We start from the raw sequence: 144,179 nt of genomic DNA, 5'->3' as shown, positions 1-144,179 counted from the left end.
TGTGATTTCCTTGCCATGTTTGTGTTTTCCATCATGGGAGTGTCATAGCACAATCCTCTAATCATCGAAGTCTAAAGGGGTAGGGATGAGAGCAGCGTGAATGTACACTGGGGCTGAGAGCAGGTGAAAAAAAAGTATAGAATTCTGTTCATGGAAGTGTAAGCCCTAATTACCCCAAACTCAGACTGGGGAGAGAGGGTATGTACCCTAAAAGACCAATTCGAGACCCATCAGAAGAATGCAGAGAATAGCATATAACACATCCATGCTTTTCTCCACTGAGTCACTCTCAGTCCACACAAGCCCACCGAGGTAGACACCTGGGACTGTGGCCCTCTGGTCTTCTCTCTTTTCTCCTACAGCTTTTGGTCTCTTTCCATCACTATGCCTTTCTTCTGGATCCAGGAATAAAAGAGGTAAAGAAAGAAGGGGTCAAGGAAAGACAGTATCCTTGTCCTGCCACAAACAATGATTCAAACAGAAAAGTGGTGAAAAAACTAAATTAACCCTGCCCCCAGACTACCCCACCCCAAGATACGTAATCTTACCAATCTAGAAAGAACCTGGGTCATAATTGTCAGTTCCAAATTCATGTTGTAAATTTGATTTAGTATCAGCAAAACAACGTCCTTTCCATTAAATGGGTGTTGCTATTTAAATTTTTTTTTTTAAAGTGAGCATCAGTTCTCTGGAAAAGTTACAAAGTTCTAAAATATTTCTCCTTTGTTTCCCTCTTCTTGCCTGCCTTCTCATTTATCTTTCTTTCCCTGGAGTATTCATACCTGAACATCACACAGAATGCAAATATCATTGTAAAAAAAAACAAAACAGGTAATAGAAACACTATTTATCAGTTATAAAATCACTCCGAATAAGAGCTACTGACATTCTGGATGACTAATGTATACCTTCATGAGAAACCACCCAGACTGACTGGTTTCATTGACCTTCAACATGATGATTTGGTGGGGAGGAAAGAAACAAAGAGACAGAATGAAAGAAAGAAATATTTCTGTCTCACTATGCATCTTACATTAAGGTTCCAGAACGTCTTTTTTCTTTCTCACCTCCCCACTTCCAAAATCTACTGAGTGCTTTGCTGTCGGTAATTCATTTTCTCATTCAATTATCCTGACACTATGATTCTTCTAAACACAATGTTGTCATTTCTTAATCATTTGTCTTGGCACAAGTCCTTAATTTCCTTTAGTTTTTCTTCTTTCTCATCTGAGAACCATCGGCTGCATGGATTCCTGGAAGCTATTCTGCATCTCTTTTTGTAAAGACTAAGACAAGGAATTAGCTAGATCTGATACATTTATCAGTCAAATTATCCTGGGATTGTGTACTTTATAACTACTGTTCTATTTATAATATAAAAAGAGCAAGCTTTATTTCCCTACTTCCAGCTTCAATTTTCCTAAACTAGATTCTTATTTATAAAATACAATAGACAACATTAAACATAGGTGGATAATGCACTTATTTTTTAAAAAGAAAGAGGAGGAAGAAAAGGAGCAGGAGGAAGAGATATTTGCTTGAAACCTTTAATAACTCAAGGCTTTGTAAAATAATCCAAAGACTATGGATGTCTTTGTAGATGTAGCTTTTATAAGCCCCAACCCTTTATAGTCTTCAGTTCTTAGAACTTTTTTTACTTTCTTTTGTTGTTGTTGTTGTTGCTGTTTATCTGAGCTGACAGCAGAGAGCCCCACGCGGGGCTTGAACTCACAAACCGTGAGATCATGACCTGAGCCAAAGTTGGATGCTTAACCGACTGAGCTACCCAGCCACCCCCTTTTTGACTTTCTGAATTAGGAATTATTACAATGTTTGCATCCATACCATTAAATTCCCTTTAAAACGTTGGTCTAGGCAACTGTGCTAAAGTTATCATTGTCTAGAAAATATTTTAAAAAGAGTCTTTGAAGGGCGTCTGGATGGCTCAGTTGGTTGAGCAACAGACTCCTTCTTGATTTCAGCTTTGTCATGATCTTACAGTGGTGAGATGGAGTTCTGCCAGGGAGTGTGAAGCCTGCTTGAATTTCTCTCTTCCTCTGCCCTTCTCCCCTGTTCACACTCATTCTCTCTTTGAAAATATAAATAAATAAATAAATAAACAAATAAATAAATAAATAATAATAAAAATAAAAAGAGCCCTTATTACAGTCTATTTTTATGATACGCTAACAAAGTAGGTCACTGCCAATTTCTGACTGAACTAAGAACCCTTTCTAGTAAACGGGTCTTCTGGAAGAGAATGGCATTATCTAGAGCAAAGTGTTCAATGCTCATGAAACATATTTCTTTGTTTTAATAGAGCCCACTTCCATTGTCTCCCCTAAAGGAGAACAGTCCCCACAGAGTCTAGAAGAGCACCATTACCGAGCACCAAGATATAGAATAAGGCTAAGTCATTGAAGCTGAAGGCTCCTTTCTAAAATAGAAGGCATCGTTGTTATTTGTTTTGTAATAAGGATGAAGAGCATTCTTAATGTAAAGTTTGAAAATCTGTGAACTGGTAATGCATTGTTAGGACTAAGGGATTTTTTTTTGTTTGTTTGTTTTTGAAAGATATGCTCTATGATATCATGAATATAGGACCTGTAGAGAAAATCTGGTTGCTGTCGCTATCTGGAAGGCACACTAGGGAGGTCAAAGACATCCCAGGCCTGGAGAAATGAGGATAAACTGATAGAATGAATGGCTGCTCCTTTTGCAAAAGCTGTTGATTTTCTTAACAACTAGCAATTCTAGGCTTGCTGTTGGATGCTTTATTGATTGTTGTTTATAGCAGCATACAATGAAAGAATATAAATACGTGGACGGGTTCTAAAAAGGACTTGCGGGAGGAAGATGTCGAATTTTTAAAATAAATCTGAACAGGGAACATACATGGGATCATTCATTTTGACATCCAAAACTAATTCCACATTATAAAATAAAATAAAATGCACATTTGCCTCCACGTAGTAAATGCTGCCCAGATTTTTATGGCCCTAATAAAAGGATTAAGAATATTCTATCAGTGTTTATCCTTTGTGATCAGTTGTTTATCCCGTGTTAAACAAATATTGTGGGAAGAATAAATGGGAACAGGCTCCAAAACTATTCCTTGGATTCTCATCAACAGAAACACAGAGAGACAGCAGAGCTCAGAACTTGGACAGATAAAATCCAACAGGAAAACCAAAAGGAAACTGACTAGAATTTTAAATCTTTAACAATGAATAGAGTCATGGGTATAAATGCAAACCTGATGCTGCAGAAAATAACTTGGGATTTTTTATTCCAAAAAATAAATATATCAACTTGCCTTTCCAAGGAGATCCTTAATGATACATGTGCCAGGGTAATGTATGCATGTATATATATAATGTGTGTATTTTATATATAGTCTTTTTTGAAAAAAGCAAGAGGGGAAAAAAAGCACGAAGAACATATAACATATGGCATTCCCTATCGCCTCAGCTGGTGTTTGCCATTTCCTGCTTGTAACTTTCTTAATTTTACATCTTCTCCTCAATTTCAGTATACTAGACATTTTAATCAGATTTAACATTGGTCTTCTCGGTTTTTTTCACTTGCTGCCCCTGCTCATATTAATCTCTTCAGTTCTATGACTAGGCCTCTTTGATTTGAAGAAAAACTAGTACTTACAATGCCTAGGGTGTCTTCATAAATAATCAATAATGTGCTTATCGTGATGTGGCTGTCTGGGTAAGCTCTGATCAGATGCAAGTGGCAGTAAAATAAATGCATATTCTAATATTTTAATTAAATTTTATGAAATTAATGTATGTGATGTTAGCAAGAGTACAAATCAGTGAGTGGTGTGGAAGCCACCTATGAAACAAACAAACAAAAAATGTAACTTACTTCAAGTAACTCAAGCATTACCCATCAAAGATGAACCTCAGTTTTATCAACTGGCCCTGGCCAAAGCCACGCTACATGAAAAAGCAGTTCTCTTTAATAAAGACAGGAAAACAAAACTGGTCATTTGACCTCAGGCAAACAGGTTGAAGACCTAATTAACATAGGCTGTTGGGATCCTGTCCATGGCTGTAAAATCTTCCACACCAATTCCAAAGTCAGAAGTGAAAGCAAACCAAAGAAAACAAAAGGTGAAAGCCATTCCCCAGATTCTAAAATAAATACCTAGCTGTTCTCAACTAGAAATAGGACTTACTGGGTGATCTCCCATTCCAAGCTTCTTACTGCAGGCCGAAGAACATGACAGTCGTCAAGAGTTCTTGCAGTTTGCTTCAGCAGTTAACTCTGCCTCTAGGCACCCCAAGGAGTATTGCTGGCAAAATCAACAAGTAAGTCACCCAAAGCACATTCTTTCACACTCTGGCGGCAGTTTCTAAGATCAGGCAATTATCAGTTAAGGAATTAATGTGACCAGCCAGGGCTCCATGTTGACATATCAGGTGTTAAGATTTTCTGGAGGGATCCTGAGTTAATTTCTTAAAAGTAGTATACATATAATATGCAGGGATCCCATCACATTTTCTCAGCTTCACTAATCAAGGTGGTTCTTAGACTTCACCTTGTCCTAAATTTCTCACCACATATAATTACAAACTCACCCTTCCCTATGTACCTCCCCACAGGGTTGTCTAATCGAGAGGATTATGGGTTACCTCTTCACAGGTCCCCATGTACCAAACAACATAGACATATTTCCTTGGCTATAGAAATTAAAACCGTTTTGGGGGGAGCACCTGGGTGGCTCAGTCGGTTAAGAGCCCGACTCTTGATTTCACCTCAGGTCATGATCTCTCAGTTCATGAGTTCAAGCTGCGCATTGGGCTCTGTGTTGACAGTGCAGAGCCTGCTTGGGATCCTCTCTCTCTGCCTCTCCCTAGTGCTCTCTCTCTCTCTCTCTCTCTCTCTCTCTCTCTCTCAAAATTAATAATTTTTTTTTAAATATTTTTTGGTCATAAATATTCAGTTTAGAATTTTTTAAATTTATTCATAAAAAGATCCTTCATTATCTTATGTCAATGTAAAATTAATTTCTCCACAAAACAAAATCACCAGACAAATTCAAAATTAAAACATCTCAGAGTCTCACATGGATTGGAGTTCCAAAATTGGTAGCTATAATTATGACTAGGTGTCAGAATGAAATTTTAAGGCAAGAGAGTCTTCAAGTCTGTAAGAATCATGACTGAATAATGCTAGATATAAAAATTTACATTATATTATGTAGGCACAAGGATAAAAATTACACAGCTAAAGAGGTCCAAGACTTAGCCCATCCTCACATACATTTTGACATTTCTCTTCCTTGCCCTCACACCTTATCGTAGCCCAGAATTCATAAGAAACCAAGAGCTTAAGGCAATTAAGTACAACCATCTGTAAATCACCCAGAAAATGACTCAAAGTGTAGTATCAGAAGACTGACAAGAAGGAAATTCTAATGATAAGAATTTACAGCATTCAAGAAAAAAAAAAAAAAGCAGTGAAGCCAGATGTCAAAATATGTATTTAGTGACTCATAAAATTTCATTGCCCCAAAGTGAAAAAACAGATACCACAGTTAGGCAACATTTTCAGCAGATGCCCTTAAAATACTTCTAACTTCAAAATAGTTTTTTAAATCTTCTTGAAGTACTTCCTACCGTTTTATATTGCTCTTATTTTATTGACATTTTCTTACCACTGTCCTACAGGATTAGGAGTGGACCCAGGAGCAGAAGAAATCAAGATAAACTGGATGTCAAATTCCCATACTCTGCTTATCCACATCTAATTCAAACTTGCTCCAATATGTAGTCAAATGGGATCGACTGGGCGATGAAATGGAAGCAGAAGATGGATCCATTTAATCATATCCCTCTCCTCCATCTTTGTAAAAGGCAATCTGTAACATATGCCTCTTACATTTAATATTTTAACATTGTTTTTAAAACTTCAAAAGACAATAGTACTGAGTACTCCACACTGGAAAAGCTGGAGAAAACCCCAGGCATGAGAAGAATCTCCCCAACTCCCTCAATCCCCAAGATTTATACTCAGTTAAAACTGCAGGCTCAAGGTTCACATATGTCCACAGATGTGTTTAGTTAACCAGAGTGACTTTCAGTCGAGTTTCACTCTCCAATTTGCCACAATCCCCACCACTGCTTATTATATTTCAGAGTCACTTCATACATTCACCTTACCTATTAGTCCCTGTATACATCTCAGATTTTGACCCTTGCAAATGAAGATTTATCCTCATACACTCACATAAACTCAGCATTGGCAGGGGATTTAGGCTGAAACAATCATCCATTAGATTATTGGATTCTCTAACACATTTCTGCCTAGTTTTTTTGCATGTCAGAAACACCAGAACCTCTAACAAATATAGATGCCTGAGCTCCCTCCCTGATATATTGAATTAAAATATCCAAGGATGGAAGTGGGGGGCAGGGGGAGGTTCCTGACCATCAGTGCAGGTGAATCTGATGAACAGCTAGGGTTACAAACCATTTCTTGATTATATTTAGTAATAAAGAACTCACTGCTTCCCAACAGGTTTTTGGAGAAGAACTTAAGAAAATTCTCTCCTCGGGCAAATCTTAGTGTTCAGACTAGAGATAGAGAAGTTACCTGCCTCAGCCCTGGAGTGGCTTGACAGTATATCAGAGAGCCTTGTCAAAACTTGCAGGGGTTTGTTATAGAAGCTAGTCTTTACTTCTTCCACTTCCTGCCATATGTTTCATTCCCCGCTGGCTCCATTCTGAGAAAATTTTCCATCTCTGTGTCCATGTGAAATCTAAAGTTACCTATTCAGGTATTGCAGCTGTCATCGATGATATCCTGGTGATGGGATGAAATAGATTTTGCTTCAGAAACTATGAAAAGAAAGTCAGTGCACAGAAATGACACGTTATGAAATGATGAAGTACAACATCTGGCTGAGAAGTGAGTCATACAGGTGCCATTAACAAGACAAACAGGAAGCTTCTTTATTAAATCGCAAAGTTAAATTTCCAGGCTATTTTGGACTTTCTCTACACAGGCCTATTCACCAAGTCGACCAAAACAACATTACAATGGATTTGACCAGATGTTCAGGTGAATTAACTGAAATGGCTGATTATTATAATGTAACAAAGATTCGTCCATATGATTGTTAGCAGAAATTTGATAACAGAAGGTCCAAAAAGACATTATCATAATACCAAGTAGAAATATACTGTATAATACTTTATACCTTTCAGAGCACTTGCTTACAGAGAATCTCTTTGAAACTTTAAAAAAAGCCTTTTGTCAGGTGATGATAAACCCATGCTATTGATAAACAAACAGAGACTCCGGTGAAATGACTTACCTAAGTTTAGTCAGTTAGAATCAGAGCCTGCACAATTCCCAGATTTCCTAAATGTAAGGCCGTGCTCAAGTTCTGAGGGCCTGCAGATTTTACATTATAAAAAGAAGCTTAAAAAAATGGCAAAATTGTTAACTAACCTAAACCTAACCATAATTCGGGAAAACATGTGACCAAATAGGAAGAAATGCAGTAAAAAAAAAAAAAGGAATTGTAAAACAACCTCTATCCCTGGCTGCCAAGGAGACATGTCAGTTTTAAAACCAAGCCCTAAGAAACTACTGGTGATGTAAACATCTGCAGCCAGTCCCCAGGCCCTTTAGGAGCCAGTGGTCAAGGGCACAGACTCAGGGCAGAGAAGAGAAGAATGACACCACCTTATGGTTGTACAGCACTTTATACAGTGACATGGAAGAAGTGAGACGCATTTCCCTGCCAGGTAAACACTGGCTGAGGAATGTTGAGGCACAGGACATTTTGGGAAAGAAGATGCAAAGTGCAGCTGGAAGGGCTTTTTGAGCCTCAGCCATGACAGTGCTTCCTGGTGCCCAACGGAGGTAGGGGTGGAACGGAGATTCAAGACAGATAGTTTGAAAACACAGGACATAATGCATTACTTGATTCTGTCATATCTGATTGAGCAAACAAAGTTAAGTCATGGGAAAATGAGGAAGAATGTCTCTTAAAAATCAAGATCTTAATGCCCTAAACGATTAAAGCCTTGGATCATTCATCTGAGACAAGAGGAAATTGACAGTGAAAACAGCAGCGCCCTCTATTAAAATGTTGAAGGGATGAAATGAGGTATGGAATGATTCCCTCTTCCTATCTACTTCCTTGTTATTTAGGATATTTTATTGAGAACACTGCTATAAAATTATTAGTAGATTGAAAATTTCTTATGGGTATGGTGTCATTTCTTTCTACCCTCCAAATTTTGTTAATTTTCAGTGTTGATTTTTAGGATGGAGGAATTAACTCAAAATGTTACGTATCCTTATATGAATACTCCTAAATGGGATATATATGTTTTAGGAAAAAATCAACATATATAATTGATATATATATATAATTAATATATTTGATATAAAATTAATAATTATATATGGAATATATAATAATATATTAATAATTATATATAATTACATATGGAATATATTCTAGCTCCAGCTTAAGGAAAGGCCAATGCAAGCAATAAAATTCAAAATTATTAAATGGATAATTATTAATGATTATTTGCCTACATTAATTCAATATATATTTACTAAGTACCTATCCTGTCAAATACTACATAAGACATAAGGATGCAAAGATGAGGAATACAAGACCCCCTGCCCTTGAAAGGTTTACTATAAGAGGAGAAGCATTCAAGGCTATGAGAAAAAAATGTATTCAGGATATAGTAGAGAAACACAAACCAGTAATCAAAATTCAGGTGATAAATAACCTTATATTCCCCCCTAAGGAATCTAGACTTTTTATGATGGGCAAGGAGAACCATGGAAAAGTTTTAAACAGTGAGTAATTGTTAAAATAATGTTTTGTAAATAGCAACATTCCAGTAATGGGGAACAGGGTAGCTTGAAAGGATTACAACCAGAGATAGGGAAACCACATAGAAGACTACTGCAGAGCTCACAGAAAACATGATCAGGGCTTGAACCAGAGTCCAAGATGGAAGTTAAGCGGGGGTAGAGTAGAGAGCAGGAAATGTGTGCCATTAAGGTACCCTATTAAACATTTTTTACAACCATACTTTAGAGGAGATAAGACTATTAACTATGGGAATTTCCTTACCCAAGAAAAGAGACTTCTTCTACAAGGTAGAAGGAGATGTCAGGAAAAAGAAATATGGACAAAGGACTTAACTAGACATTTCTCCAAAGAAGATATACAAATAGCCAACGTGCACATGAAAAATGTGCAACATCACTAATCATCAGAGAAATGCAAACCAAGACTACAATGAGGTATCACCTCACACCCATTAAGATGGCCACTATCAAAAACAAAACAATACAAAAACAAAAAATAACAAGTGTTGGCAATAATATGGAGAAATTGGAAGACTAGTGCACTCTTGGTGGGACTGTAAAATGGTGCAAACTGCTATGGAAGACAGTATAGAGGTTTCTTGAAAAATTAAAAATAAGGGCACCTGGGTGGCTCAGTCGGTTAAGCATCCAACTTTGGCTCAGATCATGAGCTCACAGTTCTTGGGTTTGAGCCCTGCATCGGGCTCTGTGGTGCTGTTTAATCAAACACAAATAAAATTCCTGAGGATCTCAAAAAAATAATAAAAAGAAAAATTTTTAAAAAGAAAAATTAAAAATAGAACTACCATATAATCCAGCAATCTCACTTCTGGGTATATATCCAAAAGAACTGAAAGCAAGGTCTCAAAGACATATAGCAGCACTATTCACAATAGTGAGCAGCCAAAATGTGAACGCGACCCAAATGTCCAACAATGGATGAATGAATAAACAAAATGTGGTCTAGACATACAGTGGAATATTGTTCAGCTCTAAAAAGTAAGGAAATCCTGCCTCATGTTACAACACGGATGAACCTTGAGAACATTACACTAAGTGAAATCAGTCAGTCATAGAAAGATATATACTGTATACTTCCATTTATATGAGGTACCTGGAGTAGTCAAATTCATAGAGACAGAAAATAGAATGGTGGTTGAGAGGGATTTGGGGGAAAGGAAAGTTGTTCGTGGATACAGAGTTTCAGATTTGTGAAAAAAAACAGTTCTGGAGATGTGTTAACACTACTGAACTATACACTTAAAAATGATCAAGATGGTAAAAAAAAAAAAAAAAAGAGGAAGAAGGAGGAGGAGGAGAAGGGGGAGATGAAGAAGAGAACAAGAGATCAGAGCAAATGCACCCACTTCCCCCACCCCCCCACCCCCACCTCCTCAGGGGTAAACTTTGGATGGGTTGTGCAATAGATAGCAGATAGGAGAAGCCCCAAAGTCACATGGAGCCTCGACCGACACGGTACCTGAACAATAGAGAAGTTACTGAACGAGGTGCCTGACCAGATGGGCCTAGGAGAGTACTTTGTTCCCCAGGGCCTGCACGTGGCTGCAGTGGTCACAGAAGATTGTTCAGGGTGTTGGTTGTCACGCCTGTGAGAAGTTCACAAAGATTATGGGTGAAGAGGCTCTAGCAGAGCCAATACTAAGCCAGGGATCACAGCCAGAAGCCAGAGGTTTTGTCTCACTGTAAATAAGGTGAAGGCCAAGTCAGCAAACAACTATGTTACATGATAGTTACTGGGGCCAAGGGCACTTCAGCAGCTCATCATCAAGAACACAGAGTGCAGCACAGGGTAGACACCCCACCCCTCCCATTGCCTAAAGGATAATTAGAATCTCCACTCGCCTAGATGTCTTCTTGAGAAGACAAAAAGAGAAGAAACTTGAGAGGAGAAAGGAGGAGCAAATCCAGGTTTTGCAGCGCCCGAGGCTTATACAATTTAAGGACTCATCTGTCAGAAAAAGAATACAAATTTGTAAATGGAGAATTGCTAGGGCCATTCCCAAGAATTTCAAGGCGGGGCGGGGCTGGGGGAAGGGGGATCACAGACAAGTGAGGGGCCCTGAAGCATAAGCTTCCTTTAAATTCACTTCCGGGAAGAAACCCTGAAAAACTGAGTAATTGTCAAAAAGAGACTGTTTTGAATCCGCAAAGATGAAAGTATATGCTATAGGCAGAGCCAGTGCACTCTGCCATCAGTGGGAGTGAGGTGTCCAGAGTACAATAAAATCAGTCGTAGAAAATAAAGTGAAAATATGCATCCTAGTGTATAAATTTCCACCACCTACTACATCTTCTATGTTCAGAGACTTAAAAGTCACTTTGTAAATTGCTCAAAAAGGAATAAGCTGCTGGAAGTCAGATTTGAGTTGTATTGCTGACTTTAACCCAATGCATGCCCATAACAATGAGGGATGTAAACCATTTGAAAGTAATAAATGCGAGGGTAGTTAAGATCACCTGGTATCTACTTCCTATGAATATTTTTCACTTTTCCTGGAATTGTGGTATAGATAGCTGAGCCTAAAGCTACTCTATGACAGTGGATTCTCAAAGGGTGCATGAGGTCCTCCCCTTTCCAACTACAAAGCTGTCTGAGACTGGATTTTTTTAAATATACACTTCAACCAAAACAACATTTCACAACAGATTGAATGCAGGAGCAGACATGCGAATCCAGCTGTCTTCTATTAAGCCAAAAAAAGATGGAGATTTGCAAAACTGTAACAAAGCCACTCTCCTCACTAATTTTTTTTTTAAAAACTATATTTAGGAGCGCCTGGGTGGCTCAGTCGGTTAAGCATCTGACTTCAGCTCAGGTCATGATCTCACAACTTGTGGGTTCGAGCCCCACATCGGACTCTGTGCTGACAGCTCAGAGCCTGGAGCCTGCTTCAGATTCTGCGTCTCCCTCTCTCTCTGCCCCTCCCCTGCTCGTGCTCTGTCTCTCTCTCTCTCTCAAAAATAAATAAACATTAAAAAAAATTTTAATAAATAACTATATTTATATATGAATGTATTATAATACAAATTGTTACTTATGTTAACAGCATAAACCTATCACATTACTTTAAATTAATAAATATGCTTAAATTTTTCTAATTATGAAAAATATTAACATAACCCACATTAACCAAAATTCTTTGGGATCCTCAACAATTGTTAAGAGTGTAAAGGGAGCCTGAGAACCACTGGTCTGTGAGAAGCAAGGTGAATGTTAGGTAGCCAGCTTTATTCCAAAGGAATCAATAATGAAATATCGTTCTACTTTTATAGAATGGAGGATCCAGTAGAGATTAAGGAACACACAAATAGTGCAGATGCCACATTAACAGTGGCTTTAGGTCTCAACTTTAATGTCAGCCTCTTAGAAAAGTCTTCCCTGATCACCCTGTCCAAAGAAGCCTTCCCTGGTCTCTGTCTCCCTCTCTGTCTCTCTCTCGTTCTCTCTCTTTCTGTATGTGTGGTGTCTTTACCCTATTTCCTTTAGAGCACTTTTTCAAAATGTCTAATTATCTTATTTCTTTCTTTGGTTTTCTACGTGTTTATTTTCTGTAGTTCCCACTCTTTTCTTGCTTATTTATCTATCTCTCCCTTCGAATATCAGTCCCATGCAGACCCTGGATGTCTTGTTCAATCCTCTGTTCCAATATCTGAGTAAAGATCCGACACAGTAGGAGTTTAAATAATATTTGTTGACTGACTGAATGAACTGACTAAATCTATTAAATACTCACTTCCAGAGCTATGAAATGAGGAAAAACTGGGGCGCCTGGGTGGCTCAGTTGGTTAAGCATCTGACTTGGTTTTGGCTCAGGTCATGATCTCATGGTTTGTGGGTTCCAGCCCTGCATGGGGCTCTGTGCTGGCAGTGCAGAGCCTGCTTGGGATTCTCTCTCCCTCTCTCTCTCTCTGCCCCTCCCCCACTTGTGTTTTTTTAATCTCTCTCTCTCTCTAAATAAACTTTTTTTCAAATGAGGAAAAACTGAGAAATCCAAAGAACATTTTTAAATGTGATATTTGCTCTTCTTTTCTGAATTAGCAAATGCTTCTTAAAATATTAAAGGAGCTGCTGTCTTCCCTATAGTTTTTCTTGTGAAGCACTGTGGTCTTGCCTATAGCCAAGTCTACTCAGACCTCCAACCAGAAATATTTTCTGTTAGTGGAAGATGGCACCCAACGGCATATCGCTAGGAAACCTGCTGGAGTGCCTCTGAGACTAACAGAACTTTTGTTATATATTTATCTCTGACCAGATTTACCACTTGCTGCTTTTTGCCTAATTTTTTCTAATAACGGTAGCTCAGATTTGACCAGCATATCAAAAAGCTCCACACCTAAACACGTACACACACGCACCACACACACATACAGAGAGAGAGAGAGAGAGAGAGAGAGAGAGAGAAAGACCTGAACACAGGCTATGCTAAACATAAATTTCTATCAAAATAACAGGGGCACCTGGGTGGCTCAGTTGGTTAAGCATCCAACTTCGGCTCAGGTCATGATCTCATGGTCCGTGAGTTTGAACCCCACATTGGGCTTTGTGCGGTCTCCCTCTCTCTGCCCCTCCCTCACTCAGACTCTCCCTCTCTCTCACACAAATAAATAAACATTTTTAAAAAGGTAAAAAAAAAAAAAAAAAAGAAAGAAAGAAAAAGAAAAAAGAAAAAAGAAAAAAAAAGAACAGACGGGTGCTAAAGGACTTTAAGTGCTTTCACCCAGGTAAGGACACTTGTTATTTATCACAAAGAACATATAGCACCATGTATGCAACCAGCATTCCCTAGGCAGAGAATCTGATCTTTGCCCACAATTAGTTTGCAAACAGTACCACTCATGTCATCATATGACATCTGCGCCAGGGTCTACATAGGCCTGCATGGTGTAGCTCCTGCAAAGGTACACCATAGTTATAGCACTTGGTACATGTCCTATATCTGCCCCCACTAACAGTATGACCTTGCTTAAATCACTAAACCCTGTGCTGTGGTGTTTCCCATTTACAGAACATAGAAGATAATACCTGTCCCAGGCGCTCCCCCTATAAGGATATTGTAAAGATGGATGAGATTAGTGATGGCAAAGCTCTTTGTTTGAAAGGTGCTATTTCAATCCCACGTACTATTATTAGGGCTTTCTGCAATTTCTCAGCTAATGGACTGTGCAACAGATGGGGCCTAGACAACGTTTGATATTGATATTTCCCTTGGATTTTTTCTTTTTCCCACCTCTCCTATTTATTATTTATTAAAATTCTAGCTCTGATCTACATAACCAGAAAAAAAAAAAAAAACACAGAAGGCTTCTGTGTTTGGACTGAATTTGTGAAGATCACCCTACCCAGGTACAAATCTATCAGGGCTATGCATCTGTAAGTGCACTGGGGTCTTAACAGCAGAACAACTGACAGAACTGGATTGAGCAGCTACAGAGCTACTAGGATTTAAGGCAGTCGAGTGGATGGATTATGAGTTACTTTCATTTCTTTTAAAACATTCTTTTTTGGTGTTTGATGTTTATGAGATAAGAAAAAAAGAAAAAAAATTTAAGCCCTACCTATACTCAAAACACCTATCTGGGAGGTCTAATGCAAACCCTTTTGACTAAACTGATAAAGTAGCATGAACTATTAACCAGAGACATACTGGGCTTTTACAGTTCCCCAAGGAGGGAATCAGGAAGACTTATTAATGGGTGCACTGGCCACTCACTGGGAGATAAGAGAAGAGGGGCAAAGGATTACATCTGGCAGGTGGAGGTATAACAGCACAGATACTAAAGGTTTAAAAAGCAGCCTGATTCATGGGCCTGACAGACAAATCTCATGTCCGGTAGCCTCCCCCACCACCTTGCTTTCTGCTTAAAGCCACTTCTGACTAAACCAATTCCATTTTGAGTACGATTTAGTCTTCATTTTAATACAAGTTATTTCAACAGTTAACTCACTGCCATGATGCCACTTTAAACTGAAAAACACACATCCAAGATTTCAGAGGGAGATGATGCCCAACGAAGACACTATTTGGCCCCCATTTCGTTTAACCCAGTCACTTAAAAGTTGCTGCGGCTGGGGGAAGGAAGTCTCCAGCCGAACAGGCTGCTGAATTGAGAGAAAGGAGCAGGTTGTGCCTGTTTATTGCTGTTTGGTGTTGTTCCCAAATCAATGGATGCTAATTGAGAGGGAGCGTGGCTTCATATTGCATGACACTCTGGGTATGCGATAGGACGTCTCAGGAGGGATGTTTTACATTAAAGCTAATGTTATACTCCGCTTAATTAGCATTGCTGTAACGGATTTCACTTTTCCCTGTTAGGAGAAGAATGTGCTATGTTACAGTTTTCCTGCTGCAAAATACTAAACTATATGATGGAGGTGAAGAAGTGGTTTGAGAACTGAACGACTTGCTGGCAAAGCAGAACCAGACGGGATGGCATTTCACTAATCGAGATGAGTGGTATGCTAGCCAGATGGGAGGAATACAGAAGGGAACAATGGAAAGAAATCCTCAGAATGACACCATTATTTTGGAAAATATTATAAATCAGAAGGGGTTGGGAACCTATAAGCAATTCCAGATTAAAAAAAAAAAAAAAAAAACAACGAGTCAGTCACTCTTGAATAGTCTGGGGTAACAAACATTAAGGATGCTGAGGACTAAAACTCCTGAATCTCATGTAATTCATCTGTACCTGATGGGAATATAATAGGAATAGCAGAGGTGGGAATAGCCCCTACTTTTGCCAGATATCACTGCCAGTCAGCACACCGATTGCTCTACCTTTGACCTCCTTAATTTCATCTCTGACACTGGCTGTTGCTTTGCTCCCATTTACACATAAGCTGTGCAGCCTTCACACGTTAAAGTTCCTTCCTTGCGTGCCAGAGTAAGAGGTGCCATACTGGCTGCCCATTCCCCAAAGCGTTGGTGACTTTAGCGGCAGCAGACGTGAAAATACAAGACTGGTTGTTTCTGGACTGGCCACCAGACACCAAGCCCTGGCCATTGCATAAGTACAACCGGGCCAGAGAGGCTTTCACAGATTGATAGAGCAACAAGTTGCCCAGACAAAGAAATTCAAGCTTGTAGTTACACCTAAATTGGTTTACTTAAGTGAGCTTATCCTGCTCATGGTCTCAGGAGAATATTCCTGAGGATGACCCATACTCAGCTGCCTACCTCTGCCAAAGAGGCCTGTTGTTATCCCAGAATAAAGAGATGATTATTCAGTTCTCTGATACAAGTCAAAACACTCACATCTTCTGCTCACAAGGAGCCAACAGAAAATGGGTACTGAGCTGGGAGAACAGGTGTGTTTGCGCTTGGAGGAAGCAGCGAGGGATATGAAAACGACTTAGCAGCTGGTGAAAAAGAAGATTGAAATTGTGCCAGGCAAAGGGTGTTTTTTCCCTAATTATGCAAAAGCCTTAATTCCATTGATCACGTTGTTCTCTTCTTTCTCCATCTAAATAATATACAATCTATGTAACAACTCTTTTGGGAAGTCAAAAACATTGCCAGGGATGCCTATTAAGGGAATGAGGGTCAAGAAACACTCTTTAGTGGATAACCTTGCTATTTTCTCAGGGTTTGTGAACCATGGTAAGCTTAATTAGAAAAAATAAAAGATGTAATAAAATGAGATGTAGTCATGAAAGCTAAAAAAAAAAAAAATGGCATAGAAAGAGTAACCTTGGGAAACAACACCCAGGAAACCTCAAAGTCTCTTTTTTCATTTGCACCGTTAGTTAATTGTTGGCATTCATTCCTTCACTCATTTGGCAGAAATTTATCAAATATGTATTTTGTGCCAGACACTGAGATACACGTTTAGATACCACAAAGATGAAAAATGTGTTTTCTGCCTCCTGCAATGGCTCACAATCTGAGGTCGAAAAAGCACTTCTCCCCTTCAGCCGAGCTGGTGGTTGGGGCGGTCACTTAGATATAACTTCATTCTATTTGTGAAGGTTAGTCCGACCTTTCATTTCAGGTGCAAATTGCCTTCTTAAAAGTTGAATCTTAGTTGAATTCTTCTGATGATTTGTGAAAAACCCAGCACATGATTTGAACTGAGGGCAAGGACCTTGCTCAGATGTGACCATGCGACCCAGAAGGCCCACGTTCCCCCTCGGCTTGCTTTGTGGGTGTGTAAGTGATCCTACATGAGCACCCAACCCAGATATGCTCACCATTTCCAAACCCGAATAAAGTAAAAGAGCAAAATAAGACCCAAAACAGTAAAATAAGAAACCATCCTCACCCCCAACTTTCACACAAAAAAAGAACAACTGCTTGAAAGCAAGTTAGCAGCATCACTGCCCCTTGTCTTGGTTCTCTCTCACTCAAGAAGGCAACATGTGCCACACCACCCAGGAGTTAAGGCCACCTTCTGACTCTACAGCTTGTGGTTGCAAACCAGCATTACACATCTCTCCACACTGTCAGAAACTGCATCAGCAGACCTCAGAGCTGGAAACAGCAGTCACAGTATGAGGTTCCATGTCTCTCTGTTTGACTTATAAAATGTCAATCATTGTGTGGTCTCAGATACATTGACTTACTCACTGTTTGGTAACATTGCAATGACAATGTGTTTTAAATATATGCTGGAAGGACAATTTAAACACTTGACAGCAGTGAGAGTCAAGACAGACCATATTTTCCTTTCTGAATCTAGTATGCAAGAGAATCTGCACATACTGCCAGTGTTTTATTGTCATTTACATAGTCTTCAAATGCAAAAGTGTTGGTTAAGCAGGCATTTCGCTGGTTGGTTTTACCTTGAGAGCCTGATAGAGGGAGGAAAAGTTACTAGATGAAGAGAACAAAGAGAGCAGGAGCCAAAGGCACCAATCTGCAGGTTTCCCATTCATTTTGCTTGCTCTTTGTATATCCCATCTCCTTTCTTAAATCCCACTTCTACCCCCGGGCTACCATCCTGGAGCTCATACCCTCAAGTAGTCCATGCCCTAAGGTAAAAATGGTCATCCACTTTTATCAGGGGAAAGGATCCAAAGAGAATATAAAAAAAGAAAAGATATAAAATACATTGTGGCAGGATAATTCATTCAGATATTAAAACAGGCTTTATTCTAAAATTACTTTTCCCCCCTCAGCCCCTTTTGAGAAAAAGAGCCATGCCCTTTGGACTCCTTTGCTCCAGGAGTCCACATGTTTTCTTCTTGGCTTTGTTTTTGAAAAATTGTGAATTCCTTGAAGGTATTAAGTTATGAGGATGATGAGAAAAAAAAGTTGGCCTGACAGAGAGAAAAGGTTTCCCCACATCCAGAAAGTGAGGAGCCTAAAACCTGCACCTTCTTCCCTAGATAGAGCTTCAGCAGGGATGTCCATGCCAGGTGTCACAGAAGCAGAAGGGTAAGCTGCTTCAAGGGGACCTCACTGGCTTAAACAAAAGGCATTTCAGTGGTGACCATAATGGATGATACTGGCTTTGCCCCATTTTCTGGGCAAAATTTAAACCTCCGGGAGGAAGAAAAAGGAGCACAATAATGACAAAGATTTGGTTTCCTATTTGCTCAGCAACTTATAGAGAATAAAGTAATATGACACTTGTTGGTCACACAAGTTTGTTATTCCAAATTCAGTAATTTCAAATAAAAACAAAATAAACTAACCACATTTGTTAGCAGTTAATTCTACTTAGGGGTGCCTGTGTGGCTCAGTTGGTTGAGTGTCTGACTCTTGATTTCGGTTCAGGTCATGATCCCAGGATCGTGGGATCAAGCCTCGTGTCCAACTCCACACTGAGTGTGGAGTCTGCTTAAGATTCTCTCTCTCTCTCTCTCTCTCTCTCTCTCTCTCTCTCTCCCTCCCTCCTTCCCCCTCTCCCCCCCCCCCTTTGCTGATCTCCCCCACTCACACACACACACCCACTCTCTCTCTAAAGATAGATAGATAGATAGATAGATAGATAGATAGATAGATAGATGAGAGAGAGAGAGAGAATTCTACTTAGGTGTCTTTTTCTCCCAGGGTATGTGTGGCTGCTGTTATTTCTTCCTTCGCTATAGTTGGTAGAGCAATGCTGACTTCTCCAAGTGCCATAAATTTGTGGTCAGAAGACCTAGAGTCTATTATTTGGCTGTTGATTCTATTCCACAAACTTTAATTGAACACTGTTTTGTGGTTACCAAGAACCGTGCAAGTTGTGAGATACTACTCTATTGATTAAATAACAAGTTAGCCTGCCACAGTTTCATGATTGTTGGCTGATGACATGAGACTCTTGGGTCAGAGACAAAGGATTTTATTACTCATAGCACAGCAGGCAGCACAAGTAGCATATTTTATCATTCTTCCTTGTCTTCAAGTCCCACAGTGGCTACACAGATGGGCCTAGATGGGTGCTTGCACATGGCATGAGTTGCATTTCAGGAAAGAAAACTTGAACTTAGGGAACTTGAATCTTTCATACTGGACAGCAAGCATAACTGATTATATATTTTTTTTAATATATTTTTTATATATTTTACACATTATATATATATATATATATATATATATATATATATATATACACATTCATTTTTGAGAGAGAAAACATAAGCGGGGGAGGGGCAGCAAGACAGGGGGACAGAGGATCCAAAGCGGGTTCTACACTGACAGCACCAAGTCGAGCACAAGGCTCAAACTCATGAACCATGAGATCGTGACCTGAGCTGAAGTCATCTGACTGAGCCACCCAGGTGCCCCAAGCATGCCTGCCTTTTGCTCTAGGGAAAACACTATCTCTGTCTTCAAAGGCTGCCTGCTGTATAAACCTCCTTGAAAAGATATTCTAGAGCAAAGGCCAGTCCATGTCTCTGTTCCCAAGACATGCAGAAATATGACAGACACATGGAAAATTATCTCCTGGCAGCATTAAGTCACTTGCTGTAGCACTTATAAAGGCTAAAGAAGCATGACATCAACCTTCAAAGAATCCAGTAAAAGAGATCAATTAGTTGGTATGGGACTATAAGCAAAGAACTTCACTTTTCAGTGTTTCTCTTTCTGTGATTATAAAATAGGAGGGATATCTGCCCACTCACTGCTTATTTTGAGAAATAAAGGAAAAGGAACAGTCTGACAATGCTTTGAGTTTCATCATGGACACTCTAAAATAGAAAAACATCATATAAAGAACATACTGGTTTCTAATCACACTTTATTTTCTGATGTCCTTGGAGGAAATGTGATAAACATAAAGATATTTCATTCTGATAAGGTAGAAATACTGATTTTTTTTTTATGCTGAATGTGTGTGTAAGCCATTAATATTATCAAACTGCAAAGCTGACCAGATATGTTTAAATGCTCTGTTCCAATAGAAATCACTGTTCAGATTTCTGGGAAAAAAAATCAAATACATTTGCTATCTCTGTACACATGACTTTGTAGCTGGAAACGACAACTGACCTGTGATCCCTGAGTCCACCTTATACTGTCTTCCCCACACTCTTCATCATCCACACACACAGCTGACAGGACTGCCTCCTTGTCTGTCTTCCAGTTGGGGGGTAGCTGATCTCCTCTTCATTCTCCTAGTCTTAACTTCCTTTCTGCTGCCTACCTAGTTTTCACATAAAAGTCAAAACTAGATTTTACACTTAGAGATACAAGAATCATTAGACTGCACATATTATCTTTAGAAGTTTACCTAAATTCAGATATAGAATCTCCAACACTCTCTGGCGAATTCTAATACCACATGTCTTAAAAGATGTCCTACCTTTCCCTGAAGTCAGTGTTTATCCATGTGCTCTATAACCCCTGCACAAAAATGCTTAGGCCCACATCCCTGATCTAGTTAATCAGAGCATCTGAAAATAGAGCCAGAAGTGTGCATTTTAACAAGCATCACAGGTGATTCCAACAGCCACTAAAGTTTGAGAACTCCTTTAAAACAATCACCAGTAACTTCAATAATTATACTTTTCTTCTAAATTGTAGAATAAAAGACAGAAGCATGAGCCATTCACTGAAAGGCAAAAAAAAAAAAAAAAATACAAGAGGCAAAAATATTTTTAAGGTTTATTTATTTATTTTGAGAGAGAGGGAAAGAGAGAGAAGAAGAGAGAGAGAGAGAGAGAGAGAGAGAGAGAGAGAGAATCCCAAGCAGGCTCTGCATCGTCAGCATGGAGCCCGATGCAGGACTTGAACTCACGAAATGCAAAATCATGAACTGAGTTGAAACCCAGAGTTGGATGCCCAACTGACTGAGCCACCCAGGCACTCCAAGGCAAAAATATTTTTAATTAAATAGAATGATTTCTAAAGACCAAATGTATTTTAATAATGTATATGCATGAATAATAGCCTGATTACTTTTATTAAAAGGAAGACTCTACAAGATTAAATATCCAACAATAGGAAAACAGTTAACTACAGTGTAGTGCATTCACTTAATGGAATATTTTGCAGTTGTTAGAAGTAATCATTATGAAAACCATATATAAAAAATATCTCTAAGAAAATAAACAAAAATGTGGAGCACAAACTGCATGCACATAATTACTATAACTAAATATATGTAGGTATTAGGGAAAAACTAGGAAAGGTCAGAGTTATAAAAATTATATGTGACTTGTCCTATTTGTTTTCAAAAATACATTTAATGTTACAACTTTCCTAGAATTTAAGCTAAAGAAATAGATTGTGATAGAACTTGGGAATCCAAATTGCGATTTAAATCTTCTGACAATTCTACCAAGTAGATTAACAACACTATTTGGCAGGCATTATGAAACAAGGGACTAGGTGACAGTGACTAATTCTGCTCACCTTGATTTCTGATGGAGTCAGGTTTCACTCTAACATATTAAAATCTTTTTATTTCCCATCATCTTCTCACTAATACCAAACCATATACCATCAAGACTTCTTCTCAAACTAGAAATAGAAATTCTCTCCCTCTTCTCCCCCTCCGCCAATGGCCTCCAGTATCTGTATCTGTTCACTGTTACTCAAAGAATAGCATAAAGACGCACCCTCCAGAAAATACTTGCATTTCTGCTCTCTAGAAATCCACAGGTCATCTGTCCAAACTTAGAATTCACAAGAATTTTGCTCTGCAGTGTAGAAGTGACTGATTGACCCATCAAAATTGGACGTTTTGGGGGTTTTTTGTAGTTGTTCTTAAAATTTCAACCTAAGAAGGGAGAATTTTTTTCCCTCTACTTTTAAGTTGAAACATATGATATTGAGAATCTCAGGATGAAATACTCTTCTTAAACCAGCCCCTTATTTTATACGCAGTAAAACAATATAAATAAAAAGAAATCTTATACCAGGACGACACGAAGGTTTGTTCACGAGTTGCAGTACAAAAGAGCTCAGGCAAGAGGTTGAATGGCAGCCAACATCCAGCCAGAACTCTGAGCATCAGCTCTGTTCTTTTGTTGAGGTAACACCTGGAAGGGAGTGTACATTCTCTGTTGAGAGAAGAAATCTGCTATATGTTTGTCTATTTTTAAATCTCCTTGATTGCATGATTTTCACTCCATCAAAAATGCCTGCCCAGGAAGAGCTTTAATATAACAGACTACCTGTAAATACAGAATTGTTCCCTTTCTCAGAGTTTCCCCCCCCCCCTCCCTGCTCCTCTAACTGTACTGGGAAACAAAAGAGCTGGATCAAACCCTGCCAAGGCTACTCCTGGTGCTCAGCTTCTTCAGGGCACACAGACTCTGGAACAGAGTAAGACTTGGATTCCTGGGACTTAAGGGAAATAATCCTCAATTCCAGTATCTGTCCTAACCAAGCACAATTCCAGAGAAACTCAGTATAATGATGCTGGTGTCCCTGAAAATGGCATAGCTCCTTCTGGATACAGAGTATAGGATGTAAGCTAGCACTATAAGTGCTATGATATTTATAATAAGTAATGTATACTTATATAATTATAATAATACTTATAATAAGTATATTTACGAACTTTTAAATTCATAAACTGTAATATATATACATGTGCCTAACACACACTACCAAGGACAGTCATCTACCTAAAGAATTGTACATATTATTATCATCAGGATTGTATCTCTCAACTACATTCTAAATAAAGAGGAAATTAGTCAAACATTAAATTGGAGGTGGGGATATCCCAAAGTAATGCCCTGGGTAAGCTTCAGACTAGCTACAAAACTGTATTTTCCACTTGGCTAACCCTTATCCAGATTAGTGAATGTTCACACCAGACTTAGTATTGAAACCATAACTTGTGACAATCATGTGCCCATACAGCTGTCCCAAACCACCATAAGACTGCTTCTGAGTGGCTGCACCAGTTTGCACTCCCACCAACAGTGCAAGAGGGTTCCCGTTTCTCCACATCCTCTCCAGCATCTATAGTCTCCTGATTTGTTCATTTTAGCCACTCTGACTGGCGTGAGGTGGTATCTCAGTGTGGATAAAGAAATTGTGGTTTATATACACAATGGAATACTACTTGGCAATGAGAAAGAATGAAATATGGCCTTTTGTAGCAACGTGGATGGAACTGGAGAAGTGAGATAAGTCATACAGAGTAAGGCAGATACCGTATGTTTTCACTCTTATATGGATCCTGAGAAACTTAACAGAAGACCATGGGGGAGGGGAAGGGGAAAAAAAAGTTAGAGAAGGAGGGAGCCAAACCGTAAGAGACCCTTAAAAACTGAGAATAAACTGTGGGTTGATGGGGGGGAGGGAGGGGAGGGAGGGTGATGGGCATTGAGGAGGGCACCTGTTGGGATGAGCACTGGGTGTTGTATGGAAACCAATTTGACAATAAATTTCATATTAAAAAAAAATAAAAATGGGGCACCTGGGTGGCTAAGTTGGTTAAGCAACTGACTTCGGCTCAGGTCATGATCTTGCAGTTTGTGAGTTCGAGCCCCGTGTCGGGCTCTGTGCTGACAGCTCAGAGCCTGAAGCATACTGCAGATTCTATGTCTCCCCCTCTCTCTACCCCTCCCCTGCTCACATTCTGTGTCTCTCTGTCTCTCAATAATAAATAAACGTTTAAAAAAAATTTTTAAATAAAAAATAAAATAAAATAAAAATAAATAAAAATAAATAAATAAAAGACTGCTTCTATAGTCAAACCCATCTTACAAGTATTATTGATTTTGTAATCATTGGTATTTTTTATAGAATCACTCATTTTTAAAACTTCCTCTAGTTCAAATCCAATAAAAACCACAGCGTTGATTTCAGTTATTCAATATTTAGTGTCCATTTTTGTTTTTGTTTTTTTAATATTTATTTACTTTTGAGAGAGAACGTGCATGCACTAGCAGGGGAGGGACAGAGAGGATCAGAAGCAGGTTCTGTGCTGACAACAGCCAGCCTGATGTGGGGTTTGAACTCACAAACTATGAGATTATGAGCTGAAGTCAAATGCTTAACCAACTAAGCCACCCAGGCTCCCCTTTCCATTTTGTGAAATTCATCAAAAGAATGTTCTCATGAGCTCAGCCTTAGTGATTTAAGCAAGCAGTCTTGAAATATTAAATTATAGTGAAGAAACAACCCCAAAATGAACTTTTAAGAAGAGTTAGTCCCACCAGTTTTTAGAGATATACAAGTTTTTCAGAAACTCATAACATTTACATTGAGTGTTAAATCTGAACTAATTTCTGAGAGTGTTTCAGGCTACAATTCTATTCCAATTCCACCTGGGTCTAACTCAAATCAATGCTCAAACACCATGTAGCTCACTGAATTCTCTTGAACGTCTTCAGGCTTAGGACAATACGACCCTCCACCTAAACTTGCAAAGACTGCCAGGCCAGAATCAGCAGTTATAGGATTGATAGAGAGTCTGGGAGTTAAGCCAGCATTTGACTCTTCAGCTCCACAGGGAGAGAAGGATGGGAATCCCTTCCCATCATAGGATGGGAATCAAAAGTTTACCAGAAAGAGAATGACAGGTGGTGATGTGAAGTGAGGGGAGTCTGATCACAGCTGTACACATCTACCTGTGTTTCACATGAAATTTAGTTGTTTATTCTTTTTTTAATTTTTTTTAATGTTTATTTTTGAGAGAGACAGAGACAGAGTGCAAGCAGGTGAGGAGCAGCAGAGAGAGAGGGAGACACAGAATTCGAAGCAGGCTTCAGGCTCTGAGCTGCCAGCACAGAGCCCGATGCAGGGCTCCAACTCATGAGCCGTAAGATCACGACCTGAGCCGAAGTCATATGCTTAACTAAGCCACCCAGGCGCCCCAGTTGTTGATTCTTAAAGAGACAATTGTCAGCCATATATCATGTTTAAGAAACATCATTACAGACATAAAGGAAAATGATCTCACAGGTCCTTCGGCCCTGTGGGGAACATAGCATGTATGCCATAGAAAGACCATAGGCGAAAGATATGGAGAAAGATATACCTGACTTCAAATCCTGATCTGGTGTTTATTATCTATGTCCAAGTTACTTAGTCTCTCTGAGCCTCCTTTATCCTCAGAAAAATACCTAATTCACAAGGTTGTTATGAAAACAAAGTGAGAAAGTCTTGCCCAGCACAGAATGCGTACCCAATAAAAGTTAGTCTTTTGCTCCTTTTCTTTCCAGGAATTTACAAACTAGGTGTTAATTAAAAGAATTTCCACATTTCCAAGATTAGACTTTTGTGGAGATGATCCACTTTAAGATGGTCTAATTAACACCCATTCTTCACCTTCATCCATGCACGATCAGGTTAATCACTGGCACGAGGTCATAGGGCACATCCAAGCCTCGCAATTCTTTTTTTTTTTTTTTCTAATTTTTTACTTATTTTTTAAGTTTGTTTATTTATTTTGAGAGAGAGAGAGCACACGAGTGGGGCAGGGTAGAGAGAGAGGGTGAGAGAGAATCCTAAGCAGGCTCCATAGAGTCTGATGTGGGGCTTGAACTCAGGAACCATGAGATCATGACCTGAGTTGAAACCATGAGTCAGACGCTTAACCGACGACTGACCAAACCAGGCACCCTTAAAAAAGATATTTCTAATTAAATGTTTACACTATTTTCGTATTAATTTATATAGCATATACTTATGCTGTGGTAGAGCTGCTTTTTCTGTGGAGTATAAATACTTATTAGTTTTTCCCCTGCAGGTCTTTATTTAAAAAATTCTTGAAGAAGTAAAATATTACAGACTTCACCATGCTGTTTGCACATAACCATCAACAATCGACTTGGGACAGACCTCAAACCAATTAAATCAGAACCTCTGGGGATGGTACCCAGGCACTGGAGGGTTTCTGAGGCTCCCCAGATGATTTTAATGAGCAGCCTGAGGGAAGTGGAATGGAGGGGCAAAACTACTTCTCTCCCCTTTTGTTTATGAGACCTCAGAGCCCTGCTCCCCACTGATTAATCTTTGAGTCCCAACTCCAGCCAAAACCTGGTTGGGAACTTACAGGAGCCTCATCTCCTCCCAGGAAGGAGCCCTGTGAGTTTGAAATGACTTTCCAAGGCACAGCCTGGCAGCATTTCCTATGATGCAGCTGTTCCTTTCAACCCTCTTGACAAATTGGCCTGCCCCGCGTCCCAGCCACACTCGGCTCCTCTCCTAACCTTGTGCTAAGAATGCCCCCATCTTGCCACAATAGACAAGGTTCCATCTGCTAGTTCTCGGGTCCTGGTTTCCTCAACAGAACGAGAATCGCCTGGGGATATTGTCAAATTGCAGGTTCTGGTTGAGAAATGGAGAGGCAGGGCCCTGAAATTCTGTAGTTTGACTAGTCTAATGGCGCTGCTGCTGCTGATCAGCCAACCACACTTACTTAGCAAAGACATCAACGCTTTTTTCATCTCTAAATTCTAGGGCAGAGCACAATTCTATTGTTCCAAGACCATTTTTCTTTTGCGAGACATTCTTTGTTGATTAAAGCATGGCTCAAATGGAAAAGCACAATCCATTTTACAAAAACCCACTTTTATCTTCGATTCACAGGAGGCATTATGATGAGAAACAGTTTTCTGTATAAATACACAGGTAAGTACAATCTGGAGCAGTATATGCTATGGAGCATTGACCTGACATGGCAAATATACCAAATACATCGTCACCACAAATATGTCCACTACTTCTCTTTCAGATTCCTTGGCAGATATCAATGACCATTCATATCATTCTATTTCTTTGAGCCCATGTTTAGCCTTAGAATTGTTCCAGAGCAGTGACCTACCCAATATCCAATATTGGCATCCCTGATAGGGATATAACATAATGGGAGTTCAGAGGAGGAAACCATGGGCTCCAAGTAGGGGCATTTCCTAAAGGGAGCTGATTTTGTTCAGCCTTGCCAGATAATTCAATAGCATCTCTTTCTTTGTGACACTAACCAATCAGTGATGATAAACTAGTGTTTTTAAGTTTTCACACACTTACGATAACATTAACTATTCATTTTATCTGTAACTATAAAATCATAATTTGTACTTTATCAATACTTCTTATAAAATCTTTGATTGTTGTCTTCCTGATTTACTGTTAATAATAAGAAAACAACATTTTCAAATGGTATTTAGAAATAGCATTGATAGGAAACCCATAGGTGATATTTATGACAGGCTCAGTACCTGCTGCTGGCTTAGGGAATTGGGTCTGAAATTTGATGCCATTTTTGTCCCACACTCTGTTTGCCACCATCCAAAGAACATGGTCTCTTCCTGATTAGGTTTCCTGTTTCTTTGTCAAGGGTATTTCACTAAATAGTGTTGTGGCTTATCTCAAAACTTCCAGAATGTTTCAATTTTATAAACTAGTAATATTTTCAAAAACAATTGGGGGTTGTTAATCTTTCATTTACTAAGCAAAGATATAAAAACAAAGAACTGCTATTCACTAACACTGTTGTTTTATTTTTAAAAAAACACATATTGATACCAAAAAAATAAACTAAGAGAGAACAAATCTCAGAATAAAAAGCAGTTCCTTAAAATAAATGAATTTAGGTTTAAAGAAAAATCACTACATTATCCTTCTCATTTCATATGGCCTGGTCAAAACTTTATTATAGACAACTGTCCTTTGGGTACTATAGTCCTAAGTGACTGGAACTTTTGACATCAGGTAATGTTTTTCTCATCATGACACAGACTAGGGTCTTTGCTCAAGGCATGAGTAGGCTCTTTCTGAACCAGGTTTGAAAATAAATACCTGCCCAAACCATTCATGTGCATATCATGCTTTTTGTGCTCTGTGTGGTCAACACCAAGCTGGTCCTGGAGGTCCACTTTCTATGTTTTTCCCAACTTCACTTCCTTCTCCCATCTGTTTGTCCATATTGATAAGTTCTATCATGTCCAAGCCATGGCAATCTTCTAACTATTGAGGAAATGCCAGGTTATGGACAAAAAGAGCTTTTTCCTTTTTTCAGTTTTTCCAGGAGTAGAATCTCTGATTTCCATTAAGTTGCTGCAGACTGTTTTACACTTTTGGGCTGCACTTATGAGCAGCTCACACAGTATAAGTACCTAGAAGAGGGACAACATTCTGAGTCTCTGTCAGGATTTAATTTTCTCATCATTTTTCAAAACTTGCATTGTCTTTGAAGAGAAGGCAAAACTATGTCTTCTCCCATGTTTTAAAAATGACTTCAGTAATAATAAAGATGAAATCAAAGAAAAGACTTTTGGAATTAGATATATTAACCTTTGAAATCTTGATTAGTTAGCAAACTGTGAAAGCACTGGCTGGATCTTTCCTTCTGTGTCGTGACAACAGGATGAATCATAGTGAAGCAAATTCAAGGCCCCAGACACCAGATCCCAAGCAAAGGAGAAGCAGAAATCAGGCCCAGGTTTTTATTAAGAGTAAAGCAGAAATAGCACAGGAACGCAGGTTGTTTGAGTCTGGTGGTCACGCCAAAACTCAGAATACAGTAGATCAGAATTAGGCCATTAGTTGAGGATAAGGAACTCAAAAGATCAGACATCAATGGATGCTAAGTGAAGCCTCTTCATTCCAGCTTTCTAGGAAAGATGCCTAAGAGACCTTAAACAGGGCTTCTGGAAATGGTCTCCTTGTGAACTGTAGCCTGCAAAATAACTCCAATGTGCTCAGTCTATCCATTTGCCTGTATGGAGGGAACCACCCCGAAAGAATGATGAAAGGATCTGAGACTAATCCACACCCTAAACTGGTCCAACCATATTGACGGAAGCAATACTCTGAGAAGACAGGTCTGGAAATTAAGCCATCGTGTTCTGTTTTAGATATACACTACGTCTAAACTTTGTGTTTAAATGATCTCAATAGTAAAATTACTGACCTATATAGCAGTATAAGTAGGCATGTTCCTGTTGCCTCTGATTCTCCTCTAAAGCCCCAGAGCAGAGAACACTATGAACAGCCACATTACCTATAATTTTGCTTTGGGGTCACCCAAAAAAAGTTGATCTAGAAACTCAATCCCAAAAATAAAAGGAGGCAAAGTGATGAATAGCAGAGAGTTGTTCAGAGAGAGTAGTCAGCACATAGCGCATTCTCTCTACCCATCTCATGGTAGAATTCAGAAAAGTATTCACAAACACACAACCCTTCAAGCCAGATAAGGAGGAGAGCTTCCAGAGAATCTGTCAGGGGCCTGGCTTGTGTCCACCAAAGTTAATGGGGTACAGAGACTCTTACCTGGAAAAGTTTAGAAGCAAGAGGCCAACCTGGACCTGGCCTTGAAAACAGAGCAAGGAGAGAGGATCATTGTGGATCCTAGAGTTGAGCAGAGCAATGATGGTCCAAGTGGACACTGTGGGAGGTAATGAGGTTAAGTCAAGGTCCCAAAACAGAGTCTCTGTAGGATGTACTGTTGAAGCAGGGACTGAGGAGTCATAGTAACAAGGCAGATAGAGATTGTATTTTTCACACCTGGGACATGACAAATGTCTCAAGACAACCGGGTATCTGTCTTACAAGAGGCACCCAGAGTCAAATGATCACTCCAGCCAACCAGTAGTACATCTTCTGTCCCATACCTCTCCTCCCTCCTCACAACCCTGCACCCATGTCTGGAAGATGCAGAGGTAACATAGACAGGAGACTGGGAAATGAAAGAGCAAGACAAGAAAATAATGAAGAGGTCTACATGTCCTCTTTTGCCCCTTTTCTTACTGCAGGTCCTGAAGTAAAGCTGGGAGAAAAGTTTTTTGTTGTTGTTGTTTATATAGAATAATACTATTTATTTATTTATTTATTTTTATTTTTATTTTTGAGAGAGAGCACAAGTTAGGGAGAAGGCCAAAGGGTGAGAGAATCTCGAGCAGGCTCCATGCTCAGCATGGAGCCGGATGCAGGACTTGATCCCATAACCCTGGGATCATGATATAAGCTGAAATCAAGAGTCAGATGCTCAACCAACTGAGCCATCCAGGCACCCCCTAGAAAAAGAACTTTTAAAACCTAAAAGAAGACTTTGCATTAAATATGGCAAGGGGACTGGATACATGTTAGGACTTACCCAGACTTCATCAAGGGTCAGGGAAAAATTGAAATAAGTACAGATAAAAAGCAGTGGTGGGAAAAGAAATTAAGTTCAGCTCATATAATGTTATTAGCTATATTATGTCCCATCAAATTCATATGTTGAAGCCCTCATCCCCGGTACCTCAAAACGTAACTGTATTTGGAGAGAGGGACTTTAAAGAGGCGACTAAGTTAATATGAGGCTGTTTGGGAAAACCCTAAGTCAACCTGATGGGTATTTTTATAAAAAGAGGACATTTGGACACAAGTCAGGGGCATGTCTGCATAGAGAGACCACTGTGGGAAGAGGAAGCAAGAGGGCAGCCATCTACAAGCCAAGAAGAGAAATCTAGAACAGTTTTCTCCCTTATGGCCCTCAGAGGAAACCATCTCTGCCAGCATCTAGATCTCCATCTTTCAGGTTTTCTCCAGAACTATGAGAAAATAACTTTATGATTTAAGCCACCTAGCCTCTGGTATTTTGTTTTGGCAGTCCTAGTAGATTAACATCTCTAAAATACCAGCTGGTGGAGGGGAAAAGTTCTTCTGCTTACTAACTTAAATGCTGTAGGTCTTGTAGCCACACAAAACTTCTGAACCACACCTCTAATCAAATTTAAAATTAACCTAAAAAATCAAGTTAAAATTCAGTTCCCTATCTTTTTAAGAAATTTTACCATCTTGCTAGAAAAAGGAAATAAAATTCTCTATCTTCAACTCTTCACATTCCATAATATCTGAAATATTGCAGCCTCATACTGCTTCTTATCATGTGTCAGAAAAATAAACACTTACCCCCACATAAAATAAGTGAACTTTTCTCATTAACTTAAGTGCATGTTTAGAAAGGAGTACTACTTTTGAGGCTTTAATTGTGTTTCTGAAGATAGAGAAGAAGAGAGACTATTGAAAGCTCAGTCTCATACCATTTGTAGAAAAGTTGCAAAAGAGAATGGTGATTAAAGATACAGAGCTTCAGTTAAAGTCTCCTCCTCAGCCTCTTGGTAGGACTTACCTCGTTAATACTCAGTGGGTGGATGGAAATCCTGATAGATCTCATGCCCTACTACTTACTGGATATCTCCACACAAATACTCTACTCACTGCTGAATAGCCATGTCTATAAAACTGAACATTTCTTCTCTGCCACCATGATCCTGTTCTCTCTACATCTTTTCATCTGGGTTCTAGCATGGTTGGGAAGATTCTGCAAAATGACATATTTGTGTGTGGCAGCTAAAATGGCGCTTGGACAGCAGCTACACTCACAGTCATGGGCATTACCAACTTCCCAATCACCCTGCTGGAAATCCAGTAGCCTTATCAACAACTCCCTTTCCCTGGTTTCCCACATTTAGTCAGTCCCCATACTCTGCCAATTTTACAGTCAGCTAATTATTCCTAACTGATCTTGCCTCTAATCTGTCTCCTCTCCACTAGATTCAATTATGTTATTCCTCTCTGTATCTCACGTAGTAGTACAACATGATTTGTTCTATTCAATTAGAGCTTTCAGCTATTAACAAACCATTCGCGCTAAAGCCTCAGAAATAGCATTGTCTACACAAGGTGCCTCCTCTAGTTGACAAATATAAAAATATAATGGGAAATTCCAAGAAATAAATATTTAAGTTACTTTTATCTTCAAAAATTTACGAAGCTCCAGAGCTAGATGAGCTGTGACACTACCTGTTTCCAAACCACACCCCCTTCCTCTGGCAAGGAGCGCCCCACTGGAGAAAGTCTTTACCAGCTCACTGCCCCCAAAACCTGCTGGGCCACCAACTGGACTAAGACTGTGGCTCTTACCTAGGCAGTTTCCTTGACAAGCTCCCACACTACTCCAGCCAATCTCATTCAAAACTACAAACCCAATCCCCACGGAAATGTTACCTGCTTTTATTTTTTTTTAATGCCTATTTATTGAGGGAGGAGCCAAGATGGAGGAACAGCATGAAAGTTTTTTTGTGTCTCAAGTCCATGAAATACAGCCAGACCGACACTAACCATCCTGCACACCTAGAAAACTGACCTGAGGATTAACGCAACAATCTGCACAACCTGAACCACAGAATTCAGCAGGTAGGTGGGGCGGAGAAGTGAACTGGGGGAGGGAGAAGCCACGGAGGGCAGGGAACCATTTTTGCATATGCAGAGAGAGAACGGAGACAGGGGTAGGGGGAAGAATACCCGAAAAGCACCCCCCCAAAAGCAGCTGGAGAGAAAGTGGAGAAGCTGCAGGGGCTGAACTAAAAAGGAGAAAGGAGAAAGGAGAGGGTTTAAATTCCATTAAGACTCTATAAACAGGGAGAGTGCAGAGTCTGAAACTCCGCGGCTCCATACCTGGCAGTGCTCTGGTGAGAAGGGCGAATCCCCAGGAGCAGAGTGAAATCCGGAGGTCTTTGGACCACACGGGGAGAGCTGGTTCCCCTGCTGGGAGGACACCTGGTAGAGGCTGTGTGGGTCCCCCAAAGGCAAGACCCTAGTGGACCCAGGAGAACAATCACTTTCGCTGGTGCTGGAACAAGGTCGCTGGGGGTGAAGCCTGGTGCCAGATGTGTGTTGCGATTTTCCATAATTCCTGAAACGCTGCTGCTACTCGATCACGTGAACTTTTTCTGGAGCGGGCTGGCACCCGGCCGCAGTCTCTGGGAGTCGGCACCAGCATGGTTCCGCACACATTACTGGGTGAGGCCAGCACCCAGCCATTGCTCCGTGAGACCCTTCCGCAAAGGGGCTAAACGGGTCAAAGCCACAGTACCTCAGAAATAGGAGGTCAGGAAAAACAGCTGCATCTGAGATAAAGCCCAGGAGGGAGGTTCTGCCTGGGGCTTGGTCACAGACAGTGTAAAAGCAGGGAGTGGACGGAAGCTGAATACAAAGGACAGGTTTGCGGTTGCTGATGGGGCAGATCAGAGTCCTGATACTAGAGACTGGATAGATGGGTAACTCCATTTTCATCACTCCTGCGCATGTGCACACATCTACAAGCGCCAGAACAATCCACCCCAGTAAGCTAAGCAGCGCCATCTAGTGGAGAATGGAGCCATTACACTAAGCCCTGCGCAACTGGGCCAACCTTGCTCTTCAGGAACACAAGTCTCTCCGCTTGCTTAGTTGATGGACTATAAAGAGCTTCATAGTTTGACTTCTAGGGGAAAACGAAGTAATTTCAGTCATATTTCAGTCTGTTCACCAGTCCATCTATTCAATTTTCTTTATTTTTTCTTTTTTCTCTTTTTTGTTTCTTTTCTTTTTCTTAAATACAGAAAGAAAAAATTCATTTTTATTTTCAACTTTTATTAAAAATATTTTCTTTAATTTTTTTTCTACCATATTTTTTACTTTTGTGTAATTTTTTTCAAAGTCTATTTTACTTCCATCATTCGATTTTAATCTACTTCAGTGTATTCACTTTTTCAAATTTTCAAATGATTTCCTTTTTTTCCTCTCTTTCCCCTTTTTTCTCTAATCTATCAAGCCCCTTTCAACACCCAAGCCAATACACATCTAGGATCTAGCATCATTTATTCAATTTTGTGTGTGTGTTTGTTTTTAATTTTTTAATTGTAATATTTTTTTAATTTTAAGGTTTTTACCTCATTAATTCCTTTTCTCCCTTCAAAATGATGAAATGAAGGAATTTACCCCAAAAGAAAGAGCAGGAAGAAACGACTGCCAGGAACTTAACCAACACAGATACAAGCAAGATGTCTGAGCCAGAATTTAGAATCATGATAACAAGAATACTAGCTGGAGTCGAAAATAGATTAGGATCCCTTGCTGTGAAGATAAAAGAAGTAAAAACTAGCCAGAATGAAATAAAAAAATGCTATAACTGAGCTGCAATCTCGAATGGGTGCCAGGGCAGCAAGGATGGATGAGGCAGAACAGAGAATCAGTAATATAGAGGACAAACTTATGGAGAATAATGAAGCAGAAAAAAAAGAGGGAGATTAAGGCAAAAGAGCACAATTTAAGAATTTGAGAAATCAGTGACTCATTAAAAAGGAACAACATCAGAATCATAGGGGTCCCAGAAGAGAAAGAGAGAGAAATAGGGGGAAAAGCATTATGTGAGCAAATCATAGTGGAAAACTTTCCTAACCTGGGGAGAGACACAGACACAGACACAGACACAGACCCAGGAAGCTCAGAGGACTCCCATGAGATTCAACAAAAATTGACCATCGACAAGGCATACCATAGTCAAATTCATAAAATACTCAGGCAAGGAAAGAATCATGAAAGCAGCAAGGGAAAAAAAGTTCGTAACCTACAAGGGAAGACAGATCAGGTTTGCAGCACACCTATCCACAGAAACTTGGCGGGCTAGAAAGGAGTGGCAGGATATATTCAATGTGCTGAATCAGAAAAATATGCAGCCAAGAATTCTTTATCCAGCAAGGCTGTCATTCAAAACAGAAGGAGAGATAAAAATTTTCCCAAACAAAAATTAAGGGAGTTTGTGACCATTAAACCAGACCTGCAAGAAATTTTAAGAGGGACTCTCTGAGAGGAGAAAAGATAAAAACAACAACAACAACAACAACAACAACAACAACAACAAATAAATAAAGACCAAAAGCAACAAAGACTAGAAAGGACCATAGAACACCACCAGAAACTTCAACTCTACAAGCAACATAATGGCAATAAATTCCTATCTTTCAGTACTCACTCTAAACATCAATGAACTAAATGCTCCAATCAAAAGACATAGGGTAACAGAATGGATAAGAAAACACAATCCATCTATATGCTATTTACAAGAGACCCACTTTAGACCTAAAGACACCTTCAGATTGAAAGTAAGGGGACGGAGAACCATCTATCATGCTTATGGTCAACAAAAGAAAGCCAGAGTAGCCATACATATATCAGACAATCTAGAGTTTAAAATAAAGACTGTATCAAGAGATGAAGAAGGGCATTATATCATAATCAAGGAGTCTATCCACCAAGACCTAACAATTGTAAACATTCATGTGCCAAATTTAGAAGCACCCAAATATATAAATCAATTAATCACAAACATAAAGAAACTCATTGATAATAATACCATGATAGTAGGGAACTCCAACACCCCACTTAGAGCAGTGGACAGATCATCTAATCAAAAAATCAACAAGGAAACAATGACTATGAATGACACACTGGACCACATGGACTAAACAGATATATTCAGAACATTTCATCCTAAAGCAGCGGAATATGCATTCTCCAGTGCACATGGAACATTCTCCACAATAGACCACATACTGGGACACAAATCAGCCCTCAACAAATACAAAAAGATTGAGATCATACTGTGCATATTTTCAGACCACAACGCTATGAAACTCGAAATCAACCACAAGAAAAAATTTGGAAAGGTAACAAATACTTGGAGACTAAAGAACATCTTACTAAAAAATGAATGGGCTAACCAAGAAGTTAAAGAGGAAATTAAAAAGTTCATGGAAGCCAATGAAAATGATAACACCACAACCCAAAACCTCTGGGACACAGCAAAGGCAGTCATAAGAGGAAACTATATAGCAATCCAGGCTTTGCTAAAGAAGGAAGAAAGATCTCAGATATACAACCTAACCTTACACCTTAAAGAGCTGGAAAAAGAACAGCAAATAAAACCCAAACCCAGCAGAAGACAGGAAATTATAAAGATTAGAGGAGAAATTAATGCTATCAAAACAAAAAAAAAAAACAAAAAACAAAAAAAAAAAAAACAGTAGAACAGATCAATGAAACCAGAAGCTGGTTCTTTGAGAGAATTAACAAAATTGAGGGGCACCTGGGTGGCTCAGTCGGTTAAGTGTCTGACTTCAGCTCAGGTCATGATCTCACGGTCCGTGAGTTCAAGCCCCACGTCGGGCTCTGTGCTGACAGCTCAGAGCCTGAAGCCTGCTTCAGATTCTGTGTCTCCCTCTCTCTCTGACCCTCTCCCGTTCATGCTCTGTCTCTCTCTGTCTCAAAAATAAATAAAACATTAAAAAAAAGAATTAACAAAATTGATAAACCACTAGCCAGTTTGATCAAAAAGAAAAAGGAAAGGACCCAAGTAAATAAAATCAAGAATGAAAGAATAGAGATCACAACCAACACAGCAGAAATAACAACAATAATAAAATAATATTATGAGCAATTATATGCCAATAAAATGGACAATCTGGAAGAAATTGACAAGTTCCTAGAAATATATACACTACCGAAACTGAAATAGGAAGAAATAGAAAATTTGAACAGACCCATAACCAGTAAAGAAATTGAATTAGCAATAAAAAATCTGCCAAAAAACAAGAGTCCAGGGCCATATGGCTTTCCAGGGGAATTCTACCAAACATTTAAAGAAGGGTTAACACCTATTCTCTTGAGCTGTTCCAAAAAATAGAAGTGGAAGGAAAATTTCCAAACTCTTTCTATGAAGCCAGCATTACCTTGATTCCAAAACCAGACAGAAACCCCACTAAAAAGGAGAACTATAGACCAATTTCCTTGATGAACATGGATGCAAAAATCCTCAACAAGATATTAGCCAACTGGATCCAACAATACATTAAAAAAATTATCCACCACAACCAAATGGGATTTATACCTGGGATGCAGGGCTGGTTCAATATCTGCAAAACAATCAATGTGATTCACCACATCAATAAAAGAAAGGACAAGAACCATATGATCCTCTCGGTAGATGCAGAGAAAGCATTTGACAAAATACAGCATCCTTTCTTGATAAAAACCCTCAAGAAAGTAGGGATAGAAGGATCACACCTTAAGATCATAAAAGCCATATGTGAAAGACCCAACACTAATGTCATCCTCAATGGGGAAAAACTGGGAGCTTTCCCCCTAAGGTCAGGAGCAAGACAGGGATGTCCACTCTTGCCACTGTTTTCCAACATAGTATTAGAAGTCTTAGCCTCTACAATCAGACAAAGATATAAAAGGCATCCAAATCGGCCAGGAGGAGGTCAAACTTTCACTCTTCGCAGATGACATGATATTCTATATGGAAAACCCAAAAGATTCCACCAAAAAACTGCTAGAACTGATTCATGAATTCAGCAAAGTTGCAGGATATAAAATCAAGGCACAGAAATCGGTTGCATTCCTATATACCAACAATGAAGAAACAGAAAGAGAAATCAAGGAATTGATCCCAAGGAATTGCAATTTACAATTGCACCAAAAACCATAAAATACCTATGAATAAATCTAACCAAAGAGGTGAAAAATCTATACACCAAAAACTATAGAAAGCTTATGAAAGAAATTGAAGAAGACACAAAAAAATGGAAAAATATTCCATGCACCTGGATAGGAAAAACAAATATTGTTAAAATGATGATACTACCCAAAGCAACCTACATATTCAATGCAATATGTATCAAAATAACACCAGCATTCTTCACAGAGCTAGAATAAATAATCCTAAAATTTGTATGGAACTAGAAAAGACCCCAAATAGTCAAAGCCATCTTGAAAAAGAAAACCAAAGCAGGAGGCATCACAATCCCAGACTTCAAGCTGTACTACAAAGCTGTAATCATCAAGACAGTATAGTACTGGCACAAGAACAGACACTCAGATCAATGGAACAGAATAGAGAACCCAGAAATGGACCCGCAAACGTATGGTCAACTAATCTTTGAAAAAGCAGGAAAGAATATCCAATGGAATAAAGACAGTCTCTTCAGCAAATGGTGCTGGGAAAACTGGACAGCGACATGCAGAAGAATGAACCTGGACCACTTTCTTACACCATATACAAAAATAAACTCAAAATGGATGAAAGACCTCAATGCAAGACAGGAAGCCTTCAAAATCTTCGAAGAAAGCAAGCAAAAACCTCTTTGATCTTGGTGGCAGCAACTTCTTACTCAACACGTCTCCAGAGACAAGGGAAACAAAAACAAAAATGAACTACTGGAACCTCATCAAAATAAAAAGCTTCTTCACAGTGAAGGAAACAATCAACAAAACTAAAAGGCAACCAATGGAATGGGAGAAGATATTTGCAAATGGCATATCAGATAAAGGGTTAATATCCAAAATCTATAAAGAACTTATCAAACTCAACACCCAAAAAACAAATAATCCAGTGAAAAAAATGGGCAAAAGACATGAATAGACACTTCTCCAAGGAAGACATACAGATGGCCAACCGACACATGAAAAAATGCTCAACATCATCAGGGAAATCAAAACCACAATGTGATACCACCTCACACCTATCAGAATGGCTGACATTAACAACTCAGGCAACAACAGATGTTGGTGAGGATACGGAGAAAGAGGATCTCTTTTGCACTGCTGGTGGGAATGCAAACTGGTGCAGCCACTCTGGAAAACAGTATGAAGTTTCCTCAGAACATTAAAAATAGAACTACCCTACGACCTAGCAATTGCACTACTGGGTATTTATCCAAGGGATACAGGTATGCTGTTTCAAAGGGGCACATGCACCCCCCATGTTTATAGCAGCACTATCAACAATAGCCAAAGTATGGAAAGAGCCCAAATGTCCATCGATGGATGAATGGATAAAGAAGATGTGGTATATTCCTGTGTGTGTGTGTGTGTGTGTGTGTGTGTGTGTGTGTGTGTGTATGCGTGTGTGTGGAGTATTACTCCACAATTAAAAAGAATGAAATCTTGCCATTTGCAACTATGTGGATGGAACTAGAGGGTATTATGCTAAGTGAAATTTGTTAGTCAGAGAAAGACAAATATCATATGACTTCACTCATACAAGGACTTTAAGGCACAGAACAGATGAACACAAGAGAAGGGAAACAAAAATAATAGAAAAACAGGGAGGGGGACAAAACATAAGAAACTCTTAAATATGGAGAACAAACTGAGGGTTACTGGAGGGGTTGTGGGAGGGGGGATGGGCTAAATGGTAGGGGGCATTAAAGAATCTACTCCTGAAATCATTGTTGCACTATATGCTAACTAATTTGGATGTAAATTAAAAAAATAAAATTTAAATTTTAAAAAAATGCCTATTTATTTATTTTGAGAGAGAGAGAGAGTAGGGGAGGAGCAGAAACAGAGGGAGAGAAAGAGAATCCCAAGCAGGCTCTGCACTGTCAGTGCAGAGCTTGATGCAGGGCTCAAACTCATGAACCATGAGATCATGACCTGAGCCAAAATCAAGAGTCCGACATTCAACCAGCTGAGCCACCCAGGCACCCCTGTTACCTGCTTTTAGAGGATACCCATGTCATGGGCCTAACATGTGTCCATTTTCTACTGATTCTGATTATTATAGATTCTCTTCTTAAGAGACACCGCGTCATGTGGTGGTAACAGCATAGGTTCCAGAGTTGGACCAGACTTGATTCTAATCCTGATTCCAGATTAGTAGCTATATGACTCTTGTACCTCTGTTTTCTCATCTGCAGAATGAGAATAAAATTTACTTCATGGTGTGGTTGAGATGACTCAGTAAGGTAATGTATTTGTATATTGCCACCAATGTGGTAGCTGGCATAATGAAGTTACTTAATAAATATGTTTATTTATATTCTTTATTAATTTATTTTTGGCTCTCTCATCATATACCTTAAATTACATTGAGGATCTTGGAAGAAAGCCTGGAGTCCTGCCAGCAATGACTTCACCTTATACTAAGTATTGTCATAAATTTCTTTGTTTAATGTCTTGTACTGTAATTCTTGTAAGTGGGTTGGGCCAAGGTATTCAATTGGGTAGTTTCCTCAAGTTTCTGGGTAGAAATCAACTCAAGAGAGGAGTAAATGAAATCCGTTAACTTCTTATTTCTTTGAATAAGAGTCTTGCTACCATAAAAAGTTTTTCTTAATGTATAATGCCAAAGAGGAAATTCTTCCTTCAGTAATATAAACTCATTCTGTGTGACCACCCATTCAGCAGTAATAAAGAATGTCAGGTTGCAAAGCCAGTCTTATATTTCTTTATGCCCCAGATATATCATGGACTATCAAGTGCCTAGCAAAGGCATAGCACTTCTAGCTGTTTGTGAGGGTACAAAATACACACAAGTCATGGCCTCTGCTCTCAAAATACATAGGACAGTTATAATAATGAAGGAATGTATAAAATAAGCTAACCTATATGCCTCAGAGTCTCAGTGCTAGAAAAGTTCAGAAGAGAAAGGAAAGTTTTCTGACTAATTGTAGGGGAAAGTTTCACCTTGGGGCAAAAAGGACAGCTAATTCAATTAAATAGAACGTCCCAAATGAATGTGCCATCAAACACTAAATACATTGTATTTGTTTCTGGATAGCTTCATTTTTTTCTTCTTAAAAACCCTACCTCCTCCTTGCATACTGCAAGAATGCAAGGAACCCTCTCTGTGCAGCCATCCTGAACACAGCCATCCTTCTTCACATTCTTCCTTCTCACGCCCTCACCCTCACTCTACCTGCTTTTCTTCTCTATTATCTCCTGTGTCCTATCCCCTAATAAACAAGCTCTGTGTAAGAAACTCAATCCTGCCAGGGGTTAGAATCAGGAAGTATTGGTATGTTAGAGTTGATTGACATTTGAGGCACTGGAGAGTTACTCTTCCCTTCATTCACTGTATGCAGCCAAGGACTTTCCATCTTCTGGTATCATTCAGTCATTTATTCTTTCACTTAAGAGGATACAGGCCACCCTATCATATACAAAGTTCCCAGTAACTGTATTTCTGCCAAATTTCCCTTATTCTTAAAAATCATATCCTCTGCCTCATTTCCACGTAATCAGTTTAGACAAAATCGAGAAATGGGTAAAACTGTCTTTTGTACTCATAGACTCCTCATTCTTCACCATGTTCCTCTTCAGTGACCACCTCCAACCTAGTTTCTCAAATATTTCTCATTGTCCTTATCAATAGTTAGCATTAGAGTCTCAGCCACCTTGAGGTTTAATGGCCCGCAACAGTATAATGGTTCTCCTTAATGGATAGATTTAATTGGGTTCAAAGTCTTGTATTGTAAATAAAGGTCAAACCTATTTCAGACATCACTCAAGGACGATTTGGTGAGCCCCAAGATTTTGGTGGGGACCACGCCTGAAGAGACATTTTGTAGTTAACACTGTTTTACCTACCTTCAAGTAACATAGATAATATGCTTAGTAAAAGCTACTGTTAAATATTGACATAACAGAATATAATGAAAACAAATCCCTTACATTCAAAAGTGTGCCAGCTAAAAATATTTTGTCTCCCAGTTCCAAAGCCACGCTTTATTGTCTACTCTGAAAAAATGGAGCTAAAATGTTGAAACAATTCTCCTTTTCAGTGAAGATGATGGTAACCTTTGTCGGTACAGGGATCTGGAGAGACATTATGAGAGAAATAGGGCTTCACTTTCTGAGTCTGGTGTTTCCTATTTGCTTCTTCTGGTTCCTATCTCACTGCTTCCAGCTTTACGTTTGGGGTTCACCCAGTGGCACACGCCCCCACTGAGTTTCAGTGGCAAACATATGGATGGCTTCCCATCAAGTTTCAGTAACATCTCTATTGACAGTTTCCCAATGAGTCTCATTTGTGTCAGAAGTCAGCATCCCAGTCTTGGCCCACCTACATTTAGGAGGAGTGTTTCAACCTCTTTCCTCAGCATCTGTGGATCAGTTCTGGCCGGGCAACCAAGCAACATTCTCTGTAATCCAGTGATGTGAAGCCACATCCTTTCCAATGTGGCCAGAATTTCAGCCTTGGAGAGGAAGGCTCTTTTCCACGTTGTTCCTTCCTTAGGTACTCTGCGTCCTAGGGTTTTGTTTTGTTTTTAGTTGTCTTTACCTCTTTATAGATCATCAGCTGCTATAGTTAATAATTCTTTATATTAAATTTTTCCTATTCAAACTACTGTATGTTTTCTGTTTCCTGATTGGGCCTTGATTGATATAAGAGGGAGGATAAGAGATGTTTGTCCCTAAAAAAATAAAGGTTCAAAGAATTTGTCTAAGGGGCACCTGGATGGCTCAGTCAACGGAACATCTGACTCTTGTTTTCAGCTCAGATCATGATCTCATGGTTCGGGGGTTTCAAGCCCTTTGTCAGGCTCTGTACCAGTACTGCACTACTGGTGTTTGGGATTCTCTCTCTCTCTCCCTCTCTATCTGCCCCACCTCTGCTCACCTGCACTCTCTCTCAAAATAAATAAATAAACAAACAAACAAACATTTTTAAAAATTTATCTATGGGAATAGGGAAGAGGGACCCTGGCCAATTAGGTTTCTAAATTGAGGTATAATTAACATATAACATTATACTAGATTCAGGTGTACAACATAATGATTCAAGATTTGTATATATTGCAAAATGACCACCACAATAAGTTTAGTTAATATCCATCACCATATATAGTTACAGTTTTTTTCAATGATGAGAATTTTTAGGAGCTACTCTCTTAGCAACTTTCAAGTATGCAATACAGTATTAACTATAGTCACCATGTTGTACATTACGTCTCCGTGACTCATTGATTTTATAACTAGAAGTTTTTACTTTTTTACTCTATTCACCCATTTCACCCACCCTTGACCCCCCACTTCTGGCAGCCACCAATCTGTTCTCTGTATCAATAAGCTCAGTTTTTGTTTGTTTCTTTGTTTGTTTGTTTTTAGGTTCCACATATAAGTGAGATCATACAGTATTTGCTTTTTTCTGTCTGGCTTATTTTACTTAGCGTAATGCCCTTGAAGTCAATCATTCCATGTTGTTGCAAATGGCAAAATTTCATCCTTTTTGATGGCTCAACTATATTCCGTTGTATATATATACCACATCTTCTTTACCCATTTATCTATTGATGACTACTTAGATCATTTCTATATCTTGGCTATTGTAAATAATGCTGCAATGAATATGGAGGTGCAGGTATCTTTTTGAGTTAGTGCTTTCTCTTTTATCTATAAACACCCAAAAATTGAATTGCTGATCACATGGTAATTTAACTTTTAACTTTTGGGGGGAAATTTTTTCACCAATTTAAATCCCCACTAGTTACACAAGGGTTCCCTTTTCCCCACATCCTCACCAACACTTGTTATTTATTGTCTTTTGATAATAGCTTTTCTAACAGGTATGAAGTGATTTTTATTTGCATTTCCCTGATCATTAGTAATGTTGAGCCTCTTTGCATGTGTCTATTGGCCATCTGTATGTTTTCTTTGGAAAAATGACTATTCAGATACTCTGCCCACTTCTTTAATCAGAGTTTTTTGTTTTTTGTTTTGTTTTGTTTTTGTCACTGAATTTTATGAGTGTTTTATATATTTTGGATATTAACCTCTTCCCAGATATATAATGTACAAATATTTCTTCTATTCAGCAAGTTGTCTTTTCATTTTATTGATGGTTTCCTTTGCTGTGCAGAAGCTTTTTAGTATAATGTAGTTCCACTTGTTTATTTTTGCTTTTGTTGCCTTTGCTTTTGGTGTCAAATCTAAAAAATCATCAAGACCTATATCAAGGAACTTGCCACCTATGTTTTCTTCTGGGAGTTTTGTGATTTAATTGGACTTTATACATCTGTTTCTGCAAAAATATTAGCACAAAATAGACCACAAACAGGTCATGTTGGAAATATAAGAACTGCAGTCATAATATTTTGCACATGGTATTCAGAGTTCCAAACTTTGAGAGACAGAGAAAGAGAATACGTGTCTCAGGGAGTTGTTGTAAAGATCAGTACCTAGGACAGTGCTTGCCAAGTAGCAAATTCTCCAAAAGGCTATTTGTGTGTGGGTGTGTGGTTATTGCTGTTATTCATGACTTCTTTTTTACTATATGAGTATTATGTCAAGATTTCAATTATGAGTAACAGAAAATCCAACTCAAACTACCTTAAACAATAAAAAAAAAAACTTTGGGGATTACATAATAACAAAGCCAGGAACTTCAAAGTTGATTGATTCAGAGACTCAGAGATACCATTAAAGATTCATTTTTGTCTATCGCTCTTTCTGGACACCCAGTGGTGGCTTATCCTAAGGCTGAAGCTTTTTGTACAGTTAGGCTGGCTGTCAGACATAACAAGCTTTGTGCATCCTTGTTTACTCTCAGTGAGAAAGTGACCTCTGTATTCCAAACAAGAGTACTGGGATTCACCAAGATCATTGCTTACCCATGTATCAGGAATGGAATTAGCTTCCCGAACAATACATAGGCTATAAGGGGGAATAAGAAAAGTCAATATGGATGCTGCATAGATGAACCAAAATATCTTGCTAAATAATTTAATTTCCTCTGTCAGGTGTTCCTGCAGTCCTTGTACATATTCACATTATGATTTTTACAGAGACAGTAAATAAAAATATGACAAGGAATAAAGAACATAACAAAAAACCTTTTATATAGTCTTACCATGTGCTCAGTGTTTTAAATGTTTTGCATATACTCACCAATTTGATCCTCAAAAGTACCATAAGATTTAGACAAGAAGCTATTCAAGAATGGAATCAGGATCTGGAATATAGGCAATATGGCTCAGGTATCTATGCGCTTAATGCTTCTGCTACAATGCCTCTTAACAAAGAGGTGATTTTCAATTCCTCTGATGTGTTAAACAAAAAGCTCGGTTCTGTGGTACCCTCTCCCCAGAGGTGATCAGCATAGAGCAACTGGTGAATGAAGGACTAATGAATAAATGAATGGCATGGAAAAGCAGTGCTTCTAGGATTTTTTCCCCATCCAAACAATATTTTAAAACTTGAAACCCAATGACAAGAGGCAAAACACAACACCAATAGGGTAATTAGAAAAAGTTCTCTAATCACATCCCACTCAGCTTTCAAACCTTTACAGCATCCTCAAATTATAAAGTCAGAGATGATCAAGTACTTTGGAACTAGGTTGTCTAATGCCAGTGGAAATCTGTCAACACCATCAATCAGCTGCTTGATATTGACAAAATCAACCTCTTGGAGTCTGTTTCTCCTTCTTTGAAGTGAAGGGATTCAACCAGGTTATATGAAAAACAACATGCACACACACACACACACACACACACACACACACGCATACACACATACACAATTACTCTTACACTTCCAGCACTACTTCAATCTTTCCTCCTCAAACAATAGCTTGTGATTTTACTTAGAACCGTGTTTATTGACTCTTTCATCATGGCTCTGGCATCTCTCCAAATATGAACAAATTCAAAGGCAACTGGTAAACCAAAGAACAAATAACACACAAAGAGTCTTGAAATCTTTCTGTGAGCTTCAACTAGTTAAGCCTTCCAGTGTCCCCCCCCCCCCCCCCCCCCCGGAATCAAGCTAAACAGTTTCCAAAGGGCAGATGTCTTTGAAAGTTTGACTTATTTTATTAAAGCCATAAAAAAACCCAGAGTTTATGGATTATCCTTTTTGTCTCTCCCTCTTTTCTCTTCTCTCTAATTTCTATCTCATTGTCATTGCGTCTTAGAGGTTACAGATTGGTTAACATGGGTTTTTTTTAATCTCCTCATTTGTAGAAAATTACAAGTATGAACTATTAATCCTTCTAATATTAGAAACTATATCAGGACTAAATTACCGTACTGTATGTGTTTGCATAGAAAATTATTGACGACCTTAATGACTTTAAGCATCTCGCAGGAATTTCAATTTCATGAATTCATAGATCCAAAAGAAATATGTTTCCAGTAATGCAAATTTGTTTTCTACCATTTATAAATTCTGGATCTCTGTGAAGGAGCCAAGTAATTTTTATTTTCTTTGTTCCAATATCTAAACCGTTTTTCAGGGTTTCTCAGTTTAGAAAGAAAATGCCTGTGAGACTCATTCTTTTGGTCGGTGGTTCTCATTAACCTTGGACAGGAGAAATCCCAGTATATAGATCAAAATAAAAAGGCTATTTGGCAATAAACTAAATGTATCACTACCTTGGCCACTAAAAGAGAAAGTAGGATGCATAACATCAGACGCAGACATTTCTATAGTGAGGTGCATTTATTCCTTGCTGAAATTTTGTTAACTTATAAGATTTTTAATGGAAAGTTAGATAGTTCACGTTGTACCCTGAAGAAAGTACCATGGGTTTTGCTTTTGTGTGTGACTTACTAAATTATACATAACAGATTAGAAAGGAAAAAATTGAAGGATAATTAAATCTTCACAATCAAAAGGTGCACTGTCATTTTCCTTAACTAATGACATTGAATCTGCTCCCAGTCTGCCCTATTTTCCTAAATTGATATTTTAGAAAAGGCATGAAGTCTAATTCACTCTTCCACTCTCAGCAAAAACCCCCTTCTGCATCACCCTCCTTTTCCTTTCCCATCTTCTTGTTGTCTCTGATTACACCATTCTTACATGCCCATCCTAAAGCCAAACTAGTGCATATCGCAGGGATTGGAGGTGATATACTCTCTGTTCATTAACTTCTTGTCAGTCTGGCAGCTTTCAAAATTAGGCATAAGAAGAAATAAAAATTGGTAGGGAAAACATCTGAACTTCTTTTCACCTCCTCTAAAATTCCATAGTATCAGTGAATGAGAAGATCTGTATTAAATAATGTGCCCTATAATGGACATCAGCCTGCCAGCAAGTGGAGGCTAGAAAATTCTACTGCTTCTACAAATACCATGCCTGGAACAAAGATCCACCCTGAAGTTTCCCATGTGATCCATCATCTGAACCAAGTTGCTCAATCAGATACCTATCCCATGCAGCCCAGCTGTTTAACTAGCTTCTTGGCCAGAGTTGCAGGTACTTGGCGTCCCCTCATAGAGGAGAGAACCTATCCCTGAATCCCAGTCAGCAGTGAAGGGCACTGGCCTTCCTGCCCTCCACTTTTCCCAGGGAAGACTCTTGCTTTCCTAGAATTCTTCTTAGGAAGACCTTTCACCCAGATCTGCCCTGAGAACCCTGCCACCCCAAGGTGGCATTATTTGTTCATTATATGTTCACTATTTGATTAGAAACTCCTTGGCCACTCTCCTCTGCCTGAATGGGAACCTGACTTTTGCCTCTCGTTCTCTAATTTGGGCTTGGAGCAGCCTCCCATCTCCTCCTGCCCCGGTCATCGTACCCTAACCTTTGCCATATTGGCTTGGTGCCATTTTGCTCCTTCCTCCCCTGCAGTAATCTCCACATTTCTATCAGCCTGGTCACGGGGTTTATGGCTCTGAGAGGAAAAAAGGAGGGGGAGGGAATAGGAAAAGGAACTGCTAAAGACAACAGAGTTAAGAACTTACATCTGCCTCACATGTTCTGCCTAGAGCCAGAACCAGTTGGTGGCACAGGTTTTAAATACCATGCACTCAAAAAGATTTTCAAAAATCTCTAACTACAGCTTCTCTGTCTTGCGTCAAGACCCTCTTGCAGCCAGTGCCCCTCCAGGTTGAAGCCAAGTACTCAGGACTAGCCTGCTCTGCAGGCGCTTGGACATCAGCCAAGCTCACATGCCAAAGTAAATAGAAAATGGAAAGGGCACAGAATAGAGAGATCAAAAGGGCATTTCCCAGTTAAGACATCAGCACCACTTTTTTTTTAAGGTGTATTTTTAAAATTCTGCTCATGGGAAAATATAAATTTTTGAGAAGAAAATTCTCCTTCCACTGTTTTATTTTGTGGTACTTACAGTATTAGATTATTTTTCCGTTGTATGCAAGAGAGTTTAATGTTTGATATCAGTAAGATAATTTGTAAAACACAAAGTGCTGAAAGAAATTAATATTTCACTGCATGTTAGATGAGTAAACGGAATGGTTTTCATTACAAGCTAACTCATCATTTTAGACATTTTAAAAAGTATTTCCTTTTCAGGGGCACCTGGATGGCTCAGTCAGTTAAGTGTCCAACTTCAGCTCAGGTCCTGTCTCCCAGCTGGTGGGTTTGAGCACTGGGTCGGAGCCATCAGGCTCTGTGCTGACAGCTCGGAGCCTGTAGCCTGTTTCAGATTCTGTGCCTCCCTCTCTCTCTGCCCCTCCCCCACTCACACTCTCTGTATCTCTCTCTCTCAAAAATAAATAAACATTTTTAAAAATTTTTAAGTATTTCCTTTTCATAGAATAATGTCATCATGGGTAGAAATATCTCAGACTTATTTAACATCTAATTTAAGAGAAGGCAATGTTTTAAAGTAGAAAAGAAACTAGGGGCGCCTGGGTGGCTCAATCAGTTAAACATCCGACTTTGGTTCAGGTCATAATCTCACAGTTTGTGAGTTCGAGCCCCACTTGGGACTTCACGTTGACAGTGCAGAGCCTGCGTGGGATTCTTTCTCTCTCTTTCTCTCTCCTCTCTCTCCTCATAGGATTCTCTCTCTCCCTCTCTCTCTGCCCCTCGCGCACTCGCACCTTGTCTCTCAAAAAGTAAATAAAATAAAATAATTAAAAAAATAAAAGTCTTTAAAAAAAAGAGAGAGAAGAAAAGAAACTAGACTGACAATCAGAAGTTCTAAATTCTAGTCATTCTTCTGACCGTGGAACTTCTGGTAAAGTCTCAAATTCCTCATCTGCAAAATGCAGAAATTGCACAGAGACTCTCCACCTTTTGTTGTTGTTGTGATTACGGTCATTTTCCTGCTCAATAACTTGCTGTGCTGAGAGCATAGTACAGTGTAAAAAAAAAAAAAAAAAAAAAAGTGCACTTGGATTCAAAGCCTCAGATGCCTCTAACTTTCTTTGTGACTTTGAGGATTTACCCTCTCCTGTTTCCTCATCTGTAATAAAAAGGAAATGGAACATATGGTGTCTCAGGACATTTCCAGCTCTAAAATTTTATAACAAAGAAAAATGTCTGTGGTGCCTATGCTGCCTTCCATTTGCATGTAAAACTCGATGTTTTGCTCCAAGTGGCCTGAGAAGAATACATGCATTTGTCGAGCATTTCCCCAGTGTGCTAGAACATGCACTCATCCATATGAACAGGGCACCTCAGCTCCCAAGGAGAAAGCTGTCTTAAGAGCCTTTTTTGCTTCACCTTTTTCATTAGTCCCTGAGATGATGCTCTGGCATCCAGCATAAACTTTATTATTACCAGGCTTCATCCATGTGACCTCTGAAGGCCTTGAAGCAAAGACAACCACCTTCAAGTCTAGTCATTACCTGCTGTTTATAAATGTGCCGCTTAGGTTGAAAAATGCCTTCTTAAAAGCCAAAAAAAAAAAAAAAAGCGCCATTTATCAAATGAACTTTAAAATTCTCTTGCATGAAAATGTGTTTCATACAAAAATATTTTTGTGTTTACAATTTCCGGATTTTTGTTAAAATGCCCTAACTATTCAAGAAAAAGTATCTTTGATTCAGAAGGAAGTCAGGGCTATAGTCATGGGTGGTTTACAGAACATTTTCTGGTAGTCTTTACTTCATTTCAATATCTTGCCACGATTGGCTGTTGAGAGCTACAAATAAGGAAGTCTTCAATTTAGGGGATTTCTCAGTGGAAGTTCCCAGTTCAACACAAGGGAGAGCTCAGGACAGTTTGGGCGGCATTGCTAGAGTCTGCAGATAAAGTTTCCAGACTCTGTAACTACCTACGTCTTTCAAGAGCACTACTCTGTGAAGGAAGACTTCTAACTTGGAAAAGAGATAAGCCAAACTTGGGTTGTTCCTACCAATTCTCAACTAGCAAGGTGGACTGGATGTCTTAGACTGAAGCGTTGCAGATTTGTTCCGCTCTTGCTTCTGCAAAGTGAGTAATTTATGACATGATTCGATAATGCCTTGTATTCATTGTCATAACTGGAAATTTGGCCTTTAAAAAATAGGGCCCCAAGCCGAGACCAAAGAAAATTTTTGAAAATACTGTGCTCTTTTTACATTCCTCTCAACTTTTAAGAGCAAATGTATGTCTCTACTTGAAATAATTTTTTTTAAGTTTATATCTGGAATATAGACCTTCTCCAATGAGTGGTTTTTATAACATAATGTAAGACTTGAAAGATATGTATTTGGCATATGTTAAGGTATAATTAGCTTACTAGATTTAAAAGTAAAATAATACTGTATATATTTGTACTTCTGGGAGCTAAATTCTTAAAGATCACTTCTGGCCTGATCCAGTGTGTCCATTCAAAAATTAACTCAAGTTTAGTATTTTTTCATCTCCTAAGAAACATATGCTAATGAATATTTTTTTACAATAAAATATTAACCTTATAGACAACTTTGCATTTCCTATCTTAAAACATTTAAGAGTTCACCATTACGGTAATCTAGGGTTATTTGATTACCAATTGGCTGTTATATTCGTTATCAAAAATGAATATTTAAGGATTGTGTACTATTTCTTTAAGTTTTTTCTTAAGGATAGTCCTAGGAAAAGTTGATAGTTTGGACAGATTAAACATCAGAAATCATCATTAGCATCAATAGCTGCCATTTATTGAATGTCTGCTAGAGAAAAAGTTACAGGATCTTACAGCTAATAAGTGGCAGACCCAGGCTCAAACCTGAGCCCTGAGGTTCAGGGATGAACCTGACTGAGGTTCCTGCAAGCAGCTAGTAGGGCCCTACGGCCAACATCCAGTTATTTCCTTAAACACTTGTGACAGCGAAAGACATGGCCAAGTGGAAATTTTTAAATACATTCGTTAAATTCTGCCAAGAAAAGACAGTTCTAGCTGGAATTTCATGGAACTTAGGCACTAATTGAAGGAAAAGATCATCCTTACAGTACAGAACCTTCTTGTCTGCACACATTATTTTTCTTTCCGTATATTAAGGCCTTGGGAAACATATAGGTTCTTTGTTTATTATCAAATGTATTCCAATATATTTTATCTTTTTTGTGTGTAGAGTTAGGGACCGTATTGGAGAGGGATGTTCTTTCTGCTGTATTTTCTAACTAATTACTGCTATCATTTAGGAGAGTTCTTTATTTCGTATTTTTATCTTGTATCCAGCTATTATATTGTTTTTCTATTTGTTCTAAATTAGTTAGGTAATTCATAGGTGATGCCTGTTTAGGAAAAATATAATTTTTTCTCCTCTTTTTTTTTTTTTTACTTCTCTCCAAAACTTCTAGAACAGTGTTTAATAACAGAGGAGATAACAGCTAACCATGTCTTGTTCTGATCTCAGTGGGAATTTCCCTAGTGGTTAACATTAAGAATGACGATGGCTGTTGGTTTGAGATAAATACATTTATCATGAAAACCAAGTAACTACCAAATCTACTTCTCATTCTATTTTAGTAAAGGTGTATCAGTACTTCATGTTAAACAAATTCAACGTAATTTTGGTATTATTATAGACAACTCTATGGTTTGTCTACTTTAAAGTATATAGTGCTCTGCTATTACACAATACGGTAATTGCATTATTTAAAATTTCTATGTTATCAGGGCACCTGGGTGGCACAGTCAGTCAAGCTTCTGATTCTTGATTTCAGCTCAGGTTGTGATCTCATGGTTCGTGAGTTCAAGCCCCACATCAGGCTCTGTGCTGACAGTGTGAATCCCTGCTTGAGATTCTCTCTCTCTCTCTCCCTCTCTCCCTGCCCCTCCCCTGCTTGCACTCTGTCTCTCAAAATGAATAAATAAACTTAAAAAAATATGTTATAAAAAATCATGCCTCCATCATAAAAGTAGATTTATAATATAAAGCATAGTTATTGCTTTAGTTAAAATAATAAATTAGTTGATCAAAATGAACCAAACCAAACCTACACATTTTCTCATTTTCTCTTTATCCACATGCTTAGATGCCTCTCCTCTATTATTTTGGCTTCACAATTTAGTTCGCAGCTCAAATTAACAGAAAAGAATGAAAACAATGTAGCATAGCCAAGGAACCCTATCCAGGCAGAGTAACCAGATACTCAAACAAAGCAGCTGTTCCTACAGCTTTGTGCAAAAAAGCTTTCTCCTTATTATGACTGTGCTAGTTGTAAGCCACAACTCTGTTATAACCAACAGTGGTGTGCAAAGTATGTGTCCAAATTAATTAATTTTATGACTGCTTTGGATTCTGTGTCTCCCTCTCTCTCTGTTTCTCCCCCACTCATGCTCTGTCTCTGTTTCTCAAAATAAATAAATGTTAAAAAAATCAAATTAATTTTATGCCAATTTATATTAAGAAAATGTATGCCAAAAGAGAATTATCTGGGGGCGCCTGGGTGGCTCAGTTGGTTAAGTGTCTGCTTTGGCTTAGGTCATGATCTCGTGGTTCATGGGCTCGAGCCCCACATAGGGCTCTATGTTAACAGCTCAGAGCTTGGAGACTGCTTTGAATTCTGTGTCTCCCTCTCTCTGCCCTTCCCCAACTCGTGCTCTGTTTCTCTCTCTTAAAAAGTAAGCATAAAAAAATTTTTTTAATAGAAATTAAAAAAAAATATCTGTAATTTACTGAGAACTTTTGCTTTCATTTTCACAAGTGAAATGAATCTGTATTTTTATTTTCTGATAAAAATACCAAAGTTTTCTATGTTCTAAAAAGGTTTAATGAGAGTTTTCTGTTCCCTGAAATATTTAAAGAGCAAATCTTCACACTGTTTATCTTTGGCACCCACTTTTGGATGTAGTTCTTTAAAAGCTTTCTGATATTTTCTATTGTTATTGATATTGTTGGATTTTATGCTGTTTTTTTCACGCAGTTTAGGTTGCTTATAAATGATCCTTGTCATCAAATTTTTCAAAGGTATTACCATACACAGTATTCTCGTACTTTTTTATAATCTCCATAATCATGTAGATAACCCTTTTTCATTACCAATTTTGTTTATTTATGATTTCAAAGGTTTTTTTTTTTAATGTTTATTTAAGAGAGAGAATACATGGGCATGAGCAGGAGAGGGACAGAGAGGGAGACAGAGGATCCAAAGCAGGCTCCGAGCTGACAGCAGAGAGCCTGATGCATGGCTCAAACTCATAAACTGTGAGATCATTACTTAAGCCGAAGTCAGATGCTTAAATGACTGAGCCACCCAGGCCCCTCGTTATTTTAAGTTTTCAAAATAAGTTTGCAGTTTTGTTTCCTCTTTGATCCAAGAATTATTTAGGACAACGAAGTCTTTTTTCAGTTAATAGATTTTGTTTGTTTAGAACAGTTTTCGATTTAGAGAAATGTTGAGCAAACACAGCAGTTTCCATACACCGCCCCATCACCCGGTGTCCCCTATTATTAACATCTTACATTAGTATGGTACATTAAGGAACCAGTAGTCTTACATTTTTCTTAACTCAATGCATAGTTTATTCAGATTTTCTTATTTTCTCCCTTTTTAAAAAATTGAGGTAAAAGCCACATAACATAAAATTAAATTTTTTACAAAGTGAAAAATTCAGTGGCATTGACTACATTCACAAGGTTGTGCAACCAACCACTTCTATCCAGTGTTAAAACATTTTTATTACCCCAAAAGAAAACTCTGTTGTCCATTAAGCAGTGCTCTGCTTTTCTTGCTCCTCTCAACCTCTGGCAACCCATGTTCTGTCTCTATGGATGGACCTGTTCTGGATATTTTGTGTGAGTGAAATCATGTAACATGTGACTTTTTCTGACTGGCTTCTTTCATTTAACATGTTTTCAAGATTCATCCATGCTGTAGCATGTGTCAGTACTTCATTCCTTTTATGGCCAAGCAATATTCTATCATATGTATATACCTCAATTTGTTTATCCATTCGTGTATTGTTGAGTAGGATAGTAGGGCTACTTTCACTTTATGGCTATTGTAAATAGTGCTGCTATGACCATGCATTTACATGTATATGTTTGAGTACCTGTTTTCAATTCTTCCTGGGTATATACCAAGCAGTGAAATTGTGCGGTCATATGGTAACTCTCTTTAACTTTTTAAGGAGCAACCAAACTCACTTATTAGCTCTAGTAGCTTTCTTGTGGATTCCTCAGGATATTTTCTGTATATAAAATAATGCCATCTGTAAATATAAATATTTTTACTTCTTTCTAATTTACGTGCCTTTTATTTCTTTTTCTTGTTTAATCCCTCTAGCTGAAACTTTCAGGACAATGTTGAATAGTAGTGGTGAAAGAAAACATCCTTGTCTTTTCCTGATCTCAGGGGGAAAACTTCTGGTCTTTCATCATTGAGTATGATGTTAGCTATGGGTTTTCATAAATTCTCTTTTTTGTGTTGTAGAAGTTCCCTTCTATTCCTAGTTTTCTAAGTGTTTTTTTTTATTCATGAAAGGATGTTAGTTTTGTTAAATGCCTTTTCTGCATCAGTAGAGAGCATCATGTGGGTGTTTTTCCTTTATTCGATAATATAGTGTATTTCATTGATTTTTTTTTCTTTAACTGTCTTTGCATTCCAGGGAAAAATCACATTTTGTCATGATGCATAATCTATTTAATATGCTATTAAATTCAGTTTACTAGCATTTTGTGGAATCTTAAATCTTTATTCATAAATCATGTTGGTTTTTAGTTTTCTCTTTTTCTGGTGTTTTTGTCTGACTTTGATATCACAGTAATGCTGGCTTCATAAAATGAGTTGGGAAGCATTCCCTCCTCTTATATTTTTTTAAAGCATTTAAGAAAGATAGATGCTAATTCTTTTTAAAGTGTTTGATAGACTTCTCCAGTGAAGCCATCTGGTTCTGGACTTTTTTTTTGTTGGAAGGTTTTTGATTACTGATTCAATCTCTTTGTTATAGGTCTGTTCAGGTTTTCTGTTTCTTGTAGATTTAGTTTTCATTGTTTGTGTGTTTCTAGGAATTTCTACATTCAGCTAGATCATCTTATTTGTTAACAGATAGTTGTTTATAGTATTGTCTTATAATCCTTGTTATTTCTATTTGGTTGGTAACAACGTCTCCACTTCCATATCTGATTTTAGTTACTTATTATTCTCTGAAAAAGTTTTGTCAATTTTGCGGTCTTTTCAAAGAACTGACTTAGCCTTCATTGATTCTTTTGTTTTTCTATTCTCTATTTCATTTATCTCTGCTCTAATCTTTATTCTTTCTTCCCTTCTGCTAGCTTTGGGTTCAGTTTGCTTCTTTTTCTAGTTCCTTGAAGTGTGAAGTTAGGTTATTGATTACAGATCTGTCTTCTCTTCTATTGTAGATGTTTACTACTATTAATTTCTCTCTGAGCACTGCTTTCACTCATTCCATAAGTTTTGGTATAGTACAATTTTGTTTTCATTAATCTCTAAGTAAATCTCATTTCCTTTGTGATTTCCTCTTTTGATTGGTTGTTTAAGAATGTGCTGCTTACTTTGCACATATTTGAATTTTCCAGTTTTCCTTCTGTTAATTGGCATCTAGCTTCATTTCGTTCTGGTTAGAAAAGATACTTTGTATGGCTTAATCTTTTTAAATATATTGAGGCTTTTGTGTGTGTGTGTGGCCTACCATTTGATTTATCCTGAAGAAGTTTCCATCGAGAGTAATGTGTCTTTTGCTGTTGTCGGGTGGAGTGATCTATATATGTCTCTTAAGTCTAGTTGATTAATACTATTATTCAAGTTCTCTCTTTTTTCATCTTCTGTTTTCTACCCATCATTAAAAGTGGTAAAATAAAAAAAAGCGGTAAGTAGTAAAGTCTCCAACTGTTATTGTAGTACTGTCTGTTTCTCCCTTCAATTCTATCAATATTTGCTTCATACATTTGGGGGATCTATTGTTTGGTGTGTATATGTGCATAATTGCTGTATCTTTTTGATTAATGGCCCTTTTGTCAGTGTATAATGTCCTTCTTTGTCTCTTGTAACAGTTTTTGATTTGAAAGCCATTTTGTCTGATGTTAATATAACCACCCCCATCTTTCTTTTGGTTACTGTTTGCATGGAAAATCTTTTTTCCATCATTTTACTTTCAACTTATGTCTTTGGATCTAAAGTAAGTCTCTGGTAGGAACCATATCATTTGATCATGTTACATTATCCATTCTGCTAAGTTTTGCCTTTGGATTAGAAAGGTTAATTCATTCATATGTAAAGAAATCACTGATAAGGAAGAACTTATTTCTGCCATTTTGCTATTTGATTTCTGTATGCTTTATACCATTTTTCTGTTCCTCACTTCTTACGTTAATGTCTTCTTTTGTGTTTAATCGGTTCTTGGCTTTGTACCACCTTATTCCTTCTCATTTTATTTTATGTATTTTTTTCAATGTTGTCTTAGTGCTTACCATAAGGATTACAATTAGCAACTTAATTTGTAACTATCCAATTTGAATTAATACCAACTTAACTTCAATAATATACAAAAGCTTTACTCCTATACAGCTTAGCTTCTGTCTTATGTTGTTGTAATAACAGATTTTTATCTTTATACACTATGTACACATTAATATAGATTTATGATTTTTAAAAGCATTCGTCTTTTTTAAATCATGTAGGAAATAAAAAGAGGAGTTATAATCATGCTGGCTTTCATATTCACCAATGTAATTGCCTCTGTCAAAGTTTATTTTTTGTAATGCTTTGAATTATTGTCTAGTAGCCTTTTATCTGAGCCTTCAAGACTCCCTTTATCTACTAGCACTGAACTCCTTCAGCTTTTGATTATCTCAGAACATCTTAAATTTTCCTTCATTTTTGAAGAATAGTTTTTCTAGATAGAGAATTCTTGGTTGACATCTATTTTTTTTTAGCACTTTAAATATGTCATCCCACTGCCTTCTGAATTCCATGATTTCAAAGTGAAATTGGCTGTTAATCTTACTGAGTCTCCCTTGTGCATAATGAGTCACTTCTGTCTTACTATTTTCAAGATTCTTTCATCTGTGGCTCTCAATGATTTGCTTATAATATGCTTTGGTATAGATCTCTTTGAGTTTATCCTTCTGGAGTTCACTGAGTATAACATTCAGAGTTTGACAAGAGAGAAAGGGAGGCGAACCATTAGGAGGCTAGTATGATACATTAGAATTGATGGTGTCTTGAACAAAGAGTGGCAATAGAGACAGAAAATGGCTATGAAGACAGTGTTTAACAATGAGGACAGAAAGTATATGCATGCAAGAAATGTTGCAGAGGAGTACTCATATGAGTTACCTTATTGGGGGACTGATTAAATGTCAGGAAGTAAGAGTTTTATATCTTTGTTATATGGGCAATGTTTGCTTTTCATTCTTCCTCTCTTAATGTGAAAAAATAACCATAAAAATTTGAATTCTACTTATAGCTACTTACCTTCACATTAAAAAAGAACCTAAAACAATATATGTTCAATTATTATTGTTAAAAGGACATCCTATTTATTATTTCTTATTCCTACATGTAGAAGATAAGAAAATTAGTAAATTAGAACATTTTACTTCTTGCCACTTCTCTTCCACCCACTTGAGTTTTTGTTTCTATAAACAAGAATTTTAGAATACATTCTTATTAAGCTATTTATTTATACTTGCACCTTATGTCTTCAAAGTTACTTTTAATAGCCTCATTATATTTGCTACAGATTTTTACTCAATCCAATAATTATTTCCAATATTTAGAAATATTTCTTTTATCTCAGAATTTTACCTTTCCTTCTTTTGAAAAGTTTGATTCCCTTCTTGACCAACACAAGTGTATCTTCAACTATTTCAGGAAATGGGTGGTATATTTGTGAGCCTTGAAGTATCAAAGAATATCTTTGTTTTCATTTCCTATGTGAATGACAACTTGGGTGGGTATAGACTTTGAAAGTTAAACCTTTCCCATGCAATTATAGATGTTATTCTGTTCAGCTTCTGAAGCTTAATGTTGAAGATAGTCTATTTTTTTCTATTTTTCTTTCTTTGCAAGTAATTTATTTTTTTTCTTCCTGTATTCTTGGTGAATTTTTGCCATACTTTAGATATAAGAAAACTTCCCTCACCTCTCAACCCTGAACTCAAGCCTCTCCAGTGTGTTTTCAAAGTACCCTATACTTAACCCGTATTGTAATATTGTAATACCACATTGTGGAGCAATTGCCTGCTTCTTCTGTGTGTGTTACCCACAACAGACAGGAAGTTCTTTTAAAGTAGGACTGTGTCTTAGTCATCTTTGTAGCCCCAACTTTTAGCACATAGCGAGCACTCACAAAATATTTGCTGAATAAATAAATAAATTGATAGATCATTTAATATCAAAATCTTATCAGGGTATGTCCAAGTGTTTGGTCTCGTTCCATTAATTATGTTTCAAAACTTAGAGTCCTTTTCATCTCCAATTGCTTTGGATACATCTTCTGATGTATCTATAGTTGGTATTTCTGTTCCATTTACTCTGATCTTTTCTCCAGGAAGAAGGTAGAGAACTATCTTTCCACTATTCCATCTCATGGTTTTCTTCTGTTTGACCTTTCCATTGACATTTGAGAGAGTTTTTCAAGCTTTTACTCTAATCATTGATTAATATTCTGTAGTATTGATTCCATCCTTGATTATGTTCAAATAATATCTGAATTTTGCCATTGCATGTTTCTATAACCTTAACTTATCCAACTTTGTTGTTATTTCTCCCTGCCTCTTAGCTAGGTCCTTCCTTTTCTTCATCTAATATCCTGTCTAATATGACATCTCTTTTTTCATAGAAAATGCAAAGCAGATTTTTTCCATTTACTTATGCTTCTGGTAAACCATTTTCCAAAGTGTTCATTTTCTTTGCATTTTGAGAACTCTATTTTCTTCCTTTATACAGCATAATCTTTCAAAATGGATGCTTTGTCTTGTATTTTCTCATTCCCAGCATTCTATAGCCCTTACTAACCAGATGTATGGATTTTCCTTGGTTTTTCTCATTATCTTCTCGATTTCTATTAGTTCCTCAGCACAGATATAGAGCTGAAAGACAAGTAGACATGCACAGGTCACAGCTACACTTTTGCCTGAAGCTGACATTTATCAATTTTGTCACTATAGGTATTTACCTGAGCCAAAATCCCTTACCCTTATTGTCTAGTTATTTCACTATGAAGAGGAGAATTCCTGGTTAATCAGCAGCAATCACTGGTCTTTTCCTTGATAGGAACCATAGATTAAAAATCGAAGTCTGGGGGCGCCTGGGTGGCTCAGTTGGTTAAGCGTCCGACTTCAGCTCAGGTCACGATCTCACGGTCCGTGAGTTCGAGCCCCGCGTCGGGCTCTGGGCTGATGGCTCAGAGCCTGGAGCCTGCTTCCGATTCTGTGTCTCCTTCTCTCTCTGCCCCTCCCCCGTTCATGCTCTGTCTCTCTCTGTCTCAAAAATAAATAAACGTTAAAAAAAAATTAAAAAAAAAATCGAAGTCTCAGAGAGAGCCCAACACACAGCTCTGTCTGCTCATCCCTTTTCATTATTGGCTTCACATACCCTTAAATATGGAACATTTGTCCACTCTCATTGGGATCATGTTGGTATACTCCAAACCACAGTTCCAAAATGGACAACAGAGAGAAGTATTATTGGGTGATATTTGGGCAAAGAATTGTCAAATACTATGTGCAGGTCCCACATAATAGTGGGGTTATTGCTTAATTGACTAGTAGGTGCCATGAGGCAGATAGTTTTATTACTATTCTTCAGGCCAATTATAACCATTACTATTCTTTATCTTCAAGCAACAAAGGTTATGTCCATTTCAATCCCATGGGTCTTGCAAATGATTGGAAATCCTGTCACATTTTGTTACTAGGATGCTTGTCAACAGGGTTACAGTTTCTCTTTTGACATCTTTTTCTGACTTAGAAAAAGGTACCCCTTTGGGGTATATTCAAGCCCAAGGGGGCAAGGTTTGGCAAGTGACCACCTCTGTCAGCTGGGTGCTCTGTACAGGGGAGAGCCTGCTCAGCCATCCATACATGCTGGATCTGGCCACCAGTTCTTCCTTTCAAAACTATTATAAGTTTTCATATTTCTCTAATTTTTCTTTAGTAATTTAATTTAGAGTCTAAGGCACAAACAGCTAGTCCAGATGTCATCCTAAATCAGAAGTCAACCAGATTCTATTAATAGTGATATTTCACATCAAAGATTTGGCTGAGATCATTGATGCATACCTGGCATTCCAAGTTGTAGTAGGTGTTTATACTGGCAGCTTTCCTTTTCCCTAGATTTATATTCAGAACTCTCAATAAAATATTAAGCAGTTTGAAAATAGAACCTAAAATATATTCAATGAGTATGCAGTTCTCATTTTCTTTTTTTTTAATTTTATTTACTTATTTTTGAGAGAGAGAGAGAGAGAGAGAGAGAGAGCAGGAGAGGGGCAGAGAGAGAGGGAGACAGAGGGCAGAGAGTGGGACTCAAACTCATGAACCATGACATCATGACCTGAGCTGATATCAAGAGTCAGGTCCTTACCCTGCTGAGCCACCCAGGTGCCCCCCTTTTTTTCAGTTCTCATTTTCATCCCACTCCACCTCAAAGTCCTGCTTGCTAACCTAAGGTATATAAACATAATATGAATAAAGGAAAATTGTAGGGAAATTATGTCACCGTTTTAAAGGATTAATCCTCAAATAAATGTCTCAAGTCTTAACCTCAGTAAAACATACTGTATGTCAATTCTAAAAAATTAATCATCATTATAGAAAAAGGAAAATGTTTGAAACTGTTTTAGCATGAAAATCCTCTATCTATCCCAGCATGCATGCATGTTTCACACACTGGAGAAATATGTAGCCATTTCTCTTTATGACTACAATATCATGGAATTGAAAAGAGAGGAAAAAGTATATTTAAGAAATGTATATGTTTAATTTTTTCTTCCTTATTCAAATTTTTAGCATCTCCACGTTCAAAATGCTTATGCATTCTAGGTGTATTATTACATTCCACCATTTCAATTAGAAGTCACCAAGCAGTTCTTTCAATTTACTAAAAACTTGGATGAGTTGGACTTCATTAAAATTAAAAATTTCTGCTCTGCAAAAGATAATGTGAAGAGAATAAAAACACAAGCCACAGACTAGGAGAAAATGTTTGCAAAAGATATAGCTGATAAAGGACTGTTAGACAAAATACACAAAGAACTCTTTAAGTTCAACAACAAGAAAACTAAAAACCCAAATTTTATTTTATTTTATTTTACTTTTATTTTTTCAATATATGAAATTTATTGTCAAATTGGTTTCCATACAACACCCAGTGCTCATCCCAAAAGGTGCCCTCCTCAATACCCATCACCCACGCTCCCCTCTCTCCCACCCCCCCATCAACCCTCAGTTTGTTCTCAGTTTTTAAGAGTCTCTTATGCTTTGGCTCTCTCCCACTCTAACCTCTTTTTTTTTTCCTTCCCCTCCCCCATGGGTTTCTGTTAAGTTTCTCAGGATCCACATAAGAGTGAAAACATATGGTATCTGTCTTTCTCTGTATGGCTTATAAAAACCCAAATTTTAAATGGGTCAAAGACCCTAACAGATATCTCACCAGAGAAGATGTATGTATGGATGGCAAATAAGCATTTGAAAAGATGCTCCACATCATATGTCATCAAGGAAGTGAAAATTAAAACACAGTGAGATATACTACATGCTTGTTAGAATGGCTGAAATCCAGAACACTGACAACACGAAATGCTGACAGGGATGTGGAGCAACAGGAACTCTCCTTCATTGCTGGCGGGCATACATTGCTGGTGGTCCAGTCACTTTGGAACATAGTTTGATAGCTTCCAACAAAACTAAACATACTAAGGGTGCCTGGGTGGCTCAGTTGGTCAAGCGTCCTACTCTTGGTTTCAGCTGAGGTCATGATCTCATGGCTCTTGAGACCGAGCCATTGGTTGGGCTCTGTGCTGACAGCATGGAGTCTGCTTGGGACTCTCTCTCTCCCTCTCTCTCTGCCCCCCCCATAAGTAAGTAAACATTTTTTAAAAAACATACTAAAAATATATATGATCCAGCAATTCCACTCCTTTGTATTTACCTAAAGGCGTTGAAAACTTATGTCCACACAAAAACCTGCACACTTATGTTACAGCAGCTTTATTTGTAATCACCAAAAATTGAAAGCAACCAAGATGTCCTTCAGTAGGTTATTGGATAAATAAACTGGCACGCCCAAGCAATGTAATACTATTCAGTGCTAAAAAGAAATAAACTGCCAAGCCATGAAAAGACATGGAAGAAACTGAAATGTTTATTACTAAGTGAAAGGAGTCCATCTGAAAAGGATGGACTTTTTTATTCCAACCATATGACATTATAGAAAAGGCAAAACTATGGAGACAGTAAAAAGATTAGTGGTTGCCTGGGACTGGGGGTGGAATGGATGAATAGGTGGAGCACAGAGGATTTTTAGGGCAGTGAAACTACTCTACTATAGTATGATACTATTATGATGGACACATGCCATTATCTATCTGTCCAAACTCATAGAATGTACAACATGAAGACTGACCCCTAAAATAAACTATGGACTTTGGATGATAATATTACGTTGATGTAGACTCATCAGTTGTGACAAATGTACCACTTGGTGGGAGATGTTGATAATGGAAGAGGCTTATGCATATATTGTACTTTCCACTCAATTTTGCTATAAACCCAAAACTGCCATAAAAAATAAATTCTTTAAAAAAACAGTGTTTTACTGTCATGTTTAACTCAATTACTACTTACTACAGAAACTTTTCAACTGATCACAATGTTATATACAAGATGTTTCTGTTTGTTTAAATGTTTTTTGCAATATATTTTGGCTTTAACTTTTAAAAGTAAGCTCAATATTTAAAAATGCACTGCAACTTGGCAGGCTTTTAAACCCTTGGACTTGCAGGCTTAAGGAAAGTAATGCAAATAACCATGGCTCAGAAGTGTAAGAAGAAAGTGAGGCAACCAGAACCTGATCCTCCTGCTCTAACAAAGAAAAACTACAATCCCAGGGAGCAAGATGCTGAGTTCCCATGAGAAGATACCACCTTCTAAGTTATATGGGACCATGTGACCAGAAAAAAGGGAGCTCAAGAATTCCAGGGCTGGGCTTGAATCTTCAGAATGAAGAAAGAATCACTGACTAAAGACCTGTTCAGGCATGGCTTGGCCAAGATCCCTAGGACAAGAAAGTTCTCAATTGCAGAAGATTTTGCCAAGTCTATGGATAGAGAACATATGTTCTAGAGCAGGCTGTACCTGATAACAGCCTATAGTATTCACAGTCATTTTATTTATTTATTTATTTATTTATTTATTTGTTTTTAATTTTTATTTATTTATTTTGAGAGAGAGAGAAAGAGTGTGAGCGGGGGGGGGGGGGGGTAGAGAGAGAGAGAGAGAGAGAGAGAGAATCTCAAGCAGGCTTTACATTGTCAGCACAGAGCCCAATGCAGGGCCCTATCCCACGACCCTGGGATCATGACCTGAGCTGAAATCTAGAGTAAGATGCTCATCCCACCGAGCCACTCCTGCTCATTTTAATCCTGTCTATCAAACTGTTATTTCAATGTCCTTAGTATGCTTGTGCTTGGTGATGAGGTCTTTTTCAAACAGCATCAACCCATGTAAGATATGTACAAAAGCAGTGAGAGTTCTAAAAATATTTTTAGGGACACCTGGATGGCTCAGTGGATTAAGCACCCAACTTTGGCTCAGGTCATGATCTTTCAGTTCGTGGGTTCGAGCCCTGTGTTGGGCTGTGTACTGATAGGAGCCTGGAGCCTGCTTCAGATTCTGTTGTCTCCCTCTCTCTCTGCCCCTCCCCGGCTCATGCTCTGTCTCTGTCTATCTCTCTCTCTCAAAAATAAATATTTATATAATAAAAATATTTTTTAAATTAAATAAATAAATAGGTAATTAATATAGAAGCTTCTGAGAGTGCTATATGCATTCAGTCAGATGCAATTATGCTCCAGTCAATGTGGAAAGTCCTAGACTTCAATGCTGTCAGGAAGCTTCCACATATGCAGTAGTTTCATGCAAAGAATCCCAGGGAAAACCTTGATGGTGGCAAGAAGCCAGCCTGACATGAAGCTGGCAGGACAGTATCTTTAATTTGCAGAACATTCTAAAATTTACCATGTGCTTTTGCTTACATTATTGGATTGACCATTCATCCAGTGAAGTAAGTTATCACTGTCTCCATTTGTCAGATAAGAAATTAAGGTTCATTAGGTTAAGCAACTTGCCTGAACCAGTAGGTATCAGAGCTAAAACTGGGAGTTCCAACATTTCTAGATGTAATGTCTAAAATTTCTATCTTGGAGATTATTCAGGCATGCCAAGGAAATGGAATAATGGGGAAGTCTTAATTCATGAGAATTTTCTATGAAGTTCTGCTTGTATTTACCAACTATCCAACTTTAGCAAGTGTATTTAGTGAAAGGTGTTACAGTTGGGAAAAAGCCAAATGGGTGTGTGTGTGTGTGTGTGTGTGTGTGTGTAGTGCTTCTCAGTGTGGACCTTAACCACCTTAATCACATTCACATGAGGATTCGACAAAAATGCAGGTTCCAGGCTTCCGCCCACAACCCAGTTTGCTCTGAACTCTAAGATCTCTAGGGGTGAATTGATAAATCTACGTCTTTAACAAGTCTGTCAGATGATTCTTGTGTATGCTAACCCACTTGCAGGGTGATGTTAAACCTGGTTATTTTCTCTTTAGGAAAAATTCTAACCAAGGCCGGCAGGTGACCTTTAACCTTGACATTGATGGTTTTTGGCTGCCGTCCTTTTTCCTTTCCCGGGTGAGACGGGACGGGGCGGGGCTTGGACGGGCGGGGCTTGGACGGGCGGGGCGAGTGTGGGTGGGGCGAGAGGGGTCTGGTTTGGCCTGGCCGGGTGGAGGGTGAAGGGTTAAAAGCTCCGCGCGCAGGCGCTGCCCTCTGAACAGGAACGGAAAGCAACTTCCGGTCGATTCACTCGGCCGGGCGCCGCGGATCCCGGGCGCGGAATCCCTGAACTGTGAGTAAGAAACTTCGCGAGCGAGTTCGTCTTTCGGAACCCGTCGAACACAATGGCGGGGAACTTGTGTGTGTGAGCGAGGGCGGTGCGCTGGTAGTACTGGTGCCGCAGTGAAAGAAGCCGAAGAGCTGCGGAGACAACCACCTCTCAAGAGTGGAGAGGGACGTTGTGCGAGAGAAACCACCCGGGTGTACGTCCCAGAGCGGACCCGGGAGGGGTTTTCCGGGCCCGCGACGTCAGCGCTGCAACGCTGTCCCCGCCGTGACGCTCCGTGGGGAGGGATCCTGCCCAACTCCGCGTCCAGCGCTCGCGCCGACTTGACCTATTCGCCGGGAGACAGGGGAGGCAGGGCTTGCGATGTCTGGGTGAGCAGTGGGTCCCGGCACGAGTGTCCCAGACTCCCTTCGGGGCAAGGGTTGTCTTCCGGAAGCAGTATTATCGTGGTTATTCTTTCGAAAACTTTTAAATAGGTCTTTCTGTTCTTCCCAAGGTTGTTGCATAATTCCGCTCTCTGCTTTCCTGTGGGGTGTCATCATAGCCGTGTCAATGAGAAGTGGGGTAACTTCCCCGAGGGTGACGGAGAGAATGGGTGGGCGAGGCGGAAAAAGCAAAAGCATACCCTACCCGCAGTGGGAACCAGGCGTTACTTAGGGTCTGCACTCTCGTGTGAACAGAAACAACGAGTTACAGGTGTAAAAAGCTGTGCTTGTCAAGCGAAGAACGTAGGGGGAAGATACTCAAACCAAGGAGTGGGTGTGTCCCTTGTTATACTGTAACAAGCAAAAGTAGAGCAGCCTTGCTATGTAAGGTGTCATTTATCTCACCGATGCTTTTGACAAGTTATCCTAAGGGAAAAAGGGTAGTAACAGAAGTGAAGTGATATGAAAATGTAGGAAAATAAAATGATCTTCCTGCTTACCATGGTTGGAATACACATTTCAAATGTAGCAGAGAAGCAAGTACTGTATTCTGTTGGAAAATTATATTCTCATCATTTGGAAGGGGTGGAAAACCCCAAAATGATACAACCGTGTATAAAGCCAACAATTTATAAAGAAAATGAAACGTTCTCAGGCCTTTCTCCAGTCGTAGGTACTTCAAGACCGTCTACATCTCTCTTACATGCACAAAACATGTTATTTCGTTCTCTTGTGAAAGTGAGATTGTATAAACATACTATTCTGTTTTCTGAGTTTTCAGACCAAAAAATATATGGTGCAAGTCTTGCCATGCATAGCTCTATTTTATCTTAATGTCAGCATGGTATTCCTCTATCAGCATGTACCATAACATAGTTAACCATCTCTTAATGTGGCTTGTCCCTATATTTTGCCCATTATTATTCAAAATTATTTATCTGTACTTGATTAGAGTACAGATATATTAATCCTTAATGAAATATATGGCAGATATTTTCAAGAACTGTCAGTCTTTTGGTTTAAAATGCCCAGGTTTTGTTTTTATCACTTAAGGCAGTTCCTACTTGCTATATTGCCTGTTAATTATTTTATAGTTTTTTATGCTCTACTCTTTAAAACATCTGAAAATTATTTTTGTACATTATATTATATAAGATAGGGATTTAGCCATTTTTTTCTGAACTCATTTGTTAAAATCAATTCTTCCTGACTAGAAATACTACCTTAGTATAATAAATTTACATGGGTCTTTTATTATTATTATTATTATTATTATTATTCTGTCGCTTTGTTCTATTTGTCTCTCCCTATACAAATACCAATCTCTTTGATTCTGGCATTTTTAAAGTAATTCCCACAGCAAGTCCTTCTTCATTTATCTTTTTCAAATTTTCTTGAATATTATTGCACTCATTTTGACATAAAATTTAAAGTAAACTGTTTATGTTTCATTAAAACAATCCTTTGGTCTGTTTTAGCTATTATATTCACTAATACTTTGTGGCTGGTATGTAGATGAGTGATTATACATCTGGCCGATTTTCTAAATTTATTAGTTTTAATAAATTGTCCCCCTTGAATTTTCTAGGAAAACAATCATTTAAACATAGTCTTATCTTTCTTTATACTTTTTTTTCTTTCTTTGGTTTAATGAATTGCTAGTTTCTCCAGCCTAGTGATATGTAATCCAGCCTAGTGATATGTAATAACAGTGATTCTGGCCATCCTTTTCTTATTTCTTAGTTTTTGGATACTTTTACCATGTCATCATTAAATATGGCATTTACTATTAATTTCCAATAAGTTCTGTTTATCAAGGAAGTGTCTTTAATATTTCTAGCTTACTAGGATTTTTCGAAAGAGTGGATTTTGGACCAAGGTGTGTGTGTGTGTGTGTGTGTGTGTGTGTGTGTGTGTGTGTGTGTGTGTGTTTACATTGGCTAGCATATTGCGAGCAATTTTGAATAATAGATGTTGAGTGTTCATTTGGTCTGTATATTTCTTGTTGTTAAGATGATGCCTTCTCATTACTACTTAACTAAACATTTTTATCAGGAGTGAAAGTTGAGTTTTGTCATATGGCTTTTAGGCATCTGTTGTGACCTATTGTGTGCTTTTCTTTGACCTATTAGGATGATGGGTTATTTTAGTTGATTTCCAGTTTGTGAACCAACCTTACAGTTGATCATGGTGTAATATTTAAGCATATAGGTTCCTTTTTGGTAACATTTTTACTTAAAATCAGTAATTGGGTGTCATCTATAGTCCTCTTCTTCTGTATTATCTTTGCTAGAGTTTGATATCAGGGTTATGATGGTTTCCTAAAAAGAACTGAGAAGAGTTCCTTCTTTCTCTGCTCTGAAGTAGTTTAAAGAGCATAAGAGCTCTCTATTCTTTGAAGATCTGAAAGAATTAACTCATGAAACCATCTTGGCCTGAAAGTACTATTGTTCTTAAAATAGCAACATCCACAGAAAAAGGCTCAGAACTTAAAAAAGCTAACAATCAGAAACTCCTCAGAGTAAATCCAAATAAATGAAAGAGTCTAAAATACCCGTATGTTGAGAACAAAGAAGAATTCTGTGTTTATCCTAGTCCTTTCTCTCCCCCACCTCTTTTTTTTTTTTTTTTCATGGTCAGAGAAAATGCTGTAGGTAGGCTGAGGCTGATAATAAAAGGTATTGCTGTCCTTTCCTCTATTCCAGTTATACTATAAAGAAAGTAAAGGGTGTTGCTTCTACATGGGCAAGTTCTTCTATGCCTTGAAGGAAACCAGGAGTGACACTCAACTGGGAAAGCATCAGTTTCACTTTGTTGTCATTAGCTTCCCAATTTTGTTGGGAAATTTCTTTCTTCAGAGGTAATAACCAAGCTTACATGCTACTGTAGCCAAATCCCATAAGAGGGTTTCAAAATGAGTTGGTGAAAAAAATATACAAGCTCATCATGCCTGTACTTATTTAATATGAAGTGAAAATTATTAACACAGTCCAGATACGTGTGTGACACGTGCACACACATAGAACAGGGATGGCTTTTAACAAGTACAAACCACCAAAGGCCACCTTTTTTCTAGACTAATAGTTTACTGTTTATATGTGGATAATAGTGTATTTTGTACTCTTTGGTAGAGTTATTACTTTTTTTTTTTTTTAAGTAGGCTTCATGCCCAGTGCAGAATCCAACGCGAGGCTTGAACTCCTGCCCCTATAATTAAGACCTGAGCTCAGATCAAGAGTCTGACACTCAACCAACTGAGCCACCAGGCGCCCTGAGTTATTACCTTTTATAAATGATTATTCCAGACACTTTCTGATCACTGTCAAGAATATGACCTTAGGCGGGTAATGTCATATAACAGTATACATCTGTAAACTGTGGAGGACTTTAAGACACTCATAAGTGCTGTTTACAGAGAGATGCAGTCATTATCTGAATGCTTGCATATTTGAGTATTTTAACTGACTTTGTATCAATCTAGAAAAAAATAATTATTGACATGATTTGGGAGTGTGCCTTATAACAACGAAAGACTTTGCATGCTTTTTAAAATTGTGCTCATTATCTAAAAGTAAATGGTAAATAAAAATAGATAGCCTGTGATATAAAACTTCACTATTCTAACTGTTCTGATGTGATGCATTAACTGATTAGCTGTTAACTACTGTTTGGTTTTTTGTTTTCTAACACTTTATAAACATCTGTATTACTGTTTAATTTCACCTAGTTTGTGTTTCATTATATCAAGACAAGTTTGGGTTTCTGGTTCCTGTAGGATTTATGTTGTGGCTGCCATTCCCTTTTACTCCTGTCCCACCCCCACCCCACCCCCCCACCCCCCAATCTTCTATGCTTGCTGCTGTGGTTTTCAGTCATGGGTAGAGGGAAAGAGGAGGCTATTATCTAGAATAGGTAACAAAAATCTCTTTATAGTCTGGGACCAAGATTCTGAGTCATCTTCAAAAAAGGCTAGCAGAGAATGTAAAATGAACTGCCTTGTGGGTGGATGGCTAATTAGTTTACAGTCTTTTGAACTAGGTACAATATTTGACACTGTTCAAAAAAATTGAGAAGGACTGGAACTAGGTTCTTTGAAACTGAAAACAAGCCTTTGAGACCTGTGTAATACATATGTCATAGTTTTTCAATCCCCAGTCGTAAAAAACATTTTTTTTAAATTATGGTAAGATACATATTACATGAAATTACCATCATAACTATTTTTAAGTACAGTTTGGTAGGGTTTAATGCATTTGCATTGTTGTGCAACCAAGAAAAACATTTAAGGGACTTACTCTTTTAAGAAAAAGAGTCTGGGAAGTAAATAATGATAATCATTTATCTCACAAGGGAGATGTCCTGTATAGTAACTTGATAGTAACCTGAGTTTTCTTCCTTTTACGCAGGGATACTCTCTTTGATAGTAATTATCAATACTAAATTATGAGAGTAAACTGAGCAGTGGTAATCTGAAGTTGCTTTCACTTACTACCAACAGTTTTGCTTTGCAAAAAAAAAAAAAAAAGTGTTGAAAGTAGGTTGTGAACACAAGGTCTATCTTTTCAAGTCATTTCAGTAAGGCACTAACTGGGAATTGAGTGGACTAAGAAAAATAATGTAAGTTCCATTTTGATTGTTACTCAAGAAGTTGAAGTTATAAGAATCTTTGAAACATTTGCGTAGAATGAGTTATAAACATTATTCTCTGGAACAGCAGAACAAACACAACTAGGTAATTTGCTAGGGAGAGTGACTTGTTAAAAAGACAGAAATCAGGGACTCAGATCTGTTTAAGAAAATATTTCAAATTGCTTGAATAAAATCAACTATTGTGGGATATTTAAATGCATTTACTGTTCATGGCCATTTGTTATGTAGCATTTACTATAATATAATTTCATGATTTCATATATTTGCTGTCTCTAAACTAGAAATGTCTTTCCATCGATATTGATGTTTCTTGGTTTTTTAGAATCCTTATCTCCTTTTTGATTAACGTTTAAATCTCACAGATCCTAGGACATTTCGTATTTGCTCCTCTTTCCCACACAGTCTTCTTTCTCTTGTAGTTCCCCCATCCAAGAATATTCTGCAGAGCACTGCTTTATATGACTTAAGAAAACAGATTTTTAATATTAAACAGTCATTTTAAACTGCATAAACCTCACCCCCACCCACCATTTCCAGATTTTAACATGGCCCTAATGCAGGAGAGGATACCCCTTAGGAAGCTGAGCAAGCTAACTGAGCAGTGCCATGTTTCTGTTCACATCGGGGTAGAATACCACATGTCATGTCCGGTTTTCTTTTGGTGTTACACTGATTGTACACTTCAACTCAAAAAATTTGATAAACAGTCTGAGAGAAAGAAGTACTACTGGAGGAAAAAAGGAAGTAAGGCAAAGCTGAAATACATGGGTGTGGTCTTTGGCTGTGAAATCTTTCAACTCTTAAAAGATAGCACAAAAAGTTTCACCAAGTTTTAACATCCAGCAAAATGGAAACCTGGTCTGGGGAGCTTTTGGTTTGATGAGTAGGGAGTTGTCTTACCTTGTTTATCGTGATGCATTTAGCTAACCACCAGCTTATGGAAAAAATACAAAATCTAAATTCTAACACTGCTGACTCAATGATATTTAAGTTTCTATTATTTCAGCTGCCTGACTGTAACACACTAACAGTTGAGGTACAGCGTGTTATGGGTATATTGGAAAGTGAGACTACAAATGCAAACTGTCATTTTGGGAAATTGGCTGCTTATGTTAGGGAACTATCTTAAAAGTGGGAAATGATTATAACTAAATGTTAGGAGTGACAGTTCTCATCCATTTCCCTTCTTCAAGTAGGGAAAACACACATACTCTTGCATGTCTTTAAAATTTTACCCTAACTATGTAAGACAGAGGATGTCCTTTTATTTAAGGGTATGTACTCCCGTTATTGACTCGTACTTTTGTTTCTGATACTAATTGTGGGTAAGGAGGCTAATACAGAACTAAAATACAGAAAAGACAGGGTGTATCTCCCACTAATTTATTTATGTCTTTTGCTAAGGTGGCAACTTTTCTGACATAGAATGTGAAATCTTATTACTATTCGTACCTCAGAGGGTTGGAAAAGCAGGCAACTTTCTTTTCTAGGACAGAGTGGAAGAGGTAACTCAAGGTGATTTCCTCCCCCTGTCCTGAAACTGCATTGGATTTGAAGTGCCCTCTTACCACAAGTGTGAACCCTGGCAGAACACTTACATAGAAGTAGAATAGTCTCAGCAGTGGGGGAAACCCAGCAGAGGGGCCTTTCCCACCTTCCAAATCACCCATATTGTCTCTACTACTCCACAAAAAATAGACCTTATTAAAGCATTATAAATCATTCTGGGTGGAGGTGGTGGGAATCTGATACCTATAAGCCGGTGATTCTTTTCAAACTTGAAATCCCAAAATATATAACTAATCAAAGTTAAGTTATTCTGGTTGAGCTGGGCAATTGGTGGTGGAATGTTGTTTGGTTCACATATGCCCAGCCTCAGTAGAGCTCTGGAAGCGCTACCACTTCGATTACTATTTTATTTTCTTCAGGATTGGTTAACTGTCACTTGGAGAATAATATTGGTTACCAAAGACAGCAAGCTTAAGATATTTTATCTATGAAGTAAGAAAAGTTCACTTAAAAAGAAGGTGAGTAGGAGGAATTAGAGTAACAAGAAGAATCAACATCCTGATAGAGGAGTCCCACAAAGGAATACAGAAAGAATGAAATTGGCCAAAAAATATTTGAAGAAAATTCCCAGAACTGAAGGATGAACTTCCAGGTGAGTTAAATATAAGATCAGGAATCAAAATGGCTCTAGACTTCAACAAAAACAAATGGAAGCTAGAAGAGAGCATAGCAAAGCTTTCAAAATTCTGTGGAAAAATTGCTTCCAACCTAGAATTTTTAACCTGGCAAACTATCAGTTAAATCTGAGGGTAGAGTAAAGGTATTTTCAGTGATGCAAGGTCTCAAAAAATTTTCTTCGCCAACACTTTCTCAGGAAGCTGTTGGAGGGTTTAGTCCACCAAATGGGATGAGTAAAACAAGAAAGATGAAAATTTGGGATACTGAAAATGAGGGATTCAACTAGAGAGAGAGATGAACAAAGGGAATCCTCAAAATCAAGGTGAAAGAAGGTCTTGAGATGAAGGTTTACCTTCAGGCATAGAGATCAACAAATCTAGACTGAAGTCAAACAGCTCAAGGGGAGTTCCTCTAAGAAGATGAAAATGGTAGAGTAACTGAAGTGTCTGAATGGATTGTATTAGTATGATGGGAAATAAAGTAAATAAAGTTTTTTCAGGGAAAGGTGTTTCAGGGAAGGGAAAGGAGTCATAGTATGGCTTACCAGTGAATAACATTGCATAGTTATAAGAAAGTAAAAGCTGAATGTTTATCTAACTATCCTCTTTTTAGAAGATATAACTATTTTGGGAGAATGGGGAGAGTATAAAGTTGCAGGTCAGGGCCAGGGAGTGGGGGGTTAAAAAGAGCTGAATCCTTACTTTGCATAGTGGGAAGAAAAGTAAAACTGAAAAATCAATAGTAGCAACATTAGCATGTTTGGAGATACAGAGATAAATACCAGAAAGAACCAAAAGAACTGAAAATTGTTGCCAAGGTGAAGCAGGAAATGGGGAGGGGAAAGAAGAGAGCAAGGGACTTAATGTTTTTCTTAAGCCTTGTGAAGCTCTTTGACTCATTAAAATATAGATATGTATCTCTGTGGTTAAAAATAAAAACTAAATTAGAATAAAATGAGCTAGAGATTGGACTTTCATATTGGAGCGACCTGGAGTTATCTGGGTCTTCCATTTTCTAATTCTTTGACCTTAGTCAACTTACATAAATTTGAAGCTCAGTATCCTTATGTAGAAAGGGAAGGCAGTTTGTGATCCTGCAAAAGAAAAATTAAAATAAGGTACTTTATATAAAGCACCTGAGGCAAGTAATATTACCTCAATAGGTATCAATCCTTACCCCCATCCCTGATGTTCTCTGTGAGGAAATACCTCCTTCATTGTTGGAATTGTTGTCATTCAAACAGAAATCTAAAATTGTCTTTTTGGTCCATGGCTGTGTGCCTTTTTGGAATTAAGTCATGTCATTGAGATCTATGTCCTTTCTCAACTATCTGTAGATAGTTTGAGAATTAGATAGAATTGAAATGATTAGGGTATTGGTAGGGGGAGCATCGAGTGGAAAGGGCCATTGCTGCTTGGTGGGAGAAGACTTGGTCCCACTCAGATTTCTCTCTCAACATGAACCTCAGTGCAAATGCTATCAATGGAGTCTCTTCCACTAATACTGTTTCCAAGAGGAAACACTTGTCATATAAACTGATGAGTTGTGGAATTTTCACAGAACCAAGATTAACATTAGAGTGCTATTGCTGTGGGCCATCTGCCAAAGTATCAAAATACCTTTTTTCTTTCTTTCTTTTAAAGAACATCTTCTAAGCAACTGCTATTTTTGTTTCCAAATTCTATATGCTTCTTCTGAAACAGTTCAAAAAGCAGATCATTGTGGAACACAAAGACACCTTATCAAAAGTCTGTTTCCCTGCCATGGTGCATATTTGTACACTGTTATACAGAATACAGGGCTTTCCCAGTTATGAATTGACCCCCTATGGCAATGATCCTAAATTTGTCTTACATCCGCTTTTCCCCCTCTCCCCCGCCCCCCAAATTATCCAAGAGGTCTTAGACAGTGTTTACTGATCTGTTGTTTTTTTTTAAACCACCCTGGATGATTCTGTTAACCCATGTCCTACAGTATGTTCTACCCCAAACATCCTAAACTGGGGCAGATGAGGGAACTGAGGTCCACAGAAAGGTTAAATGACTTGTTTACTCTTACCTGTCAACTAGTTTGTACTCTGTACTCCTAAATCTGATTTTATCTTTGGTTGACTAGGCTTTTTGATTTTGATCTATAATGTTCAAATTGTCTTAATAAAGAAATTAATATATTTTACACAAGATGTTGTCTCAGTTAAAAATTAACTTTGGAATCTGCATCTTATAGCATCTTTTTTTTTCCAGATACAAAAAGAAGTGAAAGTGAAAAAAGTGAAAATTTTTAATAAGCTCTTGTTTCCTCACAGTAGGATAGCACAGCAAGTGTTATTTGGTCTGAATATTCACATTTGAGAAAAACTGGCCTTGAGGAGAGTGGAGACTTGGGTAATTTGGGCACAAATGCCGGTTTGAGAAGTTGGTTTGTCAGGATATCCAGGGATTTTGGGGGTTTTGTCTTCAGGAGTATCCAACAGTTGGAGTGAGAGAGTGTGTTGCATGGTATTGTATCTGATTTTAAACTTTTATCATATTATACATTTAAAGTCACACCCTAAACGTCTTGGGAATGACTGGAAATAGAGATCTGGAAATCTCTGAAACCTTATTTATTTTCCCATTGGAGTTCTCACAATTACTTCTAATAAAACAAGTTGTGACTTGCAAACATTTGCTCAGCAGCCTTTAGGTGTTCCTCAGGGAAATTAAAAACAAGGTTATGAAGAGCTGAGGAGTCCTGTGCCCATGGTTAAGAGCACAGAGTACAGCTTTATAATTATGTAAGCTTTTGCCTTTTTCCATTTATCATTGGTAATATTCTCAACACTAAATGACTGCTCAGCAATTTAAACTGTGATTTAAGAGAAAACAGGCCTTTTTGTGAAAAGGTCCCCTGTCTCCTGAAGTTTCACTATCTTCATAGAAGAGCTCTTTCCTTTCATAGTGGTTTTATTTTGTTCTGATACAGTAAATGACTCAGAGATGCTGGAGGGGTCCCTAATCTGTTAACTCATGAGATTTTAGCTACTTCTTTTTCAAAAACAACTTTGCCTTTTATGAATCTTGTGCAGCCTGTGACATCTCTTATATTATTGTGGTCTGTGTAGGGGGACTTTTTTAAGATTACTGAAAATATTTTTTTTCCCCGACTCTTCTGGTTAGCACCAGAAGATAGGTACAAACCATCCTACTCTTGTGAAAGATCATTAGTAATGCTACTTTATTGTCACAGATTTGGCAGAGTAGAAGGGAGGAGACTTAAAAAAAGATCACACAATCAGACAGAATTATTTTTCCTGTTACTCAGCAGCATGTAAGGGTTAACCGACCCTTTAGATAACATTCCTACCTATTTGCCTTTGTATAAGATAACAGACTTCTGCTAAAATGCCTTACTATTTTATGCATTCCCTAGTTTATTTACCTTCTGACATGACCTTGTCCAGATAATAAGTGGTCCTATCTTTTTTGCTTTATATTTGGAAGGAAAAGAGTGTACATTTTGTGACATGAAATGATACAATAATGGGTATTGCTTCTTTCTCTTTCCATTATTTTCTTTACAAAAATGTAGGGTTTTGTTTGTTGGTTTGTTTGTTTTTGGTAAAAAGATTTGGGCTTGGTTGACTGTCAAAGGACTTACCAGTATCAGAGGACTTTCAAAAGTCCTGGTATTTTGAAAAATATCGCTGGTGAACCATCTTCAACAAAGTCACCTGGGTTGCTTTGCTTATTGAAATGCATATTCCCATCCCAGGCCAGCTGATTTAGAATTGCAGGGACCTGAATGCTGCATTCGTGTGTATTGTGGACGTCCATTTGGCCAACAAATCCTGTTGATTCTGACTTTGAAATGTCTCTTGAATCCATTCATCTTTCATTTCCCCTGCTCTAGTTCAAGGCCATCTTTCACCCAGAATACAGCAGTAGCTTCCTATAGATATCCTCACTTTGTCTCCAGGTTTGTATTCCACAGTGTATCCAGTTTACCTTTCTAAAATGTGTTCATCTCCTGCTTGAAAATCCTCCATTACTTCTTTTTTTTATAAAATTTTTTTCTAATGTATATTTATTTTTGAGAGAGAGAGCATGACTAGGGGAAGGGCAGAGAGAGAGGGAGATAGAGAATCCACAGCAGGCTCCGTGCTGTCAGTAGAGAGCTGAATGCAGGGCTTGAACTCATGAACTGTGAGATCATGACCAGAGTCAAAGTTGGACACTCGACCAGCTGAGCCACCCAGGCACCCTAGTCCTCCATTACTTCTTAATGTCAGCAGGTTAAAACCTAAATTTCTCATAGTAACATTCAGGGTCCACTGCAATCCGGCCATAACTGAGTCTGCTGCATATAGTTAATGCAGTTAGCACACTCTGTAACTCTAGGGGGTTCCAATTATGGTCTGCATGAATCCCCTAGGGCTTTTACAGTGCAGCACAATCATACCTGGTAGCCTTGACTTCTGTCTTAACACCCTCACCTCTCCTTCCTCTCTGTACACATCCTAGACTTCATAAATAAAATACCTACAGTCCCTAAATGCACTATACTAGTGGCTTCTCAATTCCTCTGCTCTTTCAGAGTGAATATTCTTTCCTCCCTCTCAATTCTCCACTAGCTGAAATCCTCATGTGTCAGATCCTGTGTGAAGCTTTCCACAATCCCTCTCATTTTAATTGTTCTTCCTCTTGAGCTGTTATCCTGCTTACACCTTTTATTTAGCAGTTCTTTTTTCTTCTTTTGAGGTAAAACTTACATGCAATAAATCTTCAGTGAACTGTTGGGTGAATTCCCACAAATGTTTCCACCTGTGCTTCCCAGACCCCTATCAAGATATGATATGATCATACCTTTTTACACATTTATAATTGGCCTGCTAGTGTGGTTAATCATTTTCATGCATGCCTGCCTTACTAAATTACAAGCTCTAATTAGAGAAAAAGGCAAAGACGATGACTTTGTCTCTTTCCCATGGAAAAAAGGAACATGTACGATGCATTCAGCACTGAACTAGTGTTGACTGTTGTACCAGTTAACATACAGCTCACCTCCTCTCTTAAGGGACCCTCAAAGACAGTGGCTTAAATAAGACAGAAATTTTATTTCTTCCACATACTACAATTTAAAGTATAAGATGTCCAGGGCTGATCTGGCAGCTCCACGGTATCAAGGACATAGACATCTTCATTCTTGTTGTTCCAGCCTTATGAAGTGTTGTCCTCACCATGGTGTTCTAGGTGACTAACCACAACATCCCATCCAGTTGGGGAAGGGAAAAAAAAAAGTGAGGAGAAGAGCTCCTTTTGGAAGTTGCACTTACTTGCCAATGACCATAACATAGTCACATGACCATACCAGCTATAAGTCAAGAATACTAGAGAAGAGAACAGATGTTGAGGAACAGATAATATACATACTTCATATTTAATCTGCACAATAACACTACAAACTGTGTGTCATAAGAAAACTAATACACAAAGAAGCTAAGTAAATGGCTAGAAAATTGCAGATCTGGGATCTGAATCCAGAACCTTTACTTTTCTTCCTTCTATCCGGTACAATGTTAGGAGGGCATACTTAAATGTTATTAAGTAAATAAAAGTAGTCTTTACAGTGTTATTTCACATTTTTTATATCACATACTTTCACAGTATCATATCATTTCTTTACTTCCAGGACACCCTATGTAACTTAACTCCATGCTTCTTGCCATCCTAAAATTAAATGCCATATCAGCTGGTTTGTAACCAAGGCCTAGTTTATAATAAAAATTAAAACAAAATGAATACTTCTTTTAAATCTATATCATATGAGGAAAAATATATCACTGTACTTGCCAAGCAATCGCTTCTGTACTCTTTTTTTTGCTTGGAAATGCTATATAATCATAAAGTTGAAGGAGATTAAATCGTTTAGCTCCTTCATTTTAAAAGCAAGGAAAATTGAGGTCCAGTGAAGGTACAAGACTTGCCTTTTATTTCGTTCCCACTGTTACTTTGTTTTAAGTATCATGGGAAGAGCACTAGCCTAATCAACCCTTTCTGTAAGTAACCATCATTGTTACACTGAAGAATTATCTCAGGTTTGCAGAGTTGTATGATCAGAAAAATCAAGCTGAACAATGCACAAAGAAATGCTTGTTATCCTAGCCTTTTTTAGTGAAGAATAAATATTACCTAACACTAAAAACCTCTTTATAGCCCTTGGGAACCCACTTTAGAAAGGATGACTGCTGTTTGATAATCAAATAAAAGGAATGGGTGAGGTCATTCCTATCCATAATTCAAAACCCTGTGCAAATGTTACCGACCTCTCAAAGCCTTTCCTAAACCTCAAAAATAGATGTGACCACTTTCCTTTCCAAATTTTGTGGCCTTTAGATACCTCAGGGAGTGTGTGTGTGTGCGCGCGTGCGTGCGTGTGCACATACACTTTAAGTTACAGCTAATGATGTCGTCATGAGGATGGGTTTTGTGTATGTTTTGTTCTCACTGTGTCAGTGGTGCCCAGTACAGGCTTTGCTCCTCCTTGGCAATGTTTCATCAAATGAACATATCCACCATGGCACCCTGGGAGAATACTTTGCAGTTGCCTTTAATAAACAGTTCTTGAACTAAGAGTTTCAAATCTTTATTCCCAGTTCGCACACTTACAGCTTTGTAGCTCTAGGCAAGTCTTTTAATGTCTCTGAGCTCTTAATCAGTCAAATGGCAATGTGAATAATAGGAAATAAAGAATTGGTGGAAAAACTTTGTAAAAGGAACACAACTCTAATGTGGTACTCTCTGAAGCCCCTTGCTAATAAGTAAACTTTTTTTTTTTAATTGAATTGAATAGTAATGGGATATATTTTATTAAGATCTAAGTTTGACCCTAGCAGTTGGCAAACTTTTGTTGGAGCTTGGAAACTTTTCCAAGGAAAGATAAAATTATCTCCCTTACGTAGGCTACCTCTTTATTATTGAACAGTTTCATTATTGAACCAAGGGATTCATGAAAGAGGAAGCAGCCTGCTGCCCAGGGATTTTCTTGGTGCCTCCTCCTAGTGGGCACACACTGGACCCAGGAGGCAGAACAGGAACTTGCTGTCCTTCATTTTCCTTCTCACAGGAACCACCCAGGGGAAAAAAGGAACTACTGCCAGAGGGGCAGATGTGGGTGGGTAGGGACTATCCTAGCTTCAGGGGATTGCCCTGAGTGGGTAGGGGTGCTTTGCCTTCTCCTTGCCCAGATGCATTCTAGGGCATCAGTAACTTAATCTTTTCCTCATAGAATGGAGGGGAGCCAGCAAACCAGACCATGGATGGCTTTCCTAAAAATACACTTAAGAGAGAAAAACCATAACTGTAAGAATGTTTCCAAGGCAGAGGTTGCTCTAGCTTGGATCTCCTGGGTTTAGGTGATGAGATTTGCGTTTGAGCATGTTTACTATAAATAAAACCATTTCCCTGGAGCCTGGCAAGTTTTGCAGAAGGCATACCAAAATGTAATTGAAATGTGACTGCCTCTTAAATTGTGAAATTAATTTTACACTTAACAAATGCTTTAAAAAAATTGAGGAACAAGTGGCTTTAAAGTTCAGGGTGTTAATATTTGAAATCTGTCCAATTTAATTAGTTGGGTCCCAGCGACTTTTTCTGTGGTCAGTGTCACTGATCTAACACCCAATTCTCTTCTTGGTTGTGAGATAGAAATTAAATGTATCATTTATTTAGTTGTATTGACCTGAATTGTATCTCTCCACCACACATTCTTATTTCAGGAAATAGGATGCATCCATGTGGAATTTACTCAGTAACTCTTCTTAGTGACATTTGTGTGATCTAATTCAAGGACCTGAAGTAAAGCCTCCACACTATTTACTTGCATATGATGCAGCTATTTTTAGTACTGCATTTACATTTTTAAAAACAAGAATGCACCTTCTTGATGGAGCAGACCTGCAGTTTTAGACTCACAGACTCAAGAACTGTAGAACAAATAAGTTTCTTCGACATCAAGTCCAAACATCTTTTTTTGTATTGGAGAGAAATAAACTTGGGTTCAGAAAGATTTAAGGGCTCCTGGGTGGCTCAGTCGGTTAAGCAACCAACTCTTGATTTCAGCTCAGGTCATGATCTCGCTCACAGTTTGTGAGTTCAAGCCCTATAAATTTTAGGGCTATGTGCTGACAGCATAGGACCTGCTTAAGATTCTCTCTCTCCCTGTGTCTGCCCCTCCTCCATTTGTGTGCATGCTCTCTCTCTCTCTCTCTCTCTCTCTCTCTCTCTCTCTCTCAAAATAAATAAAACCTAAAAAAAAAAATAAAAGATTCAGTTGCCCTGAACTCAGGTCACAGACTTATTCAATGATAGAACAAAATAAGAAACTAGATGGATTCCTAATTCAAGGCTCCTGTTTGTCTCAGATTTTAAAATATAAATGTGTTGTATGTTGACAGTTTGTTATGATATGCAGGTTTTTAAGACAGTGATAGGTAACTTAGTCACTTAGTTACTTAAAACCTCTAATTTCTGCATTAGCATATTACAGTATATTATAGTCTCTATAGCTGCCTATTCTTGTTTTCTTTCGCTTCTTGTATACTTATTTTTATCTTGCTTGTATTTTTATAAGCTGCCTTAAATCCTTCTTTGAATGATATGGTGTCCAAACTACGCAAAGTGATACTTTGTGTGTTAATATTATTTATTTTTCTGTAGTGTCTATGGCATGTCAGAGATCCTGGCAGTATTAGTTATCCTAACGGTATTTTGTCCTTTATATCTATCAGAGGTGGCAGTAGAAACAAACTTCCTGAGTGGAATGCCAAAAAAAATTACCATTCTTTTATTTTTTCAGAAAACAGAAACATTCTGATTCCCATAACAAAACCCTCAAAATTGTTTTTATTAAACCTGAAAATGACTTAGTGTATTTAGTATCTTAAAATGAAAAGACCATCTGATAGGATTGAAATATTACCTAGGTATTTAAAAGAACATTGTGATTTATGGTCAACTAATTTTGATAAGAATGCCAAGGCCATTCATTAGGAAAAGAATAGCCTTTAGTGCCAGGGCAGCTGGATAGCCACATGCCAAAGAAAGAGTTTGGACCCCTACCTCATGCCATATACAGATAAACTCTGTGTGGATCAAAGATCCAAATATAAGGCTAAAAGTATAAAATTCTTGTAGGGAAACATAGATGAAAATCTGCATGGCCTTGTATTAGGCAACAGTTTTTTAGATATGACATGAAAAAAAGCAAGCAGCAAAATGAAAAATAGATAAATCAGACATCATCAAAATTAAAATCAAGGAGTAGAAAGACAATCTACAGAATGGGAGAAAAATTTGTAAATTATATATATCTGATAAATCTCTAGTTTCCAGAATATATAAAGAACTCTTACAACTCAGCAATGTGAAGGGCCACCTGGGTGACTCAGTCATTTTGAGCATCTGACTCTTGATTTCGGCTTGGGTCTTAGCCCTGGGGTCATGGGATCAAGCCCTATGTTGGGCTCCGTGCTGAGTGTGGAGCCTGCTGGAGATTCTCTCCCTTCTCCCTCACCCCCTTCCCCCCACTTGCACTCTCTCAACAATATGAAGACAAATAACCGAATTAAAAAGTGGACAAAGGATTTGATAGATAGACATTTCTCTAAAGAAGATACACAAATGACCAGTATGCACTGGAAAGATGTTCAACATCATCAGGGAAATGCAAATCAAAATTGTTGAGGTACCACTTCACACCCACTAGGATGGGTGTCCATTTAAAAAATGAACAATAAGCGTTGGTGAAGATGTAGAGAAATTAGGGCTCTTATATATTACTAGTAGAAATAGAAATTTGTACACATTCTGTGGAAACAGCTTTGGCAGTTCCTTAAAAAGTTAAAGAGGATTATCATCTAACCTAGCAATTCTGCTCCTAGGTATGTAACCAAGAGAATTGAAAACATATATTCACACAAGTATGCATACACAAATAGTAACTTTCTTCAGGATAATCAAGAAATGGAAAGAACTCAAATGTCCATTAACCGAGGAACATATTAACAAATGTGGTAAATTCATACAACGGAATATTAGACATCAAAAGCAGTGAAGTACTATTACGTGCTACAACATGAGTAAACCTCAGAAATTGTATGCCATGTGAAAAAAGCCAGACACAAAAGCCATATATTGCATGTTTCCATTTATATGAAATGTCCAAAATAGGCAAATCCATAGAGTCAGAAAGAAGATTAGTGATTGCTAGGGGATTGATGGGAGGGGGGAATTGGGATTAACTGCTAATATTACCTTCTTTGTGTAGTGATAAAAATATTCTGCAACTAGGGGCTCCTGAGTGGCTCAGGTGGTTGAGTGTCTGACTTTGGCTCTGGTCGTGATCTTGTGGTTTGTGAATTCGAGCCCTGCATCATGCTCACTGCTGTCAGCACAGAGCCTGCTTCAGATCCTCTGTCCCCCTCTCTCTGTGCCCCTTCCCTGTTGCACGCTTTCTCTCTCTCTCTCAAAAATAAACATTGTAAAAAAATGTTCTGGAATTAGGTAATGGTGATGATTGTACAACAAAAAGCCACAGAAGTGTATGCTTTAATGTGGTGGATTTTATGTTATATAAATTGTATTTTTAATTTAATTTTTTTAAGTTTATTTATTGAGAGAGAAAGAGCAGGCAGGCATGAGTGGGGCGGGGGGGGGGGGGTTGCAGAGAGAGAGGAAGAGAGAGAGAGAATACCAAGCAGGCTCCACACTGTCAGCACCAAGCTCGAAACAAGATTTGATCCCCCAAACCATGAGATCATGAACTGAGCTGAAATCAAGAGTCGGAATCTTAACTGACTGAGCCACCCAGGCTCCCCTATGTGATTGTACTTTAATGTAAAATACTGAAAAAAAAAAATATTTTTAAAGCATTGTGTACCCAAAATAAAATGAAAGATGTTATGAAAGCTTAAAGTGTAAGATTAAGGATTTCCAATCATAAAGAAGTGAAGTAATTTAATACCCTCAAGCCCCCTAGGACTGATAGAGAATTTTATCTATTCTCTGGCTTTCAGAGGATTAAGAGAAAAGTCCTGTGGTGTTGTTTTTTACAGCTGGACAGGAGGAATCCGAAGCATTATATGGTCCTCTGCTCAGAGCCAAGGAATGTGGTTAGAGATGTTATGCAAATTGAGATGATAAAACCAAATTACCTCCACTCAGTAGATCACCTGTAGTTCAAAAACAGCAGGGAGTTTGGAAAACTAATAGAGAGTGTGGGTAGGACTGAAGGGATGTGATTTTTTCTTTTTTAATGTACAATCCAACAGCAACTCTCCCTAGATTTTGTGCTAAAATAAGAGCATTTTCACACATTTTAATTGCTCTGCGATAACAGCAGTGTGAACTCCATCCACAAACATTTATTATCTATTTAACTTTGCTCTAATTTCAGTGTAGCAAGAATTCACCTTGTAAGTGGGAATAACTGTCCGTTTAGTAAAAAGAAATCCCTTCCCACGTTGTTAATCCTGTTGTGCATTTCTATAATAAAGTATTAATAACAAATGGCCTTTTATATTTCTCCATTTTAAGGTTGCATTTATAGATTACTGTTTTCAAAGTAGCATCTTTGTGAGTTGGAACCCCACTTGCTCCTTGAACATTAGTAAAGAATATTAAAAATTGTAGAAGTTAAGGTTTCTTAACATTTCTAATCAGGATTTTAGATGAGACCCATATGCCTTTATAAACCTTTATAGTACTTGGTGCTATAATGTTCATGATAAACTGTATGGAACTGTTTTTAAGATGTGTCTTAAAAATAAGATTTGTGTAACTTAATAGCTATCTAAATTGTTTTATTTTCCAGACCTGTCATTTACTCCATCCTTTATAGTGATGCTACAGAACAGAAAGGAATGGATAAAAATATTGGCGAGCAACTCAATAAAGCTTATGAAGCCTTTCGACAGGCATGTATGGATAGAGATTCTGCAGTAAAAGAGCTACAGCAAAAGGTATATGGTTTTGGTTTTGAAAGTTATTTCTTCTGGTAAATGGAATTTGAGAATCTTTTGCAACTAAAAAATATTGTACTGTTTGAAACTTTCTTGAAGAACTATAAATAACTAAAACACAGAGATTTATATTAATGGATGGAATTTAAGATTGTTATTGTTTTTTTTTTTAAAAAAACATTGTGACCAGAGGGAAGAGTTCACAAAGAGTATTATCTTCCATGAATAATTTTTAATTTTCAGTTGCAAAAGAGGGTAAGTTGGAGGAAAGGTATACTTCCTAGGCATAAATTTACCTTAGTAGTTCCTCGGCACATGTCTGCTATTGGCCCATAATTAGGTCTCCACTGATCTGTAGCAAAATGAGAAAAATAAGAATGTAATGAACTTCTTGTAATGCTAAATTTATCCAATTCAAAATTCTGTCCTTTATTCTCATATTATGTTTCCATGTTTCCACACTATCAGAGTATAGGGCAGAATTGTATTAACACACACTTTTGTGGGGCACCTGGATGGTTCAGTCGGTTGAGCATCCATCTCTTGACTTCAGCTCAGGTCATGATCCCTTCCCAGAAGATCAAGCCCTGCATTGGGCTCCATGCTGAGGATGGAGCCTCCTTAAGATTCTCTCTCTTTCCCTCTGCCACTCCCCCCTGCTTGTGGGTTCTCTTCTCTTTTTCTATCTAAACAAAAAAACAAAAACAACAAAAAAATCCGCCCCCCACATTTGTGAGATGATAATGATAGAGTTTTTGTTTATTTATTTAATATCACTATTTAGTAGTGTCTTGGGGGTCCCCAATAGCATATATACATTCTGTGTTTCTAAAGGGACTCACAGGACTTAGCATACAGTAATGCTCACAGCCAAGATTTATTACAGTGTCATGATAAAGATACACAGCCAGATCATTAATATAAAAAAACCATCAGGCAGATTCTAGAAGGATCCATATGCAGGCCTCCTATGCTCTTTCCCACCTGTGAGGGGTCACACAGAGTGCACCCTGCCTCCAGTCAAAAATTTAGTCACACATGTACAGTGCTTCTACATAGGGAACTCCATTTGAGACGCAAGAGTTAAGGGTTTTTATTAAGAACTAGTCCCATAGAACATCTACAAAGGCAAGGTAATTAAAAGCAAAAATGAACTATTGGGACCTCATGAAGATAAAAAGCTTCTGCACTGCAAAGGAAACAATCAACAAAACTAAAAGGCAACCAACAGAATGGGAAAAGATATTTGCAAATGACATATCAGACAAAGGGCTAGTATCCAAAATCTATAAAGAGCTCACCAAACTCCCCACCTGAAAAACAAATAATCCAGTGAAGAAATGGGCAGAAAACATGAATAGACACTTCTCTAAAGAAGACATCCAGATGGCCAACAGGCACATGAAAAGATGCTCAACGTCACTCCTCATCAGGGAAATACAAATCAAAACCACACTGAGATACCACCTCACGCTAGTCAGAGTGGCTAAAATGAACAAATCAGGAAACTATAGATGCTGGAGAGGATGTGGAGAAACGGGAACCCTCTTGCACTGTTGGTGGGAATGCAAACTGGTGCAGCCACTCTGGAAAACAGTGTGGAGGTTCCTCAAAAAATTAAAAATAGATCTACCCTATGACCCAGCAATAGCACTGCTAGGAATTTACCCAAGGGATACAGGAGTACTGATGCATAGGGGCACTTGTACCCCAATGTTTATAGCAGCACTCTCAACAATAGCCAAATTATGGAAAGAGCCGAAATGTCCACCAACTGATGATAAAGAAATTGTGGTTTACATACACAATGGAATACTACTTGGCAATGAGAAAGAATGAAATATGGCCTTTTGTAGCAACGTGGATGGAACTGGAGAGTGTGATGCTAAGTGAAAGAAGTCATACAGAGAAAGACAGATACCATATGTTTTCACTCTTATGTGGATCCTGAGAACTTTAACAGAAGACCATGGGGGAGGGGAAGGGACAAAAAAAAGTTAGAGAGGGAGGGAGCCAAAACATAAGAGACTCTTAAAAACTGAGAATAAACTGAGGGTTGATGAGGGGTGCGAGGGAGGGGAAAGTGGGTGATGGGCATTAAGGAGGGCACCTGTTGAGATGAACACTGGGTGTTGTATGGAAACCAATTTGACAATAAATTTCATATTTAAAAAATAATAAAGGTAAAGACTCAAAAAAAAAAAAGAACTAGTCCCATAGATACCCTATGTCAACCAAAATTTCAGACTCTCAGAAGGAAAGTAGGTCTTCATCATAAATTTCATAGTCTCTTGGTATACTCTAAGTAAGCCGTCATAGCAGTCAACTTTATCACTTAGGAAATGTTCTCAAAGTTAGGCTCCCAGATGCCAGCCAAGGGCTAACCTTCATTAGTTTCAACAGGTAGTTGAAAGTGGGAGATCTTACATTGGTTCTCTCATTTAAGAAAAAAATATATTAGCTTTGAAATTCTGAAGTCTAAGAAATATGCTAGCCATGCAGTTCTTTTTTTTTTTTTTTTTTTTTTAACGTTTTTTATTTATTTTTGGGACAGAGAGAGACAGAGCATGAACGGGGGAGGGGCAGAGAGAGAGGGAGACACAGAATCGGAAACAGGCTCCAGGCTCCGAGCCATCAGCCCAGAGCCTGACGCGGGGCTCGAACTCACGGGCCGCGAGATCGTGACCTGGCTGAAGTCGGATGCTCAACCGACTGCGCCACCCAGACGCCCCTAGCCATGCAGTTCTTAGTTTCTTCCATAAATTTAGGAACTACACAATTCTCTTCATCCTACTTTAAACATCTATAAAACTAGCTGTTATACATATTTCCCTGCATTCCTCAGAAATCATTATTATTTGTGATTCTCCTGTTGGTTTATAAAAGAATACTTCCATTTGTATAGGCAGACTTATGGACTAAGTTCTTCCTTGGGGTGCACAGAGGAGAAACAGACGCATAACAATGACAGGGAGTTTTCTAAAATTATTGAAGTTTAGAATTTGGATTTTTCCTTTCTAGTTCAGGTATAAGGCATAATCACTTTTTAAAAAACAAAACAGAAAAAACAAAAACAAAATTCCCAACTTTTATTCTTCTTATTTTCCTATTAGGTTCATTAAGAAATTTCAACAATCCTATACTTGTTCTAGGAAAGTTAGGAAACACAGAATTACGGAAGAGCAGTATTGACATATTCTTAGGTTAAGGCAGAGACAGAAATTTCTCTAACTGCTCCTCTGCCTGCACTAGCCAATGGTAAGCAACTCTTATATTTACTCTTGTAATGGTAAGAAACTCTTGTAATTTAACCTTTTAACTGTCATGGAAGAAGCCTTTGTTCACGTCAGCAATTATTTCAAGGAGGGTAAAGGGAATTTTTTTTTTTAATATTTGTCAAGTACTCAAGAATAAAGAAAACATGTATACTATATATTCTTATGTACTAAACTCAAAATATCCTGATCTATTTTAAAATATTATTGTATGTCTGCCGTATACTAGGCCCTTGATGAGGTTCTGAGAATGCTGAAACAAAACATAGTTTATACCTTTAAGGAACTTTCCAATTAGAAGCTAAAAAGGAAGAGTAATAGTTCTTATCATAGGATGCTAAGTGCTAAAGTGGAAATCTGTGGAGGATAACATAGGAGCACAGAGAAGAGGCACCTCAATCAGTCTGGGAGGATCAGGTGATAAGCCAACTCTCACACCCCTCACTTAGGCTGAGATTAGGAGTTGGGTAAATTAAGGAAGAAGAGTCCTGCAAGCAGGGGGAGCAGTGTATGTAATAAAAACACAAAAGGAAGGGAATATATGGTACGTTCCACATACAATAAGGTGATTCTATGGCTCCAACAAGAACAATAGAGCAGTACAGGAAAAGAAGCTGTGAAGGTAGATTAGGGGCCTATCATGAGGAATAGGACTAAGTAGTTCATACTACATTCTTAATCAAAATGTACTGAAGGATTAATATACATGCTTCAGAAAAGGCTTCCTGACATTAGGATATAGGATAGAGGACAATGTAGAATTCAGCTCAACAAACATATTGATGATAAACAGTGTTCTAAGAGCTAGAAATATAAAAATAAGTGGTAATCATCAAGGCACTTTATCAACTTTAATATATATATATACATATATGTTTCATGTATTATGTGTATGTAAAGGTATACATATATAAATGGTATGATAATATATAAGTATCCATTAATATGCATATGTTTTATATATATACAGTTGACCTTGAATAACGCAGGGGGTTAGGGTGCTGACTACCATCCCCGCCACCCCCCCCGCGCTGTCAGAAATCTGCATGTAACTTTTGATTCTCCAAAAACATAACTACTGTTAGTCTACTGTTGACTGGAAACCTTACCAATAACATAAAACAATCGATTAACACATATTTTGTATGTTATATGTATTATATACTGTATTCTTTCAATAAAGTGAGCTAGAGAAAAAATGTTATTAAGAAAATTATAAGAGAAAATACATTTATATATAGTACTGTACTGTATTTATTGGGGGTAAAAATTGACATATAAGTGGACCTGTGCTGTTCAGGGGTCAACTGTACATATATTATACTTCAATGTAAAAAAGAAAAAAATGAATCATTTTAAGCAGTCAACATGCAGACTTAAGCATTAGGGATGAATTAGGGAAGCAGTCTAATGTTTATTTAGAAAACAGAATGGAAAGTAGGTGGCACCTGAATACAGGCCACTTCTGAGTGTGATAACATAGATTCTAGATGATAACTAAGTATCTAGAATAGAAGACTGGATTGATGGTGGTACTGATGACTGAAAGGAACAGTAGAGAAGATGCAGATTTACAGATGGGGAAATAAGATGTGTAATTAGGTTTTAGCTATCGAGTTTAGTTACCTGTGGGACACGCAGGTGAAATTGTATAATGGATGGTTACAAATATGGATTTAGAAGCTTAGGTAGAATTGTGAAGAAGAGATTATAGTTATAGATTAAAGAATAACAAATTTTATTATAGCGTTGAATAAAATAGCATTTCCAAGTTAGAGTGTATAGAGCAAAGGAGTATTTGAAGGGTAAGAGGGTGAGAGGGTGGAAATAAGACCAACCAGTTGGTCATTGGAGATTTAAAACTAAAGAAATGACTATGAAACAAGAGGAGAAACACCTATTCCTCAGAACTGGAAGGGATGAGAAAAAAAAAAACAAAACAGGTTCACACGAAGATAAGTTTGCAGATAGGAGTTGGTGGTGGCAGGAAGTTAGCAGGGTTATCATGTATCACTTATATGTGGAATCTAAAAAAGTCAAACCTATTGAAAACAGTAAAATGGTGGTTACCAGGGATTAGGAGGTGGGCATAATATTGATGGTGTTTAAGGGTTTAAACTTGTAATGAGGTAATGATTAGTGAATAAGCCAAAGAGATCTAATGCACAGTATAATGAATATAGAAAATAATATCATACTATAATTATATAATGTGATAAATACTGCTACAGGGGCAGTCATATTACAATATGTAAATGTATCAAAGTAACACACTGTACACCTCAAACTTACACAGTGTTACATGTCAAATTTATTCAATAAAAGAAAAATAGGGTTATAATGTAAGAGTCTATTTTTTTCTGTGAAATACATGGTGAGGTCATCTGAGTGAAGTGATTTTAGGATATTCTGAGAGTGGTAGTAAAGAACTGAAATAGCTTCAGTTAAAAAATGGGAGAAGAAATATGTTGCATCCAGCATTTACCATGAATTTTTGGTGGTATCAATCCATGTTTGTTGGTCATTTTTTTCAGCAGCTTTCTTCGTATAGAAGTGGAATGAGCAGATGGCCAAATCCAGGATTAGGAGATTGCAGAGTTAAGAGTAGAAGAATGTGGATAGTGGTGGCCAGAAAGTGGGTGCAAAAGCAATTGAAATTGTGTGCTTTGAGATACAAACTAACATCAAGAAGAAGTTAATCTAGCAGTCTAATAGACTAAAACAAAAAAAGAGGGTTTATGTCTGAAGTTTCCATGAAGTGAAAGAACAGATCCAGAAGGAGTAAAAGAATGTGAGAAGTGAAAGGATTGACTGTTCGCAATGAGTTTGAATTGATGTTTAGGATTTTCTGTTTTCATAATGAGTCATGAAAGTGGGTAGCCGGAGTGGGATTGAGAAATTTTAAGAAACTCAGATTAGAGCACTTCTCCTTAAAGTGGTGACAAGATTAGGAGCATTTAGAAAGACTGTGTGAGAGAAAGAGCTGAAATTCTTGAATGTGAGAGAATGACTAGTATGTTTTAAGATAAACAGTTTTGAGGAGAGACTGGTATTAATTGCATGCCTTGTGGGTGGCCTTTTGCTTAAGTTTAAAGGAATATGGCTCAAAAGTGGCAATGATGAGGCGAGATAGTGTTTATCTTCTTGTTCTCCTACTTCCTATTTCATTGCCCAACCCCTGTGGTTTGATAGGACATTAGACAGCTTCATATGAGGGGACTGCAGAGGTATTTGTATCCTCCAGAGACAACATAATAATTCCCATTTTAAAGTGAGGTGTGCCTAGGTTACTCAGTCGGTTAAGTGTCCAACTTTGACTCAGGTCATGATCTTTCAAGTTCATGAGTTTGAGCCCCACATCGGGCTCTGTGCTGACAGCCCAGAGCCTGGAGCCTGCTTCAGATTCTGTGTCTCCCTCTCTGTCTCTCTACCCCTCCCCTGCTCACACTCTGTCTCTCTCTGCTCAAAAAATAAATAAATAAATAAATAAACTTCAAAAATAAATAAATAATTAAGTGAGATACCAGTCTTTTTGAAATTCAGTTGTTTTTAGCCATTACATTTCTCTATAGTATAACGAAATAGTTCTGACATTAAGTTTTATGCTTCGATCTCATTTGTTATGCTTTTTTAAGTTAACAATTTTCTAAAATAGTTTTGTGGGAAGACCTGTATACTTCCTCCTGACATTTCTTGGGATTTTATTTTATGGAATATTTATTGTTTTTTGAATTACAGACTCAAACATACCAAGTGTAAATCACTAATTTGTTCTCATCTAACTACTCCCAGAAATGAAATTGAACTTTGAAGTAAAACCAGCTAAATATTCCTCATTTAGAATCTTTAGTAATAAGATGATATGTACAAGTTCTCAAACTTAATAGTATGAAGATAAGAGCAAAGGTTCTGAATGCTGATTTTGGTAAAGGAAATTATTACTTGATTTGATCTGGATATTTTGAGTTCAAGTGTTAGAAGATTAGGCGAAGATGGTCAGCAGGCAATTGAAGTGTGCATCTTTGAAGTAAAGCATCAGTTGAAAACACAAATTTGGGAATCATCTTCACAGAGATATTTGGAGCAATAGGAGAAGGAGCTACAAATGGGGAAAAGAATCGGGTGAGAGAGAGAAGCAAGAGGACAGCCTTGCAAAAGTTGCCTGGCATTCTGATGTCAGAAGGGCCCCAAGGGATGTGCTGTCAGTGAGCCTAGCTGCCCTTCCTAACACTGTGCTTGAAGAATTGGTCTACTGAGTGACATCAGCAAGATGGCAAACTAGGAAGTTCTAGGCCTTGTTCTTCCATGAAAACATCAAATAAACAACTACAGATTGATTGAAATAATTTTATAGGAGTTCTGGAAATCAGTGATCATCAGCAACCAAGCAAACGCCTAGTCAAGGAAAAGCCATATTCAAAACTGCAGGAAATTTCATGGCATTTCTACTTGCCCTTGACCCACTACCTGCCCAGTGTGGTATGGTGCATTTGGGAGGAAATAGCCCAATTCCTGGTTCCCTCCCTCAGGAAGGAAGGAGAAGAGTGAAACTTGTTTGAAACATCATGACCTGTCTGTGGACTGTCCAAGGGAGTGTGTTCTGTCTCATCTGACTTGGAGCTCAGAGTTGGGAATGGTAGCATAAGTTTGGGTCTCAGGCTAGAAGTCATGGAAGGCAGTGGTGGGCAATTTAGCCTGTGGAAACTGCAGGGGGACTGCAGTGGACAGCTGAGTGCAAGAGATTGAAGGAAGAAGACTATAATAGAACATCTAAGATCCTAAGAAGCTGGGGTAAGACCTTTTGAGAAGCTAAGATACTTCCAGCTAGCCAGGGAAAATCAGAAACAAACAGAAACCTACACCCACTGGCCCAAACAGGATACACATTCGGCAAATACCGAGGAAGACCTTAAGGCTTTACCCTGAGCCAATCTCAAGGCTAGGGGGCCTGCTAATTAGTTTTTGTTTGTTTTCTTTTCTTTTCCTCTGACTTCTTTTTTATTATTATTACTAAATATAATTTACTGTCAAATTGGTTTCCATACAACACCCAGTGCTCATCCCAACAGGTGCCCTCCTCAATGCCCATCACCCACTGTCCCCTCTCCCCCAACCCCCATCAGCCCTCAGTTTGTTCTCAGTATTTAAGAGTCTCTTATGGTTTGCCTCCTTCCCTCTCTGTAACTTATTCCCCCCCACCACAGTCTTCTGTTAAGTTTCACAGGATCCACATATGAATGAAAACATATGGTATCTGTCTTTCTCTGCCTGATTTATTTCGCTTAGCATAATACTCTCCAGTTCCATCCACATTGCTACAAATGGCCAGATTTCATTCTTTCTCATTAGGGGCCTGCTAATTAGTGAAGGTCTTCCACACCAGGCTTTAGAGACTGGAAGAGTTTATTCACATGCCCCAGTTTTCAATAAATTACAAGGCCTATGAAGAAACAGGGAAATGTGGCCCTTTCAAAGAATAAAATAAATTTCCAGAAACAGTTGCTGATAAACATGCATCAGACTTACTAGACAAGGACTTTAAAACACTGTCATAAATATGCTCAGAGAGCATACAAGATAAACAAAGGAGGGATGCCTGTGTGACTCAGTTGTTAAATGTCTGACTTCAGCTCAGGTCATGATCTCATGGTTCGTGAGCTCAGGCCCTGCATCAGGCTCTTTGCTGACAGTTTGGAAACTGCTTGGGATTCTCTCTCTCCCCGTCTCTCTGCCCCTTGCCCACTCGTGCTCTGTCTCACTCTGTCTCTAAAAAATAAATAAATGTTTAAAAAAAAAGTGAACTCCAAGACAGGCCATTTGAAATAATGGAGTCTGAAGAGCAAAAAGAAAAAAGTAACAAAAGTGAGCAGAGCCTAAGAGACTTAGGGGACATTATCAAGTGGGGCAATATACACATTATAGAAGAAGGTGAAGAGAGACAAATTATTTTTTAAAAATAGAAAAAAAATAGGTTATTTAAAGAAATATTAAATGATGACTTCCCAAATTTGGGGAACAACATAGATATACATATCCAAGAAGCTCAACAAATTCTATGTAGGATAAATTCAGAGTTCCCCATGTCAAACTCCATTATAACCAACTGTCAACAAAAACAATCTAGAAAGCAGCAAGAGAAAAGGAACTAACTCATTATATACAAGGGAGTCCAAATAAGACTGTCAGTGGATTTCTCAGCAGAAGTCTTACAGGCTAGAAGGCAATGGGATGACATATTTAAAGTGCTGTAAGGGGCGCCTGGGTGGCTCAGTCAGTTAAGCATCTGACTTCAGCTCAGGTCATGATCTCGCGGTTTGTGAGTTCAAGCCCTGCATCGGGCTCTGTGCTGATGGCTTAGAGCCTGGAGCCTGCTTTGGATTCTGTGTCTCCTCCTGTCTCTGCCTTTCACCTGCTCATGCTCTGTCTCTCTCTGTCTCTCAATAATAAATAAACGTTAAAAAAATTAAAAAAAATAAATAAAGTGCTGTAAGAAGAAAACCTGTTAACAAGAATTCTGTATATCTGGTAAAACTACCTGACCTAGAAGACCTGACCACTAGACCTGACCTAGAAGAAATGCTGAAGAATTGAAATGCCTTCAAGTTGAAAGGAAAGGATGCTGCATAGTAACTTGAAGCCATATGAAAATGGGTTTTCTGTAAAAGGAAATGTACAGACAAATATAAAAACTAGCATTATTGTAATTTTAGATTGTAACTCCCCTTTTTATCTTCTACAGGATTTAAAAGACAAATGTATAAAAATTACTTTAAATCTTTATTAATGGGTGAACAATATATAAAGATGTAATTTGTGATATCAGTAACAAAGTAGGGAGGTAGAGCTATAAAGTTGGAGGGTTTGTTGTATGCAGTTGAAGTTAGTTTGGTATCAACTTAAGATACTGTCATAACTTCAGGATGTTGTATGTAGTCTCAGTGGTAACCACAAAGAAGATCTACAGAATATGCACAAATGGAAAGGAGAAGACATCAAAATGTGTCACTACAAAAAACCAGCTAAACACAGAATAATGGAGGAAATGAAGAACAAAAAGCTGTAACATATACAGAAAACAAATAACAAAATGGCAAAACTAAGTACTTCCCTATTGGTAATTACTTTAAGTGTAAATGAATAAAACACCCTAATCAAAAAACATCGATTTCTAAAAACCATAAAATACCTAGGAATAAACATAACGAAAGAGGTGAAAAATCTCTACACTGAAAACTATAGAAAGCTTATGAAAGAAATTGAAGAAGATGCACAAAAATGGAAAAATATTCCATGCTCCTGGATTGGAAGAACAAACATTGTTAAAATGTTGATACTACCCAAAGCAATCTGCATATTCAATGCAACCCCTATCAAAATAACACCAGCATTCTTCACAGAACTAGAACAAACAATCCTATAATTTGTATGGAACCAGAAAAGACCCCGAATAGCTAAAGCCATCGTGAAAAAGAAAACTGAAGCTGGAGGCATCACACTCCTGGACTTCAAGACATACTACAAAGCTGTAATCATCAAGACAGTATGGTACTGGCACAAGAACAGACACTCAGATCAGTGGAACAGAGTAGAGAACATAAATGGACCCATAAAGGTATGGCCAACTAATCTTTTTTTTTTTTAATTTTTTTTTAACATTTATTTATTTTTGAGACAGAGACAGAGCATGAACAGGGGAGGGGCAGAGAGAGAGGGAGACACAGAATCTGAAACAGGCTCCAGGCTCTGAGCTGTCAACACAGAGCCCGACGCGGGGCTCGAACTCACGGACCGTGAGATCATGACCTGAGCCGAAGTCGGATGCTTAACCAACCAAGCCACCCAGGTGCCCCTGGCCAACTAATCTTTGACAAAGCAGGAAAGAGTATCCAGTGGAATAAAGACAGTCTCTTCAGCAAGTGGTGCTGGGAAAACCAGACAGCAACATGCAGAAGAATGAACCTGGACCACTTTCTTGCACCATACACCAAAAAAAAACCCTCAAAATGGAAGAAGGACTTAAATGTAAGACAGGAAGCCATCAAACTCCTCAAGGAGAAAGCAGTTAAAAACCTCTTTGACCTCAGCTGCAGCAGCTTCTTACTCAACACCTCTCCAGAGGCAAGGGAAACAAAAGCAAAAATGAACTATTGAGACCTCATCAGGGTAAAAAGCTTCTGCACCGCAAAGGAAACAATCAGCAAAACTAAAAGGCAACCAACAGAATGGGACAAGATATTTGCAAATGACATAGATAAAGGGTTAGTATCCAAAATCTATAAAGAACTTATCAAACTCAGCACCCTCCAAAAAAACAAATAATCCAGTGAAGAAATGGGAAAAAGACATGAATAGACACTTCTCCAAAGAAGACATCCAGATGGCAAGCAGACTCATGAAGAGATGCTCAACATCACTCATCATCAGGGAAATACAAATCAAAACTATAAGGAGGTACCACCTCACACCTGTCAGAATGGCTGACATTGACAACTCAGGCAGCAACAGATATTGGCAAGGATGCAGAGAAAGAAGATCTCTTTTGCACTGCTGGTGGGAATGCAAACTGGTGTAGCCCCTCTGGAAAACAGTATGGAGGTTCCTCAACAAATTAAAAATGGAACTACCCTACGACCCAGCAATTGTACTACTAAGTATTTATCCAAGAGACACAGGTATGCTGTTTCAAAGGGGCACATGCACCCCAATGTTTATAGCAGTGCTATCAACAATAACCAAAGTATGGAAAGAGCCCAAATGTCCATTGACGGATGAATGGATAAAGAAGATGCGGTATATGTGTACACACACACACACACACACACACACACACACACACACAATGGAGTATTATGCAGCAGTCAAAAAGAATGAAATCTTGCCATTTGCAACTACTTGGTTGGAACTGGAGGGTATTATGCTAAGTGAAATTAGAGAAAGACAAATATATGACCTTATCATATGAGGAATTTAAGATACAAAACAGATGAACATAAGGGAAGGGAAGCAAAAATAATAGAAAAACAGGGAGGGGGACAAAACATAAAAGATTCTTAAATATAGAGAACAAACAGGGTTGCTGGAGGGGATGTGGGAGGGGGGATGGTCTAAATGGGTAAGGGGCATTAAGGAATCTACTCCTAATATCATTGTTGCACCATATGCTAACTAACTTGGATGTAAATTAAATAATAAATGAATTTTTTTTTAAATGGGTTAGCAGAATGGATTAAGAAATGGAATCCCACTGTGTTATCCTACACAGATAACACTGTGTGTTATCTACAAGACTCACTTTAGATTTAAGCACATACATAATAAGTTGAAAATGACAGGATGAGAGAAGATTCTATGCAAGTAGTTACCAAAATAGAACAAGGGTGTCTGTATTGACATCAGACAAAAACGACTTTACATCAGAGATTTTTATAGAAGATAAAGAGGGGCATTTCATAATGGCAAAGTTATTAGTTTGTCTAGAAGATACAGTAATTATGCACTAATCATCAGAGCTCTAAAACATATGATACAAACATTGACAGTATTAAAAGAAGAAATTACAGCTCTACAGCAGCCATCAGAGACTTTAGTACTCTATTTTCAACACTTTCAGTAATGGGTAGAACAACCAGGTTAGAAGATTAATAAGGAAAATGAGGTCTTGAACAGCATTGTAGGCCAGTTGGAACATATACAGAATACCCTACTCAACAACAGTAGAATTCGTATTTTTTCTCAAGTTCATATGGAACAGTATCCAGGATAGCCCATATGTTGGGCCATTAAAAAAGACTCAATAAATACTAAAAGATTGGAATCATACAAAGCATCTTTTCTAATCACAATAGAATGAAACTAGAAGTCAACGACAGAAGGAAAACTGGGAAACTAAAAATATGTAGAAATTAAATAGCACTGTCTAAAACAGCTAGTGGGTCAAAGAAGAAATCACAAGGGAAATTAGAAAATATCTTGAGACCAATGAAAATGAAAACAACATACCAAAATTTATGGGACGCAGTGAAAGCTCTGCCAAGAGGAAGGTTTTTAACTGTAAATACTTATCTTAGAAGAGAGATCTCAAATCAATAACCTAACTTTACACCATAGGAAACTAGACAAGAAAGCACAAACTAAATCAAAAGCTAGCAGAAAGAAGAAAATAGTAGTGATTAATAGTAATTAAAAAGCTGCCAAGAATGCCTAGTACCCAGTGGCTTCATAGTGAATTCCGCCAAACATTCAAAGAGGAATTAACACCAGTCCTTCTCATATTCTTCCAAAAATTGAACAGGATGGAACATTTCCTAATGCACTCTATGAGGCCAGCATTACCCTCATACCAAAGCTATATACACAGACACTGCAAGAAGACTGCAGACAAATTTTCTTAAGAACATTGATATAAAAATCCTCAACAAAATACTAGGAAACCAACTTCAACAGCATATTAAAATGATTTTACACCTTGACCAAGTGAGATTTATTCTTGCAATGCAAGAAAGGTGCAGCATACAAAATCAGCGTAGTACATCACTTTAACAGAATGAAGGGGGGTTACCACATGATCATTTCAATTGATGCAGAAGAAGCAGTTGACAAAATTCAACATCCTTTTATGATAAAAACACTCAATAAACCAAGAATAGAAGGAAGTATTTCAACATAATAAAGGCCATTTATGAAAATCCCACAACTAACATAATAATCCATAGTAAAAGACTGAAGGCTTCTAAGATCAGGAATAAGACAAGGATATCCACTTTTGCCACTTTTGTTCAACATAGTACTGTTTCCAGTACTACCCAGAGCTATTAGACAAGAAAAACAATATCCAAATTGCAAAGGAAGAAGTAAAATTGTTTGTTTGCAGACAACTTAATCTTATATATAGAAAACTCTAAAGATTTCACCAAAACTGTTAGAACTAATGAATTCAGCAAAATTGTAGGATACAAAATCACACAAAAATTAATAACATTTCTATACATTGACATTAAACAGTGTGAAAAAATTAAGAAAGCTTCATTTGCAATATCATCAAAGTAAATAATATACTTCGGAATAAACTTAACCAAGTAGGTGACGGACTTTTACAAAACATTACTGGGAAAAATAAGACATCAACATATGGTGGAAAATTCCATGCTCATGGATTGGATTTACCTTTTACCATATACAAAAATGATCTCAAACCAGGACCTAAATGCAAGAGCTAATACTATAAAACTCTTAGAAGAAATCATAAGGGGAAAGCTTCATAACATTGAATTTGGAAGTGATTTCTTGGATATGACCCCAAAAGATCAGGCAACAAAAGGAAATTAGGTAACTTGAACTTCATCAAAATTGAAACTTTTGTGTATCAAAGGATACTATCAACAGAGTGAAAAGGCATCCCAAGGAAGGTGAGAGAACAGGCATGCTTGGATGGCTCAGTCAGTTAAGCATCCAACTTTGGCTCTGGTCAAGATCCCACAGTTCATGGGTTCAGGCCCTGCATCAGGCTCTGTGCTGACAGCACAGAGCCTGGAGCCTGCTTCAGATTCTGTGTCTCCCTCGCTCTCTGCGCCTCCCCCACTAGCACTTGCTTGCTCGCTCTCTCAAAAAAAAAAAAAAAAAAAAAAAATGAATACACATTAAAAAAATAAAGTATTTGCAAATTGTATATCTGATAAGGAGTTGATATCTAGAATATATAAAGAACTCCTACAACTGAACAACAACAACAAAATAATCTGAATAAAAAATAAGCAAGGATATGAATAGACATTCTCCAAAGAAATTATAAAATGACCTGTAAGCACATGAAGTGATCCTCAACATCATTAGCAGTTAGGGAAATGCAAATCAAAACCACAATGAGATACAACTTCATACCCAACTTCCTTCAAAGATGTGGAGAAGTTAGAATTCTTATACATTGCTGATGGGAATGTAAGATGGTGTAACCACTGTGGGAAATGTATAGTATTTCCTCAAAAAAATAAACATAGGATTACCATATGACCTAGTAGTTCCACCTCTGGCTATGTACCCCAAAGAATTGAAAGCAGGGACTCAAAAGAGATATTTGTACATCCTAACATCCGTGTTGATAGCAATCTTTGTAAGTCAGAAGGTGGAAGCAACCCAGATGTCCATGGATGGATGAATGGATAAACAAAATGCAATATATACATATAATGGAATTTATACAGCCTTTAAAAAGAAGGAAATTCTGACACATAGTATAACATGAATTAACCTTGAAGATATGCTAAGTGAAATAAGCTAGTCACAAAAGGACATGTTTATGTATGATTCTACTTACATGAGTTACCTAGTCAGATTATAGAGATAGAAAGTAGTAGGGTGATTCCTAGAAGCTGAGGGAAGGGAATGGGGAATTAGTGTTTAAAAGATACAGAGTTTCAGTTGAGGAAGATGAAAAAGTTCTGGAAATAGTTTGTGGTGATGATTACACCACATTGTGAGTGTTATTTAATGTCACAGAACTGTACACTGAAAAATAGTTAAAATGGCAAATTGTACATATATATTTTACCACAACTTTAAAAAATCTGTTGCAAAAAAAGAAAAGAACTGGTGTGGCCTAGATTCTCTTACTAGATACGTTTTATTGCTATGCTATTCATCTATACAAACTCACCAGCCTTTCACCACTTAGTTGTCCATACTCCAAGCCAGTTTTTCTCATAGTGTTTCTGTGAAGAAGTACACTTTAAGGCTCTTCTCGGGGCCTAGGTGGCTCCACTGGTTGAGCATCTGACTCTTGAGTTTGGCCCAGATCATGATCGCAAAGTCGTGGGATCAAACCCCACATCAGGCTCCATGCTGAGTGTGGACCCTGCTTAAGATTCTCTCTCTCCCTCTCCCCTGCTCATGCACATGTGCTCTCTCTCCCTCTCTGTCTCTTACATGAAAAAATAATAAAATTTTAAAGACTCCTCTTTAAGAAGTCAGTGTGCTACATCCATTTAAGAGCATTCGGTCAAAAAAAAAAAAAGCATTCGGTCAAGCAAAGACATCCAACTATTACAAATTAATGAAGGAAACAAAGACAAATAAGGGCAAGTAAGTGATTTTTAAAATATTGCTGGCTGAAATTACAAAAGCAGCACATGCTTATTGAAAAAAATGCAAGTAATTCAGGATATACAGAACGTAAAGTGATTGTCTTTTCCCTTACTCTCCAAGGGTAAGCATTGTTAGTAATGTGATATATATTCTTTCCGAACATGTGAATCATATTTTTTTAAATGGAATGGTGCTGATCTGTAAAAGGTTAAATTTTTTCAAAAATGTCTTTATCTTCACCATCATCATCACTAAGATTTATCAAAGCTATGTTTACCAGAGTGCTTTATACAGTCATCTAATTTAATCATTATACAAATCTGGTGAGGAAGTATTATTTTCATTTTTTCAGATGAGGAAAAGAAAGTGCAGAGAGGTGAAGTAGCTTGCCCACAACCACACATCTAATGAGTAATAAAGGTGGTAGAACTGTGATTTGACCATAAATTTTACAAGTATCAAATAACTTTGTATGTAAATCCTCCTAGCTCTGCAAAGTAAGCATTGTTAGCCCATTTTCAAATGAAGAAATTGAGACTCAGAAGTAAGTTAATTTTTTTATGCAAAGTGGCAGAATGTGTACTGAAACTAGGTTTATCTAAATCCAGAGGCCACATTTATTTTACTAACCTAGCAAATCACAGCCCATTCCAGGTACTCAAAGTGTTCTTCCCATTACTATGAATAATCTAATTTGGCTTCCTATTTTCTTGGATAAATCCTTACTTTGTGTTTAATACATCTCTTATGAAAAGAAGCTGGGGAGTATAAGGCTTACTGTTCGTATTTCTTTCATTCATTCTACAATTTATGATGTGCCAGGTACATAATAAATGCTAGGGATTACAAGATAAATAAAACAGATCATACACTTAAAGGGTTCACAATCTGATATTGCTTCTTCTGTTTGTTGCCTTGTATAAGCATTCATATGTACCCATGCTAAGAGGTCTTCTGATTTTTTCCAAAGTAGAGTGATGTTTTGATCATAGTAGCCCCTAACATGGGCAACTTTTAATATGCTTACAGAATAAGAGAAGAAACTATTAAATAGAACAGTGGTAGAGTTGGCTTGGTCCTTGAATCAGTTACTGTACAGGGTAACTAATTCAAGAGACCAGGAAGTACTGTGTTTAAATAAGATAAAAGTTTGTCCTCTCGTGCAACAGTCCAGAGTAGCCAGGGATAGTGGGGCAGCTCTACCATCCTTAAAATACGGTTTCCCCCTCTGGAATCACAGCGGCCATTCTACTTGTTAACATTTCCCTGCCAGTGAGAACAGAAAGAAACAGTGAAAAGCAGACAGCTTTCTTTTAATAATGTGGTCCAAAATTTGTACAGGTCACTTCTGTTCACATCCTGTTAGCCAGAACTTAGTCATATGGTCATATGGCTAGTAAATGTATTCTCTAGCTGGATGACCATGTGCACAGGTAAAAGTCTATATTACTAAAAGAAAAACCGAGAAGGTATATGAGGGAATAACTAGCAGTCTTTGCCACACATTTTGACTAACTAGGCTAAGGTTTCAAATATCACAAGAGTCTATAATGTGGACTTAAATATTTAATTGACTGTATTACTTATACCAAGTTGCTTCTGATCCATTTCTGCCACCGTTCTGTGGAAGAAACCAAATATATTTAATAAAGACTTAAGTACCCTCTATTGCTTATTTGACCATCTTTCCAAGAGAAGTATCAGTAATAAGTAATTTAAAAATCTGAAAATTTTAAAACTGATTGCCATTTAAAAATCAGATTACAGTATTCATAAATGATTAAGTTTCAGAAAACTTCCTAGAGCGGGTCTCCTGCTTTCCCCAAGATCTTTGCATTATGTAAAAAGAAAATATAAATCTCCTTTGTTGAAAGAGAAATGTGGAAAAAAATGTATTTGTCTTTTCTTGCCTGTTCTTGGTTAAAAGTGAAAAATCAACAATGTCTTATGTGGGAAGGTAAAAATCTCCTTAATTATAAGATAGTTCAGATGCTTACAAACGAAATTTCCTTTCTTTGTACTGCTAAGAAAGGTGAAGGATACAGAATACTTAAAACCATCCTGTTTGCTAAGTAAAGATCCTCACTCACTAACCAGTCAGTCAATGATGAAGGCCTCAAATAAGACTAAATTTGACTGTGCACTTATTGTCATAAATTATAGAGCCAAACATTTTTCCAACAACAATGTTAAACCATTAAGGACTGTGTTGTCAGATTGCTTTATTCTAGAGCTAGTCTTGACCCATCTGAAATGTAAAGTGTCAGGCTTATGTTACCTGTAAAAGCTGGTAGACTATGTTTACTAAAGCATAATGTGCCTTTATTATAGGTAGTACTTTATTTAAAAATCCTTTATTTTCACTTAAGATGTGAATGGCCTCATTGTTTACCACCCTTCTTTTTTTCCTTTCTTTGTTCCCCAAAATCTCTGTGTAAAGTGTCAGTGGAAATGGAGCAATTTACTCTTCTTTCTTTCTACGGAAGCTACTGGTATTAGAATAAAGGTGCTTCTGCTGTTTCTGACTGAAGTTTTATTTCCTCTATTGTACATTGTCAGTACGTTGCCATAGACTCATTTTCTACCTATCAAAATTTAAAATATTTGTATCCTTTGTTCCAGGTTTTTATTTCCAGAAATACGTTCTGTCAAAACTTTTAGACAGGCATGCTAAGGTAGAAGTTCAAGAAGTTATGTTAATAATTAGGAATGTTTAAATTATGATACCCATTCAAAGATATTGTGAGCACCTACTCAGTATATTGTGTCAGGAACTGTTCTAAGTACTGGGTCCACCATGATAAGCATACACGCTGTCTGCTTCGTGGAATGGTGGCACATCTAGTAAAGAATAGACTAGTCAAATAATCTCATAAATGTGAATTTTCGTGGTGCCTGGGTGGCTCAGTTGGCTAAGCAGCCGACTTCAGTCAGGTCATGATACTGCGGTTTGTGGGTTCGAGCCCTGCCTCAGGGTCTGTGCCAACAGCTCAGAGCCTGGAGCCTGCATCACATTCTGTGTCTCCCTCTCTCTCTCTCTGCCCTCCCCCTTCTCTCTCTCTCTCTCTCTCTCAAAAATAACTAAACATTTAAAAAATTATTTTTAAATAAATGTGAAATTTCAAACTCTGGTAAGTATTAGGAAGAAAAGTAAACTGTTGTTAGAACATCTGTTAGGGAGTTGACCTAATCTAGGAGATCAGAGAAGATAATATTTATGAAGTGATTTTTGAAAGGACAGGTTTGAGGTACTTTCCAAGTAAACAAACTGTGTTACAATGACTCATTGGCCTGAAGAATTGAAAGTATAAGAGAAAAGTGCAATAAGAATCAGGGACAAAACTATGTAGGCTCTTTAGAGGCCATGTTGAGGATTTTTGATTCTTTATTTTGAAAACATTAGGAAACCATTTAAGACATTTATGAGGGAAGGGTGAGAGAACCCAGTGGGTGTTATGATTATATTTGCATTTTGCAAAATACATAATGGCTGCAGTTTAGACAGTGGATTGGCTGCTACACTTAGGGAGAGCAGTAAGGCTATTGCAGTAGTCTATTAAGGATGTGATGGCTTGAATGGTGATGGCTACATTGAAGATAAAAAAGTGGACAAATTTGAGAGATATTCAGTATTAAAATTGACACTTGGTAATGGATTGGCTATAGAACAAGTAGATGTCAAGGATGGTTATAGCTTTCCAGATGGATAGTGGTGCCCTGTACTGAAAGAAGGAATGCAAAGGACCTGATTTTCCCAGGGGCTGGGGTGGTAGGAGGGAGAAGGAGATGTTGGAGGGAAAAGATTGTCAATTTTGAATATGTAAAATTTAAAATGCTTTCCCGGCAGCACTTGGCGACATAGATCTAGAAGAGAGACCTAGAAATCCCAGAGAAGTCTGGGCTAGAAGGAGATATTTGAGAGTCTGGAGTATAACCTGCCACTTGGGATGATATTGCTTAAGGGGAGCCTATATAGCAAAAAGAGGACCTTGCTAGAATATACTAGCACAATATACTAGAATATACCTTGCTAAATATACTCACGTGATCTGCCATGGTGGTTATTTAGGGTCTTGGGCTTTGGTGGTCAGGCAAAACCTGGATTAAAATCCCAGCTCCACTGCCTACTAAGAAACTTTGGCCAGGTTTTTTTGTACCTCTTTGTGCTTCAGTTTTCTCACCTGTAAAATGTAGGAAATAACTGCCTCAGAAGATTAGTCAGTTTAACAGCTAAAATGAAATAAAGGTCTCTGATTTTGGTGCATAGTAAGTATTCGGTGAAATGATCATATGATGATCGTGTATTGTTGAAAATTTTGATTGTGGAACAGTTCACAGTTTTTAAGAAGTAGAATACATATACATGTGCACGGAAGTTCCCAAAGGATATAGACCAAAGCATCAGTAGTTACCTCTGAGGAGGAATGAAAGGCATAGTAAAGGGAAAGACTTACTCTTTACCTTGTACATGTGGGGTTTTGTGGTGGTAGTGATAGTAGACATTTTGTTTTGTGCATTTTCTCAACAAATGTGCCACTTTTGTAATTTTTAACAGCCATTAATGGTTCCGTAATCATTTTTGACTATTTTTTCTCTTTGTAAACTTTGAACAACCAGGGCTCTTAGTTTTTTTGCTTGACAGAATGTTTTTGATTCAATGGAGGTACCATACTGCTTTCTCAAAAAGAAACTTCTGAATCCTGGGTTACAATGAACTAGAAGAAAGACTGAGAAAACTGGCTTAGAGCATGGGGAAGTTGTGTGGTAAGTCTGGTGACAAATTGTCCATGTTCAGGGGTAATAGAGCTACATGCTATGGTAACAGGTATTATGTAGATACCTTGCTCATTATTAAAAGAAAGGAACTAACATTTGCAAAGAGCTTAGTATGTACCACATAATTTATACATGTCATTTCCTTCAGTCCTTCAAGTAAATACCATTTTCATTTCAGGAAGAGAGAAACCAAACCTCAAAAAGGCTAATAAGTAATCAGAACCAAAACACAAGATTGCAAAATAAAAATAGCTTGTCATAGTTTACCATTTGGCATGCTGAGAAATTGGTGGCAGCACTGAGTAGTAGATATTCACATTGATAATTTGGTCTGTCAAATTGCAGGTCTAGGTAAGACTTGATGCCAGGAGGATGGGGGAGGGCAGGGTTTATAACCTAGTTATAATAAGAAAATATAGCAGAGAATGGTTGAAGAATAGGCTGTATAAATCAGGATCTCTGAGTTGCTAATCCTATACAATCTTTTTTTTTTTTAACTTGAAGTTGATGTTTAGTTTACCCAGAGTTTCAAGATAAAACAGTTTGTGTTCAAAGTGCTGTGTATTGAGACAGTTATTATTTAATTGTCTTCCTTCAAGAACTGTGGAGCTTCCGTATTGAGAACATTTGTGGTAGCGTTCTACAAAGCTTTTGTTCTCTTTGTTAATCTTGGAACAGTCTGAAAGATTTTTACATTGAGATTCTTTTTTGTTTTAATCCATTCAATTTATTAAATTCCTCTTCTTCTTATACCTGGAGGAAAACAGTGGTATTTTTCAGAATATTGAGATTAGTTTTTAAGGATGAAAAGAGATAATGTTTGACCTTTAGCAAGTATCATCAATGACGTAAGGGTACTTGAACTTTTTTCCCTCATCTAGGAAATAAGTGCTTTGAAAAATATTTTAAAAATGAGAATTTTCAGTGTCAGCAATAGGGAAAAAAACAATTTATAGAACTCTTTTAATATTTATAAAACACATGAAAACTTGAGCAGCTGTATATCCAAAATTATAGAGAATATGCTGCCTTAGCTTTAAAGGTAGATTGAAATTTCCCTGGATAAAGGGACAGTTCTAAAGATAATCTTTTTGCTTTGTTTATGATAATCAAGGAAGGCATGTATGGACAACCATTTTTAATAAATTTAAAATGTATACCATACTTGATCAGCATTGTTTTCAGCTTTGCTTTTGAACACTAAGAAAGAATACAGAGTGCATTATGGCACAAATACCTAAGTACCTGTTTACCTCTTCAGATACTGGTAGACCACTTGTTTTGCTAGTCTTTGGAATTGGAAGGAGTGTCAAATACACAGAAGCCAGAGTCATCTTGGCCAGATGGTGTTTGATACAGATGGATGGTTAGTTGTCATGCAGATCTCCTAGTTGGTAACTTGTTGCTGCCATCTGACTCAAAGAATCATTCACACACACTGGCTGTCAAAAGCATCTTCTCTTCTGTCTGTTTTAGCTGTCATGTCTGTGCTCTGTACAGACGTGTTGACAAGACATTGCTGTTGTACATTTTCAATGTGGTTGTTAGTGATTTTTCTGTTTTGTGGGATCTTTGATCGGGCTGGAATGTACTTGGTTTGTAATTGTGTTGTTTTTTAAAAAATACTGTGACAGTGCAACAATTATCTGACCTTTTAAAAGGACTTTTCAGGTTATAAGTTTATTCAGATCTGTTCAGTGAACAAAAAGCATTTAATAAAAAGGAAAGAAACCTTCCTGTTTCAGTTTCCAAATATAACAAATAAACTGAATTCTACTGGTTATTTCTGAATTTGAATCAGTATCTTCTTGTGGACTCTCCATCTTGTAGCCTTGTGGTCAAAATCTTTATACTATTTTCTGAGTATGTATTTTCTTTTCTTGAAATGGTACCTTTTTTTCTGATGGTAAAAGCTTCCCTTTTTCTCCCCCCGCCCCCCCCCAAAAAAAGAGAAAGAAAAGATCTTCAGACATTGCCTATCTTTTGCACCCATTTTCTCAAACTTAATTTCCTTTTCTCTTATTCACCTAGTGACCTGTCTCCTATTTTTCCTGTTTCCCTTATAAAGTATAAGCAAAGCCTTTCTCCATTCTTTCAGGTAACTTCTTAAGTTATTTCTGAAGTCTATTTCTCTGATAATTAACAACTTAATTAACAACTTAAAGTCTATTTATTCAACTAATACTTAGCATCTCAAAATGTGCCACTCTGCTATACTCTAGAGATACCAGAAGAAAATAGTCTCTGCTCTTGAAGAGGTCATAGTCTAAAGTGAAATCAGAAGTATAGATAATGAGACTAGAATACTATAATTGCTTTAAGTATGTGGAAAAAGCAGTAAGAGAACAAGGGCCATTGCTCTTCTTTTCCCCTGCTGTATTTCCAGAATATCAGTTTTTAATTTATTACAGAATTTGCTTGAGTTTATAAAGTACTTTATTAAGTGGTTTAAGAAATAGTTCAAAACTTTAACTTGAAAAAGTTGTTGATTTTTCCCATCCGGTGACTACATTTTCAGCATTATTCGTTTATTATAATATTTTATATGCAGGTATGCTAAAGTATGTTTTTAAGCCAGAGATAAAAGATGAATATTACCTGGCAGAACCTTCTGACTTGGTTCCAAAAGAAAATACGAGTCCTTTGGTTTTCCATGCAGGTGGGGAAAAAATATATAGTAGAAAGAGAATAGGCTGAAGTTTGAATCACTTACACACTCATTCTGGGCCTATCTCTAACTTGCTAAGTTTTTTATACTGGTTACTTAGTGTCTGGATAATAGAATATTTTTACCTATCAAAACATAGTGATGAAAGAATGGGCAATTATTGGTTAGTATTTATGAAGAGCTTTGAGTTCTTTGGAAAAAGCCGTAAATACACAGAAGTAGATAGTGAGGAAGTAACATCAGCATGTTTGCTGATTCCTCAGCCTGGTAGCTCTGTGCAGCCCAGGTAAATTTAGGTATTACAGAATTTGCTATAGACATTTAAATCCTCCTTGCAGTCAGCCAACTCACTCTTTCTAGGGACTTGGGCATAAATTTATCTAGGAAAGAGATGTCTTGTCCTGAGAGGCATGGCCCTAGACTGGATTTTGGTATTTAAGGTTTAGTTCTGAGACTCATAATCGTAGGATATGTGATCCATATGGATTAACAAGATACATTCTTCTATTTGCAATAATAGTTTGGATTCCTTTTTTTTTTTTAACTTGGATTCTTTATTTCCATTATTTTTTTTTTCAACAAGCATGTACTAAATATCTCCTATGTATAAGTTACTTTGCAAAGTTTAATGGGAGTATCAAGTCCTATAACACTACCCTCAGGCAACATGTAAAGAAAATGAACCACCTAAGTTACTTATCAGCTCTGTCAGTTACTCTTCTTTGAAGTGTATTACTTATAAAATTTCACCTTTTGTTTGGCAAAATGTGGTATTTTGCTTTAATTTCCTAAGCTAATATATTTTGGGAATCTAGGAACCGCTATATAATTTATAAAGAACTTTAAGCTTACTGGTCTCTGAAAAGAATAATTTCATTAATTTTGAACTCTGAATTTAAAAAAAATTCAAAATCTAATACTTAGTATGTACTGAAGGACATTCCAAGATTATTAGGACCTTCTTTTATATTCAGGGAATTTACAATTTAGTCATTTATTGTTGCACCAGTGATAAAAATTGATAAAGAATTCTCTGTTATTTGTTGGTGATAATTTTTTAAGACTTTGTACTAATTTGGTAATTGTAATGTAGCATTTTCAAATTTGCTTGAAGGTTTGTTAACATCTATATTCTCTAATGCAAACTGCTGTCTTTTTTCATTGCGTAATTTTCACAGCCACTGCAATAAAATAGCAAGATGAATGGATTAAAAATATAAGGGAAATTATGATATTTAAGATATCCAGTAAGGATTAAGCACATATTCTCTTGCTTCTTAAAACTTAATCTGAGAAAATAAGTTTTTGGTCAGTATAATTTTGTAATTTGTACTCATTCCTTTAATTTTCATAGGGTTTTAGTCAGAGCTACTTTCTTTGTGATTTTATACCCTAAGTATAAATTCAAAAGTGTTTTTACTTAAGAGACGTGAAATGTTAACATTTTTTAAGTTACAGGTATTTTTATACAGTGGCATAGAATGATAGAATGAATCCATTTTGTCATTCATGCTTTTTTCGTTGCTGCCATTAAGAACTGAATCCTAAATTACAATTTTTATCCTAACTGAAAGACCAAGAGTTGAACTATTAACTGAAATTTCTCTAATTAAAGTGACTTTTTAAATTTTACAGTGTTTTAAGTCAGTGATGTTTATAATGATTATTACTGTATCGTTGGATCCAGTTTTTGGCTCACAAATAACATGCTCACTACCTGGGAAATGGCAATAGGGCAAACCATATCTATATGTAATTCTTAATGGACAGTAGATGTATGTACACACATCTGTCAGTAAATACAAGGCTGAATGGTTTTTATGTCCACAGACTGAGAACTATGAGCAGAGAATACGTGAGCAACAGGAACAGCTGTCACTTCAACAAACTATTATTGACAAGCTGAAATCACAGTTACTTCTTGTGAATTCCAGTCAAGGTATCTTCATATTTATTTTTTACGTATTTCTTAAACCTCTTGAAGAACAGAAAGATGGAAATCAAGTGTTTCTATTTTATTTCTCCATTGTTTCTCAGTAGTTCTGATATTTTAATGATTGCGGTGCAGTTACATGTTTTCATTTATGAAATGAGTACTTGCCAGGGTGTGGGAAAATGAACATTCTTGTAGAACTCTGTGTTGATAAAACTTCTTAGAGGGCAATTCGCCAGTAAGTAGTGAAAGCTTTCTTAAATGTCTGTGCCTTTTAAACAAAAAATTCAAGTCCTAACCATATGCCATAAGAAAATGTGTGTTCAAATACTCAAAGATACATATGTAAGGATGCTTATCACAGTATAACTTCTAATAATGAAACATTAGATATAATGAAATGTTCAACAGTTAAATTATAGTCTTTCATATAATCATCAGCTGTGTAGAAAAAGTGATGATAATAGATGTTAACTTACTAACATGAGACATGTTCATTATATATAGAAAAGAACAAAGCAACAAAAAAGATTCTTGTATGAATTGATATGTATTGGAAAAGAAAAACTGTGATAAAATATAAACTAAAATTTTGACAGGAATAATTCACAGGTCATAAAGGTTGTGAGCAGCTTTTATTTATTTATTTATTTTTGGTATGTCTGCATTTTCTAATTTTCCTATAATAAGTATGGAGTAGTTATGCAAATGATTGTCTTAAACAAGAAGTGCATACCTGAAAATCCTGCTTGTTGATGGTAGGCCTCAAAGAGCTTCTAGTTTTCTAGATTCTACATAGTTTTTATACCACTGATTTGGGGAGTGTAGGAGTTTTGTGGGAATGGAAAAAATCTAAATGGGCAAATTTAAGTTGTCAAGGTAATTTTTATCTTAAGAATTTCTGAAACTCATAGTTTAAAATTTCTTTAAAATTAGGGTTTCTGATTTGTTTTTATTTTTTCAGCTGGTACCAAAAACAGGGATATCCTACTTATATCCAAGAGGTTTTTGTCTTGCAGATAACAGTTTTGGCTATGTTCCTCTGCTTGAAGACGGTGAAGCAAGAAAGAATAATTTGACTCTTGATCAGCCACATGATAAAGTAAAATCAGGAATACCAAGAGAAAAAGAATTAAAGGTAGACTGCACTGCTGGTTTATTCCTTAAAGAAAATAAGAAGTGATGGGATGCCTGGGTGGCTCAGTCTGTTGAGCGCCCAACTTTGGCGCGGGTCATGATCTCGTGGTTCGTGGCTTCAGACCCCACATCGGGCTCTGTGCTGACAGCTCAGAGCTGGGAGCCTGCTTTCATTATTAGATTTTATGTCTCCTTCTCTCTCTGCCCCTCTCCCACTTGTGCTTGGTCTCTCTCTCTCTCTGTCAAAAATAAACATTGAAAAAAAAATTTTTTTAAGAAAATAAGAAATGAGAAATTGGATTCCACAGACTTACTGAATTATTCAGTCAGTATTCTATCGAATTTGGGTGGGCGAGAGCAAGGGAGAAGGTGGAGGAGATTTTTTTCACTCCTACCATTGCTTCAAAAAGCAACATTCAAATGCTGACACATAACACATGTGCTTCTTTGTTTTGTTCTCCTGCGGTAGATCCACCACTGGAATTCTAAACAAATTGTAGATGTACACAAACGAATGACTTACATATTTCAAATAGAAGCACTATTTCCAGGTAAAATAAAGGCTTAGGGTTCATGTTTCCTAGTATCCTCTTTTCTATATCACAAAGAAATAAAACATTTAACTAAGGTAGGTAGTAAGGCACAGATGATTCTGGATTAGAAAATAACATTCTAGTTTGTTCTTCAATTTCCTGTGCTTAATTTTTTAAAAAATCTACCTAACCAGTTCGGCAAAAGTCTTCACTGAAACAATATAAGAAGGAACGTTCCATATCTGTGCAAGGAGACATGTATAAGGATGTTGGTTAGAAACAAATTAAACATCCATCAGTGGCAGAACAGTACACCTTTACAGGAAACACTTTAGAAAAATTAAAATTTTTCTAAAATTTTGTTCTAAAAACCAAACATTTATATATTCGTATGCCTAGATTTCAGAAACAGTATTGAACAAAAAGTGGAAATTACAAAATGATAAAATGGGAATGACTTATGTAAATTTTTTCAGATATAAAATATTATGACACTGTTTCTAAAAACACAAGTATGTAGTAAAAGTATAAAAACATGGACAAGAACGTTCCACAACTTTCTTGGAAAAATGATCACCTCCATAGTTGGGGAGAGAAGAGTCTCTGATTCTGGGAAGGGAATAAAATGAAAGATCAGTTGTATCTATAACTTTTCTTTTTTTAAAGAAAACTACTGAAGTGAAATGTTAACACTTGTTAAGTCAAGGTACTAGATACATAGATGTGTATTATTTTCCATGTTTTTATGAATCCTTGAAATGTGTGTTTAAAAAGGAATTTTTTAATGAGTTAGGTTTTAGAAGGATGAAATAGCTTTTCAATAAAATAAGATTTCCTAACTAATGAGGACTCTTAACATCCACAAGACCAATTAAGTCAAGAATGCTATATTTATTTCTTTTCTTCTAAATATGGTAGAAGATTTTAGCTTTGTGTGCCAAGGTTATTCATTTATCGATCCCATAACTAAGACTGTTGTAATTTGTTTTTATTTAACATGAAATATGAGAAACCCAGTTTAAATACTTTTCTATATATAAAAATTTATAAAATTTATATAATTTATAAAATTATATAAAATATATATATAAAAAATAGAATGAGAAGTTCTCTAATGTATCTCCCCTTTCATTTTTTTAAAAATCAATCTTGTTTTTTTATTTGAATCATTCAGCTCTCTTCACCCTCACTCCAATTTCCATTTATCTAAAAATGCTGATAAACACAAGAAACTCTGGCACTGGAATATGTTTCAGTTTATTTTGCAAAAGACAAAATTCAGAAACAGTGATTCTGACTTCTGAAATACAATTTTATGATTGGGTCTATTATAGTGCATTATAAAATAATTGAATTACTGTGAAATGGCAGCACATAAACTTAGTGCTTAAGTAAACAGTATTTACATTCCATTTTCATGTTTTGGGGACTTCTTTCTTTTACTTAAAAAAATTTTTTTTAGTATTTATTTTTGAGAGAGAGAGACAGTGTGAGCAGGGAAGGGGCAGAGAGAAAGGGAGACACAGCATCTGAAGCAGGCTCCAGGCTCTGAGCTGCCAGCACAGAGCCTTGTGCAGGGCTTGAACTCAGGAACTACAAGATCATTACCTGAGCCGAAGTTGGTTGCTTAACCAACTGAGCCACCCAGGTGCCCCTTGTTTTGAAGACTTTGAAATGTGATTATTTACCATCAATTTTTAATCAAAATTCCTACATATATTCCAGTTATAACATTTCTTTGAAGATAATAAAATATCTCTAGTTCAAAATATACAGAAGGCATTTTTGAAAATATTAATCTTGGTTAGAACAAACAGGATGGTATAAAAGGCTCTTAGATATGTTAGTAATTTCATTTATTTTATATTTGGGTAATTTGTCATTGTTTATGAAAGGTTTAGGGTTTATTTTTCAGTCAGTAAGTGTTCAGTGGGAACCTTCCTCTGAATTATTTTTTAAATTACATTCGTTTTATTTTTATAAGATGTCTTTTGTCTATAAAATATATACTATCTGGATATCTGGCTTACATTAAGTGTAAGTAATAGAAATTATGTCAGAGATGGCTTATTTCCAAAGAATTAATAATGTTGCACAATTGTGACTTTATTTGTAAACAGACAATAGAGGAAAAAATAAAGTGAGAAATATAAATCTAGTGAGTTCTCTTAATGATCTTTACTAATAGGGGAAACATTTATGTGACAGCTACATATTTAATACTTGGAATAGCTCATCAACTCAGTCTTCTTATACTGTAACTATTTAATAAAAATAAAATTAACTCTTATATTTCCGGTTTCTCATCATTATCTAGAGTCAAAGTGCTAAATGAGCACTAAATATGCAACAGATTAAAAGGAAGAAATATATTCCAAAAGAAGGAAGGAATTGGATTTATTGAATATTTGAGAGCTGGCTGTATATTGTAAAAAAAAATAGGCCTTATTTAGAAAAATACTGGCCAATTAAGCAGTTGAAACTCAATTCAGTTTTAGTTAATACAAGTGAAATCCTTTCCTAAAGAATTTTGATTTTGGATGTATCAGGGTTTTTCCAAAATGAAAAATTGCATATTGGTTGTCAGTTGCAGCTTTGTAAAAGTGTGCATGTACGTGTAGAAACTGAAAGGCAGCATGTACAAATGGCTAAGAGAATGGTACAATTCACTTTTTTTCTGTTTCCAATATAATTTTATGTAATTAGTCTTTTTAAAAACTAAACAATTTCTAGAAATCACGTTCCCAATCAGTTGGCCTAGGCTCTGTAAAGAATAAGCTAATAGAAATGCTTTGAACCAATAACACAAGGAAGCTACTGCTAACCGCTCACAGTCCTTTCCTCCTTCTGTTTGGTGAGTTGTTTGAGGATTTGTTTTCTTTTGACTATTTATTTTGTTCAGGATTTGGTTAGGATATTTGACAGCAACAAATGACATTATGGCATTATGGCAAATGATGTGGCTTTCTTGTTGCTCTCTTCTCTTGGATCTCTTACTTTCTTACTTTGAGGAAATAATGCCATAATGCCAGGCTGCCCTGGAAAATGAAACAAAAAGCAGAGAAAAAGGGTATTTGAGGGGAAAAAAGCCCTTTTAGAAAATTTTATTTGAGAAACATGAAATTTGTAGATCAGCCTCTGTTCATGGTACTCCTCCACAAAGAACATGCAAGAATTCTTCGACTTCTAAAAGGACATAAGGAAGTCACGACAGCAGAGCTTGTATAATTGGGTGACCCTTAATACTCTGCTTTAGTTTAGAGACATTAGAGAAAAAGTACTCAGTTTAGTGGAAAACCTGAATTTCACTTCTCATATACCACCATAGTTTGCACAGTCTTTCTTGAGGAGATACGGTTTTGGCAAAGGGGTCATTGCGTTATCTATCATACAACAAAGTACCCTGAATTTTATGCCCAAACTTAACAACTTAAAACAACAAATATTTATTATTTCAGTTTCTGTGGGTCAGAAATTTGGAAGTGACTTAGCTGGGTAGTTCTGGTTCAAGATCTTATTTGACTGAAGTTAGGATGTGGGCAAGGGCTTCAGTCATCTGAAGGCTTGGCGTGGTTGGAGGATCCACATCCAAGATGGCTCACTCAAATGACTGTTGGCAGGAGACATCTCCATGGCCTTTTCTCACAACCTGGCCAATAATTTCCTCAAAGTAAGAGAGTAAGTGATCCAAGAGAAGAGAGCAACAAGAAAGCCACAGTGCTTTACATGACCTAGTTTCTAAAAATCACATACCTTTACTTCCACTTTATTCTGCTCATTAGAAATAAGTCACAAAGTGCTTCAGAGGCAAGGAAATACGCTCCTCTTCTTGAAAGGAGGAGTACCAGAGATTTTGTACATGTATTTTAAAAGCATCACGGGATGGTAGATTGTGACATACAGAGAGGGTACCATAGATCAGGTTGTGGTGTGTAGTATTTGATTTATGTGATAAATACTAATGAAAAGTCAAGGACCTTGGCAGAATTTAATAGTAAATTCAGCTTCCTGAATCCTATCAGTGTTAATCTCAGAAGAAACAAATATCATAGCTTCTCATCTTAACAATTTGAAAAATTCTGGGGCGCCTGAGTGGCTCAGTCGGTTAAGCGTCCGACTTTGGCTCAGGTCATGATCTCGCGGTTTGTGGATTCGAGCCCCACGTCAGGCTCTGTGCTGACAGCTCAGAGCCTGGAGCCTGCTTCAGATTCAGTGTCTCATCCTCTCTCTGCCCCTCCCATGCTCATGCTCTGTCTCTCTTTGTCTCTCAATAATAAATAAATGTTAAAAAAAATTAAAAAAAAAAACAATTTCAAAAATTCTGACGTGAATGTAGACTTTCCAGAGAACAGCTGAGCAGTGTTTTAGAGAACCAAGAAACTATTGCCTGTTGTTACGTTTTCTTTTTTTATAACCAGTTTTGAAAATTGAAAATATTTATATGTAGAAAATCAACACAAAAATGCACACACTTATTCTTGACAAAACTATCTCTTGTTTATAGAACACCATTGTCAGACACAGTAGCATATGTCATGAGAGCAGTTATTTAAATAACAAATTGTGTTTCTTAATGTAGATATAAAGTGGCATTGTTTAATTCACTTTTTTAAAAACTAGGATTGTAATATCCTGGATCATTTTTAAGATCTTGGAAATAAGAGATTTTTATAATACTGCTTCTGAGAAGCACTTCAGTTGCCAAACTGAATACTGTTCTAGGTGTCCAGGGTTTGACAAAAATTGTTTGCCCTCATCTTTCTATCCTACAGTATTTTTTTTGGAAGTTACACAAGAGTCTAGATAGAATGTTGGGATGCAAGAAAATGTATAGGGAGTGATGATATTGAATACATAGAAGAATTTGGTGATACTGGTAAATTTTCTTCGCTCACTCGTCCAGTGACTGAACTGCTATGTACCTGACACTGCCAGCCACTGGAAGAACAAAGAAATATTGTCGATGCTGGCTTAAAGTTTTGATTTAATAACCAAAATCAACGTTACTGAATATTGTAAGGTCATTTCAGAGTCTAGGATCCAGGATGCAAAGTGTAATACGAGTTTATTTGAACTTCTGTTTTTTAACATAGAGATCATGTGTCCAAAGAGCTGATTTTCTGCTTTGTTTCTGATTTTATGTATGTATTTCTCATTTGTTCTTTATACGTCTTTTTTCATCTGAGTTACATGCTTTAAGCAAAAGTGTAAAAATACAAAGAATGCAGTTATTACGGAAAGATGCCAGTTAGACAGTTGGCCCATCCCTCATGTCGCCATTCTTGTGATTAGATCGGTAGATAGACGGTAGCATCAAGGAGCAGCAAAGATTTTGTGGGTTTTGAAGAGTAAAACAGTGATGTAGCCATGGAGCTGCCATCAGTGCTAACATTAAGGAAATAAGATGTGCTGTACCTGGTAATTCTAGTGAATATAGAGGCTCTGACATGTTTGAAGAAAGCTGATGTCTAAAAATTCACTTGTCAATCACTTAGACAAGAAGTATTTGTTGAACTCCTATTTGCCTAGTCTTGCTAGTCATTGACAGGAGTACAAAAAAAGAATGAGACATGATCCGTCTCTAACTTTAAGGAGCCATGTAGTCTGATTGGAGAAACAAAGATTTGGACCCCAAAGCAATTAGCAAACATTGTAAGTCAATGTGAAGTCTTAATTATATGATAAAATGAAATGCTAATTATAATTTTATGGTACAGATAAAACATATAGGACCTTAATTTAAAAATAAAATTCCCAGTGAGCTAAAAGGTAGGCTTGAGCAGGGGATCAACATTTAGTTCAAGGAGAGAAAAGAAAACATATTCTTATGTGCCTATGTTTTGGTACTGTGTGCATAGGTATGAAAACCTAATTTTCTGCAAGATTTTAATGGGAAAAGAATAATTTCTAGATACGAGCTCAGATTATTCAAGACCACTTTGGAGAACATTATGTAAACTGAACCTGGGTGCCTGGGTGGCTTAGTCAGTAAAGTGTGTAACTTTTGATCTTAGGGTCATGAGTTCATGCCCCACACTGGGTGCAGGATTACATACATACATACATGCATACATACATAACTGAAAGGTAAAACTGACGATTTTGAAAGATCAATTTCATTTACTATAAGCTTTTTTTTTTTTAAGTTTATTTATTTATTTTGAGAGAGAGCACACTCAAAGAGAGGAGGGACAGAGAGAGACAGGGAGACAGAGAATCCCAAGCAGGTCCCATGCTGTCAGCGCAGAGTCCAACATGGGGCTCGAATTCACAAACTGTGAGATCATGACCTGAGCCCAAATCAAGAGTCAGACACTTACCTGACTATAGTAGGTGCCCCTACTATAACCCTTTTAAAATGACATAATCATGGCTTCAGAAGACAGAATGCTCCCTACTATTTTGTTACCTTATTCTATGGATGGTCCTTGAGAGGCATTGGTGTGTTCCTCCAGTTGTTATGCATGACAGTTTCAACAGACAGTGTATGAACTTTAATGCTGCTTTACTTTCTGAACTTTTGTAACTTATAAAACTGGCCTCACAAGTCTAGGTCTTAGATGGTATCCCCATCCTTGCAGTGTTCATTTGTCATATACTATGGATTTCAGATGCAGCTCCCACTTAGGGATCTATATCTGAGTTTAGGCCCCCTATAGTTTCTCCCTTTTTTTTTTAATGTTTATTTATTTTGAGAGAGAGTGCACACACAAGCTTGCACAAGTGCGGGGGAGGGACAAAAGAGGGAGAGAATCCCAAGCAGGCTCCATGCTGTCAGCGCAGAGATGCAAGGCTTGATCTCACAAACCCGTGAGATCATGACCTGAGCTGAGATCAGGAGTCAGATGCTTAATCAACTGAGCCACCCAGGTGCCCCAGCTTCTCCTTTTTTCTATTGCAGGTCTTTTCAACTATGTTTGTTGGCCAACTTGCCATATATTGTCCAAGTACCTGGTTTTATAAGCATTATAAAAGCTTTATAATAGACTGTCGTATTATGAATACCTTGCCACACGTTTCTGTCAATGCATATAGCAGTTTTTGTGAAAGTGTAGCTGCTAAAGCCTTTCATCTGTAATTTTGAATACTGCTCTAACAACAAAACCATAATATGAAACCAGTTAAGTTTTGCACGAAGAGTTCTTACAATAGAACTTGCATACTGTTTCCCCCTTCCTTTAGCAGTTTACTATCTTCAACCATTAATAATTTGTGTTTTTTTAATCCAGAAGGTATATAGGAACCTTTTCAGCTTTTTCTTCTCTTATTTGTTCATGTGGATGTAGTTCTATTCAAATATCTTATTTTACTTTACAGATATTTGTTACATAAGCAGACACTACTATATTTAGAAATGTTTATTTTAGTCCATTAAAAACTGTAAAACCAATCTGTATCATGTACCAAACTGATTTAAAATATACATATTTATTGGGAAAAAATAGACTGTCATATACAGGTATATGATAAATATTTTTTCATTTGAATGAAAGTTAGAAATTAGACCATTAGTCAAGATATGTAACCATCAAGTGATTTCTGTGGGAAAAGTCAAATTTGGTTACATTGTCTAAACACTACCTTTTCTAAGAGAGGAACTTGAAATAAATTCACTTAATGTTCATTACTCAACTTTGTTAAAAAAATGACTATATTTTAATGCTCAAGCTTCTCTTTTTATCATCTTTTATTAGATAAAAATAGGGATGTACCCTCTATACAATGGCACATGCCAGCCTAAGCTGAGGCTTATGTAGTATTGGAGAAATGTATGTGAGCACCTCTTCTCAGTCACAGCAAATGTCCTATTTCCCCTAAGTTGTTTCTAGAGACTGGATTGAATATACCTTCTTTCAAAGTATTACATTTCTGTATTACTCCTCTTTGGAGACCGGCTTTTGTTTATAGATTATCTGGTAGAATAATAATTAGAAGGCAGAAAAATCCTCTTGAGTCAGCTCATTCATCAAAGTTCAGAGTTTTTTCCCAAAGTGTTATAATAAATATATCACAGATTTTAAGAAACAAAAAAAATATATATTAATATCCCAAACATTTCACTATTTTGAATATTTCAATATATTGAAACTTCTGTTGCAGTTTTGATTGTTTCCAAATCTGAGTTATTAATCCATCCTAACCCTTTCCTGTTCTGGGTCTCTTTTTTAATTCAATACATCATTTTAGAGTTTTTGTTTTTATAATACTGGAAATAATTTTTAAGGGGAGAAAAAAATGAGAAGTGGCATATCACTTCTTAAATTCTCTTCCCAGGCTTCTAAGCAGATTTGATTATTTCTGGTATGGTTTTTCTCCCCTCATTTCCCCCTATTAGGCTCTTCCTCGCATTTCCCATTTTTCTTTTCTCTACTCTTCTCCAGAGCCCACAAAACAAGAGTTAGTATATTCTGTTCAGCCCTGATTTCTCTTGACCCAGGCATGAAAGTCTATTCTCTCAGCCTCAGTAGGTTAGGACTAGCCCCCCAAAACAATCTAGTTTCTCTCATATTATTATCTGTCATCCTAATTTCAAAATCCGTTTTGAAGACATTTGTTTTCCAACATTATAAAATGCTTCTGCATTGGACCTGGTGTGATTTGTTGTGTTTTTTTATTGTTTTGGTTTTTTTGGTTGAATTATCTGAAGAAAATCTAGCTTCATATAGATACGTAGTTAGGAAAGAGAATAATATTTTAATAACCTTTTTAGAAATTGTGGCTGTTCTCCTTTGATACTATACCAAAATTCAGTAAGTAGTAGTTTAAGTGTCAATTGCAATATAAAAGCTGAAACCAATGAACTTTTCTTTTTTTTTTTTTAAATGTTTATTTATTTTTGAGACAGAGAGAGAGTGCAAGTGGGGGAGGGGCAGAGAGAGAGGGAGACACAGAATCTGAAACAGGCTCCAGGCTCTGAGCGGTCAGCACAGAGCCTGACGCGGGGCTCGAACCCACGGACTGTGAGATCATGACCTGACCCGAAGTCGGACACTCAACCGACTGAGCCACCCAGGCGCCCCAAACTTTTCTACTGCATTAAAAGCCAGAGGTCTATCTTGTCTATCTTTAGATCTGTCTTTTACCTATATGATTTTGTAGCATCATAAATCGGTCATTTGAAAAATACTGGTTCACTGTGCTATGCAGATCTTGCAAATGTTGACTTATGATATTTAAAAATCACATTTAACATCATCACTGATCTCATCATAAAAGTCTTTTTAAGTATTGGGCAATTGTCAAGCTTACTATAAGGGGTACACAGTTCCCAAGATTTTCATTTTCACTTTCTAAAATTTTTTTTCATGGACAACAAATCTTGTCAGTTTTCTATAAAGTGAGAGGCTAACTTCATTTGCTTTTGAGAATGTCTGAATAACCATAGCATGCATGTCAGTCATTCTTTCAAGTGAAAATGGTGTTCCATTAAAAAAGTGACTAGTTCAGCTTGCAACTCTCAAACAGTTGAACCAGTGCTTTTCCCCAAGACAACCCTTGTAGTTTGGTATGAGATAGAAGTCCTTTGTGTGTATTTCCTATTTTGTCTCACACAGTATTTAAAAGCTATTAACTTAGAATCAAAATTTAATAAAATTAATAATTTTTACTATCTCATCAAGGAGACATTTCAGGACCCCAAGGATTTTTTTTTTTTTTTTTTTTTTTTTTTACTGAGTATGTGGCATTAAAGAGAACGGTAACTCCAGTTTTGTGTCATGGCCTTGATATGTTCAGGCACTAGCAGTTTTACTCACCATTGCTTTTGCATCATCAATATAAATATCAAAAGAGTAAAAAAAACAAATAACATCTAATAGTACTGTGATAATAGTTGACGCCATATATGTCAGGGTCAGGGATTTGATTTTACGCTACCCACAAGCTAGTAAGTTAGCCAGTTACTGCTTCAGAGATGCTGTAATAAGACACAAGGCTCTTGAATCAGAAAAAAATCTTTGTTATACACAGCACATAAGCAGCAAGAGCATTATTATTTGTGTTGGTCCCTCCAGGAAAGAGGGAAGGGTAACGTGGTAAGACCCAGATGGATGCCTACATATGTAATGGGTTGCATTAAAAGTAAGGAACACTGAGCTTGGGAGATGGGTCATTTTACAGCAAGCAGTAAGTAGCATGCTCATTGTCCAAGAGAGACATTAGCTTTCATGTTTGCCCTCTGCAAACACAGTCCTCAGAAATATCCCAGGTAAAGAACAATCAGAGCCTTGTATTCTTGGCATACACAGCAAAAATGTAGGGACACTCAGGGCCCAGGTAGATTTCTTTCCCAAAGGTAGATCCCTTGAAAGAATCTCAGGACTTCCAGGGATCCTAGACCTTATTTTGAGAACCACTGTTTTACTAGATTATAATTTTCTGTTAGAAAAATATTGCCTTTTTCTCAGTAAGTTACTTACTTTTCCTTCTATTGAAAAAACGTCATACTTTAAGAATACTCTTAACATCCCCTCAGGAACCCTTATTTATGTATGGAAGTCATACTGCTTGTTCATCATTTTCACATTTATTAGGTAACTAATTGTTTTACATCTTTATACTTTATTTTGTTGTTGTTGTTACATAAAGTACCCATTTATTATAGGCTAACAATGTTTCAAATGGTGGAGCTTCTACCGGTCTTCCAACTCCTTAGTCTTTTGATGGCTGACTTTCCTGTAATGGCAGAAGTGATGTTGGTCCAAACACCACCAGCTACCGTTTTTATGTAAGAACCACAGTGCCAGATCCCCACAGCTCATCTTTTCATCTTGGTTTTGCCACAGAAGGAGCACGTGTATTTGGCATGCTGGTTTATTTCAGTCTAATTCACCATTTTCCCAAGGGAGGCACCATAACGTGTCCCATATTTACCGGTGATTCCGACCTTGGTGTGTTTAGCTATGTCACTGCAAACTAGGTCTGAGCCCAGAGAGCTACATCTTTATACATTAAGTCATGATATCTGTAAACTGCTCCCAGTTACTTAGCTATACCTAATATATTAAGTCTGGAGCAAACTGAATTTTGACTCTCATCTGTTAAAAGATAGTGTGGTACCTGGTACATTTCCTGAAGTGTTCCACAGAACCCCAGACCTGTAAAGTGCTGCATACTGTGTACTCTTTCTGATGAATTTTAAAGACATAAGAATGCATTATAGGATCTGAAATCAGCAGTAAGAAAACCACTTCACTTCATTTAACCGCAGAATCTCTAGCTAGCATTTTTCCCAATATTGTATTTTAACAACTTCTTACCAGATTTGTAGTCCCCTTTGAGGTATTTCTAGAATTTGGTGGGGGAGAGGCAGGGAAGGCTCACCCAATTTTTCATTTGTACCTAATGTGTTATACTCTCTGAACTCTGCTGCTTACTTGCTATGTTATGAAACCTGACGTTTTCTCTGAAAAAAATTTTTTTCTATCAAAGATGGGTGTCTTTTATTTTCTCTCTCCCATTTTGTCAGCAGTGGTGTGATTTTTGTATTCCAACTCAGTTTTCCTCTGAGTAATTCCATAACGGCCATATTGGATGGGTTTACTCAGTTTTTCTATCCCTAATTGCTCTTCACTATTTAACATTAAGGACAGTGTGTTTCCCTACACATTGCATCCACATAATGTTGCTCACTGACTTGTCCATATTCCCCAGAAGTGTCATTTGAAATTAACTTATGCTGGATGGCCAAATAGCCATGATAACTCTTGCTTTCCTTCTTGCTGTAGCTGTTTAAACATTCTCTCCTCCTCTTTTTCCATGCTGCAGCCTTGGAGTCCCAAGTCCTACACCTAGCTCTTGCTTCGCCTCTTGTCCTAAGGACAAAGTGGTAATAACTTTTTTTCAAAAGCTGAATCTAAAACTCTCTCCTTCCTACTTTTTTGATAAATGTCTATTCTTTTTTGACATAAGAAAGATAATAGATCTTGGCATTTTATTGCCCTTTGTCAGACCTACAGTTTTGTTTTGGATTTTGCTATGTCAGGAAAGCCTTACCTCACTTTCTTTAAGATTTTATCTTGCCCTAAGATTTTTGATGCTAAGGAGAACAGCCTTATATTAAAAAAAAAAAAAAAAAAAAAAAAAAAGGAAAATGAAGATTAGAAATAGGAACTATATTTGAGGAAAAGGTAATTAGGTTAGGTTTTAAAACTCTGTCTACAGTAGATAACAGAACAAGTGAAAATCCATTGGCTCAAAAGAGATGAGAGTGGTTATCAAGAGAGAGGGTAGGCCTGAAAATACAGACTGTAGGAAATGAATACTCAATAGAATTGACATGAGAATGAATGATAAGAAAAGTATATAATGAGAGAAGAACAGTGTACCCATGTCTGAACCCTAGAGAATGCCCACATTTATGGCCTAGGAAGAGAAGCCAATGAAAATATCAAACTTTAAGTAGAAAACCTAAATAGCATGTTATACTGGTAGCCAAAAAATGTTTCAAGGAGGAGGATATGGTCAGTAGTGTGAAATACTGTCAAATGAGCAGTGAACAAAATGAGAGTTTTAAGAGAAGCCATTGGATTAGTGATGAAGACATCTCTGGAAAACCATGGTAAATCTCAGAAGAATGAAGGGATTAAAAACAAACAAACCCTGAGTTTGCTAGTTGGAGCTTCTGTTATAGAAGAATGAGTAGTTAACCATCCCTCTACAAATAACAGTATTAACTCTAGCAACATATACAAGAACAACTCCCTGAGAAACTAGACACTGAACTTTGAATACTTTAGAGAGGAGTCAAAATGTGGAGCAAGTAATCAGTTCAGAGTAAATTCTCAGTTTTCTATAGTTTTGTCCTGAGAATGGCCATAGTTGCAGTGACTGAAATTCCAATAGAAAGCCCACCATCCTTCAGGCTGGAAGAATCAGGAAAGAGAATGAGTTCAGAAGAAGCATAGCCACCAGGGAGAGGGAAGGAGCCCCAAAGAGGAGAGAGCCAGAGAAGGAAGGAGAACCGTAAGCTCTGTGTTTAGATTCAGCTCAAGTTTCTGGCTGTTCCCAGAGCCCATGGATGTGCTGGGCAAATAAAGCAGTTTGCAGCTAAAGCTTAAAAAGGACTGATCTGAAATCTGAACTACCCTTCTTGAAAGGAGTGACAGTTTGGAATCTAAGCCTAACCAAGTGCCTGCAAAAACAAAATCATCACCACTTTTGGCACCATGTAGCATAATGTCTCCACAACGTATTCAGTGTTCAGGGTACAGTCCAAAATTACTCAACATGTGGAGAGTCAGTAAAACGTGACCCAGTTTCAAGGGAACACACCAACTCTGAGTAGATCTAGATAGTGAAATTATCAGGCAAGGGTTTTAAATCAGCTACTAAAACTATGCCTAGTCCTCTACTGGGAGATGAGAAGTCAGGAAGAGAGTTCAGGTTTTGAGAGGATAGAATTAACAAGAAGATACCTCATTGTCATTCTTTGTCAAATGGCTAACTTCTGATAGTAAGTTTGAGAAATATTTGAACTGTGAAGTTTTGGTTAAGAAAAACTATTGCCAGATTACTTCTGTCAGCAAGTGAACTGGTTTGACAGAACTTGGGTAAATCTATCTGGGTTATTTTTAAATGTAAATTTCTATTTGGACATTCTTGAGCACACACACACACACACACACACACACAAAAGCCATACCAAAGGTTTTTTCCTAGGCAAAATTTAAACATCAAAACTTGGCTTATCACTACTCAGTGAAAAATGTATTTGTTGTATGACAAGTTTTAGAAGCTTAAAATTAGTTTGCATTGGTACAGTGTGTAAATGTCACCATTCTATATCTACCTCACCATGCTAGATACCCACTACTGAACTTCTCTGACAGCCAAGTCCTCTCTCAACTAGAGAAGTTAAGATCATACAGTGATAAGGGTTCCAACTACAGCTACCCCACGTACCGAACTGTAGGCAAATCATTTACCTCTCCAAAGCCTTATTTGCTACAGCAAACTTTAAAATTAAAGTACCTAATTTACAAGATTATGTGGATTAAGTTAAATAATTAATATATACAAGTTGCTTAAGTAACAGCTACTTTCATGAAGGTATTTTCTGTTTACCATGACAATGCTGTAACATTAAATTTGTGGCTAATGAAGAGGGTTTTCCCAAATCAGTTTGTTTTAAATGTAGTGTTTGGAGAAGGGGTGAGGGGAATGGGTTATCTTATTTTTTTTTAATTGGTCATTTAAGGTATTCATTTTCTATTTTTCATAAAAAGGCATCCCCACAATTCAATATTTCTTCCTATTAAGAAAATAAATTCAGGGGCGCCTAGGTGGCTCAGTCGGTTGAGCGGCCGGCTTCGGCTCAGGTCATGATCTCGCGGTCCGTGAGTTCGAGCCCCGCGTCAGGCTCTGTGCTGACAGCTCAAAGCCTGGAGCCTTTTTCGGATTCTGTGTGTCCTTCTCTCTGACCCTCCCCTGTTCATGCTCTGTCTCTCCCTGTCTCAAAAATAAATAAAACGTTAAAAAAATTTAAAAAAAGAAAAATTCAGGGGTGCCTGGGTGACTCAGTTAGTTAAACATCTGACTCTTGATTTCAGCTCAGGTCGAGATCTCACGGTTTGTGGGATCGAGCCCTGCGTCGGGCTCTCCAAGAAATTCAGAAAGATGTGTGCAGAAGGAACCTAATACACAGTGAAGACTCCAAAGGCAGATGATAGGAAAGTATTAATCTCACTCTGCTTCAAATTAACATAATAGAATTGAAACCATAGTCGTTGTGTTACTACTAGTAAAGGATTTTAACTTTTTTAAAAGAATACTGTAGAATTGATAGTGATTTGGGGGTATTTATATTAAACCAGAATCCTATAAAGATCTTGGAAGTAATTGGGGTATTTAACTTCATGCTTATATTGTTTATTTTCTTGCTGCTTCCTTCAGAACTCTGGAATGGATCCCATTTTGCCTTGAAATTGTTCCTGCACTGGCAGTGGGTTTACCTGGCATACTCTGCCATGCCAAGCAGATGAGACTCATAGGATTTGTGTTCCTCTTGCTTTGCTAGATTTTCAATAATATTAATGAGGGTGAGAGAACCATAGATTTCACACGGCCGCAAATACTCATAAATACAATTTTCTTGTATTTTTTGTTTACCTTTTACTCTGCTTTTGTACTCTCATCAGATCTCTTTTTTTGTAATTTTTTGTTCGTGTTTCCACCTTAATCTCTTTTGTCTTAGCCCTATTCTCACTTTCTCCCTATTTAGACCATATTCAGTGCTTGACTTTACCATAATATCTTTGTCTAAATATATCTAAAACTGGTAAGAAAATACTCAACCTTAGTTTCTCCTTTCATTTCATTCTTACTTTCAGTAACCTAAGTGATAAGTAAATTATTTTCAGTTTCTTTTTACGCTGTTCATTTATTTCTCCTTTTTCTGTAGAAAACTTTATCAAGCTAGTATTTATAACTATTCCACAGTTTATGTTTCCTTTACTAATCCATCCTATCTCACCTTGGCTCATTTCTTGAATTATATTGTTCCAAGTAAGAGCGTAGTTCTCTTTTCTGTTTTAAAAGCATAATTCTATTGGGGCACCTGGGTGGCTGAGTAGGTTAAGCATGCGACTTCAGCTCAGGTCATGATCTCACAGTTCGTGATTTCGAGCCCGGCGTGGGGCTCTGTGCTGAGAGCTTGGGGCCTGCTTCAAATTTTGTGTCTCCCTCTCTTTGCTACCCCCCTGCTCACACTCTGTCTCTCCCTCTCAAAAAAAAAAAAAAAGTGTGTGTGTGTATGTATGTATGTATATATATATATATATATATATATATATATATATATATAACATTTTTAAGTTAAAAAAATAAATAAAGTAAAATAAAAGAGTAATTCTATTAAGCCTCATCCAGAAACAAAACCCAATAGTGGCTACATACAGTTGCTTGAGCCACCTAAAAATAAATATTCCTTCTGCATCTTAACTAAATTTTAGAGGACATCTTTGATAGGAACACTGGAATAGAATGATAGTCATTGCTGTAGTTCAAATATGTATCATTGCAAACTTACCACCTTTATTCAATATTAGCCTTTTAAAGTTTAAATTCCATATGAGAAAGTATACATTGTATTAATGAATTTAGTATTATCTTTAAAAGTTTCATAACAATTTAATTCTGCTGACTTCAGTTGCTTAAAATTTTTAAGAAAAAAAAATGATTTTGAGTCTAAATTTTATTGCATTTTCCCCCCAGCTTTATGGAGGTATAATTGACAAATAAAAATTGCATAGGGGCGTCTGGGTGGCTCAGTCAGTTAAGCATGCAATTTCAGTTCAGGTCATGATCTCACGGTTCATGGGTCCGAGCCCACATTGGACTCTGTGCTGACAGCTTGGAGCCTAGAGCCTGGTTCAGATTCTGTGTCTACCTCTCTCTCTGCCCCTCCCTCGCTCACACTCCATCTCTCTCTCTGTCTCTCTCTCTCTCTCAAAAATAAGTAAACATTTAAAAATTTTTCATTGTATATGTTTTTAGTATATATGGTGCTTTGATACATATATACATTATGAAATGATTACCATAGTCAAGCCAACATATCCATCATTTTACATGGTTATCTTTTTTCCATTGTGATGAATACATATAAGATTTATTTTATTAGCAAGTTTCAAGTGTACAATGTAATAGTATTAACTATAATCATCATGCTATATATTAGATCTTCAGAACTTATCCTGCATAACTGAAACTTTCTACTCTTTGACCAACATCCCCCCCATTTCCCCCACCCTGAAACCCTGGCAACCACCATTCTACTCCCCACTTTAATGATTTTGGCTTCTTTAGATTCCGTATATAAGTGAGATCGTGCAAATTTGTCTTTCTGTGCCTGCCTTATGTCATGCAGCGTGATGTCCTCCAGATTCATCCATGTTTTCTCAAATGACCTGATTTCCTTCCTTTTTTAAGGTTGATCTATTCATTATGTATGTGTGTGGATATAGATATAGATATAGATATAGATATAGATATAGATATAGATAGATATATAGTTAGGGACACTGACTCCCCACATAGTTGAAAATCCACATCTAACTTTTGGCTTCCCCAAATCATAGCTACTAATAGCCTACTATTGACCAGAAGCCTTACTGTTATCAGTTGACTAACACATATTTTGCATATGTATTATATACTGTATTCTTATAATAAAATAAGCTAGACAAAAGAAAATATTAAGAAAATCGTAAGGAAAATACATTTACAGTACTGCCCTGTATTTGTTGAAAAAATCTGCGTAGAAGTGGGCCTGCACAGTTCAAACTGATATGGTTCAAGACTCAACTGTACTATATATATATGTATGTATACACACACACATACACACACACTACATTTTCTTTAGCATTCATCCATTTACAGACACTTAGGTTAAATCCATATTTTGGTTATTGTGAGTCACTTCTTTATTTTTCAAATCAGTTTATAAAAGGAATAAAATACTTTCACTTTTGTGCTAAATATTTTATAAAGGCAAGAATTGGGGAAAGCGTACATTTCTTTCTTTAAGATGCTGATATCTGCCAGATCCCAGACCAACACAAAAATGTTTTCCATTATCTGTGCATTAAGAATAAACCTGGTTTTTGACTAACAAAAATATTAGCCACTTTTTCTTTTTCCTTCTTAAGTCTCATTGCATATTCAGCTGGCCCTGGAGCATATATTTTTAATATGATACCCATCTATGAGAAACTTAAATTGATTTACACTAAAACAAAATTCTCCCAATTCACATAAGAGGCAATTTAAGGAATCATTTCACAACATCTTTCAACTGTTTCAAATGGGTTTATCGTAATGATTTAGTTGAATGACTTCTCCAGCGCCATAGTGGAAGTGTAAATGAAAAGTACGACGTGTAAAGCTCTTATTTCAGTATTCATTCCACAACTTCGGCATTTCCAAACTAGTACTTGGAACAGTTTATAATGTTAAGTATTTTAAGTTTTAGTACCTCAAAATAAACTCATTTGTTGAATGATTTAACGTTTAAAATCTCCTAAAATATAATGTTCAAAGTTCCCTTGCTTTCTTATTTGAAGTCGCAGTAACTTCAGTTTCCTGCAGTGCAGGGTCCGCCTGGATAATATTTGAGAATAGAAAGAAAACTACAAGTTACCTCCTTTAATGTTTATTTACTCTCTGGGATGTTCAACAAACTGCATAGTCTTTATTAAGTAAATTAACTTGGCATTGAAAAGCAAGTCTTGAGTTTCTGGGAGAAATGTTGGAGCTGCCATTGACTACACTAATTCTACATCCTTTGAGGTATAAATGATTGTTTTCAGAAAGTTGTGTCAGATAGCTACAATGGAAAATAGCATTGACATGCTACACCCATTCTAGATAAAACCCTGCTTCACAGTGTCGGAGAACTGTTTGCCAATTTTGTTGTTTGTTTGCAGAGCTAACATGTTAAAAGGCCCCTTTTAAAATTTTTTCTTAGGATGCTGGAAACCTAAAATTTTCATTTGAACTATATCAAGAGATTTATTTGGTGTGAATGATAGAAGATGCAGTGTATTGCGTAGTACAATCGTAGTAGTTTTCTTCAATAATAGTAACAAAGATAACAGAAAGCAGGGCTGTATTCCTAATCCCAAAGAAGCTGAAGACCTTAAGTTTACATGCTTTGTGGAAATTTCTTAATAAGAGAGTCCTCCCTTTACCCCCTACCAATACACCTGAGGAGTCTTTTCTGGATAAATTAATTCACCCACACCAGTTATCAAATCTAAACAACAAACAAGTAGGTTGTCACAGGTTATTTACCAAACCATACACAAGTTTATCATTCTTTTCCTGTCTTTTCCTTCACCTTTTTCTCATCTCCACCCCCACCCCCTCAATTTTTAAGGTTTCTTTTTAACATAAGAAGCAATCATTCCAAGTACTGATTCCAAAATCAGTACTTTGGAACTGGAATAGTCTTCACTACTTTATGTAAATATCTTCATTTTTAGGTTTAAAATTAGAGTACAGTTAATCCTTGAACAACACAAGTTTGAACTGATTGGGTCCACTTATATGTGGATTTTTCCCCATAAATACAGTACACTACTGTAAATGTAATTTTCTCTTCCTCGTGATTCTTGTAATAACATTTTCTTTTCTCTAGCTAATTTTATTGTAAGAATACAGTATGTAATATATATAACATACAAAATATGTGTTAACTATTTATGTTATTGTAAGGCTTCTGGTCAATAGTAGGCTATTAGTAATTAAGTTTTGGAGGAGTCAGAAGTTATACATGGGTTTTGTACATGGGGGTTGGCACTTCTAACCCCATAGTTCAAGGGTCAACTGTGCTTCTTTTTGGTTCTTTCTGGCTTGTGATAAAATAATTTTGTTTCATATTCAGGATTTCTAGTAGTAAATTTTAAAAGATTAGTCATTTTATTTAATCACATATTATGATTTGTTTAACATTAAATTGCCAAGTGTTTCTATTCTCTTAATATTACCTCTTCTCTGATTTTGTTGATACAGATTTAATATAATATCTTTATTTTATTTTATTTTTTTAAGTAAACTCTACACCCAACATGGGGCTTGAACTCATGATCCCCACGATCAAGAGTCTACATGCTCTACTGACTGAGCCAGCCAGGCACCCCTTAATATAGTATCTTTTAAAAGTTTGCTTTCCTACTTATAGCATCCTGAATGATTGGCTATCTTTAAAATGTCGCCTCTCTTCCTAGTACACACTAAAATCCACTGAGTGTTTTTTAATTGCACATAACACTAAAGAAAAACCTTGTCTACTGCTTTTAAAAACAAACTGTGAATGTGAAAATGTCTTCTGATGTGACTGCTTTGTAAGCTCAGTAAAACACTTTTCATCCAGAAGAAGACCTGGCCTAAGTGCTTGCCAGACAAAAAGTATGCAGCAGCAAATGATCTTTTTGTTACCTCAGTCTGACAACATAATATATAAAATCACAAATTGTTTGGGTTGCTGAGATTTCATTTTACTAATTAAAGGAATACTCTATTTTAGAAATGTTAAGCCAACACTGGTATTTAGAAAAAGCTGGAGAAGTAGAGCAATAAACTGAAATAAATTGGAGAAGATACTAATTTAAAAAAACAAACTGGAATCAAGTCTTTTTCTTAAAGAACAAATGAGACTCCTAAGAAACTGAAGGAACTTTTCGAAAAGCAAGATTAAAAGAGTTATACTCAGATGACAAGAAACAATGAAGTAAAATCATCCACTTTAATAATGGCTACAATGACCTTAAATCTTAAAAAGTCACTAAATATAAATGACCACTGGTTTCATTTGAACTTAAACAAGACCTATGCAGGTTTGGTAGAATTATAATTTATGATTGTATAATATTAAGACTTCTTCAAATCTTTGTATTTGTCAATTTGTGACTTTAGAACATACACAGAGTTTTCTAGGTATTATTAAAGATTTTTAAAAAATCTAAACCATACAGTGGATGTATTACATGTTTTTTAATGTTGACTTTTAAATGTCAGAATGAATGTAATACCAGAATAAGCCACAGGGTGGGAGTGAAAGGCAAGAACTTAGCTTCAGAAAGTAGCTTAAATACATCATTGCACTATCTGTAAAATGCTTGTTAAATGCTAAGGTGCTGTAGCCTGGTTTTCTTTCTTCCTCTCTACACAGCTGCATTCCTCAGCAAAGAATCTATAAGAAAATACAAAGACATTAACTTAAACCTATAGACCAATAATGGAAAAGAAGTAAATACACACACATACACAGATTTTTTTTTTCCTGGTTTCTGGTCATATCAGGTGCTTCTTAAATTGTCAGTACTGGAAATAGTAATTACAGAAGTTACCTGAAATACTTCTTGTCTCCATCCTATTCTTCTGCCTCAGTTTTCCTTTTTCCCTGATGATTCTTATTTAAAGAAAAGAAAGATATGTATCTGTAAGCTACGTACATATATGTTTCAATGACGGAGGTGAATTTTCCATTGTATTTTCTGTTAACCTATTCTCATTTGAGTTTAGAAGCAATTTAAATTGGTGATTATTTTGTATCTTTAAGGTAAGAAGACAAGAGGTTTCTTCTCCTAGAAAAGAAACTTCACCAAGGAGTCTTGGCATTCCTTTATTCCATGAAAGGTATTAATATTTCAATAGACCAAGTATTATGGCCATATTATGTTATATGGACAGATCTTAACGTAAACATTATCGAAATGAGGAACATTTCATTTTCTTCTATTTAAGATGTTTACTGAGAACAAAATTCCATGTATTGAAATTTCTAACGTGAGAATGAGACAGCCAGCAAAAGTGTGATTTATAAATAAGTAGATATGCTAGTCTGTGCTACATCTATGTATTAGAACTTTTAACTTACTGCTTACTTTGTGCCTTTGTGCCTGGCTCTCCAAACATTAGAGTAGTTCTCTGGGACATTTTCTAGGATTTTAAAATAATTTTTTTCAACTTTAACCTTTCAGTAATTATTTTGTGGTACATAAAATGGTGCTATGTAAATTTAATGACAATAGAAAATATTTAAAGATAAAGCTTCATATTTTAAAATATTTATTTCTAGGGCTTATATAGAGAAGACTTTCCAGGATCTAAAAGAAGAATTTCACAGAATATGCATGCTAGCAAAAGCACAAAAAGACCACTTAAGCAAACTTAATGTACCAGCCACTGCAACTGGTAAGGTTTGATTTAACACACAGTACTATTAACTTGATTGATTTAAATGTATTTCTTTTTGATCGTAAAAATATTTCTAAATGCTTGTTAAGTGCTAAGGATCTGCAATTTGCGCCTCCTACCACTTATAATGGGTAAGTGCTGTTAAAGTTCTGTACTGTATTACATTATCTAATGATTGGCTTTTTTCTCTCTTTATTGTGTGTGGGGCTATGTAGAGTGACTTGAGTGATGTAATTACTAATCATCTTAATGAGAAGTCCCACCTTGCAAAGGGTACAAAATAAATATAGGAAATATCTCTCAAAGTTTTCAGTTGCTATTTGGGGGGGTTAATTAAACATTAACTCATGTATTAGTAAGCAGCCTTGAAGCTGCACTACCATATATAAGCTAAGTAAAATTAGAACATCAGGTTTGTTTTTAACTTCTGCTTGAAAGTTCATTGGACACTATGGATTTTTATAATTTGGTTCAAGAAATAAACATTTCACATTTCGTGAGGCTAGCCTGTTGGAGATACAAAGTACAAATTTAGTATAAAATATGACTTAAAAGGAACATCTGTTTTTACACATGTGTTGTCGTGTGTTTTTTAAAGCCTGTACCCTTTCCTAAAACCCCAGACCAGGGTTTGCTTCAGCCGTTGCATATGAATAGCAAAACACCAGAGATTGAATCTGGCTACCAAGCACTTCCATAACAAAAGGAAGGTAAACTGATCATTTAAAATGATAAATTCTCCTTTACCCTTGTGATTTGAGATATTCTGCATATGGTTCCCTAGAGATGTGATTTACAGTTTTCACTCTGAAAGATGTTGCGGCAGTGCTAATGCCCCTTTAATTAAAGATCACTTTCCATCTCTTCCATCTCTTATATCTAGACTATTTAAAAATCATTTTATAGTGTAAATTCACTTTTTGCATACTACTCCTGTTTTATCTTCAGAAAAGGTACACAATATGGTGGAGAAACAAAACAGTCTTTGTAGACAGACATAATTTATTTCTTCCCCTTTTCCCCCTCCAGCTACCCAGAAAGAATGCTAATTCTTTCACCTGAATTTTTGTCATTTTCATGAGAAATTGATCTTTTGTGTAGGCTAAAGACACTAAGTACCTCTGAAGTAAAAGAATTATTTTTATTTAAAATCTACTAGCTAAAGAGATGTAGTACATAGAACTCATAAACATGATTTTTTTTTAACATCAGCATCTTATCAAAACATTGTAATGGTGATATATTCATCGTTATACAGAGAACCTACCCCATTATCAGTGGCTTAATACTTTGACCATTTTTAAATTGTGCAGGTCTAAATCTGAGTATGTATCTGTCAACTAGGACACTGAGTGTTTAGCTTCATTTTCTTCCCCACTAAAACCGCTTCCTAATGTTATTCTTATGTTTTATAGTAAATGTGTCACAAATAATAAGTACAGCATATTCTTGAAATGTTTTAGATCTGTTGTGCCATAGACTGCAGTGAAGTTTTGCTGGGTCTAGACAAAACTCAAAATATTAAATATTATTCTGGTAGTAGTAGATCAAAAAGGGAAAGAAAGAAAAATGTTTTGGGAAAAGATGCCTGTTCAGGCCTTTTAAGGATGAACATTACATTGAATAAAAATATAAGGAAAATATTTTAAATGTGGTTTGTATAATACATCTGGAAAGAGCGTATTTAGCAGTATTGTCCCCATGTTATTTTTTTTGTTAAAATTTGACTTTTACCTTTAGATAAACATATAATTCATGAAAAATTGCTGAGTTAGTAGAATTGTACATTTCCTTTTTCTTTTTTCTTCTCATCCACTTATGGCAGTAGCCTTGAGAAGGGATAAAGATAAAATGTATGTTTAAGCAAATGTGGCTTCATAAAAAGTGCTTTTTGGTCCATAAAGGAAAGTCCTATTTCAGGGAAGATGAAGAGAGTAGAATATAGGATCGCAACTTACAAACAACCATCAGATCTTTTTCTTTTGTCAATATACGAGGTAATTAGACTAAGAAGTAATCTAAATGGACAGCCTGTACTTAAAATTTAGAAACCTAAAAATGTTTCTCATTGTGTTTTTTGTGTCCTTGCAAAAATAAGTGTTCTGAAAATAAACAAAATAGAAAGGCAATTTGCTCCACCTGATCATGTTTCTCAGTATAGTGTCAGGATCACAAGTGCTTTTATGCACCTCATTTAAATCTTTTTTTTTTTTTAATGTTTATTTATTTTTGGGAGACAGACAGGGTTGGGGGAGGGGCAGAGAGACAGGGAGACACAGAATCTGAAGCAGGCTCCAGGCTCTGAGCTGTCCGCACACAGCCTGATGCAGGGTTCAAACCCACGAAGCACAGGATCATGACCTGGGCTGAAGTTGGACGCTCAATTGATTGAGTCACCCAGGCACCCCAAATCTTTTTTTTTTTTTTGATAGTAACTCATCGCTTGAACAGATTAATTCCAAAAATTATTTGAATGTGGCTGAGGTATGCCTGCTAGCTATAAAAAAGAAAATATTTGCTTTATTATAGCTGTTTTGAGTTTCCCAGGTTTTGTTTACAAGGGAGATAGGTCATCTATTGGAAAAGAAAATCATTTCGGGGACTCTTCTCTCTGTGTGTGTGTGTGTGTGTGTATACATGTGTGTACATACATATACACACACATACAGTATGTTTGTCTTCTGTGTCTTCTATGTGTATGTGTGTATATGTACAGCATACAGTATGTTTAATTTAACATAATGGTTCAGAGCACAGGATCTAGAATTAGGTTGCCTGGGTTCCAATGCCAGATGTACCACTCATTCATTAGCTGTGTAGCCTTGGAAGTAACTGCTCCATGTCTCAGTTTCTTCGCATGTAAAGTGGGGATAATCTAATGCCTACCACATGATTATTTTGAGTATGAAATGAATTAAGACGCATAAAATGATTATAGTAGTGCATGACACATAGAAGTGCTATTGATGTTAATAGTTGTCATTAGCAGCAGCAGCAGATTCTTCATCATTCTCCCTGTTCTCCTTGTGAAGATCATTTTGATAAGCATTTCCTCCTCAGGTGTTATAAAATGTAGTTACCTCAGCAATTGATTTTCCTGATTTGTTACCTGCAGTTAGTAAATGTAATCTGCAAAGAAAGTACCGTTGCCTAGAATTCCTGCTACTGTTAAGTCTACTATCAGGAAAAACGACTACTTGAGAGTTAAAGGACTTTGAGAAACCTGCAAGGACAAAGAAATTCTACCAGACAATTGAGCTCGGTCTTTGTTACTGTACTACTTCTAGTCACAGACAGATTATCTAGTGAATGTGGATTATTACACTGGGCTGTCTTGTGAACAGAATACAAATGCATTCAGAATACATTTATTGAGGGCATACTATGTGTCAGGCACTGGGCAGGGTACTGGGGTTAAGTGGGAAACAAAGCATGGTTTAAGACCTTAAAAAATGTACGTCATTGGGAGAAAGAACAAATACAGTGCAACATGTGTAAGCCTCGGGACACCTGTGAGTCATGCCTAACCCGGTCTTGGGGAGCTAGATAGAACTATCCAGAGAAATTAAGTCTACATTAAGGAATGAAGGACAAGTAAGACTTTGGTAAAGAGTACCTGGAGAGGACATTTCAGGCAGCCTGCACAGCTTGTGCAAAGGCCCAAAGACAGGAGAGCCTGGCTGTTTTGGAGAACTGTGCAAAGTCCATTATAGCTGGAATAAGAAGTGCAACAGTTGGGAAAGATGAGAGTATGGACAGGTGACCAGGGACCAGTCATGAACAGTTTTATATGACTTTTCTGAGGGATGAGGCTTTGGAGAGCCATGAAAAGGTTCTATGAGGAAGGTAACATGATCAGATTTGTGCTTTAGAAAAGAAATAGGGAGCAATGTAGAGAATGGATTGGCTATGAGCTAAGTTTAAAGGGCAGAGAAGCAGTTCAAAGGCTGTTGTAATAATCCAACAAGATAAGGTGGTGTGTACTAAAGAGAGGCAAACTTGAGGTAAGTTGTAAACTTGAGGATTTGGTTGCAATATACTGCAGTTGTGTCCAAACAGAAAATACCTTGTGTTGGAATGTGCTGTGGCAAAAGATAGGAAGGTGTCATGAGACTGCAAGGACCAGAAGGAAAGGAACTGATGTTTGTTAAGTGCCTACTAACTTTGACAGACACTACACAAGGTGTTCTGTGTACCCCGTCTGCTTAAATCGGCATCCTTGGGCAAGTCTCCTTTTGTGAAGATAAAACTTCTCTGATGACTACCTTTTTAAAGTGCTGATTTTTTTTTTAATCTCTACCTTCTGTCCGCTTAATGAAAATCACACATTACCAATCTCCAACCTACTGTCTTCTTAGGTAAGACTGCGGAGCATAATTTAGTGTTTTCTAATGTCTCAGGATTATCAGCATAGAGAATGCTTTGATCATTGTGTTTTTGCATTGAGAAATGTAGCCCTTATTGGCCCTACACCAGACTGTAGTGTTTTGTGAGTTCTTATATCTGCTATTTTGTTTTTCTCGTCTCCTCTCATGCTTTCAGCTCTTGTTGATATCTATATCTGTCTTCAGCAACTCCTATCCCTACCTTTTAATTTGCTGCTTCTAACCAGCTCTGAGCTAAGGGAAATATCATCAAGCTTGTTAGAATAAATCTAAAATGAGAGTAAGAGCAAAATACATATATCTGTGGGCCTTTTGGCTCTAATTCTGACTCCTCAGAAGCTCTGTTTACTTACTTTCTAGCTTTTGCCTGTGTCCTAGAGAGCTGAATTTGTTCTGGAGCTGAATTTGTTGGATGAGCAGCTTCCAGATAAATGAGCTGCAGAGGCCATGGTATCTACCTGATATCCACCTGCTATCTTCATAGGCCTTTTATATATATGTGTGTGTGTGTGTGTGTGTGTGTGTGTGTGTGTGTGTGTGTGTGTATATATATATATACACATGAGATATAGATATAGATATATATATATATATATATATATATATATATATATATATATAACGGGAGAATTATATATTCATATACAGTTTTCTGAACATGCATCCCAAAATTTCATCCTTCTTTTGCCTTTACTGTCTTCTTTCTCTCCAACCCCCACCACTACCACTCCCTCACATGAATTATTGGGAATACCCAAGGGCTAGACTGATTGCTGATATATTTTGTGACATAGTGATATTAGGGCTAATAAATGGCCAAATTCATGTAGATTCTTAACCTGTATAGTGTTATATATGCCTAGTAAGGAATTTTCTTTTTAACAACTTATTTGTCTAAGCAAGCTCACAGTTGTAGCTTCCATTACTGACAAAATGTTTAAATGTATACACTACAAGCAAATGTTTTTTAAGCATAGAGCAGTGTAACTGTGAACAAGATGCAAAGCTTACAGCAAAAGACCTAGGAAAAGACAAAGTAGTTTCACTGCAACTAATAAGCTACGTTCCAGTTCACCCACTGGAGACTGCTAATATTCCATGGAAAGTGGTAGCAAAGGTAAAAAGTACCAGTTGTCTTCAGTTGCTATAAAAAGGAATTGTAAAAATAATATTCATCATTTTTAAGAATGATTGGAATGCAACCATTTTCCTTTTGTGTTCTTTTCCCTGCAGAAACACAGTGCTCTCTTCCTGTACAGTGTACGGATACAACAGATAAACAAGAAGAGCTGTTTAAGCCTCAGGCTAAAGATGATATAAATAGAGGTGCACCATGCATCACATCTGTCACACCGAGAGGACTGGCCCGAGATGAGGAAGATACCTCTTTCGAATCACTTTCTAAATTCAATGTCAAGTTTCCACCTATGGACAATGACTCTACTTTCTTACATAGCACTCCAGAAAGACCCAACATCCTTGGTCCTGCCACATCTGAGGCAGTGTGCCAGGATAAATTTAATATGGAGTTCAGAGACAACCCGGGAAACTTTGTTAAAACAGAAGAAACTTTATTTGAAATTCAGGGAATTGACCCCATAGCATCAGCTATACAAAACCTTAAAACAACTGACAAAACAAAACCCTCCAATCTTGTAAACACTTGTATCAGGACAACTCTGGATAGAGCTACGTGTTTACCACCTGGAAACCATAATGCATTATATGTAAATACATTACCACTTCAGGAACCATCCGATGCACCTTTTCCTTCACTTGATTCCCCGGGAAAAGCTATCCGAGGACCACAGCAGGTAACTGTTTTGCATTAAAAAATATATTATGCATGAACACATATTTTACTATACATGCACAGATATGCATCTCTTTTAGGTTATCAGATAATTCCTTTTAAACTAATGACTGGTTAAAGTTAAGACTTAAAAAAAAATCCAAGTCCTATAATAAATGACATGAAATTATAGAAGATACTCGTCTTCTATAGTACAGCTCTATTATAAAGTACCTTAAAATTTAGGGAACATTTTAAAAAAATACATGTCAGCCTAATCCATAGCTAGTATGTGTCACTTTCTTAGTCCCTTATTCAAAGCTTTTTACTCAGCATCAGTGTTACAATAGCATTCTTTGTTAAATTTCATACTGGGAAACAAATGGCATTTTTTAAATTAAAAAGTTTGTCTATATCATACTCATCTTTAAAAGAATGCTTTTCATAAGTAAATAATTGCATTGCATATTTTTATATATGAAAATAAGTGAACTGTCTTTCGTCTAATACTCTGTTACGTTCTCAGTTATACAGTACGCAGATCTGTAGGGTTTGGTTTCTAATCTGGCAATGAATATGCAGCCTAATACATTTTTTAAATGGCCTCTGCATATGTATGATTTTAATCAAACACTTCGATATTTTTAAAGCTTGCAGCCCCCCAGTCCACTACTACCCTCCCATTTATTCAGGTTCTATCAGAGAATGGTGCTTTTATTTAAAAAAAAAAAAAATTAATGCCTGAAGGCAAATGAAAAATATATCATTGTTACAATAAGCAAAAGCTTGTGAAAATACTGACTGGTGTAAATATCTATATAATTTGCAAACATTTGTTTAATTTCTTTTTGCCTTGAGATACTTATTTTTAAAAAATCCAACACCTTGATGGATACCTTTGGCTTTATAAGTGCTGTATAGGTTACAGACTTACATCAGCATACAAAGGAGGCAGTAGTCAAGCTGTGGCATATTTTAGTAGTGGGGGAAAACTAGGCATCTCTGACAATCAGCTTTAATTATAAACTCACTTATGTTCTACATTGTGCCTTATTTCACATCATAGTCTCAGTTATAGTTACTACTAAATGAAGCAAATTAAACAATTTCATTTATTACAAGTAGAATTCCTGTGGAGCTGTGAAGTGCATCAGTTCTAATGCTTGTTACTTTTTTCTCCATTATATCTCCTGCTTGTTCTTTTACTAGTTAGTCTGTGTGCATTCATGTTTCAGTAGATGGCACCCTGCATTGTGCATTTGCTTTCTATGCTACAGCAAGGGAAACAGCTGGTATGTGATTACAACTTGATGGAAAAGTATTCAGCTTAAAAAATGCAGGAGAATTGGTGTTGAGCTGTCACAAGACATGGGGCATAAGGTTAGATAATTGATATTTTGGCAGAAAAGGCAAAGAAATTAGTTTGTTTGAAGGCCACGTTGCAGTTTAGGATTGAAAGAATATTTCTTAATTTTTAAAAACATTTTGCTGTTTGATTTGTATTAATAAAGCTAGTATGATAAATACAAAATTCTTGAATTGTTGGTAATGACAAAGAGAAGTGAAAATTTGGGGTTTCATGTTTCCGATTTTTATGCTGTATCGATTACCACTACTTAACACCTTTTTCAACATTCAGCTATCATAACAAAGCCTCAAATTAAAATCTATCTGCTGATTTTTGCTCTGTGTGATTTTATTTTCTTCATAGTTTTGCTGAGTCAGTGAGTGGGGTCCCAACTGAATTCTCTGAAAAGATCCAATCTGAACTAATAACTCCTAATAGAGAAGGATAAGGATGGACTTTGAAGATAAACTGGCAGTAGAAGATTGGCTCACCAAATTTAGAAGCTAAATTGCTTCTAAATCTATTTCTTACTGTTTTGTAGATCTTAATAAGAATCATCTTTATTTATAAATAATCTTTTCTTTATATCCATATCAGTTTCCCATTAAAGAGATGCATATTAATCACTTGTACTTTTTGTTTAAACTGCAAACAGTAAAATTTAGATCTGGCTGACTCTAACTTATTTTGGCTTATATACTCACATTTATTACCACTGCTCTTGAATCATACCTTTTCTGAAGAAAATTATCTTACCCCAGATTTTAAAATAAACATGTTAAATATTACTATTTTTTGTGATAAAATTGTCACTTCTCTAAAAAGCAATTGAGTCAATGTTATCATAAACCCTCTGTTCTGATATTTGAACGTATCTCGGTCTAGACAGACTTTGTATATTTACACCAACTGTACGCAGCTGTCCAGTAAAATGTTTATAAGACAGTGACGTCGTGAAACTTAAATGCTTCAATTAGTAATACACTGTTTATTGTAAATGATTGGTTAACTAGAATGAAAGAGATTGGTTAAGGGAATGAAAACTTGACACTGTATCAGGTGTTGGACTAATAAAAACATATTAGTAATAAGAGCCCAAAAAGGTCTCTTTAAATTGACTTTTTAAGTGATTTTCCTCAAAGTATCAGAAATTAACTGTGTCAAGGTAATTTACCTATGTCAAGGTATACCAGAAAGCAAATTTTAAAAATAATTTGGTATGCAGTTCAGGAAAAGAAGATAGTCCAATCAAAAAATATTTATTGAGCACCTACTATTGAACTAAATGCTTTTTCTGCCCTGTTAGATATTTTTTTAGAAAGAATAAATGCAGTATTTTCACGTATTTATGTGCTGCTTATAATGGAGGTAGTTCTGTTGAATTGTGATTTTCCATAATTATTTAATTGGGCAACTGTTGACACTATTCAGTCACAAGAAAGGGGAAAGAAGGCAGAACTACGCACTATATAGCAGGAGCAAAATAAGCCAAAAGAATGCATCCCATGTTAGATTTGGTTGAATGATTAAATATTTGAGGTTTCAAAAAAACAACTGATCAGTGGAATTTGTTTAGTACTTAAAAAATTTCGTTTCGAAAACCAGAGCAACTTATTCCTATGTGTTTTATTCATTGTATATTTCCTTATAAATAGTGAAATTTAAACTGCTCTTGATCAAACTGCATGTGTACACACATCATGTCTAGTGCACTTTGTATTAATCACAGCCCTATAACTTAAGGTTTCTGTTGTAAGACAGAAAAGATAGAATTCAATTTTTAAAAAGTCTTAATGATTGACTGTTGTGCCAAAACTACTGCTGTTATGATAACGAGTATTAAAATTTGCTGGTGGTAAAACTGGAAAAATTTTAAATATGTGAAGATAAAGTGCATGTATGTATTTTAAGTGACTTAATCAAAGTTTAGTTGGGCCCTTAATGAAAGGAAAATTGAGTTAGGTCTTCATGCTAACTCTGTAGAAAGGTAATTTGCTTTCATAAAGGAATTTTGTACTTATGCACAAAACCCACTCAAAAAATTTGAATTTGAAATTTATTCTAAGTTGATTTTACCTACAAATAACAGAAGATATTTTTGTTTGTTTCCCATAGCCCGTTTGGAAGCCCTTTCCTAATCAAGACAGTGATATATCATCGGTACTAAGTGGCACAGGCTCAGAACTGCATATACCTCGAGTATGTGAATTCTGTCAAGCAGTTTTCCCACCATCCATTACATCCAGGGGGGATTTCCTCCGGCATCTTAATTCACACTTTAATGGGGAGACTTAAGATGCATTTGAAAACAGCTCCGTGTAATGATTCTATGTGATCATCAGGTTCTATGTGATGATCTTGGGTTTGTAATACTATAAATACTTGATTGAAAACTTAGTTCAAGATCGTTCATTGAAAAATAGCTATGTCACAGCTATTTGAATTTTTTCCTAAACTTATATTGTAACTTTCTTTTATTAACTTTCATGGATCATTCTGTATAAAACTGTAATTCATTGCATTCATGTTTACAGTGTTTATTACCTTAATTTATGTTTGTTTCAAATGTCTAAGCTTATTGCTTGGATTTCTAGTTAAATTTATTAAATTTGGTGATGTCAAATGTTTATAGGATGTTTCACTTAAAAATTAGATTATTTATGCTATCGCTGATTTTTTTTTTAATAAACCTGTAATACAGAACAGCAGACAACATAAATGTCTAAATAAATACCAAAACCTAAGATTTGTTACCCAGTGATAAAATCACTGGTAGGATTATTCAAACACTTCAGATTGTTTTTTCTTTTAATAATATACATGGTTTTAAATTTTACTATGTGTATAGCTACATGATGAAATGAGTTAAATATTTAAAGTTACTTATGTCATGATCATTAAATATGTTCTCTGTTCCTGAGTTAAAAAAAAAAAAGGAATAAATCACATTTGGGGGAAGTTTAAAACATTCATGTTTTCTAATGATAGAAGGGTGATATCAGATCTGGTGACATTTAATTACAAGTAGTAGATCACTTTGAATTTAAAAATTATTTTCAAAGTAAACTTGCTAAAGAAACGTATTTGTATTTATTGGGAGCAAATCTAAAACCCTGTAGGAACTATCCACATTTATTGATTTGTATTAGAAATGTTTACATTGTTGTTGAGAAATTTGTTATTCATTGTCAGCAGCCTGACTGATGGCCACTGGAAGACATTTGCGAGAAAGGCTACCAAATCAGAATGCTGCAAAATTTTGTTTAAAATGAGACTTCCCTT

The 144,179-nt window shown here is 36.9% G+C and overlaps 1 protein-coding gene across 3 annotated transcripts; it reads left to right on the top strand.

Annotated features, from left to right (window-relative positions):
* The first annotated feature begins 49,723 nt into the window (after positions 1-49,723).
* On the top strand, positions 49,724-143,294 carry TANK (TRAF family member associated NFKB activator). 3 transcript variants are annotated; one of them, XM_019457602.2, is made up of 8 exons: positions 49,724-49,949; positions 84,124-84,271; positions 109,898-110,006; positions 111,020-111,138; positions 132,735-132,811; positions 133,254-133,369; positions 138,991-139,571; positions 143,013-143,294. In XM_019457602.2, exons 2-8 carry the CDS (start codon positions 84,173-84,175, stop codon positions 143,190-143,192), a joined length of 1,281 nt encoding a protein of 426 aa, XP_019313147.2. In that variant the 5' UTR covers positions 49,724-49,949; positions 84,124-84,172; the 3' UTR covers positions 143,193-143,294. The 3 variants fall into 3 exon arrangements, with proteins under 3 accessions (XP_019313147.2, XP_019313140.2, XP_019313133.2); XM_019457595.2 differs by lacking the exon at positions 49,724-49,949 and adding an exon at positions 64,885-65,017; XM_019457588.2 differs by lacking the exon at positions 49,724-49,949 and adding an exon at positions 65,057-65,382.
* Positions 143,295-144,179: the final 885 nt, after the last annotated feature.

This window comes from Panthera pardus, unplaced genomic scaffold (genome assembly GCF_024362965.1).
Source record: "Panthera pardus isolate Hobbes unplaced genomic scaffold, ASM2436296v1 HiC_scaffold_10, whole genome shotgun sequence".
NCBI classification, from domain to species: Eukaryota; Metazoa; Chordata; class Mammalia; order Carnivora; family Felidae; genus Panthera; species Panthera pardus.
Note: the sequence above shows the minus strand (reverse complement) of the source record. Positions and strands in the feature narration are given on the sequence as shown.

Bases quoted from the DNA above. Each gene is read 5' to 3' on its own strand.
- TANK (XM_019457588.2), top strand. The intron at 84,272-109,897 runs GTATATGGTTTT...TTATGTCCACAG, and splicing joins TAAAAGAGCTACAGCAAAAG to ACTGAGAACTATGAGCAGAG. The intron at 110,007-111,019 runs GTATCTTCATAT...TTTGTCTTGCAG, and splicing joins TCTTGTGAATTCCAGTCAAG to ATAACAGTTTTGGCTATGTT.